Raw genomic sequence first — 143842 nt, 5'->3', positions numbered from 1 at the left:
ACTCTGGCTATTCTCCATCAGTTTGGACAGCTAGTACATCCTCTTCAGTCAAGAACCATAGATTAAATCTCTACCATGTGCTATTCTAGGAACTATAAATACAGAAATAAGAAGATTTTTAAGTAGAAATAACTTTGTTCTCCATTTGACTTTACACTAAAATTCTACCAGGAAGCAAGCAAGCTTCATGTGAACCACTACATTATTTCCAAATTATTATAATTATTAATTACAATTAGAAATTAATTTAATTGATGTTAAGACTGAGTAAAACTTAGACTAATATGAATACTTAAGAAGAGTGCTTTCTAGTCCTGTTCCCAACTCTGACACCCACCTGCATGTTAACTGTTGGGCTCAGGCAAAAATTAGTAAAATTATAGGCCCCTTGGAATAGTCCTAAAATAAACTTCCTAGCTTCTTCCAACATGAAGACTCCATATCTCATCTGGTATGTTCTTACCTTTAGGTTCCTGATTATTAAACCATTTGTTTTGCTTTATGGCTTAATACTTTTCCCCACCAAGTTGCTGATACTACCATCATGCCAACCAAGACTCCCTGGACAGGTGACCTCACCAATATGTCCTGGAACCCCATCTCCCCAAAGCCCTACCCCACTAGGGAAAGAGAGAAGAAACAGGCTGGTGGTAAGGATTGACCTGCCAACACCCATGTCCAGAGGAGAAGCAATTACAGAAATAAAGATATTTGGTCCATACTCCCAGAGGGATAAAGAATAGGGAGCCTTTCAATGAAGAGGATGACATACGGAACTCTGGGGGTGAGAATTGTTTGGAATTGTACCCCTCTTACCCCACAGTCTTGTTGATATTTAAATAAATCACTAATATAAAAAAGAAGAGTAAAAAATATATAAAGTAATAAACAGAAGAGTACTTTTAGTGTCCTGCATGCCCACAATATATACAAATCCAAGCTTACAAGTGTAACACCTGCTTTACCTCTGCTTGTTTTAAGATAGATATGCCTCTCATTGAAATTAAAACTCTTTTCAAAAGAGCCATTTTATGGATCCTTGTTAATTAGTACAAGTCAAAAAAGAGTGAAGAGGAAATGTCTTTGTAACCTAGTCCAGAGTTTGTTTACAGTGTTCAAAACTTCGTAGTTTCACACCAAAGAAAACTAAACCCATATCCACTTCTTACGTAATAAGTCATTGCCATTAAAAGAGGAAGACTAGAGGTCTCAGAAATGGTTTGATCAGGGAGCCCCGGCAGTAGTGCAGTGGGTTTAAATGCACATGTCACAGAGCGCACGGACGGGTGGAAGGATCCTGGTTCGAGCCCCCGGCTCCCCACCTACGGGGGGGGGGGCGATTCACAGGGGGTGAAGCAGGTCTGCAGGTGTCTTTCTCTCCCCCTCTCTGTCTTCCCCTCCTCTCTCCATTTCTCTCTGTCCTGTCCAACAACAATGACAGCAGTAACAACAACAACCATAAACAACAAGGGCAACAAAAGGGAAAAAATAGCCTCCAGGAGCAGTGGATTCATAGCACAGGCACAGAGCCCCAGCGATAACCCTGGAGGCAAAAAAGAATAAGAAGGAGGAAGAGGAGGACGAGGAGGAGGAGGAGGACAAGGAGGAGGAGGAGGACAGGAGGAGGAGGAAGACGAGGAGGAGGAGAACGAGGAGGAGGAGGACGAGGAGGAGGAGGACGAGGAGGAGGAGGACGAGGAGGAGGAGGAGGACGAGGAGGAGGAGGACGAGGAGGAGGAGGAGGAGGACGAGGAGGAGGAGGAGGAGGAGGAGGAGACGAGGAGGAGGACGAGGAGGAGGACAAGGAGGAGGAGGAGGACGAGGAGGAGGAGGAGGAGGAGGAGGAGGACGACGAGGAGGAGGAACAGCCTAATCACTCAGCCCAGGACCTATTCATTCCCTTTCACTCTAGTGATTTACTCCTTGAGTTCATTAAAGAGAAATGAACTACTTCAGTAGTGGATGGATGGATGGATGGATGGATGGATGGATGGATGGATGGATAGATGGATGGACGGATGGTAGGAAACCTTATGGTAAAAAGATAGATGGATGATGGATAGGTAGGTGTGTGAACAAGTGAATGCATATAAGATTACCAAGCTTAGAACCAATACTATGACATTCTATACATCATATATTTTTATTGATCTTTTTATTGAGGGGATTAATGCTTTACAGTGTAACCATTGGAACAAGAGCATAATTTAATTATGCACCAGGACTAGCTTGCCTTCTTTTCACATTTTAAAATATTTTTATATTTATTTATTTATTCCCTTTTGTTGCCCTTTTTTTTACTGTTGTAGTTATTATTGTTGCTGTTATTGAGGTCATCATTGTTGGATAGGACAGAGAGAAATGGAGAGAGGAGGGGGAGACAGAGAGGGGGGAGAGAAAGACAGACACCTGCAGACCTGCTTCACCACCTGTGAAGCGACTCCCCTGCAGGTGGGGAGCTGGGGGCTCGAACCGGGATCCTTATGCCGGTCCTTGTGCTTTGTACCAGCTGCGCTTAACCTGCTGCACTACCGCCCAACTCCCTCTTTTCACAATTTATATTAACTTTTCATTATGAAACATGAAACAAATAGGGGAAATGCGAAAGTGATTCAGGACCACACCACAAAGCCTACTTCCATATAACCTCCACCCAGGTCAAGAAACAGACCTTTGCGAGACTCCTCCCAGTTACATCCTCCCAGTTACATCCCAAATTCTCCCCACAAAGAGAAGGCCCGCCCTGTATTATTATTATTATACTTATGCAGTAAATACTAACTAAAGTGTATGTATATATTTGCCTGGGAACAAAGTCCCCTACTTTATATACCTTTTATTCCACCCTGCTACAACATAAATAAATATATGGACTGGGAGACAGTAGTGGTTATGCAAAAAGACTTTCATGCCTGAGGCACCAAAGGTCTCAAGTTCATTCCCCAGCACACCAATGTTAGAGCTGAGCAGTGCTCTGGTAAAAAATAAAATGGAAGGGAGAAAGGGGAAAAAGAAGAAAGGAAGGGAGGGAGGGAGGGAGGGAAGGAGGAAGGAAGGAAGGAAGGAAGGAAGAAAAGGAGAGAGAAATAGGCACACTCATCTTCCAGTGAGATGAGTGAGGCAGGACTAAAATTTCAAACTCTGGGAGACTTTAACTCCCCCTTTCCTCACAGTTTCTCTGTCTGTCTGTGGAAAATAAATTAAATCTACCATTTAAAAAAAAAAAACCCAAATTCTTTACAGAACCTCAGAGAAAGGACTACAGAAGTCAGAAAAACTTCATTTCAAGAAGTTTAGAACAAGGTAAATTGTTTGGGGCCAGGCAGTGACACACCTGGCTAAGCGCTCACATTACAGTGTTCGAGCCCCTGATCTCACCTGCAGGGGGAAAGCTTCAGGAGTGGTGAAGCAGGGCTGCACGTGTCTCTCGGTCTCTCTCCTTCTCTATTTCCCCCTCCCCTCTCAATTTCTCTCTGTCTCTATGCAAAATAAATGAATAAAATCATTTCAAAAAAGAAAAAGGTAAACTGTTAAACGAGTACACAAAGATATAACTTCTTTTACATCAGATGATACTGGTTAATTTCTCTGGTGTTCATTGTTTGGCGGGGCAAGGGGAGAAAGAGTTCACTGGGAAAAGTGGCTCTGTGGGGCCCTCCCAGGAGGGCCAAGTGGTGACTGAATAGCAACCAGTCAGAGCTGGTACATGTTTGTCATTCCCAGGCTTAAGTTCCTGAATTAAAGGAGCCCAGAAAATTGGAGCTGGGACCCAAAATCACATGAGTGACAACAGACCAAGTTTCCTCTGTAGTTAGAGCTTCTCCAATGATAAGGTACCCTTGAGAGCAGTGTGCATTTTTTGGTCCCTGCCCTGAGGCTTATGAAAAGCTTGTCTAGAGCTTTGCAACTCATAAATAAGTGATGTAAATAATCCTTATGTCACCACTGAAAATATATATATATTTTTTTCCTCCAGGGTTATTGCTGGGCTCGGTGCCTGCACCATGAATCCACCGCTCCTGGAGGCCATTTTTTCCCCCTTTTGTTGCCCTTGTTGTTGTAGCCTCGTTGTGGTTATTATTTTTACCATTGTTGATGTTGTTCATTGTTGGATAGGACAGAGAGAAATGGAGAGAGGAGGGGAAGACAGAGAGGGGGAGAGAAAAGATAGACACCAGCAGACCCACTCCACTGCCTGTGAAGCGACTCCCCTGCAGGTGGGGAGCCGGGGCCTCCAACCAGGATGGTTATGACAGTCCCTGCGCTTTGCGCCACATGCGCTTAACCCAGGGCGCCACCGCCCAACCCCCCCCCCCCCCACTGAAAATATTTTATTCTTTCTTTTTCCTCCTCTTTTTTTCCCCCCTTTCCGATTCCCTGCCATGCTTTTAGTTTTTTTGTTTTGTTTTTTTTTTTTTTTGGATAGGATTGTGATTTGCAAGAGACAGTCTCATCTAATCTTCCCACAAAAGTGTTTAGGTATAATTTACAAACAGACAGGCTTCATGGTTTGGATATTAAAATCAGGGTCTTGCGTTTGCTAAAGCAATGTGCTCAAAATAAATTCGGTTTAATCCATGATTTCTACGGTGAAAGGAATAGTTATAAATCTACCTTCTTTTCCTGCATGAAGGCCTTAAACCTAGTTCAATAAAGGTCTTTGTTCCTCTTGGACATTTTCCACCTTTATAAACACGGACCCAACAAAAGGTCTTCTTGAAGATAACTGAAAGGAGGACATTTTCAGAAAAATCAGCCTTGCCTTGCATATGGCTATTATTCTAAGCTACTATTTGCTCTCGACTTCCCAAAAGCTAGATTCTGCTGCCCTCTTAGCAAGCATTGATTATTCAAACGTCTACATCATCTGACCATTTACTCGTCTGTAAATAAACGTTTTGTTTTATTTTCTTCTTCTTTTCCTTTCTATTTGATGGGACAGAGAAAAATTGAGAGGAGAGGGGGAATTACAGAGGGAGAGAGACAGAGAGACACCTGCAGCCCTGCTTCAGCACTCATGAAGCTTTCCCCCTACAAGTGCGGACCAAGGGCTTGAACCTGAGTCCTTGTGCATAGGAATGTGTGCACTTAACCAGGTGTGCCCCCTAACAGCTACCCTTATTAGCCCCACTGAAATTTTGTCAAGGTTGGGAAATTTGCCCAAGGTAAACTACCTAAGAAGTTTCAGGGAACTTTGAATAATCAAACGTGGGTTTTCTACAAAGCTGGGGTCCTTCTCCACCTACCACCATATAATATAGTCAAACCAATTAGTCACCAGTATCATCTCAATCAATTGAATTCATTGCTATGAGTTTATCTCACCTTCCTTCAGCTTCATACAGGATGAGACATATGCAGAAGTAGAATTTCCAAACCCATGACACAGGCAAATTCTCCAGTGTCCTCTTATCTTCTTTCCTCTAGGTCACCCACCTTTTTGGACTCCACTTTCCTGATACACCATGGGTGAGCCTAGAGACAGAAAGAAAAATATGAGGAATAGTGCTTAAAAGGAAGATATTCCCTATTTTCAACTCTGACACCATCTTCCCAGACAATATTTTAAAAGTCCACCTACATGTTAGCTATCAGGCTGAGATAAGAATTACTGAAGTCATGGGCCCCTTAGAACGTATCTAAAATAGACTTCCTAGCTTCTTCCCACCTGAAGACCCCTAATTTCATCTGTCGTATTCCTATGTTTGGATTCCTCTTTATTAAAAATTTTGTCCCGCTTCATATCTTACCATCTTTTAACCACCAAGTTGTAGACACTACTATGATGTCATCCTGACTTCCCTGGGCAGACAACCTCACCAATGTGTCCTGGAACCTCACCTCCCCAGAGCCCTGCCCCACTAGGGAAAGATAGAAACAGGCTGGGGGTGTGGATCCACCTGTCAACATCCATGTCCAGTGGAGAGGCAATGACAGAAGCCAGACCTCTCACCTTCTGTACCCCCCAAAAAGAATTTTGTTTCATACTCTCAGAGGGATAAAGAATATGGAAACTTCCGATGGAGGGGAGGGGGTAGGTGGACATCTGGTGGTGGGAACTGTATGGAATTATACCTGTTATCTTTCAACCTTGTTAATCATTATTAAATCACTAATAAAAAATTTAAAGGATGATATTATTATAATATGTGTAGAATGAAAGAAGAGTCAAAACCCACATATATTTAAAAGAAATTACACAGTAATTCATGTGGGATATTGTATTTTGTAGCAAGGCAACATGTGCCAACTATTAACTCACATTCTCTCTTTTTTTTTTTCTTGGCCTTTTTTCCATATTTAACAGCAGTGGTATTTTGTGCTTGTTGGTTCAGGGAATAATGCATAAAGAAGGATTCAGAAGGAAAAGAAAAGATTTTCCTGGCACTAATGTTTGAAAAACCTACAATATTAAACGTTGGAAAAGGGTTCACAGTTAAGACAAAATATTTCTTGGAAAACACTGGGTAAGAGTAAGGTCACACAGGTACCGTTCGTACACACAGGAAATAAGGTCTTTGTGGTGGCGCGTGTGGGTTACTGAGAAGGAAGACCAGATTATTTGGCAGAATTGTCATCCATGCCCTCAGCCTGTATGAAAGCCCCATGAGCCATCGAGTGCCCCCAGAATTTAAATATAGCCCTAGAGAAGAAAGAAGCCCTAAATGAAGTCACATTAGTGTTGTCCCTGCTGGTGAGATGGAGGCTTGAAACAGAAATCCGACTGAATGTCAAAATGATATTATGTCACCTCCCTTGTACACTCAAGCGGGGATGGAAGTCCTCCCTCTGACAATGTGTGTAATTGATTGCCAACCAGGGAAGCATTACTGCTGGATTTCTGTCCTACAGAAAACTAGAAAAAGGTAGAAAGGAAGGGGTCATAGGCCACAAGTTTGGGAACCTCTGGACAGCAAATAGGACAAGACCACATGCTGCCCTGCCAAGTCAGCTCATAGGAAAGGACAATTTGTCTCTTTATAGACATCCCAGAGCCTGGATGCCAAACAATTTCGAAACACTTCTGCTCAGAGAAAAGGCCAAAGTGTTACATAAAGTTCAAAACCAGTTTGCAGGCCTAAGCACAACACTAAGACTGAAGCTCCTTCTAAATGTATTGGGAACTCAGTTTCTCTGAAGAGAGAAGTCTTCCCCTTTGGGCTCTGTGACCTTGATGCTATTGTCTGTCCTTCGGTTTGAGAGAAATGAGATGCGCTCCTTTTTTTATGCCATCAAAATAAGGATGGGGCAAGACACGCATGTGCTGAACAGGCTTCTCCTCTCTGATTGCCAAATACCCTGCTTTGAGTTGGTATCCAACTTCATACATGCTCTGAGCTTGATGGTACCATGCAAAGAAAGAGTAGACAAACGCTTCCTGCAATAACAAAGGTTCTTGGTATTGCTATTGAATGTGTGCTCCCAGGATGGGCAGAAGTAGAATCACACAGAAGCTTTTTAGAAATGCAGGATTTGAGGTTCCACACAGAGGATGCTTATGACAAAAATACTCTATAAGAGTACATTTATTTATTTATCTACTTTTTAATAATGATCAACAAGAGCATAGAATAAGAGGGGCACAATTCCACACAATTCCCACCACCAGAGCTCCATATCTCCATCCTCCCACCTCCCAAAGATAAACACCAGAGCTCTTACAAGTCTTACACAGTTTGTTTGATTCTGTTTTGTTTGGATTTTTTTTTTTTGGCAAGTTCATGGAAATCAGATCTCTAGATTCCACATATGAGTGAAACCATCTGGTAGTTTTCTTTCATCTCTTTAATTGTTTTGCTAAGCATCATCACCTCCATCCACTTTGTCCCAAAGGAAACAATATTACCTTTTTGATCACAGAGTAGTATTCCATGAAACATATATCCCATAACTTCTCTACCCAGTCATCTGATGTTGGGCATTTAGGCTGCTTCTACTCTGTGGCGATTGTGAATAATGCAGCTATGAACACAGGGATGCTTATGTCCCTTCGAATTAGTGCTTGGTACTGCTGGGTCATAAAGTAATTCCATTTTTCTTGGTTAAAGACTGTCCATACAGTCTTCTAAAGGGGGCGTACCAGTTTGCATTCCCACCGGTAGTGACGCAGAGTTCCTTTTCTATGGTAGTAAATTGATGAGTATACATGCAAAGAGATATGTATGCTATGCCTGTGTTCATAGCAGCACAATCTGTAATAGCCAAAAACTGGAAGCAACCCAAGTGTCCAACAACAGAGGAGTGGTTGAGTAAGTTGTGGTCCAGATACACAGTGGAATACTACTCAGCTGTTAAGAATGATGAAGTCACCTTCTTCACCTCATCTTGGATAAAGCTTGAAGGAATCATGTGAAGTGGGATGAGCCAGAAAGAGAAGGATGAATATGGGATGATCTCACTTATAAAAGACGAGAAACAAGATCAGAAAAGGGAAACACACAGCAGAGCTTGGTGTCTTGCACCAAAGTAAAGCACTCTGGGTAGTGGTGTGTGGGGGGGGTGTGTGGGAGAGGGACTTCTAGATCCTGGTGCATGTTGGTGAAGGAAGACCAAGGCTGGGCATGAGAGTGTTTTGCAGAAAACTGAGAGATTTTTTGACACATGTATCAACAACTGTATTTACTGTAAACTATTAACCATCCCAATAAAAATATATTTAAACCGGTAGGTATATATACTTATACATTGCAAGAGTGGACCTCAAAAACTACAAATTACAAAGTCTTTTAAACAGTTAATTTTGTTGTTTAATTTTGCATTTTTAGAGAGACACACAAAAGCACCACACCATCATCTATGGCAATTCTTTGGGGCTGTCCATGAAGCTTCCATGTGGTACCAGAGGTTCAGCCACTGGGCAGGGGTAGATAGCATAATGGTTATGCAAACAGACTTTCATGCATGAGGTTCCAAAGTCCCAGGTTCAGTCCCCTGAACCACCATAAGCCAGAGCTGAGCAGTGCTCTGGTAAAAAATATATATATATATTGATTTAAAAAAATTTTTTAATGAAGAAATTTTTACCACCTTGTGGGCCCTACACCAAATTGAAGAAAAAATAGGAATGAAATTTCCAGTTCACGTAACAGAAAGGATTCTTCATGGGATGAGGGCTGGGAGCAGTGTGAAATCATACAGTTAGCACAGATGAACATGTGGTCCCTGCCCTTTGCCTGTCAAATTCTGTCCTCTTTACCCTGGAGTTTAAAGTCAAGAGTTTTCTGGGTCTTGATTTTTTTTTTTTAATCTTTGAAACAGAGAAAATAATGACAAAAGTGAAATTTAGTTTCTAGGGTTATTACAAGTAGTTAATGAAGCAATATACATAAAACGTGCAAGACAGTGCCTGGCACAGTGAGCCCCTAACAAAGGTTAGTTGATTGTATATTTGAGAGGAAATGCATTGCCTCTCACTGGGCACAAAATTCAACTCCTAATGGATCAAAGACTTGGGTGTTATGCAGGAAGTCATAAATACATAGAAGAGAATATTGGCAGAATGCTTCACAATGCCTGCTTTGTAAATGTCTTTAGAACTTGAGTCCAACAATAAGAAAAACAAAAGCAGTCCATGACTGGTCAACAATTTGTTTGACTTTGTATGGTAACTCTATTTTCAACCACCAGGTTGCAGATGCTAGCATGATGCTGACCAGACTTCCCTGGACAGATAATCCCACCAATGTGTCCTGGAGCTCCACTTCCCCAGAGCCCTTCCCCACTAGGAAAGAGAGAGGCAGGCTGGGAAAGTTTCCCCCTCTCCTTCTCTATCTGCCCTTCCTCTTTTCAAATTCTCTCTATCAAATCCTATTTGTCCTATCAAATTACATAAATAGATATTTTTAAAAACTTCTGCACAGAAAACTGAGCCATCACCAAAACAAAAAGGCTTCCAGCTGAATAGGCAAAGACAAAGGATTAACAAGCAAAATATACAAAGAGTTCACAAGGCTCAACAACAAACAACCACATTTTTAAAAAAGTATGGAGAAAACCCAGACAGAATCTTCTTTCTCTGGCTTTGAAAAAAATGTGATATTGAGCTTTTTTTATTTTTCATATCAAAATCAGAGGAATATAAATCAAGGCAACAATGAGATAACACCTCCCACCTGTAGAATGTCATACTCAAGCACAAGGACCAGCATAAGGATCCTAGTTCAAGCCCCTGTCTCCCCATCTGCAGGGGAGTCACTTCACAGGCAGTGAAGCAGGTCTGCAGGTGTCTATCTTTCTCTCCCCCCTCTGTCTTCCCCTCCTGTCTCCATTTCTCTCTCTCCTATCCAACAACAATGACAACAATAATAGCAATGATGACAATAAAAGGCAACAAAAGGGGAAAAAATAAAAATAAATTTTTAAATAATCTTAAAAAAAAAAAAGAATGTCATATTCAGGTAGGAGTAGACAGCATAATGGTTAAGGAAAGAGACCCTCATGCATGAGGCTCCAAAGTCCCAGGGTCAATCCCCTGCACCACCATAAGCCAGAGCTGAGCAGTGCTCTGGGAAATAAAATAAAATAAGTAAATAAATAAAATTGAAATTGAAAAAATAATATCATACTCATAAAAAGACAGAATTAACAAGTACTGGTGAGGAAATGGGGGAAAGAAATGCTTTCATGCATTTGGTGGGTGTGGTAAATACCCAGCACTGTGGGAAACAGTCTGGAGATACCTCAATATATATATACTTTTAATCACCTACCATGCAATGTGGCAATTCCTCTTTTATCCATCTATCCAAAGAATACAAAAACACTTTTCCAAAGAAATCTATGCTCACAGGGCTGGGTGATGATATAACTGGTTGAGCGCACATGTTACAACACACAAGGACTCAGGTTCAAGTCCCTGGTCCCCACCTGTAGGGAGGAAGCTTTTCAAGTGGTGAAGCAGTGCTGCAGGTGTCTCTGCCTCTCCTCCTTCTATTTCAGTTTCTGACTGTCCTTTCCAGTCAATAAATACAGATAATAAAAAAAGAAATCTATGCTTGTTTGTTAGAGCACTATTTGTAATACATACATTTGTAAATAGTCCAAATGTTCAGTAACAGTTGAGTGTTAAGGGTATTGTGATATATATTCAATAGAATCATAGTCAACGATAAGAAATTATGAAATCTTCTCTTTTACTGCGTCTTGAATGGAATTTGAAGGAATCATGTTAAATGAAATAAACCAGGAGGGAAAAAAAATTTTCAGGGTGATCTCACTCATCGTTGGGACCTAAACAAAAGAAGGAAGAGATATAGAATGAGAGTGTAGTCAGCTATGGTCTATTGCAGCGGATGTGAGGGCTCTCCAGACACATCACAGAGTGAGTCAGTTGTGAGGTCCGTATTTTACTGTGTTAGTTTTGGTAATTCCATGTAGAATAACATTGAAGATATGTGTGTCTCTGTACTGTCCCTGCACTTGTTCTATAAATCTAAAATTATTCCCAAGTGAAAACATTATTAAAATTGAAAAAAAAAATAAGAAGACTAGCTTTTGTGAGTGCTTCAGTCATGGCAGACAGGCTGAGGCAAAGAGGAGATGAAGCTTCCTTCAGTGTGATGGGAGTCAAGCTGGCCCCTGAGTCTTGCACATGGCAGAGTAACGGAGCTGTGTCACTGGCCCTTGTTTATTTTTGTTTGCTTGTTTTTTTTTTAGTATTTTACTTATTTATTCATGAGAAAGGAGGAGAGAGAACAACAAACAAACAAAACAGACACCACTCTGGCACTTGTGTTGCTGGGGATTGAACTCAGGACCTCATGCTTGAGAGTCCAGTAATTTATCCACTGCGCCACCTCCTGGACCACTGGCCCTTGTGTTTTGGATACCAAACTAAGGTGCGTAAACTGTCTTTTGAGGATCTGGGGCCTCACACCTGTGCAAATTCACCTGTCAAGGCCCCTTTTTCATTCAGATAGGGACACAAAGAGAGGAAGAGAGAGTGGAGGAAGCCACAGAGCATCCTTCAGGGTGATGGCACCTCTGTGTGGTCTCTGGGCACGAGCCCAGGTCTTGTGTATGACAAGGTACACATCCTCCCCTTTGGGCTGGCTGTCAGAATGGTTGTCATGGCTTCTGACAAGTCTATGCTAGGAGGTGAGCTGTGTAGCTAGTTCTCCAAAGGAGTGGCATAAATTACTGGATTTCAACCCCATTCGTATGGAAGATCTTTACTCTTTTCTAATCATCTCCACATATAACCTCGATGTGTATGTCTTACATTTTTAAACCGAGTTATGGTGAATTCGTTTTTATAAAAGTCATATTCTACGCAGTATGACTGTGACACAGTGCTTTGACCTAGTAGTTCTTTTTTTTTTTTTTCTAATCCACTCTAAAATAAAACCGTACTCTGGAAATAAAAACATTCACATATTCCTGAAAACATTACTTAACACTCCAGGAAGTCTCTCCATGCCTATGTTCACATTTTATTAGCCCTCAGCTCTGTTCTAAGTGCTTTGACATTAAATCTCCCCACCCAAGTGATTCCAGCAAAATCTTTTAGGTTTCAGCTCACCCAGCTTAGCTGGGGACCAGAGTCACCAAGTGATTTGCTGAGGATAACTTAGCCAGGGCAGGGAAGAAAGTGGGCAGAAAAGGCAGATCACAGCTGTTCAGAGATCCAGAAGGCTTGTGTGTCCTTATGCTCCCGACGGCAGCACTGAGCACCTGTGTCACTGACACCATTGCTAACCTTCTGTCAGTGATTGCCAGCTTCACACTGTAGAGCTAGAAAGAAATTGTTTCAAAATGTCATAGCATTCATGTCATACTTCTCCAATGTCAGAGGGACCCTTTTTTTTTCTCAGAGCCATAAAAGGCTTTATAGGATATACATAATCTTATTAGTGATTTCACTGAGGTTCGCAAAGTTATAAAATTCTACATCACACCCACCACCAAAATTCCGTGTCTCCCCTATTCCATAACCATCATAGTGCTCACAAAGCCTTAGAGACCTTTGGTATTTTGGCTACTTTTCCTTTTCCTTTTTCAAATTCATGTGTTTCAGTTCTCTGTATTCCACATCTGAGCAGAACCATCCAGTAGTTGTCTCTCTCCTCCTTGCTTACTTAACTAAGCATAATTGCCCCAAGTCCCACTAACTTTGTCCCAAAGGGCACAACATTTTTTTTTTAAGTTGCAGAATAGTATTTCATTGAATATCTGCACCATTGCTTCTTTTTTTATCATTATTTCTTGATTGGGGGATTAATGGTTTACAGTTGACATTAAAATACAATAGCTTGTACATTTCCACATAACAATACAGCCCCCACTAGGTCCTCCTCTGCCAACATGTTCCAGGCCCTGAGTCTTCTACCATTGCTTCTTTGTCCAGTTATCTGTCTATGGAAATTAAGCTGCTTCCTCTCCTTGGTTATTCTAAATAATCGAGCTATGACTATAAAGTTGCATACGTCCCTTCAAATGAGTGATTTCATGTCCTTTGTATCCATGCCTATGGTTGGTTGCTATTTCTAGATCATAACGTAATAACAGAAGGTGTCCTGCAGTCTCATTTACCCCAGAGCTAATTTCAAAGGATAAGCTTCCCAGACCAGCATCCATTGTCCTTAAACTTACAAAGCTACTACAAAAGGAATGTGAGTACAGTACCTCCCAGGAGTGACGTCATGCAGCTCACTTATCTCCTCTGAGAATGATTCAGGGGGTTGCTAGCGACTCCTGACAGTATTAATGAGTGCATGAGTGAGGAAGGAGGACAAATTAGCAGTGTCTGTTCTGCCTGATGGCCATGGCCGGCATGCTGATGCTCTTGGATGCTGTTCCCAACCAACATGCAGATCAAGCCAGTAAATCTGCCGTGAGGGCTCCAGGCAAGTCACGGGTTCTGAATGCTACAGGGTCCCAAGGCTCTGGTGGGGCACTGGACAGCCTGAACAAAAACAGGAGTGTGCTTTTTACAGAGTCCCCAAACAACAACAAAAAAATTTTTTTCCAAGAAGTTGTATTTATCTGAGCTTGTGTTCTGGGTGGGGAAGAAAAACATTGGCTCTTTGAGGCTGAAAGATTTCAAGCATGACAACCATTTGTAATGTTCCAAAGCTCAATTCTACCCAACAAAAAATTTAATCCCTTAGTATTTCATTTCTCTCATCAGGAAGAAGTGTAATTGAACTTTAATTTCAGTTAATTTAAGTAATTGGCTTAATTTAATAGCTTAAGTGTTCTTGTTAGGGAGATGATAGTGGGGGGGGGGACAGTTGGAAAAGTGGTGAGGAGGTGATGCACCTGGTTAAGCACACATTACAGTGCGCAAGGAACTGGGTTCAAGCCCCTCATCCCTACCTGCAAGGGAAAGCTTCGAGAGTGGTGAAGTAGAGCTGCAAGTTTCTCTCTCTCTATCTATATATCTCTCTATCTTTCCCCTCCCCTCTCAATTTCTCCATCTCTATCCAACAATAAAAATATTTTTAAAAAAATGTTGGAAAGTATTCATCTACAGGAAACTATGTTCTAAATGTGCTTCTTTGACCTAGTTATCCAGCTGCTATCCTCTCTCTACAGAGAGAGTCCCCAGCAGGGGCACAACCCAGAGGTGTGGGACGAATTATTTCTCCTAACAGTGTAATGACGTAAGTGTCCATCAGCCGGAGCGGGTAAACCAACCATGTGTATTATGAGATATCATGGCACAGATAAAAGGAGTGAGCTAAGTTTAGATACACAGAGAGGCCGACCTGAAGAGACCTCTACTTCCTATTATTGGGTAAAAAAAAAAAAAATCAATCTTCAGACTACATATTTTTGTCACGTTTATATTAAAAACAAACATAACAATAGAGCTACACATCTCTGTAGGCAGGTGCTATATAGGCAGATAAATACAAAAGGAAAATGAATGGAATAATTACCTCTGGACAGAGGAATGGGTTTGATGGTAAAAAAAGAAAAAAAAAAGGGAGTTGGGCGGTAGCGTAGTGGGTTAAAAGCATGTGGTGCAAAGTGCAAGGACCTGCAAGGACCCGTGTAAGGATCCCAGTTCAAGCCCTTGGCTTCCCATCTGCAAGGGAGTCGCTTCACAGGCAGTGAAGCAGGTCTGCAGGTGTCTGTCTTTCTCTCCCCCTCTCTGTCTTCCCCTCCTCCCTCCATTTCTCTCTGTCTTATGCAATGATGACATCAATAACAACTACAATAATAACTTAAATAAAACAAGGGCAACAAAAGGAAATAAATAAATATATTTTAAAAAGGCAATTGTAACTTATTTCTTTCCACATGCTTTGTTTTTATATTTTATTTATAAGAACAAGCCTAGAATAAATAAGGATAGCAAATGAACAGTTACTAAAAACAATAACTCCTGTCTCAACTAGCAGGCTACTATTTTAAAGAAAAGACTAGTAACATTATTTCTACTAAAATCTAGAAGTTGGACTGGAAATATAGCATAATGGTTCTGCAGAAGACAATATGCAATAGGTTCCAAGGTCCCAGGTTCAATCCCCAGCACAACCATAAGCCAGAGATAAACAGTGCTCTGCTATCTCTCTCTCTCTATCTCTCTATCTACCTATCTATCTCTATCTCTCTCTATGTATCTATCACCTATCTCTCTCTCAAATAAAGTAACTTTTAAAATCTGGAAATCAAAATCTTGTATACTCTATTTAGATTAAAAATTTATTATCTATTTTGATCAATTTATAGCAATATGGCATAAAGTTCTAACAAATCTTTGAAAGAAAAAAAAATCTACCAAAGTTTAAAGTAGTAGAAGAAAACAGTCATGAGAGATCAAGTTTACTAACCAAAATAAAATCATAGTTGGCTGTACCCTAGAGGACTTTTTGTTGATGATTTTGTTGAAAAAGTGTAATGAAAATACATTTTATTTATAAACCACTATTAACCTCAAATGAGAAAAAAATGGCTTATAAGAATACATTTTAACCAACAATCACAATTGTAGGAATTACACAGAGATATTTATTGCTTATCCATTACAATAGAGGGAAAAAATAGGCCACTTAGAAGTCTATTAATAGAGAACTGGATAAGCAAAATACTGTAGGTAGATACAAAGGAATGCTACATCCATCCCCAGGAGTGGGCTATATTTATTGCCATAGAAAGAGATTCACAAGATTATCACAATATTAAAAAGCAAATTGTAGAAAATCACAAAGAAATTATCTTACTTGCAGAAGATCTTATACGTAAATATTTACAGACCCTCCAGCTGTTGGCGAGAGAACTCACTCACCAGGTGCACTGCTTACTCAAGACACTGCAGCATTCTCTCACACAATAGCTGCTTTCTACAGAATGAGTGAACTAAGGGACTAAGAGAAAGTAGTGCTTGGCACCAGGCGGTGGTGCACCAATTAAGCGCACATAGTAGGAAGCAACCAGGCCCCACTCAAGGATCCCAGTTCGAGTCCCTGAATCCCCACCTGTGTGTGTGTGGGGGGGGGGTCACTTAACAAGCGGTGAAGCAAATCTGCAGGCATTTTTCTTTCTCCCTCTCTATCTCCTCCCCTCTCAATTTCTCTCTGTCCTTGTTGGTCATTATGCCAGGTCCGCTGCATTGCTTGATGCTGTGGTCTATTTACATCATCACTGTTTTGCCTGAGACCCGCCCTGCCTGCAGGGTGTTGGTTTAATCCCACTGGTTAGAACCTTCGCAACAGCTGCTGTGGAAGCTTGCTACCTTCTCGCTCTTTTTTTTGCTCCACCCCCTTTCCTAGCCATTTCCTTTCTCCACTTGCCACTTCCGGTTAAAGAGATATATAAAAGACATTGTATCTGATCAATAAAGGCTTTGCATTGTATTCCTGCTCCACCACGAGTTCCTGGCCGTTTCTTTCTCCTGCAAAGCTAGCCCAGCATGTCCTATTAAAAGGAGAAGAAGGAGGAGAAAGAAGAGAAAGAGGAAGAGGAGAAAAGAAAGAAAAGAAAAGAAAAGAAAAGAAAAGAAAAGAAAAGAAAAGAAAAGAAAAGAAAAGAAAAGAAAAGAAAAGGAAGGGAAGGGAAGGGAAGGGAAGAAAAGAAAAAATGGCCACCAGTAGTGCAGGCACCAAGCCCCAGAGATAATACTGGAGACAAAAAGAAAAGGAAAGCAATATCTGCGTGGCATGTCCTCAAGAGCCGGGTGCTATCATGCCTGTGATGTCTTATTAGCTACCCAATGGGCCTTATTCACTGTGGAACTGGAAATCAATAGAACATGAAAACCAGGAGGCAGAAAACATCAAGGAGACACCAGAAAGCTGTGCAAGGTCATTATTGTTCTATGTCTGGTAATCTACCAAGGCAAAATGGGACAAAGTCACATTGACTGTGGCACTGTACCAAGTTCTACATATCTACATATTTTTATCTTTTTAAAATTTTTTTAGAGGTTAAAGAGAGGATTTTACAGTTGATCAATAAATGTCAGTGATTTTACCGTTAATCAATAAATGTCAGTGATTTTTGCAAGGGCATGATATTTCATGTAAACAATAACAGCAGTTTCATGCAAATATTTTAAATTTATAATATATAAACTTGATCTAGAGATACTTCTATTTTTATTTTTATTTATAAAAAGGAAACATTGACAAAAACCATAGGATAAGAGGGGTACAACTCCACACAATTCCCACCACCACAACTCCATATCCCCTCCCCTCCCCTGATAGCTTTCTTTATCCCTCTGGGAGCATGGGCCCAGGGTCATTGTGGGATGCAGAAGGTGGAAGGTCTGGCTTCTGGAATTGCTTCCCCGCTGAACATGGATGTTGGCAGGTCGGTCCATACTCCCAGCCTGTCTCTCTCTTTCCCTAGTGGGGCAGGGCTCTGGGGAAGCGGAGCTCCAGGGCACATTGGTGGGATCTTCTGTCCAGGGAAGTCTGGTTGGCATCACGGTAGCACCTGGAACCTGTTGGCTAAAAAAAAGAGTTAATATATAAAGCCAAACAAATTGTTGACTAATCATGAACCTAACGGCTGGAGTAGGGCAGGTGAAGATTCGAGGGTCTCTGTTCTGTAGGTAGCTAGTGGGCCTATTTTTGTTATATTCCAAAAGGCCCATGGCTATACTAGTTTGCTTTTATTTTTCCTTTTTAATGTTTTTTAATTTTAAAAATTTTTTAATTTGAATTTTTTTCATTTTTCATTTTTTTCTTTTTTAATTTATTTTTTTTTTCTTTTTTAAATGTTCTTGGTAGAACAGAGATAAATTGAGAGAGGAGAGGGAGATAAGAGAGCAAGACATCTGCAGACCCGCCTCACCCCTCGTGAAGTTCCCGTCCACAGGTAGTGCTGTGTGTGCCCAGCTAGACATGGCGCTGTCTGGCCCCATTACTGTTTTTCATTCCGCTAAAATGCTATCAACCAAAGGACCCACTGTATTTTCTGTTCCTCTTAACAGTAAGAGAAGGAAAGGAAAAAGAGAGGGAAGGGGAGGGGAGGCAAGAGGAGGAGAAAAGAAGGGAGGGGACAGAAAGGGAGGGGAGAAGGGGAGGGGACGGGAGAAGGAGAGAGGAGAAGAGAGGGAAGGGGAGGGAAAGGAGGGGAGGGGGAGAGTGGAGGAGAGGGGGAGAGGGGAGGGGAGGGGGAGGAGGGGAGGGGAAGGGAGGAGAGGGAAAGGGAGGGGGAGGAGGGGAGGGGAAGGGAGAAGAGGGAAAGGGAGGGGGGAGGAGGGGAGGGGAAGGGAGGGTAGAGGGTAAGGGAGGGTAGAAGGAAGGGGAGGGTAGAGGGAAGGGGAGGGGAGGGGAGGGGAGGGGAAAGTACAGGGAAGGGGAGGGGAGGGTAGAGGGAAGGGGAGAGGAGGGGAGGGGAGGGGAGAGGAGCAGGAAGAAAATAAAAGGCCCTAATTAAATTATGACACACGCAAATCGCAAGGACTGGCACAAGGATCCTGGTTCAAGCCCCCGGCTCCCCACCTGCAGGGGAGTCACTTCACAGGCTGTGAAGCAGGTCTGCAGGTGTCTGTCTCTCCCCCTCTCTGTCTTCCCCTCCTCTCTCCATTTCTCTCTGTCCTCTCCAACAATGATGACATCAATAACAACAAAAATAATAACTACAATAAGGGCAACAAAAGGGAAAATAAATAAATAAATTAATTAATTAATATAAACTTTTTTTTAATTATGAGATGATGCTCTTTTCTGACTCTAAATTTTTATTGCCTTTTGAAATGGCTGCTTTGGGTTTACAGAGATTTTTATCATATCGTTTGTGTGCCTTAGTGACAAAGAGAAATATAAGATTAAAAAAAAAAGGATGCAGTTGGTTCCAAATTGTTTCCCAACTCATTCATCACTGTCCACCATTCTCCACGCAGAATCCTCCCTCCCACACCCCACACCCAACTGCCGGGTTCTGGAACTCCTGAGACTCTCTGTAAACACGGACACCATTCTGCAGGTTTTTGATATCTGTGCCTTCTTGCTCTCGCTACAATCAATCAAAACAACTTCTTGTTGCTTTGAACTTTCTTTCATCTAGTCTGTGGCATTTCACAGTTTCTCTTACCTTCAGTTGCAACGTTTGGCATGGGATAAGAAACCCTTTGGCATATATTTCATAACAATAAATAGCACAGTTTTTCTACTCATGAATGTCTTTTTTTTTTTTTAGCTCTCATAAAACAATCACTGTTTTGCAAGAAAGGCGGGGCAGGGGGAGAGCATGAAACTCTGAGCACTTCTCCAATGATGAATATTTCACGAATATCAAGCTGATGCTCCACTTGTTCCCTTAGGAAGCAATGAGGACAAGATGCATCCCTGATTTCAGAGACATTAAAATAGGAACAGTATGCATCCCACATACTGGATAATGACCCACAGTATCCTACTTGGACACAGTCCTTAGAGATAGTGACTTTGGGGGAGGTGAGATGGTGGTGCACCTGTTTGAGCGCACATGTTATAGTGCACACGGATGTGGGTTCAAGCCCCAGTCCCCATCTGCCGGAGGAAAGCTTCTCGAGTGATTGAGAAGGGCTGCAGGTGCCTCTAGGTCTCTCTCCCTTTCTATCTTCCCCTTCCTCTCAATTTCTGGCTGTCTTTATGTAATAAATAAAGATAGTTTTAAAAAATTTAAGGAAATCGTAACTTTTTTATTGATTTAATAATGATCAACAAGATCGTAGAATAAGAGGGGTACAATTCCACACAATCCCCACCACCAGAGATCTACATCCCCTCCCCTCTATTGGAAGCTTTCCTATTCTTTATCCCTCTGGGAGCATGTACCCAGGATCAGAAATAGTGAGTTTTTACAGATAAGTATACTGACATTGAATTAGATAAAATAGTGGGGACACAGCCATACAGTCTGTATGACAGGATAGATTTCAAGTCCTCTGCACTCTATTATTCAAGCCAATACAGTCATCCTTCTCTGTGGCATTTTATCAACCTTGCCATCACCGCCATCTCCAACCTTATCATCATCACAGCTCCTATTTGCTGAAAATGGACTTACTGTGTGCTAAGTTCTCTACTAAGGTCTTACATGATTTGCCTCATATTAACTCTTTAGACAGGTTTGATTATTCCACAATGCTTAAGCCTGATTCAACAAACAGAACAGAATCAACTAAGTTGTTCAGAATTATCCAGATGAGCTGAGACTTGAATTCAAACTCAGGTCATCTGCCTCTGGTCTTAAGGGCAAGACACAACAACCTACAGGCACTTGACAGATTGTGAAAATCCCTGTGTGTATGTCCATGACTGGCATGTAAAACATCAAGAATCAAAATAAGAGCAATACCAGCAGCTGGTGTGTGTGTGTGGGGAGCAATCATTACTTACCAGGCATCATGCTGAGTGCCCCATAGGGTTCTGTTTCTTTTAGTCCTCATATTAAACCTATAAAGGACACACTGTTTATCTTTATTTTACAGATGAGAAAGTTGAGAATTAGAGAAATTATAAAAGTGTCCATAAAGGGTCAGTTATAATTTAAGCCAAGAAGTCAAATTCAAAAGGCTGTTCTTGGGCTAGGGGTATGGATGAAACTTCCGAAGCCCATGTCCAGCAGAGAAGCAGTAACAGAAGCCGGAACGCCTACCTTCTGCACCCCATAAAGAATTTTGGTCCATACTCCCAGACGGAGAGAAATGATAGGAGGAAGATGACCAGAGGGCTCAGAAACCCAGTTCCAACAGGACCTAAAAAGAGGGGAAAAAAAAAAAGGAGATTCCATTTGGAAGTAGTAATAGGTGTAGGTGTGACTTGGAAAAGAAGAGAAGGCAGGACCATAGGGGAAAAAAATGGGAAAAAATATACATATATACATATAGTTATAGAAATAATAGTAAACCCCTCTCTACAATCATCGGAGTTCTGCTGTACTTTCCAAAGAAGGGAGTGGGAGATACGGCTGAAATCTGGTGGTGGGAGCGATGCAGAATCATACACCTGATATCTAATAATTTTGTGGATTAATATTTACTCAATAATAAGATAAAAAATAAAAATAATTCATAAAAAATTTAAAGCCTGCTAAGTGCACATAGTACCAATTGCAAGGACCCGGCTCCCCACCTGCAGAGAGGTAGCTTCATAAGCGGTGAAGCAGGTCTGCAGGTGTCTTTCTCTCCCCCTCTCTATATTCCCCTCCCCTCTCAATTTCTCTCTGTCCTGTTTGATATAAAGGGGGGGGGAGGAATGGCCACCAGGAGCAGTGAATTCTTAGTGCTGGCACCCAGCCCCAAGATAACCCTGGAAGAAAAAGAAAACTAAAGCCTGTTCTTAAGTAGACAGTATTTCCTCCTCCAAGAAGGATTACAAGGTAGATTACATCTACCCCATAGATATTTCCTGAATACATGCTGTAAGTTAGATGTTGTGTGTCCTGTGCAGTGGATACAGGAAATAATAAAAGAAAAACTGCTCTTGTTTTTGTGGTCTGGGTGGAACATCAATAGGGATGAGAGTAATAGTGGCCCAGGTGAGGGCACACTGGATAAAGAAAGCACTAGACTCTCAAATAGGAGGCTCTGAGTATGGTCCCCAGCACTACATGCGCCAGAGTGATGTTGTAGTTCCTCTCTTTCTCATTGATAAACATTTTTTTTTGCCTCCAGGGCTATCGCTGGGGTTCTTTCTGTGCCAGCACTGCGAATCCATGGCTCCTGGAGGCCATTTTTCCCATTTTGTTGCCCTTGTTATTGTTATTGTTGCATTACGGCCGTTGTTATTGGTTAGGACTGAGAGAAATTAAAAGAGGATGGGAAGAGAAAGACACCTGCAGACCTGCTTCACTACTTGTGAGGCGACCCCCCTGCAGGTGGGGAGCCGAGGGCTTGAACGGAGATCCTTGAGCCAGTCCTTCCATTTCGTGCCATGTGCGCTTAACCCGCTGCACTACCGCCCGGCCCCCATAAGTCTTTTTTTTCTTTTTTAATGAGAGATATTAAGACTGCACAGAACCAGAACGTGTGTTACAGCATTCCTGTTGACGTCCTCCTCTCCCCACATTTCTAAGAGGGTAATGAGATTAATATGATGGTAACTAATATTTATCCAATACTATGTGAGTCAAATTGTTGAGCTGACCGTTTTACATGTATTAAAACTTTTGAGGGGGTCAGGCGGTAGCGCAGCGCGTTAAACACACGTGGCAAAGCACAAGGACCAGCGTAGGGATCCCAGTTCGAGCCCCCCCGCCCACCTGCAGGGGAGTTACTGCACAGGCTGTGAAGCAGGTCTGCAAGTGTCTGTCTTTCTCTCCCCCTCTCTGTCTACCCCTCCTCTCTCCATTTCTCTCTGTCCTATCCAGCAACGAACGACATCAACAATAACAATAATAACTACAAGACTACAACAACAAGGGCAACAAAAAAGGGGGGGAAATGGCCTCCAGGAGCAGTGATTTCATGGTGCAGGCACTGAGCCCAGCAATAACCCTGGAGGCAAAAAAACTCACTTTTTTAACATTTTATTTATTTATTTATTGAATATAGTCAGAGAAATCCAGAAGGGAGGTGGAGATAGTGAAGGAGAGAGGAAGAGAGACACCTGCCACACTGTTTCGCAGCTTGTCAAGCTTTCCCTCTGCAGGTTGGAAGCAGGACTTTGAGTCTGGCTGCTCCTTGCACAGAGCAGCACGCCCACCCAATCAGATACACCACTGTTCAGCCCCCAGTGTTTTAATTTTTACCTTTGGCAACCCATCTGTTATACACATGAGGAATCTAAGACACAGAGAGGTTAAGTGGCCCATCCAATCATAAAGTTTATCTGTGGCGTAGCAAGTGTAAGAATTGAGATCTTAAGTGATAGTCTATGTTGGCATCAAAAATTAAAATATTAAATCAATGTAACATCTGAGAAGTTAAAAAAAAAGAATTGAGATTTTACATTTTTTTTTTAATTTGGGGTTAATGGTTGACAGTATAGTCATTGGTGAATAAACACAACCTCTCGTCTCCCTTTGAATCAGGAGATACGAAGCAGTACTCCTGAGACCTTGTGTTGCTCTGCGCCTGTTGATACACTAAATGCGTAAAAATAAAGAGGGTTTAGGAGGAGGGGTCCTCATGAATGGGAGAGATGAACAAAATATTGAGAATGGCCAGCCAGAGAGGAGAAACTTCTTTAGGAGGGTTGAGAATGCCACGAATAAAAGTAGAGAAGACACACTTCTCTCTATCGCTGAAAACACTGGATAAGGCAGATTGCAGGGGTGGCCCCAGGAGTAACCTTCAAGGATAAGCTGTAAACTCCCCCTCCAGGGAGAAGACTAGAGTCAGGCCCTGACTTTCTGTCCCAAAGGAGGCCTACCAAGTGCTGGTGTCTTCTTCCAAAAGAAAATGTGGCACAGACCTGGCCTCTCCCAGACTCTCACTTGATTCTCCCAGGGAGTCAAAATGGAAAAGCTGGGAATATTGGGGTCAACTGCACCTTAGGTTTTGGGAGATACTTTGTCCAGGAGAGAGCAGGCCCTCTTGGTCCAAATGAAAAACCACATCTATACCAGCCATTCAAAATCTTGAAATAGTTCTCCTGTTGAATAATTTTCTGTTCAATAAAAGTGGTATTTTGATCCCACACCTGCCTTCATCTTTATCATGTATTTTTCCAATATGCCCAGAGTGTGGGTTGATTAAGAAAAGAGACAGAGGACTCAGAAGGAAAGATGGGAGGGAGGAAGGGCAGGGCAGAAGAGGAGGAAAAGGAAGGGGGATAGAGAGAGAGCTAGAGAGAGGCCACGAGTTCAGAATTTTTTTTAATGATACATAATATAAATAACATCCTTGGAGAGTCAAAAGAAAATAATGTAGCCATAAAACAAGAATTTATTAATTAGAGGGCAAAAGAGAGAATTCTTAGCCAGTAAAGCTAGAGCAGGCACAAGAAAAATCCTAGAAATGAACTTGAAGATAAAGTTGACCTCAATTTCTTTCCCAGAAAGAAAACAGACAGAAATAGAGGGGGTGAAAATGTTAGCAGAGGGCATAGAGACACCAATTAGGAGTTCTCATTCCACACGGGAAGCAACAAGTAGAGAGAACACAGACTCGGAAGGAACCAAGAAACCAGCATGAAAGTGTGGTCGCAGAATTACACACTTGGGGCTCAAGGGCCATGGGGAGGCCTCCCTGCCATCACTACATCCCCCCAGTGTCCTATAAAAATGGTGCCTTAAGGTTAGGACAGTGAACTTCTAATTTTTCACACCTTCAAACCCCTTGATACTCTGCCACATTTATTTTGCCAATTCCTGACCCTGAAGTAAGCCGACCACCCATTTTCTCTGTTCCTTGCTCTCAAACTGCCAACTGTTGCCGCCGGAGGAAATTCTGTCACCATGCCAAGCAGATCCGGGATTCGTGAGCTCAGCTGCCACCCTCTGTAACTCCTGTCCAGTGAATGAGCTTTCTGATCCCCACAGCACCTAGAATAAGTCATATAAGAGTAGCTACTGGGCCTGGGGAGATAGCAGAAAGGCTATGCAAAAAGACGTTCATTCCTAAGGCTCTGAGGTCCTAGATTCAGTTCTCAGCATCACCATAAGCCAAAGTGAGCTTTGTCTCCAAGTGAGCTTTTTTGTTTGTTTATTTTTTTTCTCTATCTGTCTCTGTATCTTTCTCTCATTAAAAGATGATATTCTCATAGACAGAAGCTGAAAAACAAGATCAGGGAGTCGGGCGGTAGCACAGTGTGTAAAGTGCATGTGGAGCAAAGCGCAAGGACCGGCTCAAGGATCCCAGTTTGAGCCCCTGGCTCCCCACCTGCAGGAAAGTCGCTTCACAGGCAGTGAAGCAAGTCTGCAGGTGTCTGTCTTTCTTTCCCCCTCTCTGCCTTCCCCTCCTCTCTCCATTTCTCTCTGTCCTATCTAACAATGACATAAAAGACTCGGGTGGGAGAGAGGGTTCAGGTCCTGGAACATGATGGCAGAGGAGGACCTAGTGGGGGTTGTCTTGTTATGTGGAAAACTGGGAAATGTTACGCATGGACAAACTATTGTATTTTACTGTTGACTGTAAACCATTACTCCCCCAATTAAAAAAAAAAAACTTTTCAAAAAGGAGAAGATATTCTATAAAAGGAATAGCTCTTCATCTCTATATTGAAGCAGGTCTGCAGGTGTCTATCTCTCTCTTCCCCTCTCTGTCTTCCCCTCCTCTCTCCATTTCTCTCTGTCCTATCTAACAGCAACGATGACATCAATAACAACAGCAATAATAACTACAACAATAAAGGGCAACAAAAAGGGGATAAAGTAAATAAATAAATATTGAAAAGAAAAGAAAAAGAAAGATTTAGGATATTCCAAACTGAATCTATATCTTCTCCCCTGCTTCCCCTCCTTTGTCTAATAAGGTCCTCTAACCACACTCACCCACCCACCCGCATGTTTGAACACCCCACACTAAATCCTCTGCTGCAGTTTCTATCTTTTCTGTGCCCTTGAAAATGGCTTTACTTGGGTCTTCGTTGTCTCTTACCTTGAGTCTTTGTCCATAACAGTTCATTCCATGCACTCTTAGTGAAAACCTAACTCTACTCAAAAAACCTTTTAAGACTTCCAATTTCCTATCCAACGACCAGATTCTTAGAGCTGAGAGAGAGAGTTTGCCCTGTAGAGTGTGTGCCTGGCCTTGTGCGAGGCTCTGGGTTAGAACCCGGACACCGCAAAAGATCACAACAACAACATCAATAACAATAATTACAACAACAATAAAGATAAATTAATTTTTAAAAAATTTAAGTGTCTTATGAGCAACAAAGATGGTATTTTTATCTCCATCTATCTGTGTCTTATGTCTATTTTCAACTCTTCCCAACTAAGGTCGATTAGAAGGGTATGATATTTGAGGCCATCTCAAAACATAGTTCTTGTACAGACTATATACATACCCTACATTTGTTCTTGATTCAACTGACAAACATTCTGTCTAAGACTTATTTTCAGATTGCTCATCTGAGTAAGACTGAGCAAACAAAGGCACTCTTTATAAATAGTATAACAGTAATGTGGCATCTTTCATCTGGGGAAACTGAAACATTTGGAGTTTGAGAAATATCATTTGTTATTTCACAAACAGCAGGGGGTTGGGAGTAGCCAAAAACGAATTTTCCATGTCAAGTTTCTCTTCATCTGTAAACCCTTCCCTTCTTGGGCAATTTATAGGTTTCTAGCTTCCTTTCCCTCTGGTCATCAAATTTAATTTCCCAAGAGTATTTTTAATAAGTTTCCATCCTCAATTTGTACAACTTTCCCGGTTCTTGATGTTCCAGAACTTGTTCTCCTTAATCCATCCTGTTTTAAGCAGATTTCCTCCCTTTATGGCTATTTCCCACTTTTATTCCTCAGTGTATTCTAAAGATTGCTGTTATCATCTCAAGACATACGCAAGCTTCCCTTTTGCTGTCCTCACTTCCAGCCTCAGATTGTAAACCTCTTTTCCTCCTCCAAACTAAACCTTGATTCCTACCACCCCGTAGTACCCAGAGTCTGGATTCCTTTTTCGTTCTCCTTATAGCCTTTTCTTTCTTGACTTTTTCCCACCTACCTGTAAATACACCCAAATCTTGTTTTGAAAGCCTCTCATTTTTCCCCCTCCATATCTAATTGCCTTCCCTTCTCCCTTCCCATCTTTGGATTATCAAAAATCTGCAGACATCTTCATTATACATGATCTGCCTTTTTTTCCATATCACTAGACTGTTCCTAGACTTCATGACCTTCTGACTTCTTTGCTACCCATGTTGATCCCTCTTACCCCTCCTTTTTGTTGAGGATACTACCTGACCAACACCAGCCTGATTATCTGCCCTCTCCCTAGATTCACCTCATGTTCTTTCAAAACTATGATTCAGTCCTGGGTATCGAGGAACTTTGTACAAGCACCTTGGGCTGCTGTTCTGTTTCTGACTTAGTAATTGAACAAGGTCTTCACCCCAGTCCTCACAAAAAAAAAAAAAAAAAAAAAAAGCCCATTTGGCAGTGATGGTCTTGTGGCCCATTTCTGATCAATTATAAGGGAAAGGTGCCCCACCAAGGCTTCTGGGAAATATTTACCTTCCTATAAGAGATGCTAGATGAATAAGTCTATATCTAAGTAAGCTTCAGCTGGCTGTATTCCTATTACCTGCATCCAAATACATTAGAGGTTCTTTTTTTTTTTTCAAAATTACCTTTCCCATTATCCATTCTTACAGACTATAGAGTGATATCTATTTTAATTTCATTAAAATCCTTATCTCCAAATGTTATGCACAAACTATTATATTTACTGTCGAATGCAAAACATTAATCCTCCAATAAAGAAATTTAAAAAAAAAAACAGCCAAAAGACAGATCAGGAATTTCACATACCAAAAAAAGACTACAATGAAATAGAAGGATCATTCCCAAGTTAAAAAAAAAAAAAAAATCCATGGAGTCAGGCTGTAGCACAGCGGGTTAAGCGCAGGTGGCGCAAAGCACAAGGACTGGTGTAAGGATCCCGGTTCGAGCCCTGGCTCCCCACCTGCAGGGGAGTCGCTTCACAGGCGGTGAAGCAGGTCTGCAGGTGTCTGTCTTTCTCTCCCCTCTTTGTCTTCCCCCCTCTCTCTCCATTTCTCTCTGTCCTATCCAACAACGATGACAACAACAATAATAACTACAACAATAAAACAACAAAAGCAACAAAAGGGAATAAATAAAATTTTAAAAATCCTTATCTCCAAATGTCCTTCCCACCACCAGACTCCCTAGACATTAGCTGTTTCCACTCAGATTTTATAACATTGGCTTAATGTAGTATGTTTAAATCCAAGCTTGTGGAGTTTTCCCTGGAGTCAGTCTTTTTCCACATTTATAAATATTAAAAACCCCTCTGAGGTATAATAAAAGAAGATGAGTTCCATCCTAGCTACAACAAAAGCCCGGGATGGGTGACATTGTACAGACAGATAAGACAGACTCTAAAATGTGTGTCTTAGCAAGGCTTATCACACCCTTATTGTAGTGTGCTGGGTCTTTCACAACAGCATGTGTGTACACAGAGCGACACAGGTGTGGTACACAATAGCCAGATAGAAAGCCGAAATGAGACAAGTCATCAGACCAAGAGAAATGTGTTCCCGGAGGGCTTGGACTTTATATTGTAAATAATGTCCTATATCTTTCTAGAGCTAGAGAGGTTAACACTCACATACAGTCTGTAAAAGCATTTGGTCTGGCCCAGCTAAAGCAACAACAATTGGCATGACTCAAAACTCTATAAATTTGGTGTGTTTTTTTTTTCATAGCAACATTAAGGGCTCATTTTTAAGTTGATAATTTTATATGGCCCACAAAGGATGTCATAAATATCCAAATGGTCCTTGGCAGAAAAAAAAAAAAAAAGGTTTCCCAATCCTGATCTAGAGGAACAACAGGACTATATTCACTTTTTGCAACAACAACAACAACAAAATAGCATCAGCAACAACATGAAGGGTTGATAAGGTTCAAGCCTGAAAGGCATAGAGCAGCAGAAATACCTGCTAGCCACAAAATCACAGGATTCTAAGTCAAGATTCATGACAATGGGGAAGAAAAGGACAATGAAGAAGAAAGGCCTTATTGAGGGAGTCGGGCGGTAGCACAGTGGGTTTTGCGGACATGAAGCAAAGCGCAAGGACCGGCTTAAGGATCTAAGTTCAATCCCCCGGCTCCCCACCTGCAGGGGAGTCACTTCACAGGCGGTGAAGCAGGTCTGCAGGTGTCTGTCTTTCTCTCCCCCTCTCTGTCTTCCCCTCCTCTCTCCATTTCTCTCTGTCCTATCTAACAACGACATCAAGAACAACAACAATAAGATAACAAATGCAACAAAAGGGAATAAATAAATCTAAAAAGAAAAAAGAAAGGCCTTATTGAAAAATAATGGAGGAAGAACTCACAGAACTATGAGACAGGCTGAACATGGCAAGTGAGGAAAGAGATGTGTGTAAAGTAAGACATTCTGGATGACCAGTTGGGGGCATAATTGTTATGGGAAGACACATAATAGTTATTATAGGTCATTGTAATGGAATCCCGAATAGCACATGTTCAAACTGAGTTGCCTTTGGAACATTCAGGTAAAAATTACAAGTGTATAGAAAAATAGAGATTTATAAAACATAGGGGAAAATATGATCTAAGAATAAATATCTGAGAGTGTGACAAAGATATCGTGGATTTAAATACTTGGCATTTATTCCAGTTCTTTCCTGGCATGTCTTTCTCTTCTGAAGAGGCTACAGTGTTTGTTTGATTTTTGTAATCCGTATTTTCCAACTTCCTTTGTAGCTAGGTGTAGCCATATTGTGTTACCAAAGACGTAAATAAGACTGCTGTGTTCAAGGAAAACCACTTATATTTGGGTGATTCAAATGAGAGACAAGCTTTTGTTTGCTCACCCCGTCACTTTTCTTCTGCTAAGACCAAGGATGTGGTAGCTGGAATTCCAACTATTTTGACCATGCACAGGATGGTAAAGAAAAAGGAGTGCTGGGTTTCCAGTTACCACGGCACTACTGATGACCAGCTCTGAACCGAAAGCATTAGATTAGTTTTACCTTTAGATTTTTGTTATTTGGATTGGTGTTTTATGCTCCCAAATATAATCCTAGCCGATACATTATATTATTGTCAATTTTCAGATAATCCCTGGCATAAAAGACAATAAGAGACCGCATTCAAGTCAGGGAAGTGGAAGAAATATTCCAGGAAGAATTATTACAATGAGGAAGATAAGCACAGATTTCTGGGGAACTTCAAAGTACAGAGCAGGAAAAGATAAGCAAATTTAGGAGACTTGGATACAAGAGTCAAAAACTTAGAGTAATACATTAAATTTTGAAATATGCACTCAGATACCCCTTCGAGACAGGTCTCACTGCCTGACTATGAGGAGCTTGGGTTTTTGTTGTTGTTGGTTTGTTTGTTTTGTTTTATATTTTATTTTTAATTTTTACTTATAAAATGGAAATACTGACAAGACTATAGGATAAGAGAGGCACATTTCCATACAATGCCCACCCCCAGAGTTCCATATCTAATCCCCTCCCTTGATAGCTTCCTTATTCTTTATCCCTCTAGGAGTATGGACCCAGGGTCATTATGGGATGCAGAAGGTGGAAGGTGTGGCTTCTATAACTACTTCTCCGATGAACATGGGCATTGGCAGGTCAATCCATACTCCCAGCCTGTCTCTTTCTTTCCCTAGTGGACCAGGGCACTGGGGAGGCAGGGCTCTAAGACATATGATATGATAGGTTCTTCTGCCCAGGGAAGTCAGGTTGGCATCATGGCAGCATCTAGAACCTGGTGGCTGAAAAAAAAAAAAGAGTTCAGATATAATGCAGAGCAAATTGTTGACTAATCATAAACCTAAAGGCAAGAATATTGCAGATGAAGCTTTGGGGGTCTCCATTTTGGGAAAAGTTAGTAGATCTATTTTAGGTATATTCCAAGGGGCCCATGACTTTATTAATTTTTCCCTGCTCCTGACATGCAGGTGGACCCAGGTTACCATCTGGGGAGATGGTGTCATAGTTGGAAAAAGGACTAGAAATCTGGATAAGTGCAGAGAGTAGCTCCCAAATACAGGAAAAGTATATAAAATATTTTTAACTGTAAACCCCATCAATTGGTTTGATCTGGGGCCCATGTTCAGCACAGGAGCCTGTGTAACCTCTGCATCCCTGTAGATCTGAGCTTGAATTCTGTGGTCATGGCCAGGAACATTCCAGGCTGCATCAATTTCAGGACCCATCTTCCTCAGGTAGTAAGTAGGTAGAGGATGTTGTCCAAGCTCCCTTGGAAGAATGTTTTTTAATAACCTCTAACTATATGTACTATTGTGGTTCTCTCTCTCTCTTTACCAGAGCACTGCTCTGCTCTGGTTTATGGTGGTGTGGGGGATTAAACCTGGGACTTCGGAGCCTCAGGCATGAAAGTCTCTTTGCATAACCATTATGCTATCTACCCCAATCAACTTTTAAGACCATTTAGTAAAGTAGTGGTCTTTCAGTCTTCCTAGAACAGTCCTGTCAATGATGGAGTAAAGCATGGCAGTGCTCCCACCAAGACAGCTCTATTAAAGGCGTTTCTTGCTCTAGATCTCCTGGCTGGGAGGCAGAGAGAATCACACTGGCATCACTGTTAGGTGGTTCAGTAAATCTTACCGCACCCCTAACTCCATTTCAACATCTGCTTCCCAAAGATAACCAACTAGCAGGAAGTCAGGCGGTAGCATGGCAGGTTAAGCGCACATGGCGCAAAGCACAAGGACTGGCTTAAGGATCTCAGTTCGAGACCCCGGTTCGAGCCCCCGGCTCCCCACCTACAGGGGAGTCACTTCACAGGTAGTGAAGCAGGTCTGCAGGTGTCTGTCTTTCTCTCCCCCTCTCTGCCTTCCCCTCCTCTCTCTATTTCTCTCTGTCCTATTCAACAATGATGACATCATTAACAACAACAATAATAACCACGAGAACAATAAAACAAAAAGAGCAACAAAAGGGAAAATAAATAATAATAATAATAAAATCTTTAAAAAAAAAAAAAGGGAGTCGGGCGGTAGCCACAGTGGGTTAAGTGCACGTGGCGCAAAGCGCAAGGACCAGCAGAAAGATCCCTGTTGCAGCCCCCTGGCTCCCCACCTGCAGGGGAGTCGCTTCACAGGCAGTGAAGCAGGTCTGCAGGTGTCTGTCTCTCTCTTCCCCTCTCTGTCTTCCCCTCCTCTCTCCATTTCTCTCTGTCTAACAACGACGACATCAATAACAACAACAATAATAACTATAACAAGTTTTTAAAAAGGTCAACAAAAGGGAAAATAAAAAAAAAAAAAGATAACCAACTAGCACAGAAAATACTAAGAACTTTCCAACTCTGACACCATCTTCCCACACAATGCCTTTAGCCCACCTGCATGTTAGCTGTCAGGCTCAGGCAAAATTTAGCAAAGTCATGGGCCCCTTGGAATAGACCTAAAATAGACCTACTAGCTTTTTTTCCAAAATGGAGACCCCCAAATCTCATCTGATATATTCTCACCTTTAGGTTCCTAATTATTAAATAATTTGTTCTGCTTTATATTTTTTTTTAAATTCCTTTATTGGGGGATTAATGGTTTACAGTTGACAAAGTACAATAGTTTACACATGTGTAATATTTCCCAGTTTTCCATATAATAGTTCAACCCCACTAGGTCCTCCTCTGTCATCCTCTACCTGAACCTTCCCCCACACACACCACCACCCACCCCAGAGTCTTTTACTTTGGTGCAATACACCAAGCTATATATCTTAATGCTTTTTCAGTCACCAAGTTGCAGATGCTACTGCCCAGATGTCCCTGGGCAGACAACCTCATCAATGTGTCCTGGAACCCCATCTCTACGGAGCCCTGCCCTACTAGGGAAAGACAGAAACAGGCTGGGAGTATAGATCAACCTGCCAACACCCATGTCCAGCAGAAAAGCAATTACAGAAGCCAGAACTCCCACCTTCTGCTCCCCATAATGATCCTGGGTCCATGCTCCCAGAGGGATAAAGAATAGGGAACCTCCCAATGGAGGGGATGAGATGTGGAACTCTGGTGATGGGAGTTGTGTGGAATTGTACTCCTCTTGTCCTGCAATCTTGTCGATCATTATTAAATCAATAAAAAAAAGAGAGAGAAAGAAAGAAAATACTAAGAATTACACAAGTTAATACATGGTGTTTGATTTGGTCAAATAAGCATTAAAATAAAGAAGTAGGAAGTTACTGATTTCCTCAACTACCCCAAACTACCAAATACAGATACTTTTACTCAAACAATGCACTTCCCCACTAATACGTTCAGTCCTCTCTGACCTTTTATCTATTCTAGTCTAGGATATAATTGTATCAAATTATCACACAATTTTGTTGTCTTGCTTTCCCTGGCTTTGTCTCGCAATGTGAGAGAAAGGAATAATAATAAGGGTGATTATTCCTTTCACTGGCAAAGAAATTTGTTCAAGTCTCTTGGTGTCTATCATTGTTGATTAGTTTCCAGACTCAGCTACATTATGGCACAAACCACAACCGTTCAACACCGTGACTCCAGGTGGCAAATTCTCTGCAGAAGATGAGCATGTAAGCAAGACCGTATAACCCTGTTCCCAGCTCCTAATATCCAGTGTCACTGCCAGCAGAACTGTGACGATTTCTCTTCCTGAGAAGCTATCCGCTTACTTCACAAAAACAAAGGTTCAATTTTCTCTTTCTTCCTTTTACGTCAGTCATCACTTAGCCGAAATTAGTTTTCTAAGAAAAGCACACACACCTAAAACTGTATTGGCGTTTCCCTTTTACAGGAAAGACAACAAAGCAGAGAAAAGTCTCCTTCCCCCAGCCATAGAGAGAAATGTTATTGACAGACTGTTAAACACTCTGCTCTTAATTTTTAGTTAATTTTCACCAGGCACCAAATCTGACTGATAACCTGTTGTGACAAATAAAGGTTGATTAGGATGCAACTGATCCTCGCCTTAGAGATGATCTATAATTGTTTCCACGCTCCAACAGCGGCTCTGACTTGTAACAGAGACCATATGGCCTGCAAGTCTTAAAATTTACTATAGGGAGTTGGGCGGTAGTGCAGCGGGCTAAGTGCATGTGGCACAAAGTGCAAGGACCGGCATAAGGATCCCAGTTCAAGCCCCCGGCTCCCCACCTACAGGGGAGTCACTTCACAGGCGGTGAAGCAGGTCTGCAGGTGTCTGTCTTTCTCTCCCCCTCTCTGTCTTCCCTTCCTCTCTCCATTTCTCTGTCCTATCCAACAACAACGACATCAATAACAACAACAATAACTACAACAAGGGCAACAAAAAGGAATAAATAAATACTTTAAAATATTTACTATAAAGTCTTTATGGAGGGGGGAGCCACCTTCTTCCCTAATTAAAATAGCACATTATCTCCTTAAATTTAATATTTTTATTCATTCACAACATGTTTACTGACATTTAACATGTTAATAAGTGTCAATATGAAATCAGTGACTTTGACAGATTGTATTCTTCTTTAATAGTCAACATTTAAAAAAAATTTTAAAGACTTTATTTATTTATGAGAAAGATAAGAGGAAAGAGAAAGAACCAGACGTCACTCTGGTACTTGTGCTGCCGGGGATCGAACTCAGGACCTCATGTTTGAGAACCTAGTGCTTTATCCACTGCGACACCTCCCGGACCACAGTAGTCAACATTTTTAATTAACCTAAATTTTAAAATATGCCTCTTACTCTGAGGAGGATCCTTAAATCCTAAGTATGAATTTTGTAGAACTCTGTTAGAGCACTTATAAAAAAGGAGAGAAAAAAAAAATCTTGAATGCAGCATTCAATATTTATTTCTACTTAGGTCTGATTTAAATTTCAAGCTTCACAACAACAAAATGTGTCTCCCAAAAGAAACTGGAAATAAAGCATCTACAACCTAAGAGTAACAGCAGATGAATTTACTCTAACTTCCATAGTTTTTTTTTTTTTTTCCTTCTGGTAAATAAATAAAGATAATGAAAAAAATATCACATATTGTTTAAGTATTTTGCAAAGAGAAAATATGAATGTATTCCATATACAGTTAAAGGCACACGTCCATCATGAGAATCAGGTATGTGGAGTCCTTCCTCTGCAATGCACAGCTGCAGCACCCTCTTTCACAGAGCCCAGGGATCAACTTGGCAAGGGTTTATCTAGACCTGCAACTACAGACTCCAGGTCAAGCCATTGACTCGGCTCTCCAGGGCTGCATCTTAAATACCAAAAGAAAATGAAGACTCGACATCTGTGCCTGGTCACAGCAACTATAGCTGCTTTATTTTCAAGGATAAAGGAGTTGTAGAGGGTAGATAGCATAATGGTTATGCAAACAGACTTTCATGCCTGAGGCTCCGAAGTCCCAGGTTCAATCCCCCACACCACCATAAGCCAGAGCTGAACAATGCTCTGGGTTTTTGTTTTTGTTTTTGTTGTTTTTTTTTAAAAAGTCAATCAAGGATAAGGGAGTTATGATATTTCAAACCCTGTTTCATTACAAATGTGTGTGGAAAGCCATCAGTTGAATCTTCAGTGCAGATTTTTCAGTTCATAAAACATAATCACCACATATCTGGGAAGAAACAGAGGGCGAGTCAGGAGCCGTCCCTTCGTCTCTTCCTAACTGCCATGTGAACCCAGCTGAAACTTGTAAAGTTGGGACTTTATGTAATCCAGAGAGAAGAGGGCATAAATAGTTCAGCCCAGAGACAGGATGTAGTCATTTATCTGTTTCCAAAATGATCTGTCATCCCGGTGTCTTTCAATGTTGCTTTCAAATTAAAAAGTAAAATAGAATGAAGAGAGTTAAGAGAATTGCAATTGTACTTATAATTGGACAATTCGGTACTTCTTTTCTTTGCCAAGGTTGAAATATTACAATATGGCATTGTAAGTATTTGAAATCTTCCTTTCAAGAAAGAAAGATTCTTTTTAAATTTTTATTATTGATTTAATATATTGATTTACAACGTTAAAAGATAACAGGGGTATAGTTCCATAATGTTTACACCACCAGAGTTCCGTGCCCTCATCCCCCTCCATGGGAAACTGCAGTGCTTCTTCCATGGTTACAGACATGGGTTGACTTTATACCCATCTACCTATACTTCCATATCTATATTTGCCCATTTTTCTACATTCCTGCCTTCCTTTCCTTTCTCTTTCTTTCTTTCTTTCTTTTTTTTTTTTTTTTTTTGCCTCCAAGTTTATTGCTGGGGCTTGGTGCCTGCACCATGAATCCACTGCTCCTGGAGACCATTTTTTCCCCTTTTGTTGCCCTTGTTTTATCACTGTTGTGGTTATTATTATTATCTTTGTTGTTGCTGCTGTTGTTGGATAAGACAGAGAGAACTTGAGAGAGGAGGGGAGACAGAGAGGGGGAGAGAAAGACAGACACCTTCAGACCTGCTTCACCGCCTGTGAAGCGACTCCCCTGCAGGTGGGGAGCCGGGGGCTCGAACCGGGATCCTTACACTGGTCCTTGGGCTTTGCACCACCTGCGCTTAACCCAGCGTGCTACATCCCGACTCCCAAGACACTATTTTTAAGGGCATAGGTTAAGCTGGCCTAGAGACTTGTTTGCATTCCCCCAAGTCCTTGCGCTTCATGCCAGGTGTGCTTAATCCACTGCGCTACCGCCTGACTCCCCCATTTCCTTTCTAAGTAACACCTACACCTATTACCACTTTTGAGTGTCTTTCCTTCCTTCCTTCCTTTCTTCTTCTCTCTGATAAGGGAAACAGTGTCTGGCTTCCTCTAGTGTTTTCCAGATTCTCTTTCCTTTCTGTGATGGTACAAAAACCAGATTCCCGGTGACAAACACTTCAGGTAGGATTAAGATCCAGACCCCTTTGGTCTCCTTTTCCTATCCATTACCACACCTGGAAATATGGACCAAAATTCTTTCTGGGGTATAGAAGGAAGGAGTTCTTCTGTAATTGCTTCTCCACTGGACATGGACATTGGCAGGTGGATCCACACCAGCCTGCTTCTGTCTTTCTTCAGTGGACTAGGGCTCTGGAGAGGTGAGGTTCTAGGAAATTGATGAGGTCATCCGCCCAGGAAGGTCAGGATAGAATCATAGTAGAAACTGGAACTTAGTGGTTGAAAGGCAGTAAGTAAGATACAGTTTTTTCCTGCAAAGCAGGAAAAAAAATGTTTAATAAACAGGAATCAAAAATTTTAAATAGAGCAGATGAGAATAGGGATCTTAGGGTGGAAAGAAGCTAGGAAGTCTATTTTAGGTATGTTTGTAGTGACCCCTATCGTTAGCAATCATTGCTTGAACTTGATAGTTAACATGGAGGTGGGCTAGAAATATTGTCTGGGAAAAAGGTAATCAGGGTTCAGAATAGAACTAGAAGGCCAGATTAGAGCAGAGAGTAGCTTCCAAACTTGAAGAAAATATATAAGTGCAATTACCTGTTTACCACATCGATCTGACCCAGGGCCCATATCCATTCAGGACTCTATAACTTCTCAATCCCTATCAGACTGAGCTCACAGTCCCTGGTCCCAGCTGGGAACATTCATCTGCAGACATCTCAGGACAAGTCATCTTCTTTGAGTGGCAGAGTAGGTTGACCTAGTCTCCAGAAGGAAAGGTCCTTAAGCTGCCCGGCCAGCTAATCGACCTCTCTTGGGCTGAACTAGGCAGGTAATGGAGAAGGGGTGGAGCAGTACAGATGGTCTGTGGCATATCCTAATCCTGGCCGACTGCAGTGGGAAAGGATGAGTGTGGAACAGAGCAAAGGAGACCAAGCATGGGGGTGGCGGGGGGTGTTTGGAGAGATGGGAGATAGAAAACAAGAAAGAGAGGAGGTGAGGCCATAATGTATAGATTTTGAAGAGAAAGAATGTCTGGAAATGTACACTAGTCCCCCTGGACATCAGCAATGTACTTCTCACTTGTCCACTTCCTCAAAAAGTTATTGACTCAAGAGATAATTTCATTTCCAACACTTTTTGGAGCCATTTCTATTTATTTTCGCTTTTATTGATGTCCCGAACTTTGAGCCAGAGCAATATATGTATTTATTTGTGTTATACTAGTTTAATGTCCATCTCACCCACTGACTGTGAATTCACATCAAGGATTAGAAGTTGCTAGACGACAGCTAGAATACTTTAAGATGTGATTTTTCTAAAGATCAAAAAAAAAAAAAGTCACAACTTCTCATCTTCTGAGAATAGTCGTGTTGTCAAGGTAGTTAAAATTGAAACAGAGAAAACACAGCATCTGTTGTTGTTCTGTCGATTATATAAATGTCACAGAACATACACAGGGCTACTGATTAGAATCAAACAGCTTTCTGTCAAACGGCATGTTTCTCCTTTTAAAGGAAGTAGCACAAATTTCTGGAATGTTCTCTTCTAAGGTAGAGACTGGGGGTTGAACACAGGTCCTTGAGCATCATAATGGGTGCACAGCTCAACCGAGTAGGCGACAGCCCAGAATCCTCTGAGTTTTGACATACGTAAGATTGCTAGGACCCCCACACTGCTGGTTAGGTTAGTCAATGACTGAGCTCATCACTGATGCCCAGCTCAGTGCTTTCTCTGTTCTGCACAAAGCTTTGTTTTGTAGGATTGATGCTGTAGTGCAGAGCTGCAGGCTAGGTTTAAAAAAAAAAAGTGATGTTATCATTTTCATAAACAAAAGAGGCTTTTAGAGGACATTCATTTCTGTATGTCATAGAACAGGTGAGAAAATTAAGAACCCAAGAAGGTAAAACCTCTCTGAGGAAATGAACTGATTAGTAGAACCAAGACCTTTTAAAAAACGATCACTTTGCATATCCACCACGTGTAGGCAATGGACACTGAGGCTGCTTTGTTGGCTTCTTTCCCCCAGTTGTAGAGGTGGGGCATTGGACAGGGTGGGCGAAGATATCCGCGTAGATTGGCAGGTCCGGTCGAGTGTAGACGTGGGAAATGAACTTAGACGATGCCGCATCCCAACGAATATCTGGCGGGGCGATGTTGCTAAGAACTGGCAGCCATGGAACCAGGGTGGAACGGATGGTTCCAGAAATGATCCTCATGGAGGAATATAATTTGGAATCGACCAAGTAGACATGGGGGCTACGGAACCATCCTGGGGCACAGTATTCTGCAGTGGAATAGCATAATGCCAGAGATGATGATCGCAGTGTGGAAGCACTCGCGCCCCATGAGGAGCTGGCCAGTCTTGCAATGATGTGATTCCTCACGCCCACCTTCGCTGCAGTTTTTATGAGATGTTCGTGAAATGACAGAGTGTGATCGAGAGTGACGCCGAGATAGACTGGCTGGGCTTCATGCCGGATTCTCGTATCGCCAAGCTGCACATTAAGCTCACGCGAGGCCGAGGCATGGTGTAGATGGAAAACAGATGATACCGTTTTTGCAGTGCTAGGGATTAGTTGCCATTTTTTACAGTAATCAGATATCAGAGACATGTCTTTCGTCGAACTGCCCCTGTGGCTACAGACATACTATGACCCACATAGTCAACGACTGCCACCTCTCCAGATTCAAAGGAGGTCTCGAAACTTTAATCAGGCTCAACCTGACGCTGTTGACTGGCTACGGAAGAAGGGCAAACGCTAGAAGAAGAAGAAGAAGAAGAAGAAGAGGTGGGGACACACACACATTCTCTTTCCCCAGCCCCATGTGACCTAATCACCAAAGTAGATAGTCAGCACTAGACAACTAATGTTATGGAAACCTTTTGGAAACTCTTGTTCTTGGCATTCTCTTCTCAGTGGTTGATTCTTAAACTTCAGTGTGTATAGAGATTGGAATTCAATATATGCGTAAGTTTATAGGCTGATAAGACTCAGCTTGTGGAAATTGCTCTTCCCTGTCCCTACTTCCCAACATTCTTATTCCCTAGAACATGGGTGTGACCCTGGAATGTGAATTTTTATAAAGCACCAACACCTCCAGGTAGTTCTGATTCACAAGTTGCACCCTGAAATATCTCTGGTCCATGCTGAGGCATTACATTTATTCATAAGCAAAAACTTCTGGATTGTCAGGGTTCAAATAAAAGAAGATTTAATGGAGCAATAGATCAGTCTCACATTTCTTAAGATCATGTCATTCTGAGTTTTCTCACTCATTGGCTGCTGAGACTAAAAGGGGAAAACAATGATGCTCTTGCCCATAGCTAACCAGTAACAAAAACTCTTAGGGACACAGATGTCTGCAGTTAACATAGTTTATATGTCTCTTATCTGCTGCTCTTTTAGCAGGTTCATAAAATGCAGATATTCTTTGATGTATTGCAACAAAATAAAGGACTGGGGGGGAGGGGCAGGAGAGTTCAGGTCCTGGAACATGATGGTGGAGGAGGACCTAGGTGGCGGTCAGAGTGTTATGTGGAAAACTGAGAAATGTTACACATGTAACAACTACTGTATTTTACTGTTGGCTGTAAACCATTAATCCCCCCCAATAAAGGGAAAAAATTCAGATAGTCTGACTTAATGTGATAGAATTTATTTAATGTCAGGTGTTATGAGTCCAGGTTTTTGTTTTAAGTATTCTTTTTGAAACCATAATCCCTTCACATCTCAGAACATACAGAACCATACATACAAACACTATTTATTCTCTAAAAATTGGTGCCCAGTTGTCTGTCTTATTGTGTGTAAGGTGCTGCAAAGGCAGGCAGAAACATGTTGGTTGGTATCAAAGTTATAAATTAAGCACAGGCACAAGTAGCCATTCGTCATGTTTTAGACAACATATGAAAATGTGCAAGATAAAAGTGGAGTATAACCTTCACAGACTGGAGAACACTAGTTTTCAAATGTTGCCTCTGCTGTTTTCATGATTTACTTCTCTGCCCTGGATGATTTATTTTCATTCACTCAGATAAAAAAAAAAAAAAAAAGCACCACCCTTAATTATGATGCCATGCTCCAGCATCAACATGTGTTACTTTACTGTATTTGACTGCAAGCAAAAAAAAAAAAAAAAAAAAAAAAAAGTACCACAAACTCTGTAGTTTCAGGAATAGAAACTGATTGCCTCGGGGCCTGAAGATCTGAAACTAAAATCGGCATGTTGACAGACTTGGTCACTTCTAGGTCTGTGTAGGAGGAATCTGCTGCCTGCCTCTTAGCCAGCTTCCAGCGTTTTGCTGACAGTTTTTGGCATTCCTTTGCTGCCAACCCATGGGGCTCTTTGCTTTCATCTTCACAAGAGGTTCTTCCCGGGGGTCTGTCTCTAAGTCTAATTTTCTTCTCTTTTATTAAGACCTGGCTTACAATGAGGTCCCCACTCTATTCCAGTAAGACCACTTCTTAACCTATTGCATCTGTAACTGCCCTATTTCCAAATAAAGTCACATTCTGGAGTACTAAGAGTTAGGATTTCAATATATAAATTTGTGGAGGAGGGACATCACTCAACGCATAATGCTTACCAACAACAAATCACAGTATGGCCAGTCCTTCCCTAGGAGTGGGGCATATAGGAGTACACAGGGCAAAGTTTAGCAGGCCTAATCTATCCTGACATATCCACATACGTGGATAAACACATGTGGTTGTGGGAGAGCTAGCACAATGGTTCTGCAAAAAGACTCTCATGCCCGAGGTTCTCAAGTCCCAGGTTCAATCCTCTGTACCTCTATAAGACAGAGTTGAGTAATGCTCTGGGGGAAAAGTAAGTAAATAAATACATGTGGAAATGATATCTATGACTAAGACAAACCTCAGAGGAAATGGAACATGTGGCTGAAGATTGAGTAGACCACGGAGACTCACCAGGTGAACAACAGAAGAGGTTTCTATTCAAGGAATGTCTGTGAGACTCTAAAACCATTAGTGCAGGAAGTATGGTCGGGTGGAAGGTGGAAAAGAAGGGACTTATGATTGAGAGGTTGTTAGATGAGTGTTGAAAGGGAACCAGAGGGGACCAGGCAGTGGCTAGGTGGTAGTGCACCCAGTTAAGCACACAGAGTACTTAAGCCCAAGGACCCATGCAAGGATCCAGGTTCAAGCCCTGGGCTCCCCACCAGCATGGGGGACGGGGCACAATTGCTGAAGCAGGTCTGCAGGACTCTGCCACAATATCTCTCTCAATCTCTCTCTCTCTCTCTCTCTCTCTCTCTCTCTCTCTCTCTCTCTAGCCAATAAAATGGAAAAATGGTCACCAGGAGCAGTGGATTCTTGGTGTCCGCTTGAGAGAAAGAGAAAAGGAAACAGAAGCCAAACCACGAAACCCCAAATTACAATGAGTGTCCTCACCTGGAGACCCTCAGAACATCAAAGTGGCAACTATACACTAGAAAGTCGAGTCGAGTACTTGGAAGGAAGCAATGCAGCTTCTTTTTTCATTTTTGTTCCACTCACCAACAGCGTCAAACCAATGCGCGACAAGAACCAAGAAGTAATCATACCTCCAGTAGACACATACACCCAGAGCTATTCAAAACAGGTTATATACTTGAACTCATTTCATCCTTACCATAAAACCAAGAATAAGTGAGTCTGGCAGTAGCACAGTGGATTAAGCGCACGTGACGCAAAGCACAAGGACCGGCGTTAAGGATCCCGGTTTGAGCCCCCGGCTCCCCACCTGCAGGGAGTTGCTTCACAGGCGGCAAAACAGGTCTGCAGGTATCTGTCTTTCTTTCCCCCTCTCTGTCTTCCCCTCCTCTCTCCATTTCTGTCTGTCCTATCCAATAGCAATAATAACTACAACAATAAAACAAGGGCAACAAAAGGGAATAAATAAATAAATGTTAAAAAAAAAAAAACAAAGAGTAAGTGCTGATGCTATCTCTATGTACTTAGGAAGAAAAGACAAAAGCCACAAGAACCTCCCATTAACCAAAGGAGGAATGCTGGTCTGATCCTCCATGTGAAAGAGTGTTGAAGGTCACTGACTCCAGCAAGGGAAGGAGGTGGTTAAAGAATGGGATTAAGGGGGCTGGGGAGACAGCATAGTGGTTATGCAAAACATTTTCATGTCTGAGGCTCCAAAGATCCAGGTTCAATCCCCTGCCCCACCATAAGCCAGAGCTATTTAAAAAAAAAAAAATGAGATGAAGGGTGGTACATCAGGTTAAGTGCACTTAGTGCTGAGCACAGGGACCCAAGCAAGCATCCAGATTGCAGCCCCAGATGCCTGTGAAGCAGGGCTGCAGGTGTCTTTGTGTCTCTCTCCCTATCTCCCCCTCCGCTCTCAGTTTCTCTCTGTCCTATCCGATCAAAAATGGAAAAGGTAGCCACCAGGAACAGTGGATTCATGATGCCAGCACCGAGCCCCAGTGACGACCCTGAAGGCAAAAAAAAAAAAAAAAAAAAAAAAAAGATTAACAAGCATTTGCTGCCTAGCAGGCAAAGATGGGTCTCCCTCCCCAAACTCCATCACTATCCTTCCCAGGTCCTTCGACTGAGGAGCCAGTTCAGGGTGGGGCTGGGCCATCAAGGGCCCCCTCCCTCTGCCTCAGCAGGAAAACGGGGTAGTGGGGGTGAAGATGACCTCACAGAATAGCAGGAGAAAGCCTATGTGTGTCCTGCAGTGATTCATTTGGGTGGACTACTTTCACACTGAACTGAAGGCAGAAGTTCAGAGTGGGGTCATACAAGGCCTCTCCCTTCTTCAGGGAAAGAAGAATTTCCTCTTTACATATAAAGTGCAGCCAGGAACAGTCAGAAGCAAACCCTTCCGAATAGGAAATCACCAAGATTCGGGGGGGGGGGTGCTGTTTTATTTTTCAATAATGAAACTTTATCATTTATTGAAGGCGGGGAGGGATTGTTTCCTGTGCACCTACTATGTGTCTGGCACCCCTGAAGCGGAGGTGTGGGGGATCTAAGTGCTCTGTGTTCACGCAGAAGAAACAGGACAGACAGCACACGTGAGCACAGACACACAGAAACATCTGGCAGATCTTACAGAAGAAGGTTGTTCAGGGATCTTGTTTCTGTGTGTGTGTGTGTGTGAGAGAGAGAGAGAGAGAGAGAGAGAGAGAGGAAAGAGAAGAGAAGAGAAGAGAAGAGAAGAGAAGAGAAGAGAAGAGAAGAGAAGAGAAGAGAAGAGAAGAGAAGAGAAGAGAAGAGAAAGGAAAAGGGAAGGGAACGGGAGAGGAGAGGAGAGGAGAGGAGAGGAGGGGAGGGGAGGGGAGGGGAGGGGAGGGGAGGGGAGGGGAGGGGAGGGGAGGGGAGGGGAGGGGAGGGGAGGGGAGGGGAGGGGAGGGGAGGGGAGGGGAGGGGAGGGGAGGGGAGGGGAGGGGAGAGGAGGAGACAGGAGTTGCAGGCACACACAGCGCACGAGTGCCCGAGTCCTGAGCAGGACACGGGAGGGGAGGCGGGCGCGGGGTGCCGGGAGAGGGGGTGACAAGGTGGAGGGCAGAGCCGCCCGCAGCGGGACGGGGAGTAGCTGGGCGAGCCGCGCCAGGGGCAGGTGCCAGCGCAGAGTGGGCGGGGGGCGCGGGCGCGGGCGCGGGGCCAGGCGGGGAGGCCGCGGCACCTCTGCCTCCCGGAGCCGGCGCGCACAGCCGCTCGCCCCGCAGCCCGGAGCAGCCGGGGCCGAAGGAGCCGCGGGAGCCGCCGCCCAGCGCCCGCATCCTCCGGACAGACGCCCCCCGCCGCCCCCGGGGCCGAGCGCCCCTCGCCCCGCCGCTTCTCCGCCGCGGGGCCCTCACCTGGCCCGGGAGCAGGGGGGAGACGGTGCCCGCCCAGGGGGCGCGGGGGACGCCGCCCCCCACCCCGGCCTGCACCCCGCGCGGAGCAGGACGCCCGCCAACTGCGCCAGCGCTCCGTCCCCAAGTCCCAGGGCGACAGCCCTCCTCTGCTGGAAGCACTCGGACCCCGGCGACCCCGGCCCGAGGCGCCCTCGCCCCCGGGGCCCCCGCCACGCCCGCCACCCCCCCCGGCGGGGCCATGCCCGGGCGGCGCCGGGACCGTGTGCGGAGCCTGCTGCTGCTGGGCGCGCTGCTCTCCGCCGACCTCTACTTCCACCTCTGGCCGCAGGTGCGGCGCCGCCTGAGCCCCCCCGAGCGCCTGCGGGGCTGCCCCTGCGCCGGCCGCGCCTCCTCCCCGGCCCCCGACTCCGCCGCAGCCTCCTCGGACCCGCGCGCCGCGGCGCACAACTTGTCCCGGGCCGGGGTCGGGGCCGGGGTCGGGGTCGGGGTCGGGGCCGGGGCGGGCGCGGCGCGGGGAGGGGGCGGCCCAGGCTCCAGGCTGCGGGCGCTCTTCGCCCACCCGCTGTACCGCGCCCCGGACGAGCCGCCGGCCCTCGGGCCCGAACACTTGCTCCTCGACAGCCAGGAGGCGCTGCGCTACTACCGGAGGAAAGTGGCCCGCTGGAACAGGTGAGGGCGGGCCCTGCTGCGCGGGACCCCCAGGCCCCCGACACTAAGACCCCCGGTGCCCCAGCTTCCTGAACCTCGGACCCCCCAGGATCCCGGGTTCCCCAGATTCCCGGCTCCCCTGGGATCCCCGGACCCCCGACTCGGCGGCCCCCAGGTCCCTCAGCTTCCCGGACCCCCGGCCCCCCAGCTCCCCGTACATCAGTCCCCCGGATCTCGGCTCCCCAGATCCCCAGATTTCCCGCTCCCCTCGGGTCCCCCGACACCCCCACCCCCAACCTGCTCCCTGGCCCCTCTTCCTGCTCCCCGGCTGCCCAGATCCTCCGCTCCCCTGGTGTCCGCCAATACCTCCCTCCCAGGTCCCCCCTTCCTGCTCTCCGCCCCCCACCCAGATCCCCAGATCCCCAGGCCCCGGAACTGGTTGGGAGTGCGCGCCGCACCCGGCCCCCATCAGCTGTTTTGGACTTGAGAATTCAGTCCCGAGTGTATCTTAGTTGGCAGTAGGAGAAAAGTTTCGAGGCTGCAGCTCCTCGAAGAAATGGTCTCAGCTCCTCCCCCTTGAGCTCCAGGAGCGCTCCTCAGCCTCTTTCTGTTCTTCCACCATCCCAGCCCTCCCCCCAGGCCCCCACCACCTCCCCTTCCGCGCGTGCAAACTGCTGTTGGGTGTGAAGTTTCCACGCAGAGCTGCCCCAGGGCTGGCTCGGTGCGCTTAGCAAGTACTTTGTCCACCGCTCCTGAGGCAGACATGGGCGCCTTCCAGAAAACAAGGCTGTTCCCTAAAAACACAGCTCAGGATGGAACTTTCGCCTTCTCAGAGGTCGCCAGAGGCCATCTGGGGCAGAAAATACGAGGTCATTTCCTGACTGGATCACCTGACTTGTCTTTGATGGGGGGTGGGGGGGTGACAGTTTGAAGACACTTTTATTATGATGCTGGTGATTCGGGTTAACTAGGATCTAAGGTTTAATGCTTATACAGAGGGAATAAAAAAATCTTGCTGGGATTTTTTTTAACTCAGTGTTATGCCAAAGAGTGAAGAAAAAAACATATTTAGGATAAAATTTAAACGGATGTCTCTGTAAATGGGGTGTGAGCTTTCGAGGTTTGGGAAGATCAATACTGAGACGGGAAAGGAAGCCTTCCCAGGAGCTGGGAGCTTGTTGTTTTGAAATGTTGGCTCAAAATAACATTTCACTTCTGCACCACACCCATGGTTTTTCTTCATACAAGAGATTTCAAGAGGAGATGTCATCAAGTGATTTTATAGTACCTCTAGAGGTTGGGTAGGCTATAAATCTGGACAGAAATTCGTTGCTAGTCCTATTTAACTGTTCATTACTCTGTAGTGCCCAGACTGACTGGGGGCAGGGGCTTCTGAATGTGAAGTGTAGAGTAATTGGCTAAAATCACTGGTGAAATCCAATTGTTAGTCCATGACTAATGGTTTCACACTGGAAAGAAAGTAGTTTTATTGTATACAATTAGTGGTTTTAATCGTGTGCAGTAAAAAGCAGTTTGAGATTGCTTCTCAGATATTGTGATTCTCAATAATATGGCCTTTCTGTTATCAATGGCATGGTAGTCTGGATCAGTAAACTAGGTGATTTTTGCCTTTGGAACATTCTCTTTACAAAGGTCAGGCTGTAGTTCACCCTATAGAGGACTGGGGTTCGTTGCATGGTTGAAACTTCACCAGTGGTGCCTTGTTTCTCTTTTCCCCAACATCTCTATCCCCTCTCAGTTTCTCTCCTATCAAATAAAAGAAAGGAGGAAGAAGAAGAAGAGTGGCTGCTGGGAGCAGGCACTGAGCTCCAGCAAAAAAAAAAAAAAAAAAACCCTGATAGGAAAGGAAAGGAAAGGAAAGGAAAGGAAAGGAAGGGAAGGGAAGGGAAGGGAAGGGAAGGGAAAGGAAGGGAAGGGAAGGGGAAAAGAAAGGAAAGGAAAGGAAAAAGAAAGGAAAGGAAAGGAAAGGGAAAAGGAAATTCTGTATATATTCATTTTTAAGAGTGCCTGCTTTGGCATGCATGAGACCCAGGCTCGAGTCCACCCTCTACCAAAGTGGGGGAAAGCTTTGGAACTATGGTGTCATTCCCTCTCTACTTCTACTTCATTGCCTCTGTCTCTGTCTCTCTCTTTATATCTGAAAAGGACAGCTGAAATCAGTAAACCCTCAACAACAACAACAGAAATATTCTCCATCTGTCTGTTATGGATTTGAGAGTGAGAAGTTGTGAGCAAACCATTTGCTTCTGTAAATGTATACTAGCCTGACTTTTGGTCTATTTCTGGGCTGCTAAAGGTGCCTATAATACTTTGGTCCAGAAAGTTCAGGGAAATATTTTGGGGAAAAAAAAAAAAACTTTCTCACCAACCTGTCCTCTAGTCATTGCTAAACTCTACTTCTGTACTATTGTGTGTATACATATATACGTATGAATGTATATGCATTGCACACACACACACACATACACACACACACACTCACACAACCAGAAATTACCTTGGTCATTTAACAGAGGGTGAATCAATGGGGGCTGGTGACCTTGCTGTTTTGAGAGACATTGCCTCTGTGCAATCCCACCCCGTTGGTTGAATGGGCCAGTTGGGACATTTACTCGTCACTTCTTTCCAATACTAAAGATCTCAGGTGAGAACTGTAGGCTATAACAGGGCCCCAGTATATGTCCGAGTGTTGAAACAGAACCTCAGAGACAGAGAACACCTCACCTTCAACCAAACCGAACTGTGCCAACCTGACAATATTAATGAGCATATGTGTCCCATCAGGGTTAAAGTGGCACATGGGGGCCAAGTGGTGGCACACCTAGTAAAGCAGATACATCACCATGTGCAGGGACCCGGGTTCAAGCCCCATTCCCATCCAAAGAAGGGGAGCTTCATGAGCAGTGAAATAGTGTTGCAGGTGTCTCTGTTTCTCTGTCTCTCTCTGTCTCCCCCTTCCACCCCAACTTCATTTTGTTCTATCAGATAGATAGACAATAGATAGATGATAGATAGATAACAGATTAGATAGATGATAGATAACAGAGTAGATAGATAGATACATAGATAGATGATAGATAGATGTGCAACATGAAAGACTCACTAGTCAGTGTGGACCTGGCTCATGCTCAGAGTTGCACTGGGAGACAGAAGCTCTCTTACCTCAAGTGAAAGAATGCTGTGGATCTGAGGGTGTGCAGCTGGTGAACGCTGGGCCAGCAAAAAAAAATATATATATATGTGCAAGCCCCTAAAGGCACCACATCTCAGTGCAGAATTAGAATTAGAATAGACAGAAAGAGTAGTGAGTGACCTTGTTAATTGTTTATCTGTTGCACAAACCTTCCTTGTTTGTTGCCACAACCCAGTCAATATTTAAAGATAGGAAAGCCTTGGGCATTTGTGGGTGCACCATGCCAAGAGTTACCTCACGCTAACTGCTATCCCGAGTAATTGTGTCGGCAAGCCATCTGCCATACCAGGAGAAAAGCCGGCAATAGAATCAGCCAAGTCAGCACTCTTCCCCACTCACCGAGAAGAGACCATTTGTCTGAGTGAGTGATTTCTTTTTAACCAACACACTAATAAGCAAGGATGCTCTTAAGCCATAAAGAATCTTTCTTATTTATTTATTTATTTATTTATTTAGATAGGGCCAAAGAGAAATTGAGAAAAAAGGGAAAGAAACAGAGAGACACCTGCAGCCCTGCTTCACCACTCCTGAAGCTTTCCCCCTACAGTTGGGTACCAGGGGCTTGAACCTGGGTCCTTGCACGCTGTAATATGTGTGCTGAATCAGGTGTGCCACCACCTGGCCCCCAGAAAGGATGTTGCTACAACCTGGGCTCTTTACCAATTAAGGCTACCTAATGTCCCATCCCTACACCTCTCCTCACACCCCTCCCCTGCACTTTCTTTTTTGATTTCACACTGTAGAAGCTGACAGGCGCACATGGTCTTGAATGTCTCAGGTCCTCAGTCAATACTGACGAACTCGATGCCAGGATTTAGTTAAGCTGAATGTGAACAACATACCACGTCAGATGGTTTCTCCCGGGGCTGTCCGACACGTAGGTTTTCTGCAAACGTCCTGCTGTCCTTCCTTCCCTTCTCCTTCTGTCCCCTGCAACATGTTGCTAAATGTGGCACAACCCAACTAGAAATGGCATCAGGGAACCCATTTCCATCAGGGTCAGTGGCTGCTGATCAGAGAGAGGCAGCTGGTGCCAGGCTCCATCGAGCATGAGGACACATTAGGCACCTGTCTGAGATGGTGACAGGGAGGCAGCCTAGGAGCTAGGGAAAAGCAGTCTCACTATTTCAGACTGTCAATCACCAAGCCAGGGGAAGTCTTTCCCTTCCAAAGTAATGATGGAAAGCTGGACTTACAGGGAGCACAGATAACTAACTAAGCATGGTACTTCTCTCCCTGCCACTTGAGAGACCGACCTCAGAGTTCCCTTCCTGTCTACCAGTTAGTTGCCCAAGTCAGATAATACTTTCTCTTTGACATAGCAAAACTGATCAGTTTGGTCTGTCCTCTTGCTCATCTAGCTTGGGCCAATTCTTCTGTTACCCTCTTGTCTCCACCTCCTTCTTTTTAATTTTTAAGATAGAGACAGAGGAAGAGAAAGAGCAAGAGTGAAAGAGAACACAGCACCACAGCTTCCTTCAGTGTGGTGGGAGCCAGGCTTAAACCTGAGTTATACACATAGCAAAGTGAGCTATTTTGCTGGCCCTACTCTGTGGTCTTAACAGACAAGGTCCAGCAGGAGCATGACTCTCTAGTGCTAAACCCCTAGCAGCCACGACACAAACCTGAATTCTCCACACTTGGCTCTTCTTGCTTGGCGTCTTCCTTAAGTGTCGGGAAGATTCTGTTTTCCTGCAGTTACAGATTTGGCACTTAGGACAAGTGTGTGTGTGTGTGTGTGTGTGTGTGTGTGTGTGTGTGTGTGTGTGTGTGTGTGTGTGTGTGTGTGTGTGTGTATGTGTGCGTGCGCGCTTCCCACCATTAGAAGCTCTTGTCTTCCCCTGTTTCTGTTTGCTGTCACTGAACAAAAACCCAGCCCTGGGTCTCCCCAAATATCCCAGCAAAGAGACTAGGCAGTTTTTCAAAAGCAACAGTTTTTCAAGGGAAGTCAGTTGACTTCCCTTTTTCTGGGGGAAGTCTTGAGAAGATACAGAAGCTGAGGCATATATGGGAAGAGGTGCCAGGAAAGGAAAAGAATTTGTCTGGAAATAAGATTGTCTAGTTCAAGAGCTTTCGAAAGAGAAGTTTCAACCCACCGTAGTGTTTGTGGAATAACAAATACAGTCTTAGTGTTTTCCTCCTCCTCCCCCCATTCTTGTACCTCCATAGTCGTATCTCTTCCCTGCTTATCTCACATTGAGCCCAGACTGTTTGGAACATGGATTTATTTGGAGGCAGGTAGTTCAACCCTCAGGGAACATTTTTTTTAAAAAAGTTCTTACTCATAGATGGTGGTCATTGTCTTTCTCTAAGTCAGGAGGCCCTGGGAATCTTGCCTGATTCTTCTGCCAATGATCGTGGGTGAAGAAAAGGAAAAAAAAAAATCTACAGTTTGAGAACAGACCCCAACCATGACTTACTTGTATGTGGTTGACAGAGGGAATGTGAATATCATCTTCTAGTTCTTATGTTTCCCAATGAGAGCCTTGGTTTGAGAAAACTTTTTTTTTTTTTTTTGGTGGTTTCTGAATTTCTGAGCTTGAAGTTGGAAGAACTGAAAGCTTTCAGAAACCACCACAAAAAAAAAAAGTTTTCTCAAACCAAGGCTCTCATGCAGTAGATGCAGATAGTATCTTGGGAGGACTTATCTAGAGGCCATTTTCAGGTTCCTTCTTCCTCATCCCAAAGCCCAGTCCCCACGCTAAATCAAGGAGGCTGTCAGTGTTCTACAAAGAAGACAGGCACATCCTATTTCCAAATACCTGAAAGTGAAGTTTCTCAGTCAACAAGGAGGACACTTGTCAGCTCTTGTCAGCCCTTAACCTTCTCCCACCCCAAGTTCTCATCAGTCCTGAGAATTCAACAGTCCTCCTATCTGATATAGACTTGACACATGGCAGAAACTTCAGTGCACTCACAGCCTCACAACTTCCAAGATGGCACCACCAGAGGACCAACCCCAGGGCACCTTACCCTCTTTATTTAATCAAATGCTACTCTGGATACTGCAGTAAAAGAACTGCAATAGTTTTCCCCAGGTCACAGATAGGGGTTGATCATCTAACTCTGTATACCCTTCTCTCTTTCACTCTCTCTCTCTCTCTCTCTCTCTCTCTCTCTCTCTCTATATATATATATATATATATATATATATATATGTTTTTCCCACTTTTTTTCATGGTCCTACCTTCACTTCCATTATAAGTCACACTATACTTGTTACTACTTCTGAGTATTCTTCCTTTTACCTCTTCTCATCTTAAATAAGGGAAACAGTGACTGACTTCCTTGGGTGTTTTCCAGGTTTGCTCCCCTTTCAGTGATGGTATAAAAGTAAAGATTACTAGCGACAAATGTTTCAGACCCCAGTGGAATTCAGGTTCAGAGCTCTTGGGTCATCTTCCCCTATCACTTCCCCCCCTCTGGGAATATGGACCAAAATTATTATTGGGGGGTGCAGAAGGTGGAAGGTCTGGCTTCTGTAACTGCTTCTTCACTGGATATGGACCACTGGCAGGTTGCTCCAAACCCCCCAGCCTGTCTCTGTCTCTCCCTAGTGGGGCAGGACTCTGAAGAAATGGGGTTTCAGGACACATTAGTGAGGTTGTCTGCCCAGGGAGGTCAGTATGGCATCATAGTAGCACCTGAAATTTGGTGGCTGAAAGGCAGTAAGATATTAAGCAGGACAAAATATTCAATAAACTAGAACCGAAGAGTAGAGATAGAGAAGATAAGAATAGGGGCCCTAAGATGGAAAAGTACTAGGATATCTATTTTAGGTAGTCACATGAGCTCTTTAAAAGGAGAACATTTTCTCTAACTGATTGAAGAAGAGGAAGTCAAGAGGCTCAGACTATAGTAAAGGTTTGGTGTTTTCATTGCTGATTTAGAAACGGAGGTGAGACAGGTAGCAGGAAGGACTCCGTGTATTTTAAGTGACTTCAAAGAAAGGATGTAGCCCTGACATCAGTAATTGGTTAAGGGACCAGAAACCTCTTCACAGCTGGACCAATCACATTCTGCTCCAGACCTGACCGATCAGTGTCTTTGCCAATGAGTGTTCTTTCTGAAAATTAGAAACTTCTTTCTGCTTTCTTCTCCGCCCCCCCCCCCCAACCCGGGGCTTTTGGGAAATGAAATTATAAAAGAGAGTTAAAGTGGGAAAATGAATTAGGGCAAAAGAAAAGTGGAGAGAGCCAATAGCAGTGTTCTGGTTGCTTTGGGCTGTCTATCTCCCTTCCCTGTTTTCTCTAGCTTGAGTTGGGTTTCTGTCACTTGAGACCAAAGTATCCTGATGAACCTAACTGACACTTTGCAACTATAATGAACTGGGTTTTTTTTTCCAATGAAATAAACAGATACACAGAAAAATCAACAGATGCATAGACTGCAAATTTTGCATTCGAGATTAAAGAAAATATAGACCTCCGGGGCTGGGTGGTGGCGCACCTGGTGGTGTGCACTGGTTACAGTGCACAAGGACCCAGGTTTGAGCCTCCCGTCCCCACCTGCAGGGGGAAAGCGTCACAAGTGGTGAAGCAGGACTACAGGTGTCTCTCTGTCTTTCTCCCTCTCTATCATCCCCTTGCCACTCAATTTTTGGCTGTTTCTATCCAATAGATAAATAAAGGTAATAAAAATTGAAAAAAAAAAAATAGAAAGTATGGACTTCCTCACTTGAATGCAGAGATTCAGTGATCTCAATTTTTAAAACCCTGAGATGAAATGGCAGTTAGTAAGGGTCTTGGTTGATCAATGTGACTCCCTCGAGGATCTGAGTGTTCAAAGGAGCAGAGGATCGAAGCAGAAGCAACTATTAATCGTGCATAGTTCTTAACTCTGAGTGAAAAAAAAAGAAGCTGTGAGTGGGGGTAAATACTCTCCCTTTAGGACTTTTTAAGTACTCAACCCCTGAAGAAAATGGCCTAGAAAGGGGCCAAGTGGTGATGCACCTGGTTGAGCACACATGTCACAATGTTCAAGGACACAGGTTCGAGACCTCAGTCCCCACCTGCAGGGGGAAAGCTTTGCGAGTGGTGAAGCAGGGCTGCAGGTGTCTCTATGTCTCTCCTTCTCTCTATCACCCCCTTCCCTCTTGACTTCTGGCTGCCTCCATCCAATAAATAAATAAAGATAATTTAAAACAAAGAAAATGGGCCAGAAATATCAAAGTCCTATTTGAATTGATGGAACAGGGACACTCTGCCCCGATGAGTTACTTGAGTTGTCCATGAATGGCTTTCTAGCCACACTGTTTTCTTGCCTACACCCTAGCAATCTTGACCCACATGTTGACAATTGTGTAGAGTCAGGTGGTGGTGCACCTAGTTAAGTGCACATAGTACTAAGCACAAGGATCTGGGTTTAAGCCCCCACTCCCCACCTGCAGAGGGGACACTTCACAAGCAGTGAAGTGGGTCTGCAGGTGTCTGTCTGTCTCTCTCTCTCTCCATTTCTATGTCCTTCTCCACTCTCAATTTCTCTCTGTCCTATCCAATTAAAAAAAAAAAATCAGAAAAAATGGCTGCAAGGAGCAATGGGTTTTTTTATTATTATTATTTCTTTATTGGGGGATTAATGTTTTACAGTTGGCAGTAAATACAATAGTTTGTCTATAGCTGCAATAGATTCTTAGTCTATAGTGCAGCCACTGAATCCCAGCAATAACCGTGGAGGCAAAAAAATAAAATAAAATAAAATAAGACAGTTTTATTACCTAAGAACTGTGTTTAATTTCCCAAGGTTGAACAACTCTGGTTTTCTTCTGCTAGCCAAGATCTTTTCTAACCAATCAATCTCCCCAAGCTTGTCAAAATTCCCATACCTTCTCCGGCTCCCTTGTTTTCTGTGATCCAACTCCCCAGTCTATTTGGCCCATGGCAACACCCTTCGAATTTCTCTGTGGCGCTCCAGATTTTGCTGAGTTCTTTTGAAGGCACTTGGTTTCTTAGAAACCAGAACCCTCCAACCTTTTCTGTTTCCCGAGGCTTCCCAAATGTATCTGGCTTAGGACTAGCAAGTCTAATAAAACTGGCCTTAACTCAGCCTCTTCCAGCCAAATTCCACTGGCTACCCCCAGTTGTTGGCCTCCAAGTCAGGCTCCAGGGACTGGAAGTCCTAGATTCTGGCATCATTAAGACGTTCAGACTCAGTTCTGTCCTGATTTCACATCTCAACGGGGGGGGGGGGGGGAGGGAGGTTGTCAAGAGACAGGGAACCAGAAAGCTAAGCCCCTACCCCTTTTCTCCCCATCCTGTGGTTTTCACTAAGCATATATATGTATGTGTGTACCTACCTATACTAGCAGGAACACGGATGCTCTTATGCTTAGTAACTTCTACCCCACAAAAGCTGCAGTTGTTTGGAATTCTATCCCCATCTGGGCTTATAGCTTATACACAAGCCTACTTCAGCAGAATCTGCAGGCTCTCATCAGCTCAAGCTTAATGAATAACCATAAGAAAAACACAGGTCAGCATCTGCCGAGGACCAGAGCAGGGGTTGCTATGGCTAAGCCAGGGTCTCTGTGTGCTCCCTACTCTCCTTTAATCAAGATTGCTTGGCAGGCCTCCCTTAGAAGGCACAGGAAGCTGAGGCAATTCCCTCTGCTTGGCAAATGGCACCTTCGCAACATTCCTTCAGGGTTTTTTGGTTTGTGTTTTTTTTTAACTGATTTTTATTATGGTGCAGCTATAACAGAGGCACCACAGATTCGAATCTCACAATATCTCAGTGGAGTTGGCTTTGCACTAGATGTTATAGGGCAGAACAGACAAGTTTACAGTGGAGACTGTCATTCAAGGAATTTCAATAGGTCATTTATAGATAGTCCCAGTGATCTATTGTGATCTATAGATAGCTCCCAGTGATCTATTCCACAGATATTTACTCTGACTCTCCTCTATGGGAAACTAAGAAACAGATGTATTAGGATGAGTACATGCAAGCTGGGGCTTCCATGCTAGGAGCAATTGGTTAATGGTTTTTGTTTTACTTTTTTAGTTTTTATTAGTGGTTCAAGAGTGATGTACAAAAATATAAGATAATAAGGGTATAATTCTACACTGTTCCCACCACCAGAGTTCTGTGTCCCCAACCCCCTACAGCCCTCAGAAACTGCCATAGTTCTCCCAAGGTCACAGATAGGGCTTAACTATTTATCTCTAGCTCTTCTCGCTCAGATAAGAGAAACAATGCCTGACTTCCTTGGGTGTTTTCTAGATTTGCTTCCCTTTCAGAAATTGTATAAAAACAAAGATTCGGGGAATCAGGCGGTAGCACAGCGGGTTAAGCACACATGGTACAAAGTGCAAGGACCAGCATAAGGATCCCGGTCGGCTCCCCACCTGCAGGGAAGTCGCTTCACAGGCGGTGAAGCAGGTCTGCAGGTGTCTGTCTTTCTCTCCCCCTCTCTGTCTTCCCCTCCTCTCTCCATTTCTCTCTGTCCTATCCAACAATGGCATCAATAACAACAATAATAACTACAACAATAAAACAACAAGGGTAACAAGAGAATAAATAAATAAAAATTAAAAAAAAAAAACAACAAAGATTCCTGGTGACAGATATTTCAGGTCTCTGTGAAATTAGGCTTCAGAGCCCTTTGGCCGTCTTCCTTATCATTTCCCCCTCTGGGGGTATGGACCAAAATTCTTTTTTGGAGTGCAGAAGGAAGGAATTCTGGCTTCTGTAGTTACCACTAGACATGGACATTAGCAGGTGGATCCAAACTCCCAGCCTGTTTCTGTCTTTCCATAGTAGGGTGGGGCTGTGGAGAGGTGAAGTTCCGGGACATATTGGTGAAGTCATCTGCCTGAGTCGTGCTACTATTTACTCATTTACTTACTTTCTTTCTTATCTTGCCACCAGAGTTCTCACTGAGTCTCCGTGCCTTCATGACCCCACCATTCCTGGTGGCCATGTTTATCATCCTTTCTTTTTAACAAAGAGAGATACACAGAGAGACATAGAGGGAGAGAGGAGAAACACCTGCAGCGTTACTCCACTGTAGTGAACTCCCCCCCACCCCCTGCAGGTAGGAACCAGGGACTTGAATGAACATGACAGCATGCACACTCCGCTGGGTACACCACCACCCGGCCCCTGCCTGCTTCATCTTTTCAAGAAGTTCCAGAGAGCCACCCTGAAGCTTGAGAAAACCAGTCATTCAAAAATAATATGGCAGTACCTGGAGAGGATGCATCTAGTCAGGAAGGGACCTAAGTGGGTGGAGGTTGCTGGGAAATTCTTTCCAGAAGAGGAGAAGCAAGGAGCTGTGGACATCAAAGGTTGCAGAGTAGTAAAGCAGAGCAAGGCTTCTGGAGCCAGACCCTCTGGGTACAGAGCTTGCCTGTGGTTTGCTAACTACTTGACTTCAGAAGGTGTGTCATAGAACCTTTCCATTCCCCGTTGCCTCTATAAAATGAAACAAACAAGAATACTGTTTTCTATTCCCGTGTAACAAATTACCACAAGCCAAATGACTTAAAACAACACCCTTTTATTAACTCATGGTGCTGTAGGTCAGAAACCCAGCTTGATGTGGCTCAGTGTTCTGCAAAGGCTTCAGAAGGTTAAAGTTAAATTGTGGGCTTATTTTGGGTTCCTGTCTTGAGGCTCTGGAAGAAAAAAAAATTGCTTCCAAGTTCATGCTTCGTGTTAGCAGAACTCGTTTTCCTGTGGCTGTTGGACAGTCATCCCTTTTTCCTTCCTGGCTGTCATCTGGGGTCAATTTTAGCTCCTAAAGTGAATTACATGTTGTACCTCTTCTGTGCACTAGAGATTCTCTGTAATTGATTAGAGATTCTGTTCCACGTCTAGAATATATTTGAAACCCATTCAGTGGGCATCTATTAAAATTGCATAGATGTTTTTTCTTTCTCAAAACTTGTGCCTAAAACCCAAGCTTCCTGTTCTCCTCTCCAACATCCCCCCCCCCACTCCTAGCTACTATGGCTAATGACAGATGGCACTTAGTCTCTGTCTTCCCCCACCTGTGACTGTGACCATTTCTGATCACTTGAGCACAGGAGAGTGTCTTGTAGGCCCTTGCCTTCCAAATGAGACAGCCACAGTCTGCTCACTAGGAGTAAGAGGAGTAAGTATTTTTGCTTCTTTTATTCTCTTCTTAATTTATCTGTTTATGGAGAAACTTCAAATGTCCTCTTTTTTATCTTTTTTGTAAAGTGACATCAGGGAAACCAAGTTCTCATACATGCTCAGTATTGCTTAACTGCCTCTCCAGTTCAATTTTTATCCTGTATTTCTTTTTTAAAACATATTTCACTTAATTTCTTTTTATGAGTGATACAGAGAGGAGTGACCAGAGCACTGTTCAGCTCTGGTTTCTGGTAGTGCTAGGGACTGAACCTGGGGCCTTGGAGTCTCGGACATGAAGTCTTTTGAAATTGTATTTCTTTTTTTAAAAAAATTTTTTATTTATAAAAGTGAAACATTGACAAAACCATAGGATAAGAGGGGTATAAGTTCGCATAATTCCCACCACCAGACCTCCATATACCATCCCCTCCCCTGATAGCTTTCCTATTCTTTATCCCTCTGGGAGTATGGACCCAAGGTCATTGTGGGATGCAGAAGGTGGAAGGTCTGGCTTCTGGAATTGCTTCCCCGCTGAACATGGGCATTGGCAGGTCGACCCATACTCCCAGCCTACCTCTCTCTTTCCCTAGTGGGAAAGGGCTCTGGGGAAGCTGAGCTCCAAGGCACATTGGTGGGGTTGTCTGTTGCATCCTGCTAGCATCTGGAACCTGGTGGCTGAAAAGAGAGTTAACATACAAAGCCAAACAAATTGTTGAATAATCATGAACCTAAAGGCTGGAATAGTGCAGATGAAGTATTGTGGGGGGGGGGTCCTCCATTTTGTAGATAGCTAGTAGGCATATTTTAGTTATATTTCAAGGGGCCTGTAGCTATACTAGTGTTATTTGTTTGTCTGTTTGTTTGTTTGTTTTCCCTGAGCCTGAAATCTGATATGCATGTGGATCCTAATTATTGTCTGGGGAGATGATGTCATGGCTGGGAAAAGGACCAGAAAGCTAGATGGGAAGAGAGTAGCTCCCAAATATGGGAAAGGGTTATAAATATTGTTGACTGTAAACCCCATCGATTTGATGTGAAGAATCATTGTATTTCTTGAGAGAGGAGAGAAGACTGGGGGAAGGTGGGTGGAGAGACAATGAAACACTGCTTCACCATCCATGGAGTTACTATAGTGCTATCCATGGCGAGGGCTCAACCCCCAGGACATCATAGGTGATGCTTTGTCCACTGGGCCATCTTCTGGCTTCAGAAGAACATTTCTGATGTCAAAGCTGAAAACTTGACTCTTTGTCTCTCTTTGTATCCCACCTAGTCATTCTACTATCCCCCAAGGTCCCAGGTGGTCTGATTGAATGGTTCAAGTACACGGTCATCACAGATTTTTTTTTCAAGTCTGCTTCACAGGTACTTGAACTCTGCCTTGTGTATCAACCAAAAGAATATTTGAAGCAATAATGAAGTTGTCATTTTGCTGATCAGGTGTTTCAAGAGCCCAGGTTTTATAACACATTTCTAATTCCAGTCATGGGTCCACTTAACTCCGGATCATTTATGAACGTAATTGTCAGCATCATTAATACCACAAAAAGGCAGAGTTCTTGCACTTCCTGGGCTTCTTTTAGACAGGCTGTTGCCCAACAGGACTGGCCTTTCAAAACAGTCAGAGGCTAACCGTTAACTGCAGTATCTGCATGGAAGAACTTCTGCTCAATCTGTATTTGGTCAGATAGCAACATTGCCGGGGGGCTGCTGAGGCTTCAGTTGTCCACAGTGGGAAGTGCAAGACCAGAAGGAAACACCCAGAGCCCTAGAGCTGCCCTCCTACTGGGACCCTCACTGCAGCCAAACAAGGAAAATATGTTCTTTACTGGTCATAATGATAATTCTCGCGTTATTATAATATTGATGGGGGGAGGCTGAGTGGGAGTGCACTGGGTTAACCACACGCGGTGGAGAGCGCAAGGACAGGCACAAGGATCCCAGTTCAAGCCCCCAGCTCTCCACCTGCAGGGGAGTCACTTCACAGGCGGTGAAGCAGGTCTGCAGGTGTCTGTCTTTCTCTCCCCCTCTGTCTTCCCCTCCTCTGTCCATTTCTCTCTGTCCTATCCAACAACAGTGACAGCAATAACAACTAATTACAATAAGGATAGACAACAAGGGCAATAAGTAAATAAATGAATGATCACTGTGGGTGGCATAAAGCAACTTAAATTATTCTTTCCCAGCTCTAAAGGCTGGACTTGGAAAGCGAGATGTGATTGGGGTGGCGGCGTCTCCAGACGCTCCATGGGTGAATCTGTCCCTCACCTCTTCCTAGCATGCACAACGGCTCGCCTGCTGATGTCTGTATCCTGTGACTGTGTCACTCCATCACTCCGCTCTCTGCCTCTGCTTCATCACCTCATCTTCCTCTCTGTGTATTTCTGTGTCTCCTTGTGCATTGTAGCATGTGTGCCAACCAGCTGCGCCACTGCCTGCTGGCCCCATACTCTTTTGTTATTGAAGTAAATGGCAGGTAAAGCATATGATGTACTGTGTGCATGAAGCCCTGGGTTTTATCCCTGGAGCCACATGGAGCACTGTGGACAGCTCCAGGGAAGCTCCATGGATGGTAGTAGTCTCTCTCTCTCTCCCTCCCCCCCCCCTCTCTGCTTCTCTCCTCTGTTTGTCTAGCTCTTTTTCTCTAAGATGAGGAATTTAAAATTTGAGCAGGTAGGCCGCTCAGCTCTGTCACATATGCATGAGCTCTTCCGTCCTCCCCAGCACCCTGTTCGGGTAAATGTATTGTTATTATCTTTATCATATATGTTCTGGAAAGATAGTGCAGTGGTGGTGCATGAGACTTGCAGAAGTCCCAGGGTTACTCTTCAGCACCAGAGATGGGTCTTGGTGCTTGGTCTCTCTCCATCAAACAAAGAAATCTTTTAGAAATTTAGCATTTACATGAAAGATCTGCTAGCTAATCTTTTCGATCTCCACAAAGGTGGTTCTAATATACCTCAATAGAAGGGGGATGTGACCTGGTTGAGAAAAGGAATATATATAAGACTGATGGAGTGAAGAGTGAACTTTTCTCAGAACACCTGCCATGACAGCTACCCCTCTCCCCTCCCTGAGTTCCTTCTGCTTGGAGGAAATGGGTCATGTCTGTAAACATCAACCAGTGGCCCCAAAGAAATGTCTGGCAGTTCCCTGCACCTAGCAGCGCAGGACACAAAGTGGAGTAAGGACCAGCTTTCTCCACAGTTCCCCACTGATGATTTCTTTCTTTCTTTTTCTTTAATTTTTTTATTATCTATATTTATTTGACAGAGACAGCCACAAATCAAGAGGAAGGGGGATATAGAGAGGGAAAGAGACAGATACCTACAGCATTGCTTCACCATTTGTGAAGCTTTTCCCCTGCAGGTGGGGACTGGGGGCTTGAACCCAGGTCCTTGCGCATTGTAAAATGTGCGGTCAGCCAGGTGCACCACCACCCACCTTCCCCCTCAAATTGCATTATTCAGCCTAAGCAGACACTGTGTCCAGAGAAAGTCCTTAAAATCATGTCCACGTGCCCCCACGTGGCCTAGTACCAGTATTCAGCCCCACTGGCTTCTCAGATACAAGGGCAGGATTTGTAACAGAGGTCCGAGAGAAAAAGGCAGTGGGTTGTCTTCCTCCCTGTGAGCAGAGCCTCTGGTGAGTGACACTTCATCTAGGCCGAGACTTCTGGAAGCACCTGCAGTACAACTAGCTTGTCATCATTGTCATTCAACTCAGAGAGGTAGACGTGGAAATGAGCTGAACAGCTGGACATGGAGGTAGGAACAAAGGGCCCTCTGTGAAAACGCTGTAGTCAAACTGGATAGGTGAGGAAACTCAAAGCCACGGGCTTGTGTGCAGAGGAGAGCTGGAGGTCAAAGGGCGGCCTGGGTTATCCCCAGAAATACTCTAAATCTGCCATGACAGATGAATCAGTGGGTAATCAGTGCCTCAAGGTCATAGGCCATGAAGTGTGACTACAAAACTCTTGACTGGAAAACGATTAGTTTGACCAAACGTCCACCTTAGATATTAAAAAGAATCATCAATAAAACCTGATTGAGTCATGCCAGTTACCAGTGATCATTAGAGTGAATGCATTACAAAAAAAAAAGAAAAGAAAAAGAAATGTGCAGCTCTTACCATTACCCCCCTAAAGAGGTGACATTCTCGTCGCTTCTTAGCTGTAAATCCATTCAGAGGTCAGAAAGGTCAGCCAAAAATGATGAGCTTGGATTGATGGTGATTAATCTGCAGCCCTTCCTTCTGGCAGTACAGAACTAATGGTCTGTTTAGACTCTTCGTGATCTGTGATGTGCGAACCGCTACATCTGCCTGCAGGAAAATGCTTGGTCCTCCTTCTCCTGACAGAGGGCGTTATTGCTAACTGACACAAAATGAGATTTAGGCGTCAAGACTGAAATTGTCAGGCTGGTGGGAAAGGATGTTGGACCCACGGAAAATGACCCTCTGGTCCTTTTCTACCCTTCAGGACTCCTTTCAAAAGTGCCCACCCAGAAAGACCTTTCTTGTGCTGCCCACCTCAAGATATCCCAGACTCCCTTTTACCAAAGCCCTGTTTTCTTTTCAGCAGGGTTCTGGAAGACAGAACACCTTCTCGTTTATTGGTTTCTTGTGTCTAGCATCACTGATGTATAAACTCCTCAGGAATTATATTGGGTTGAATGGTGCCCCCTCCCCCCAAAAAAAGATATAATCAGATCCTCAGCCCCAAAACCCACCCTTGCTATCTTATTTGAGGAACACAATGTCTTTGCAGAGGTGATGATGTTAAGGACCTGGAAATGAGAGTTGCATCCCAGGTGAGCTGGGTGAACTAACAGCTGTGGCAAGTGTTCACTGAAAGAAACGCAGAGAGGTGAGACACAGCAAATGGCAGAGTGTTGCCCAGAGGGCTGAGACAGGGATGATGGGGCCACCAGCCAAGGAGATACTTTTTTTAAAAAAAACTATTTATTCCCTTTTGTTGCCCTTGTTGTTGTTTTTATTGTTGTGGTTATTATTGTTGTTACTGATATTGTTGTTGTTGGATAGGGCAGAGAGAAATGGAAAGAGGAGGGGAAGACAGAGAAGGGGAGAGAAAGACAGACACCTGCAGGTCTGCTTCACCACTTGTGTGCGCTTTGTGCCACATGCGCTTAACCTGCTGTGCTACCGCCCGACTCCCAGAGCTACTTTTTAAAAAATATTTATATTTATTCCCTTTTATTGCCCTTGTTGTTTGTTGTTGTGGCTATTATTGTTGTTGTTATTGATGTTGTCATTGTTGGATAGGACAGAGAGAAATGGAGAGAGGAGGAGAAGACAGAGAGGGGGAGAGAAAGACAGACACCTGCAGACCTGCTTCACCGCCTGTGAAGCGACCCCCCCTGCAGGTGGGGAGCCGGGGGCTCGAACCGGGATCCTTACGCCGATCCTGCACTACCGCCCAACTCCCCAAGGAGCTACTTTTTCTCCATACACTTAGCAAGAAAGTAACATTTGAGTTCTTTTCCAAAAATTAAACCAAAGGAGATTGTAGCTCCCTCTTCTACTAGGTTCATTGTAAATTCATTTTGGTTGTCCGTGGAGCTCCGCTCCCTGGCTCCCCAGAACTGAGTGTGTGGCCTTAGGATCTGAGGTGGCCAGCCATTTCCATCACCGGCTCTCTGTGTATGTGCCAAGTTTAGTTTCCGTGCAAGCCCAGCATAAGATGCTTTGCTGAAGCTGGATTCTGATGGCTGAAGTCACCTTTCCTCGTCTCACAGACACACCGTTTCTCGCCATCTTGGGTCACCTCCCAAGAAGTAGGCCAGGCACAAGACCCCCACCTGGCTTTTCTTTCCTCCCCTAACCCAGAAGAATTGGCATGCTACCCCACAAGTGTGTGTTCCTCGATTCCTTTCCTATCTTCTGTCAACTCTCCTGCCTAAAATATTCCTTCACTGGGATTCAAAAAAAGAAAGAGAGAGGGAGTTGGGCAGTAGCACAGCAGGTTAAGTGCAGACGGATTAAGCGCAGGTGGCGCAAAGCACAAGGACCGGCGGAAGGATCCCGGTTCGAGCCCCCGGCTCCCCACCTGCAGGGGAGTCGTTTCACAGGCGGTGAAGCAGGTCTGCAGGTGTCTGTCTTTCTCTCCCCCTCTCTGTCTTCCCCTCCTCTCTCCATTTCTGTCCTATCCAACAACAACATCAATAGCAACAACAATAACTACAACAATAAAAAAAAAAAAGAAAGAAAAGAGACAGAGAGAGCAGAGAGAGAGAAGTGGGGAGACCTGTGTCAACTTTAACTTGGTCCTGGATCATAAACAACCTCTGAAGCAAAGAAACACAAAAGCCCATGAACCTTCAAGCAAAAGGTGGCTGAAATTTCAGAATAAAAATTTAAAAAGTGATAACCTCAGTAAATCGTCTTACCTCATGGTTGGCCGCTCATGCTACAGATAAAACAGGCCCAAATCTGCTAACACTCTTTCATGGGTAAGTCAGATGGAAAACAATGCCATGCAAATCAGCACTAGCTCACGGGCCAAAGCCTTGCAAGAATTTAATCTGCAGGGAAACCCCAGGGCCAATGAACCAGGAAAATATGTACCCCTATATTAGCCCTCTGTTGCAGCCCCCTACGTTCAGACCCTCTCTCGTTCTAAGGCCCATGCCCCCATCATGGGGACTAAGAAAGATGCAAGAAATCCTCAAAATAAGTATGTCCTAGTAATCCTTTGATTATTAGAGAATCCTGGGTGTGAATCTTCTCTCTGTCTTCCCCCCCCTCTCTCCCTCTCTCCCTCCCTCCCTCTGAATACTCCCTTTAAGTTCCATTTCTGTTTTTTGCATTCAGGAAAAAGTGTTTATGTGTAGGAGAGAGAGAGAAAAAGAGAGAGAGAAACATTTGTTCATTTCAGGGTTGCACAGCTGGAGAATGAAAAGAACCAAAATTATGGCATTTAATTGGGTCAATACCACACCTTTAGAAAGTAACATGTGATTTTTGTTTTCTCAGTGTGCTAAGTTGGTCTGAGTCTTATAGCTAAATAACTGCTGACCTGAAGTCATGTTTGAAACAGTCAAACAGCATGTGTAATTCTTGTTTTGTAGAAGCAATCAAAGGAGCGTGAGAGGCTCTGAGGAAGGTGTTTTATGCTGCTTATGAAAAATACTAAGTTGCAAAAAAAAAAAGGAAGATTAAAAAAAAAAAGAAAGACAGAAAAAGACTGAGTTGCACAGAGTCCAGAATTCATCAGAGCAATTCTCAGGCCATCATCAGAGGATTAAGTGCTTTACTTGTGAAGATTCTATGACTACAACCCAGGGCTTCTCAACCTCAGTACCACTGAAATTTTTGGACCAGATCATTTCTGTTGTTGTTGTACGTTATTAGTATCCCTTAGCTCTTGCTCGCTCTCTCTCACACACACACACCAGGTATTAGCACAAAATACATATATATCACCAAATGTCCCTAACTAGAGGCAGAGGTGAAATGACTTCTAGTTGAAAACATACAGGGGACCGTCACCTGCGGCTCTGGGACTCTGGCGATGTGAGTCATTGCTTCACAACAGGTTAAAGAGACCTTTGGTCCACGGCTAACACTTCGTGTTTCCTAAAGTATGTTGTGTTAACCATGTGGCATCCAGTGCTGTGTGAAGAGTTGAAGAAATGGCCGCTGCAGGAAGGACCTGGCTACTGATCTTCTCAGAGCCTTTACAGTCTTTTACATAATGGAGCTCTGCCCAGAAGGCTTGCAGGTTTTATGTCTTCCTTAACTGACTGTCAAGAAATCAGTAGTGTCTGTAGCTTGCATTCTCAGATCTGGGCCCAGGACTAGAATCTAGAAAACTTAGCTCAGCAAGCAGGTATCTGCTACTTCCCAAACTTGACTCTGAGAAATCTCTTACATGGGAGGATGGGGGGGCATTCTTTCATTCTTTTTCAGGGTACCCAGCCTACCCACATCTTTGACCATGAGCCTAGTGGTAATTGGGAAGGTACAGAAGAGAGTCTCTTAGAGGGCACACCTCTAATTCCTGAAATGCCCCTCCTAGCTTGCTAGAATAAGAATCTAACTCATTCTGCCAAGTCAGCCAACATCAACGAGGTTTAAGCAAAACTGACAATACTGCGTGCTTTGATAAAGCTTGTGATAAACAAGACAGCTCTGGGGTTATGAGGACCTAGCATTGCTCATTTGATGGCCTATTTCTGAGTCAGTTAGGCAGGTCACTTTACTCCTAAGCCCTCAACTTCAGATAGCTAATGTTTTCTGTGATACAGCTTGCCAAGTGCCTGAAAGGTGTCTACAGGGAGGGTCTCCCTGCCTGCACTCAGCTTTCTGGCTATAGTTATGGACCTGCAGCTCCCTCTTTCTGGGGAGGAACCTGGGATAGTCAGAATGGAGTCCTGATCCAGAACTTCCGAGGAAAAAGTCCAAGGCCAGTACACAGTCCTTCAAACAAAAGGTGTATAGACTATAGACGGGTCATGAGCAGCCGGAGGCCACTAGACCAGATTCACGTCACTGAGCTTTGACTGGCCTGGAACTAGCTCCCGTCAGCCTCCTCGCCTGTAAGGCAGAGCTAACTGTGGACTTGATGTTGTAACAGGTGTTGAGTCAGTGAGTGGCAAGTACCTTGTCCTGGGAGGAGTTGACACAGAGTCCAGCTCCTAATGTATGGGTTATTTTGTTTTAAGGTTTTTCTTTCTTCCTTTTTTCCTTCCTTCCTTCCTGTCGGGTAGTATGCCAGCTCCCCCGGCTTAAAGCTTCTGTCTCTATTCCTGCTTAACTAAGCACTGGCATGCCTGCAGGGCACTGGTTTGATCCCACTTAAAGCTGCGGTCTGTTTACATAAACCACTGTTAACTAAGCGCCACCCTCCCTCCAGGGCACTGGTTTAATCCCCACTGGTTCTCGACTTCTTTTTGCTCCGCCCCCTCTCCTAGTACACCCTGAGCTCCACCAGTCTTTCTTCGCTTCACCCTCTCTACGTCACATCCTGTTTCCACCCTACTTGGCGAGTATATATAAGGACAGGATTGTGATTAGAGATGGCTTAGATTGCGCTGCTGTGTTCCACATGAATAAAGAGACACTGCTTCCCGGCTCAGCCATGAGTCCCTGGCCGTCTGTCTCTTGCCCTTAAAGCTAGCCCGGCACCTACCTTCCTTCCTTCCTTCCTTCCTTCCTTCCTTCCTCCTCCTTTCTTCTTTTCTTCCTCTTTCTTTCTTTCTTTCTTTCTTTTTCTTTCTCTCTTCTTAGAAACACAGACAGACTAGCTCTGCATATGTTGGTACTGGAGAGGGAGCCTGGGACCCGCGGAGCCTCGGGCTTGCATGTCTGCTACACTGCACTAGTGTGTGGGTCAAGGAGAGCATACAGAGGGGGCAAAGATCTGCCTGAGCAGCCATGTGTTGCTTGTCAGTGAGCTTTCCTGTCTCTGTGGGAGCCAGTTTCACTGGCCAGTCCTATTCATTTACCTCTAAGTAGACCGTCCAGTTTCAGAATCAAGTTGTAAGCAAGGCGATGTGCTTTCGGAAGCTCCAACAGAGATAGACTATCCAGTCTGATTCACATGTTCAAGAGATATTTACTAGGGGTCCAGTGGTGACTCACCTGGTAAAGTGCTCATGTTACAGTGTTCAAGAACCCAGGTTTAAGGTCCTGATCTCGGCCCCCAAGGGGAAGCTTCATGAGCAGTGGAACAGTACTACAGGTGTCTCTCTTTCCATCTGTCTCCCTCTCCAACTTCTCTCTCTCTCTCTGTCACCTTCTATCAAAAAGAAAGAAAGGGAGGGAGAGAGAAAGAAAGGGAGAGAGAGAGAGAGAGAAAGACCCTTTCCCCTGGTCTTCACATTAACGTTTTAGAATCTAATGGAGCAGGAAAATTGTTGAAGCATCTTGGAATTCATTTTATAGGGTATCTACTGTGTGCTTATCACTTTGCCAAGTATTGAGAAGGAAACAAGAGAAATCCAAAGCAGCCCTTGCCCTTGAGAACCTTGGTGCTAATTGTGAAGAGAACACATGGCTCTGAAGTCTTCTGCTTGGGCTCTTCGCTCTTCTGAGGCTATGCAGAGAAGACCCTGAACGGAGTTCCCAACAGAGAGGATTTTTCCTGAGTGTGTGGCAACCCCACCCCCATCCCTTCTCACTTTTCATAATCTTGCACACAGATTACTCAGGCTCCACGAACCTTCACAGCTCATTTATCCCAACCCACACTGATGGGGGACAGGGAGCCCCATACCTTTTCCAACCTGGCACAGCACCTCTAAGAATTTCTCAAGTAGACGACCTCACCAGTGTGTCCCTTTGCAGAGCCCTGCCCCACTAGGGAAAGATAGAGAAGCAGGCTGGGGGGATGGATCCACCTGCCAACACCTATGTCCAGTGGAGAAGCAATTACAGGAGCCAGAACTTCCACCTTCTGCTCCCCAAAAATAATTTTAGTTCATACCCGCAGAGAGGGGGGTAAATATTAGGGGAAGATGACCAGAGGGCTCTGAACTCCAGTTCTATCAGAACCCCAGAGGAAGAAGAGGAAAAAAAGGAAGAATATTCAAAAGTAGAAATAGGTATAGGTGTGACATTGGAAGGAAGAGAGGCATGACCATAGGGGAAAAAAGGGCAGATAGACAGATGATTGATAGGTAGAAAGATAATAGTCAACCCATATCTGGGACCTTGGGAGAACTACTGCACTTTCTAATGAACGGGATGGGGACACAGAACTCTGGTGGTGGGAACAGTGTGGAGTTATACCCCTGTTGTCTTATAATTTTTTAAATCAATATTAAATCAGTAATAAAATAAAAAATGCTGGGGGCCAGGCGGTAATGCAGTGGGTTAAGTGCACATGGCGCGAAACACAAGGAATGACATAAGGATCCCAATTCAAGCCGCCACCCCACCTGCAGGGAGTCGCTTCACAAGCGGAGAAGCAGATTTGCAGGTGTCTTTCTCTCCTCCTTTATGTCTTCCCTTCCTCTCTCCATTTCTCTCTGTCCTATCCAATAGCAATAACAATAATAACAACAATAACCATAATAACAACAAGGGCAACAAGAATGGGAAAAAATGGCCTCCAGGAGAAGTGAACTCATGGAGTGCAGGCACCAAGCCCCAGCAATAACCCTAGAGGCAAAAAAAAAAAAAAAAACCCTCTTAGGAATGAATAGCATCATAAAATGATTACGAGGAGTCCAGTGGTAGCTCAGCAGGTTAAGCACAGGTGGCACAAAGCACAAGGACCAGCATAAGGATCCTGGTTTGAGCCCCCATCTCCCCATCTGCAGGGGAGTCGCTTCACAAGTGGTGAAGCAGGTCTGCAGGTGTCTCTCTCTCCCCCTCTCTGTCTTCCCCTCGTCTCTCCATTTCTTTCTGTCCTATTCAACAACAATGATCACAATAATAACTACAATAATAAATGATACATGCCAAATGCAGACCATCTAGTGTCAAGCAAAAGTGGAAAGGGGAAAAAAAAAAAAAACAACAAACTCTATGCTTGTATTGCTTGGAGTGGATAAGGACAAGTGAAATTGTAAGTATGATAGGTATGAGTAGGTATGAGGAAGACATATTTTGATGGAATGCAGAAACAGAGACCTGGCTAAGGATCCAGAGACCAATGCAGACTTCCAAGGAAAGCAGGCTCAAGCTGGTGGGCAGATAAGGATTTAGATGGCAGGGGGGAAGATCAAAGAGTGGCCCCAACAGGAGAAAAAAACCACCTTCTAATCCCCTACCATGATGACCCTTATGATTGGAATAATGGGACATTGTAAAGCCACTGTTACCCACCAGATCTTTCTGCAGTAATGGAAGTGTTCTAAGTTGCCATCTAAAGCCAATAGTCACTTCTAGCTACTAAACAAATGAAATGTGGCAAAGGAACCAAAGATTTAATGGTATTGAGGTTTAATTAGTTGGTTTGGGTTTTTGTTTTGTTTTGTTTTGTTTTTGCCTCCAGGGTTATTGCTAGGGCTCCGGTGCCTGCACTACTAATTCATTGCTACTGGAGGCGCGCGTGTGTATGTGTGTGTGTGTGTGTGTGGCTGCTCTGGATAGATCAGAGAGAAATTGAGAGAGGAGAGAAGGCAGAGAGAGGGAGAGAAACATAGACACCTGCAGACCTGCTTCACCGCTTGCAAAGTGACACCCCCCCCCACAGGTGGGGCTCGAACCAGGAGCCTTAAGCCGGTCCTTGTGCTTCGCACTATATACGCTTGACCCAGTGCGATACCGCCAGGCCCCCAGGTTTAATTAGTTTAAACATAACTAGCTACATCTGAGTAGTTGCTTTAGCACTGACCCCTACAACCCTTATAAGGAAAGCTAAAGAAGTTTGCTTGCTTGCTTGTTTGTTTGTTTCAGTGCACTACTTTCTTCTTGCTGATGGTGCTGCTGGGGACTGAACCTGACACCTCAGAGTCTCGGGCAAGAAAGTCTAATTTTAGAGTAACCACTGACCCAGGAACCTCTTTGAACAGCAACAGAGAGACAGTGACCGTTTCTGGGCAGGAGACGGACGAGGTTAGGTTTGCATTTTGAAACAGTTATTTGTAGGTCAGTGGAGTGGTTCACTCACGCAGCGCTCTGCTTTGATCTCGCACAGATTCGAGCTCAGCCCCCCACTACCTTGAGGGGAGCTTGGGTCCAGTGGTCTCTTTCACTCTCTCTCACACTCTCTCTCTCTCTGTTTCTCTGTCTAAAACAGGGGTAGCAGGAGAGAGAGCAAGAGGAAGAGAAGGAGAAGGGGAGGAGAGAAAGGATGGGGGAGAAAGAACGAGAGAAAGAATCGTCTTGGTTACAGATACGGAAACTGAGTAAGGGGCCCGGCGGTAGCACACTGGGTTAAGCCACATAGTGCTAAGTGCAGACAGACCCGTGCAAGAATCTTGGTTCGAGCCCCCGGCCCCCCACCTGCAGGGAGGTCACTTCGCAAGCCGTGAGGCAGGTGTACAGGTGTTCTGACCTGAGCTCACCTCAGCCTAAAAAAAAAAAAAAAAAGAAAAGAAAGAAAAGAAAAGAAAAATAACCTATCCCAAATAGCAAAGCTATCCACATCAAACCCCTGGCATTTTTTTTTAAAGAAACTTTATTTCTTTATTTATTTATTGGATAGAGACAGAATATGAGAGGGAAAGGAGAACGAAAGAGATACAGAGAACAGGACCCGCAGCACTACTTCACCATTTGTGAAGTTCGCCCCTGCAGGTGGGGATGGGGGACTTGAACCCAGGTCCTTGCGCATGGTGATATACTTTGTGCACCACCGCCTGGTCCTTATCCATGCTGTTTTCCCCCCTTTTTCTTTTTGTTATTAGTAGTTTAGTGGTGATTTTTTTTTAATATTTTATTTATTTATTAATGAGAAATGAGGAGAGAGAGAAGGAACCAGACATCACTCAGGTACATGTGCTGCCGGGGATTGAACTCAGAACCTCATGCTTGAGAGTCCAGTGCTTTATCCACTGTGCCACCTCCCGGACCACAGTTTAATGATGATTAACTAGATTGTAAGATAACAGGGCTACAATTCCACATGGCTCCCACCACCAGAGTTCCTCATCCCATCCACTTCATTGGAAGCTTTCCTATTCTTTATCCCTCTGGGAACATGGGCCAAAATTCTTTATAGGGTGCAGAAGATGGAAGATGGAGCTTCTGTCATTGCTTCTCCATTGGACCTGGGTGTTGGCAGGTGGATCCCTAACCCCAGCCTGTCTCTGTCTTTCCCGAGTGGGGCAGGGGTCTGGGGAGAAGAGGTTCCAGGACACATGGGTGAGGGCGTCTGCCCCTTCGAATTGTTTTTTTTTTTTTTTAATGCTGCCTTATTTGTGGTGGAATGGAAGGGAGTTCTTTAGGTTCTTTGCAGACAGGATGAAGGATGTTGAGAAGAGGAGATAATGCTGGTTGTCTGGATGAACCTAGATGGCGTTGCAAGCGTTTTCTTGTAAAAGAGAAGACAGAAAAAGCCTCAGTTAACACAGAGGCAGGGATTATAGTGATGCAACCACAACCCAAGAATTCCTGGAGCCCTATCTCCACCAAAGCCAGAAGAAACAGCAAGGAAGGCTGCTTCCCAGACCCTTCCCAGAGAGTGCCAGCTCTCTCTCTCTCTCTCTCTCTCACACACACACACACACACACACACACACACACACACACACTCCCTTGATTCTGGTCTTCCTGTCTCCAGGAAGCTAAGAGCATGTGTTTCTGTTGGTTTAGGCCAGTTGGTTTGTGGTCATTTGTTGTTGGCAACTATAGTCCGCTCTCCTTCTTGGCCCAGTCTCTCGCCACAGGAAAACATCACAGCCCACAAGTGATCAGAGGGAGAGCACAAGACCCCAGCCCCTCTGCTTCAGTGCAGGAGGACAGTTACATCCTAGACACTCCTGAAATCTTCAGACTCTCTCAAGAGCACCCTCCCAGAGACCATCTTCCTAGCCTCTCCTAAACCTGACGCTGACCTTGGCTTCGGAGAGACCCTGACTCAAGATAAGGACCCTCCCGCGGGCAGTCACCACAGACGAAGCTGAGTTTGGAGGAATGAGTGCGGCTTAGGTTTAAGACAGGTTGAATCTAGTTGCTTTAAAAACAGGGGCTACAAGGGGCCGGGCAGTAGCGCAGTGGGATAAACACACATGGCACCAAGCTCAAGGACTGGTGTAAGGATACCAGTTCGAGCACCAGGTGACCCCTCCTGCAGAGGTGAGGGTCACTGCACAAGCGGTGAAGCAGGTCTGCAGGTGTCTGTCTTTCTCTCTCCCCTCTGTCTTCCCATCCTCTCTCAATTTCTCTCTGTCCTACCCAACAACAGCAGTAGTAACAATAACAACAATGGCAGCAAAATGGGAAAAATGGCCTCCAGGAGCAGTGGATTTGCACTGCAGGCACTGAGCCCCAGCGATAACGCTGGAGGCATAAATAAATAAATAAATAAATATTAAAGAATTAAAAAAAACAGTATCTACAAATTCAGCTGGACCTCTGATGTTTTGCTTTCTTTGGTTTGGTTTTGTTTAAATAGAACTGTACTAACTGTAGGGGCCAGATGGTGGTGCACCTGGTTAAGTGCACACACTACAGTGCACAAGGACCCTGGTTCAAGCCTCTGGTCCCCACCTGCAGGGGGAGAACTTTGTAAGTGGTGAAGCAGGGCTGCAGGTGCCTCTCTGCCTCTCTCCCTCTCTGTCTCCCCTCTTCCCTGTCAATTTCTCTCTGTCTCTATCCAATAATAAATAAATAAACATGTTTTTAAAATAGAATTGTAAGGTCCGGGTGGTGGTGCACCTGGTTAAGCGTACACCTTATAATGCACAAGGACCTGAGTTCAAGCCCCCGGTTCCCACCTGCAGGGGGAAAGCTTTGCAAGTGGTGAAGCAGGGCTGCAGGCTGCAGGCATCTCTCTGTCTCTCTCCCTCTCTATCTCCCCCTTCCCTCTCGATTTCTGGCTGTCTCTATTCAATAAATAAATAAAGATATCAAAAAAAAACTTTAGAAAAAAAGAACTGTACTATATCACAGCCTCTGTGGCCAGGAGATAGCTCACCTAATAGGGCGGGTGCCTTACCAAGCAGGAGAACCCCAGTGCCACGTAAGAACCCCATAGCACCAAGGGTAGTGAAGTGAAGCTGTGATGCATATGCCTTTCTGTCTGTCTGTGTCTCTCTGTCCCACCGCCTCTGTTATTTCTTAAGAATGAAAAAGTCAACGCTAGAAGTGGTAGAATACACATGGGCATTGTTGTTTGTTTGTTTACTTTGGGTCATCCAAGTAGCCTTTCAAACAGCAATGGTAGAGTTGCTTCTCTGAGCTAGAGAGAGTGTTTGGTCAGAAAAAGCTAAAATATTCCTAACTCATCCTTTGTAGAAACAAGTCACTAGAGGGAAAGAGGCTGTCCTCATAGCAAAAAGGGCTAGAGGCATGAGTTTGGTGACGCCCCTGCAGTCCGGTGGCCATGAACACTGGGTGTGGACTCAGTGGTCGGAGAGAGGCTGGAGGGAGAGAGACAGAGAAGCAGCTCTGGATCCTTAGGGAGCCTCACAGCTCTGTGGGTCCAGGAAGCCTGAAGGGGAAGCTGAGACCAGGAGGCCTGAGGTGCAGGAGTAGAACTCAGAGTTCCTGAAAATGTGAGCCAGAGAAACATATTCCATCCTGTCTGCTTTTTTCTTCTTCGTTCTTTTATTTTTTTTTCCACTGGCTTAATACTGGTTTACAATATGATAGCATTTTAGAGTATTCTTCCAAGTGTGTGTGTGTGTGTGTGTGTGTGTGTGTGTGTGTGTGTGTGTGTTCATTTGTTGTCCTTTCCTTTCTGTGTTAGGACTTTGAAGGTTGTCCTTTTCTTTTAAAACGATCCACCCAGAGAAATGCAGTCTTCTCCAGGACTTTCAAAACTGATTTTGCATGAAGTCCTTTGGCACTGAATTTGACCCCGTGTGACTGAAGACACAGAGAGGGAGCCTCCAGAGACCTGCCTTGGTTCTGAATGGTCACTGACTTTTCTGCCGTTCACTGGCTCTAACCCTTGTGCGCTGTGGCCCCAGTCCCACTGAATTCCCTTACGAATGAAATTTTCTTTGTCAGCATACAGAGAGGAGAGGGAAGGGAGGAGAGGACCGAAGAGGGGACAAGTGGAGGGGAGGGGTGGGAAGGGGAGGGGAGAAGGGAAGAGGTAGGCAAGGGGAAGGGAGAAGGAGGGAAGGGGAGGGGGAGGGGAGAAGGACAAAGTAAGGGGAGAAGTTCTGCTTATTTTTCTACAGATTTTATTTTTAGGAAAGTGTTCCCAGGGTGGGCAGACCAAGCTAGCAAAATAAATTTCCCAGAACAAGTTCAGACATGGGAGATGTGTGGGGGTGTGAGAGAATGGAAGAGAAAGATGAATCTCAGTTGTAGGACTGGAAAAGCTGTGAAGAGGAAGTTCCACAGGCATTTGGCACCAAAGTCTGGAAAGGATTTCTAGAGAGGAAAATAGGGGAGCAAAAGAGATAAAGAGAGAGAAAGAGAAAGAGAAAGAAGGAAAGAAAGAAAGAAAGAAAGAAAGAAAGAAAGGGGAGAGGGAGGGAGGGAGGGAAGGAAGGAAGGAAGGAAGGGAGAAAGAAAGAAAGAAAGAAAGAAAGAAAGAAAGAAAGAAAGAGATGGCCTTTGAGAGCAGTGGATTCCTAGTGCCAACACCAAGCCCCAGCAATAACCTAGTTGGAAATTTAAAAAGAAAAAAAAATTAAAAAGATAAAGAAGGGGGCAGGCTATAGTGCAGCGGGCTAAGCGCACATGGCACAAAACACAAGGACCCGTGTAAGGAGCCCCCGGCTCCCCACCTAAGGGGGTCGCTTCACTAGCGGTGAAGCAGGTCTGCAGGTGTCTGTCTTTCTCTTCCCTCTCTGTCTTCCCCTCCTCTCTCTCTATTTCTCTCTGTCCTATCCAACAACTACAACAATGACAACAACAATAATAACCACAACAAAGATAAAGCAACAAGGGCAACAAAAGGGAAAAAATGGCCTCCAGGAACAGTGGATTTGTGGTGCAGGCACCGAGCCCCAGTAATAACCTTGGAGGAAAAAAAAAGAAAGAAAGAGAGAAGGTCAGGCTGCGGTGCACCTGGTTGAGTGCCCACGTTACAGTGCACAAGGACCCGGGTTCAAAGCCCCTGGACCCCACCTGCAGAGGGAAAGCTTCATGACTGGTGGAGCAGGGCTGCAGGTGTCTCTATTTCCTTCTTTATCTCTCCCTCCCACGCAATTTCTCTCTGTCTCTCTCTCCAATAAAAAATAAATAAATCTAACTCGGAGGGGCCAGGAAGGGGGGCTCAGCAGCCAAGTACACACCTCAGGCTTGATCCCTCCTAAAACGAGGGAGCAACATTCTGATCCAACTGTCTGTCTACCTATCTATCTAACTTTCTCTCTCTCACTAAAAAAAAAAGAAAAAAGAAAGAAAAATTCTCTTAATGATTCAGAGGGGCAAAGAATCAGCATCTGATCACTCTATGGCTGGGTAAGCTTACAACAACCCAGCTGCTTCTTAGTGTTGGAGAGCAAAGGCAGGCTTTCCCCAGCTTCTCAGTTCAGCAGCCAGTGGGGGCTATGATCCTGTGTTGTCTGCATGCCGGGTGCCATGGCTATTTTTAAAGGGCCCAGCCCCCATCCACAGGGTACCTGGAAATGTAATAGAGGTGTCTTCTTTCTGTTTCTTCCAGAAAAAGGAGACACAGGAAATTCCAAGGAAGTTAAAGCCATAATCATGACTAGGGGTGGGGGTGTGTGTGTGTGTGTGTGTGTGTGTGTGTGTGTGTGTGTGTGTGTGTGTTCGATGTTCAACTTGTAGGTAAAGGTGTCCTTCCAACCTTTCAAGCCTTCCCAGTCTTCTCCTGGGATCTTGTGAGTCAGAGCAGTACTGCTCTTCCTGAATGCTCCTGGCTCATGGGAACCACACCCAATGACTCTGTTCTGGGGATCCCACAAGGGACAGGGGCACAGGCTGGCCCCCTCCGCATGCTCTCAGCGCCTCACATCCCAGGAGGAAAGTGAGCATCCAGGCTTCTAGTTGGCCTCTTGAAAGCAGCCAAAGGTCCTTCCTGCTGCAGACTCAGCTCTTGCTTATGCCAGCAGACCCCTCCACCACCACCAGCAGCTCCTGTGACCCAAGTCCAGACCTGCCTGAGCCTAAAGTCTTTGTCCATAACTTGATGACTGCTTAATTACACACCGAGAGGCACAGACAAGATGCAACGGGGTTCTGAGGTCCCTCGGATGATGCCCAGCCATGCAGACGTGCCAAGGCTGCGTCTCCTGGGTGACAAAGATGCCATTCCTTGGCTTATGGATGGCCCGAGGAATTTTGCTCTGTCTGGCAAAGCTGGTTGTTTCTAGTTGCCTGCTACAACTGCATTTAAAAACTGCCATCTGCCTAGTTTATATGTGGTACATGATTATTATAAATAGCAACCATTCTTGGATTCCTACTCCCTGTTTGGAATGGAGTAAAACCTACCTTTAATTCTTTTTTGTCCCCTCGGGGCATGGTAGTTGCTTTGCATAACCTTTAATTCTTTTTTGTTTTGTTTTGTTTATTTTTTTTTCATATTATCTTTTTTTATTTATTGAATCGAGACAGTCAGAAAGTGAAAGGGAAGAGGTGATGTGGGGGGTACGGGCCGTGACACAGTTGGTTGAGCACACATGTTACAACGCACAAGGACTAAGGTTGGAGCCCCCGGCCCCCACCTGCAGTGAGGAAGCTTTGTGAGTGGTGAAGCAGGGCTGCAAGTGTCTCTCTGTCTCTTCCCTATCACCCTTCCCTCTAGATTTCTGGCTGTCTCTACCCAATAAATAAATAAAGATAATAATTAAAATATAAATACATTTTTTAAAAAAGAGGGAGAGAGAGACAGACACCTGCAGCCCTGCTTCACCACTTACAAAGTTCTCCACCTGCAGGTGGGGACCAGGGGCTTGAACCTGGGTCCTTGAGCGCTGTAACATGTGTGCTCAACCAGGTGTGCCACCACCCAGCCCTTAATTCTTTATTTAAAGGAAAAAGAAAGAGACCAGAGATCATAGCATTTATAATGCCACGTGTGGTGGTGGTGATGGTGTGTGTGGGTGTGAAGCTTCCCTTCTGTGGGTGGGGGACAGGGGCTCAAACCTGGGTCCTTGTACCTGGTAACATAAATGTTTAAGCAGGTGTACCACCACCACCAGTCCTGGGGCTGTCTTCTTTATTGGGCACAATCCAGGAACTGTCCCTGGTGTAGCCAGGAGTATTTGAGATTGTCCTTGAAGAAATCCTATAGGTGCAGACTAATGTTTTGGAGACACTCCAAGGGAAAAAAAAAACCAATTCAAAGTGATTTAGAAAAAAAAAAAAGTAATTTAGACTGAAAGTTAATAGGGGACTGAATAATGAAGAGCACTACAAAGGAAATCTACAATGTCAGCGTGCATATTCAATGAGATGAGTCCAGTCGTTTTTGTATTTCCCTGGGAAAGAGCAGGTCCTAACAGCTGTGGGTGGGAAATGGACCCATAAAGTAGGTAGGTGGCAGGAGACTGTCCATCCGTCTGTCTGTGATGTGTAGGAGCTGTGTTGATGATGATGTTTCCACAAACAAAGGGTGCAACATTTCAAGAGTAGAATTAACATCCCATTTTAAATTCATTCATTCATTCATTCATTCATTCATTCATTCATTCATTCGAGACTCAACCAGAGCATCACTCTGGCGTACTTGATGCTGGTTGAACTTGGGACCTAATGCTTACAAGTGAATTGCTCTACCCCCTGAACCCCAATTCACTTTTTCCCGCCTTTATTTTTTTCTTTCTTTTTTTCTTTCTTCCTTTCTTTCTCTCCCACTTTCTTTTTTGCCAGAGCACTGCTCAGCTCTGGTGTGTGGTGGTTGAACCTCAGAGCCAGGCGCAGACTGTTTGAACATCTGTTTGCATAACCATTCTGCTACCTCCTGCACCCTGTGCAATCTGCATCTTTTAGAGGGTGAATGACAGAAACTCAGCCCACGCCTGCTAGAGAAAGGGCACCTTGAGTGCCAGCCTCTGCTTCCTCTGCTTCCTCTGCTTCCTCTCCTCAGCCATCTTCCAGTTGTTTCCACCCTCCATGGCAACATGGCGGATTGTGTGGCCACCGGCAGCTTCTCATTACTGTGACTCTAATGAGAATCCCAGACAAAGAACAGTTCTTCCTTCAGCGGGCCCTGAAAACCTTTCAAACACGCCCACATGAGCACAGCTTAGGCCATGTGACCAAGCTGGCTGCTGAATCCAACAGTGAGGTCAGAGGGACGGGCGTTGCTGGTCAGAAGGTGTGGGCCACAGTCCACCCAGGCACAGGGAGATCTGCTGCATCAGGTCAGGGAAGAATGCGGTGAATGACAAGATTTAAGGCTAAAAAAAGTTAAGATAGACAGAGAGAGAGAGAGGAGAGAGGGAGAGAGAGAGAGAGAGGAGAGAGGGAGAGAGAGAGAGAGAGAGAGAGGTGTTAGCTTGGGAGATAAACAGAGGAGGGAGAGAGGTAAATGCAAGATCAGATTTTTTGGTTTTGCCTCCAGGGTTATTGCTGGGGCTCAGTGCCTGCACTACTAATCTGCTAGTCCCCGTTCAGGCGCCACTATGCCAGGCTAGCTTCACAGGTAGGAGACAGATGACCAGGGACTCATGGCTGAGCTGGGAAGCAGCATCTCTTTATTCATGTGGAACACAGCGCAGTCTAAGCCATCTCTAATCACAATCCTATCCTTATATATACTCGCCAAGTAGGGTGGAAATAGGATGTGACATAGAGAGGGTGGAGCGAAAAAGACTCGTGGAGATCAGGGTGTGACTAGGAGATGGGGCGGAGCAAAAAGACATCCTGAACCAGTGGGGATTAAACCAATGCCCTGCAGGCAGGGTGGCACTTAGTTAACAGTGGTTATGTAAGTAGAATACAGTGTTCAGCAGGGGGAACCAATGAAACAGAAGGGGTTTTAGAAGCAGAATTAGAAGCATACCAACACCAATCCACTGCTCCTGGAGGCTATTTTTCCCCTTTTGTTGCCCTTGTTGTTTATTGTTGTTGTTGTTGTTGCTGTCTTTGTTGTTGGATAGGACAGAAAGAAATGGAGAGAGGAAGGGAAAACAGAGAGGGGGAGAGAAAGACAGACACCTGCAGACCTGTTTCACCGCCTGTAAAGTGACTCCCCTGCAGGTGGGGAGCCGGGGGCTCAAACTGGGATCCTCACGCTGGTCCTTGCACTTCACACCATGTGCACTTAACCCATCTGACCCCAAAGATCAGTTTATGTTAGTCACCTAATTGCAGAATTAGATGAAAATGAAATATGTTCATGATTACAGGTCTCAAGACCTGTCAGCATTGACATATTGGAATGACTGCACAGAGAGCAAATATGTTTGTGTTCACACCTACATATGTACATCGTGCTTTTAACTTTGACTTTGCTCCATAAACAGATGAAAATTGGACGCACTTGAGTCACCACATAAGAATCATCTCTCGAGTCTCCATATCACAGAAATCTGCATTCTCTCCATTTGATAGTTATATACAACACTATATCAAGTTTTTTTTTCCTGGTATAGTTATACAAATAATTCTCTAGGAGATGCTATAAGGTTATAGAAATTAAACTGCCGGGGAGCCGGGTGGTAACGCAGCGGGTTAAGCGCACATGGCACAAAGCTCAAGGACCAGCGTAAAGATCCCAGATTGAACCCCTGGCTCCCCACCTGCAGGGGAGTCGCTTCACAGGGGTGAAGCAGGTCTGCAGGTGTCTGTCTTTCTCTCCCCTTCTCTGTCTTCCCCTCCTCTCTCCATTTCTCTCTGTCCTATCCAACAATGACGACATCAATAACTACAACAATAAAAAAGAAAGAAAAAAAAACAAGGGCAACAAAAGAGAATAAATAAATAAATATTTTTTAAAAAGAAAGAAATTAAACTGCTATGCCAAAGGGTAATCTCACTGTAGATTTTGAAATGGAAAATTGCCCTTAGGAAGATGTGCCAATTACAACTGTCATTATTAAAAATGCAAGAAGCACAAGAATGATGCTATTTGAGGCGTCTTTCTAGAACACTTTAAGGTTTCCATTTCAGAAGGATTTGTCACTGTGAGATTCATGCAGTTGACTACACAAACTGGGTTAAAGAAACTCTTGGGCGGGGGATAGACAGCATAACGGCTATGCAAACTAACTGCCATGCCTGAGGCTCCGACGTCCCAAGTTCAATCCCCTACACCACCATACGCCAGAGCTCTGGTAGAAATAAATTAAGGAAGGAAGGAAGGAAGGAAGGAAGGGAGGAAGGAAGGAAGGGAGAGAGGAAGTCTCAAAAGAGCAATACAATGGAATGAGCCTTTTTTGTTTGTTTTCATTTTATTTGACAGGACAGAGAAAAATTGAGAGGGGAGAGGGAGATAGAGAAGGAAAAAGAGACACCTGCTTCACCACTTATGAAGCATCCCCACTGCAGGTGGGAAGCAGGGGGCTCGAACCCGGGTCCTTGGCGCATGATACTTAGTGTACTTAACTGGGCGCACCACCGCCTGGCTCCCAGTGAGTCTTTACCAGCTGTTATGGTGTTTTATAAGACACCACAACACATTGCACTGGAGCATGACTAGAGAGAACATGAAAAGAATAGAGAACCCGAGAAATCAAAATGGAAATTCATTGAATAGTAAATGTGATCTTTCCAGTCAGTGAGTGTGAAAAAAAAAAAAAAAAAGGATTGTTTTCATGAATGACTCAGTGAGCTGGCTAGCCAACCAGAGGGAAGGGCACCCAGACCTAAAACATGTCGCTGGATGAATTCTAGATGCCTCGGATGCTTAAACGGGAAAAAGTGAAAGCACAAAATACTAGAGGAAGTCAGGAGGCCGTCTGGTATCCTTGCCATTGCTGAGTGAAACTGGCTTTAACTCTAGCACACTGGACTACAGCACTGTAGTCAGAGCGTGAATAACAGGATTGGCTGTTTATCCCGGGAGGAGATGATAGGAGACAGGTGGTTGGTTGTCGGTCATCGGACGTTTTGCAAACAAACTGTCATGCCTGAGACTCCGAAGTCCCGAGTTCTATCCTCTGCACCACAATAAGCTAGACCTGACCATTGCTTTGGTTGAAAGAAAGAAAGAGAGAGAGAGAGAGAGAGAGAGAGGGAGAAAGAAAGTCTCAAAAGAGCAGTAAAATGGAATGACTTTTTTTTTTCATTTTATTTGACAGGAAAGAGAGAAATTGAGAGGGGAGAGGGAGATAGAGAAGGAGAAAGAGGCAACTGCTTCACCACTTGTGAAGCAGTTGAGAGAAGCTTAGGTGTTGTGGTGTCTCTCTCTCTCTCTCTCTCTCTCTCTCTCTCTCTCTCTCCCCCCACCTGGAAAAAAAACTGTAAGCCCAGATCAGTGAAGCCCAGGTGGCAAAATAAATATATAAATAATATATTTTATATGTGATCCATACCTCTTGCTTTCAATCTCTCTCTCTCTCCCTCTCTCTTTCTAAGAGTGAGGGAGAGAGAGAAAGACACCAGGTGGTGCACCTGGTTAAGCACACACATTACAGGGCACAAAGACCCAGGTTCAAGCCCCTGGTCCCCACCTGCAAGGAGAAAGCTTCATGAGTGCTGAAGCAGGTGTCTGTCTCTTTCCCTCTCTAGCTCTCTGTCTCTATCCAATAATAAATAAAAATGTAATTTAAAAGAACTTTATAAAAAGAGAGACATAAACTGAGGAATAGGCAGATACAGGCAGACACAGAGATATTTCCTACTGTCAGATGTCTGGTGTCCACTTTTCCCCCTTAAGTCCAGCCAATGGGGGTGGAAGGATGGGGAGGCACAGTCAAGCTCTCTGCTCAGCACTTTACACTCGTGAGCACATAATCAGAAGCACAGCACAGACCAGCGTCTTGCTGCAAAACCAGCTCTCCTTTCAGGGAGGAAAAAGTCCTGATTTGTACCATTAGGCAAGGTGCATGTGTTTTAAAAGGGGGCAGGGGGGAGCAAGGAAGTGATTATTCAGCAGATCAAAAACTTCCCTCACAGGCATGAGAGCCTGGTGTCCCATGTGCCAAAACAGTGCTCTGGGCTCTACATAAATAAAATTCGAAACAGTAGGAAGGAGACCTTAGTCCCCTGCCCTCTCTTTCACACCGGCACCCCCAGTTGTGGCCTTGGGGTCCAGGAAGAGCAAAACAACAAACCAGAGAGCCGTGTATACCAACACACACACACACACACACACACACACACACACACACACACACACACACACACACAATCTCACCCATTTAAAGAGCTATTTGTCCAAGTCAAGGTTGCAACGTTTGTTTTTTGATTTGGTTGCTGCAAGCCTAGATTGTTGGTGTAGCTGGAAGCCATCTGTAATCAGCCGCACTAGAGAAGGCCCCACCTCCTCCCCACCCCCTCTGCCCAGGCTCTGGGGCTGAGTCAGAATCTTTGTTTCTCGGTCTCCAACTTAATCTTCTGTACTGTTCTGGGAGACTAACTTAGCTCAGAACTTTCTAATCTTTCCACCAGACTCCCAGGAGAGTTCAACCATCACATAGTTTAACCTTCAAGTAGCCTTGGGAATGGTTATGGGTTTAAATGAAAAGAAATGTTAATCAAGTAAGGAAAAAACAGGAGAGAGGTCTGCAGACCTGATCAGCAATCCCACTTTCCCTGAGTTTTTATAAGATGTTGGGTCTGAAGCAGCTGGACCTTTGCCACTATAATTAGACCTTCCAATCGTTCAATCCCACTCAGTCCCAAGCAGGAAGGCTGCCTGAGGCTTGCTCTCCTGGGAGAGAAGTCCTGCCAACTTTCCCTCCATGAGTCGGAGCTGTGACCTCAAGGAGCAACGTTAATGTTTAGCCTCATGCTTTCTATTCACACAAGACAGAGTGACAGCAAACAGCGGAGGCTCCAAACCCGGATCCATCAGTTCCACCTTGGATCAGAGTTCATATTCAACTTGTTATTCGGTGCTTTTTCAAAATTCCCCACTGGGGGTCAATGTAGGAAAAAACACCATCTCCTGAGGGTCGACCCCCCCCTCCCCAGAAGTTATGTACAGTTGGAAGTAACCAAGAAATGTTTGCTTTGAAAATGCGGGTTTCCTTTTTGAAATGATTGTGTATTCCTATGGTCTATTTGTATTTTAATTTAAAAGTAATTTTTGAAACTATTTACCAAGGGGAAAAAATGGAACACTCTAATGCCACCATATTTGTTTTGTGATTCTCACCACCGACCTCAGAAGTATAGCACCTGAAAACTACAGATGAAAAGGAACTCGAAACCCTTCTCCCGAGTCCCACCTACCCCACGATCAGCTTTACCTGGCCGTCCACATAGCTTTCCAATTAGGTGGCCACCTATCTTCTTTCTGTGTGTGTGTGTAGCTTTTTTTTTTTTTTTGCTATTTTTTAATTGATTTAATAATGATCGACAAAACCATAGGATAAGAGAGGTACAATTACACACAATTCCCATCATCAGTTCCATGTCCCATCCTCTCCACTGGGGATTTCCTTACTCTTTTATCCCTCGGGGAGTACCAGGATCATTATGGCGTGTAAAAAAAAAAAAGGTAAAAGTTCTGACTTCTGTCATTGCTTCTCTGCTGGACATGGGTGTTGGCAGGTGGATCCACACCCCCAGCCTGTTTCTGTCTTTCCCTAGTGGGGTAGAGGTCTGGGGAGGGGAGGCTCCAGGACACACTGGTGAGGTCCTCTGCCCGGAGAAGTCAGGTTGGCGGCATGGTAGCATCTACAACTTGGTGGCTGAAAAGCATTAAGATATAAAGCAGAACAAATAGTTTAGTAATCAGGAACCTAAAGGTAAGAATAGAGCAGATGAGATTTAGGGTATTTATGTTGGAGGAAGCTAGGAAGTCTATTTCAGGTATATTCCAAGGGATCCATGACTTTACTAATTTTTGCCTGAGCTCAACAGCTAACATGCAAGTGGGCTAAAGGTATTGTCTGGGGAGATGGTGTACCTATTTTAGCTGTCCCCTGATGCCCAGATGCACCCATCCCTTGCCTGCCTCCCCTAGAGCTCTTCTTGTCCCAGACTCAGGAGTCTCTCTGCATCTCTCCTTCAGTGACAACATGACTTATTCAGTAGGGTCTGGTTGAAGCTTATCTTCCATGGAAGTCTGCCTCTATTTACTTCACCAGTCTCTAAAATGTTAAGGTTTCTTCAGTCTAAGCTACATGCCTACCAGTTGACTTGCTATTCTGCCTTCTACTTTTCTCTGATTCTTTCATAGCCATATCCCCTTAAACTAGGCTTGCAACCTCCATATGATCATCACAGTGTTTCTATTCTTCCTCTTAATGTCAATGAATTGATTTGATAGAGACAGAGAGAAATTGAGAGGAAAGGGGGAAATAGAGAGGGAGAGAGGGGTAGCGTACCTGGTTGAGCACACGCATTATAATGCGTAAGGACCTGGGTTCGAGCCCCTGGTCCCCACCTGTAAGGAGAAAACTTTGAGTGGTAAAGTAGGGCTGCAGGTGTGTCTTTGTCTCTCTCTCTCTCTCTCTCTCTCTCTCTCTGTTACCCCCTTCCCTTTTGATTTCCGGGCCTTCTCTATCCAATAAATTAAAAAAAAAACTTATTTTTTAATTTGATAAATTTATTATAATAAAAAAAATCTTAAAAGAGAGAGAGGGAGGGAGGAAGAATTATACACCCATAGCCCTGCTTCACCACTTGTGAAGCTTCTAGCCTGCAGACTGGGGGCCAGGGGCTTGAACCTGGGTCCTTACACATACATAGGGACTTACACACTCTGCTAGGTATGACATAGACTGGTCCCTTTCACTTTTCTTTTTATCTTGGCCGAAAAGGCTCTTGAACAAGACAGTCAAGGTGGTAAATTGACTCTTCTGATATGGCCTTATGCCTCCACCCTTCATTTCTTCTCACCAATTTTACCTTCCCTCCTCCCATCTCCTAATTCCTTTTTTTTTTTTAATTTATTTATTGAACAGGACAGAGAGAAATTGAAAGTGGAGGGGAGCTAGAGAGAGAAAGAGAAAGAGAAACACTTGCAGACCTGCTTCACAGCTCGTGAAATGTCCCCCCTGCTGGTGGGGAGCCAGGGCTCAAACCTGGGTCCTTGCACTTATAATATGTGTGCTTAACCAAGTGAGCCACCGCCCAGCTCCCTATGCCACCCCCACCCCCTGCCCCCTTCATCTCCTAATTCCTTAGGCCAGAGAATATTAGGAAGATTTAAGATGCAGGCTGTGTTGTCGTTTGTACTGAAGCATTTGTGTGACTATGCATGGTACTGGGTCACTGCCCATTCCTCTCACTAGACTGTGAGCTCTCTGAGGCCAGGGAAGATGTGTATGGCTTGTTTACCACTGCCCCCACACACACACACACCCAGAGGTTTCCTAAGCATGAAGCCTGATATATGTATGAGGAGTAAGGGCTGGGGAGACAGCATAATGGCTGTGCAAATAGATTTCCTGCCTGAGGCTCTCAGCTCCCAGGTTCAGTCCCCAGCACCACCATAAGCCTGAGCTGAGCAGTGCTCTGGTCTCTCTCTCTGTCTATTTCTTTCCCTCTGGATCTCCATTAAAAATAAATAAATGTTAGTGTCTATCAGGAATTTAATGCTGTTGTTGAATTAATGAGAGGATGGATAGATAAAGACACAAGCTGTTTCAGTGGGTACTTACATGTTTGTTTCTCCGGTTAAAAACAAACCAACCAGGGCCAGGCAGTAGCACACTGGGTTAAGCACACATAGTGCTAAGCACAGGGACCCACATCAGGATCCAGGTTCAAGTCCCTGGCTCCCCACCTGCGGGGTGGGGGGGAGTGCTTCACAAGCAGTGAAGCAGGTCTACAGTTGTCTTTCTCTCCCCATCTCCCTGTCTCTTCCCTTCCTCTCTCAATTTCTCTCTATACTATCCAACAACAATGAAAAAATAATGGCCTCCAGGAGCAGTGGATTCATAGTGCAGGCACTGAGCCCCAGCAACAACCCTGGAGGCAAAAAAAAAACAAAAAAAAAAACCAACAAACAAGAACTCTGACTCTTTCAGACGACACAAGATATACCGAGAACAGCTGAACCTCACTTCCCTGGACCCTCCACTGCAGCTCCAGCTCGGGGCCAGCTGGTTCCAGTTCCACCTGGGGATCAACCGTCATGGGCTTTACCCCCGGTCTAGCCCCATCGTCAGCAGACTTCTCCGTGACATGAGGCACTTTGCCACCATCAGTGCTGGTGAGGCTCAGGGGACCAGACAGAGCAGAGGACTCTCTCTCTCTCTCTCTATTTTTCTGAGGGGCTGGGTGGGCCACTGTTGACAGGCCAGGCTCCCGGCAGAATCAAGAAGGGATGATTCTGACCCAGGATAGGAGAACACAGACTTGGAGCATTTACCCCCTGGAAATAGCTCTTACAACCAACATTATCCCAGCCCTGAGGGTGACTTGAAAGTGAGGTGGCCACTCCCACTTTCACATAGCAGATGCTACTCTCCTCAGTGACTCCACAGCACAGATATTCTCACAGCTGGTTTACTGATGAGGACACTGAAACTCAAATCAAGTTCACCAACTGACCAAGGACCCGGTGGTGGTGGAGTTGAGATTATTCCAACGCAGATTTTCGGTGCCAAGGTCTGTGTCTTCAAGCGACATGACAGCAAGTGGTTAGCTGGAGCGAAATGAGCTTTCCTCTTCCGAGTGTTACTGGAGCATCCTTGAAAGGACTCGTGAAGAGGGGGTCTGGGACAGAGCAGGGTGGGGGGGCTGCAGCCACTTTCCCAAAGGGTCAAGGCCTCGGGCATCTGAACCAGGCACGGGCTCTCCTGTGGTGGTTCTCCCAGGAACGAGACTGGCATCTCACTGTCCTTCTCCTCCTTTGCAGATTACAGTCAGGACGAGAAAGCCTTGCTTGGGGCATGTGACTGCTCCCAGAGTAAGTGAAATGGCCCCTGTCCACCTAGCTCCCCGCTGTCATAAGCAGATGAAGCCCAGGACCCAAAGGCAATGGAAAAGGTCGACCGTCCCCTCCACAGGGCTTAGGTTGAGCCTTGTGAGAACATGACTCTGTCTCTGAGAGCTCACCCATTCACCCCCCAACAGAGAAGGGGTCTCAGAGAGGCTCTCATGCAGCTCCCTGCCGGCCAGAGTGTACCAAGTAGCTTCGTCTCTACGCAGAACCTCAGTGAGAATCAGTCTGGATTTAAACACCAGGCCCTCAAGTGGTTGGATGCCTTTTCAAACAGGAGAAGCATTCCAACAGGACAGTGGGGTTTTTTGTTTGTTTTGTTTGTGTGGTTTTTTTTTCCAGGCAACATATTAAATTCACCTGGAAGTCATAAAAAAAAATGCTAGTGGCTAGACAGTAAGCTCTCTGAAGTCAAGGAAGACTCATATGCCTTGTTCAATCCCCAGCGGTTTCCTAAACGTGGAACCTGATACATATATCAGGAGTAAGGGCTGGGAAGACAGCATCATGGTTCTGCAAATGGTTTCCTGCCTGAGTCTCAGAGCTCACAGGTTCAATCCCCAACACCACTGGTTATGCCGACACAGACCCCAGGCATCAGCAGTGGGGAAAAAAAAAAAAATCCTGTCAGGAGTCAGGCAGTAGCATAGCGGGTTAAGTGCACATGGTGCAAAGCTCAAGGATCGGCATAAAGATCCTGGTTCGAGCCTCCGGCTCCCCACCTGCAGGGGAGTCACTTCACAGGCGGTGAAGCAGGTCTGCAGGTGTCTGTCTTTCTCTCCCCCTCTGTCTTCCCCTCCTCTCTCCATTTCTCTCTGTCCTAACCAACAACAACAACATCAATAACAATAATAACTACCACAACAATAACAACAAGGGCAACAAAAGGGAAAATAAATATTTTTTAAAAATCCTCCAGGTGATTCTAACACAGTTGATATTGAAACCCATTGTGGTAAGTGATTAATAGGACCAAAAAGATAGGATGGAGCTGGAGCTTCCCAGAGAGGATTAGGGACAGTTTTGCTTGGGGTGCAGAGACCCCCGGGCAGTCAGCACTGACCAGGAGCAGTGCCATGCATTTACTACCATGTACTGAGCACACTTCAGAAACTTTCTGTGTGGGCCCTGGGCAGTGGTGCACCCAGTTAAGCTCACATATCACTATGTACAAGGATCCGGGTTCTAACCCCCACTCTCTGCCTTCAGAGGAGATGCTTCACCAGCGGTGAAACAGGTGTCTTTCTTTCCCCCTGTCTCCTTCCTCTCTCAATTTCTCTCTGTCCTGTCAAGTAAAAATAGAGAGCAAAAGGAAAAAATGGGGGGTCAGGCAATAGCACAACAGGTTAAGCACACATGGCGCAAAGCACAAGGACCAGCCTAAGTATCCCGGTTCGAGTCCCCAGCTCCCCACCTGCAGGAGGGCCGCTTCACAAGCGGTGAAGCAGGTCTGCAGGTGTCTGTCTTTCTCTCCTCCTCTCTGCCTTCCCCTCCTCCTCTCTCCATTTCTCTCTGTCCTGTCCAACAATAACAACAACAATAGTAATAAACAACAAGGGCAACAAAAAAAGAAAAACGGCCTCCAGGAGTAGTGGATCGTAGTGCAGGCACCAAGCCCCAGCAATAACCCTGGAGGGGAAAAAAAAAAAAAAAAAAGGAAAAAATGGCTGCAGGAGAGCTGGATTCACAGTCCAGGCACTGAGCCCCAGTCACAGTGACAGTGATAACCCTGGTGGGGAAAAAAAAAAGTTCTCTGAAGTCTTTTTTTTTTTGTAGATGAATCATATAACTACTATAGTGCTGTGTATTTTTTGGTTTGGTTTGGGGTTTTTTGTTTGTTTATTTTTTCATAAAACGGAGAGAACTTTAGAGAGAAGTATAAAGAGTGAGACCTGCAGCCCTGCTTCACAGCTCATAAAGCTTTCCCCCTACAGGTGGGGAGAGGGAGCTCAAACCCAGCTACCTGCACACTGTAGTGTTCACTGAAACAGGTGGGCCACCTCCCGGTGGAAAAGACTTTGAAGTCTTTAGTGTCTGTGAAAATAATAACTGTTTTTACCCTATTCCAGCAGAGAAAAAAAACTATTTACCTTGAGTCCCTGAACACCCTTTTATAGCCTGATACAATGGAGTTTGGAAAGAAAGGCCTGGTATTTGGAGTCTGAACAATTTAGAGAAGACAGAAGTTGATGGTTTCTTGAATGAATACGGGGCCCCATCCTGGAGCCGAGAGCAGAATCCCTTAACACCCTTCTTCCTCTCACAGTTGTGAAGCCCAGTGGGGTGCACCTCAAGTTGGTTCTGAGATTCTCCGATTTTGGGAAGGCCATGTTCAAACCCATGAGGTAAGTGTTGCCTTCCTCCGTGCCCAATAACAGTTAGTAAAAATAGTCAAAGATTTTCCCAGCCAGTCATTTGGAGTCTCTTCTAATCGCTATGTCCATGTATAGCACTGCTTTGGGTAATCACTAAAAAGGGTCATGAACTGTTCTCTCTCTGGTCCTGCTGAGGATCTGTGCTGCCCATGTCATGTGATTGTAACTCTGGGTCATTGGCCTCCAGACCAGGTACGGTGACAGAGTCCACTGACAGGTGAGCGTGGAGGCCTGGAGAGGCCCGTTCACTCTGCTTTCTGAGCAGTGGAGCCAGGACTCAAACCCAGCCATCTAGATTGCGAGGTTCACAGATAATCGACTATTATGACTGGTTCCCATTTTTGTCCAAGGCTAGTTTTGTTCAGCAGTTGCAGATAATAGCAATATAATACTGGAAGAACTCAAAACAGCATACAAAAAAAAAAAAAAAAAGCAACATGATGAACTTGGATCCTATAGGGGAATGGATGTTCTTGGAAAAGTGGCAAATCAAAGTGGAGTGAAATCAGTGACTCAGTACAGCTTAAAGTTTCAACATAAAAATAATAATAGTGGGACAAGGGAGATAGCATAATAGTTATGCAAAGAGACTCTCACACCTGAGCCTCCAGTGTCCCAGATTCAATCCTCTGCACCAACACAAGACAGAACTGAGCAGCACTCTGGTAAAATAATAATAAAATAAAATAAAATAATAATAATAATAATGCAGTGGATAGAGCATTGACCTCAAAAGCATCAGGTCCTGAATTCAATTCCCAGTATCAAATGTGCCAGAGCGATATTCTGCGTTCTCTCACCACTTTCTTTTTTTTAATTCTCTTTATTTATTTACTGGATAGAGGCAGCCAGAAATCGAGAGAGAAGGGGGTGCTAGAGAGGGAGAGAGACAGAGAGACACCTGCAGTCCTGCTTCACCACTTGTGAAACTTTGCCCCTGCAGGTGGGGACCAGGGGCTTGAACCCGGGTCCTTGTGCACTGTCACATGTGTGCTCAACCAGGTGTCACCTCCATCTTTATCGTTGATAAATAAATTTAAAATAAGAATAGAATGACATAGCAGCATAATAGTAATGTAATGGTATTTGTCTTGATTGAGAAACTGGATAATGAAAAAGCAGTGGTGAAGTCCATTACATTTTAGTTAATTTATGTCGAGGTCTTGAACACATACTTGAACAAGACAGTCAGAAGAGCCATGCAGATGCTTTCCTGGCCCCTGTAGGTTTTACAGCCTGCAGGGTGGGCATTCCTGAAGCAAGGATTTTTCTAGAGCTGAGATGCACATGAGAACGTCGTCCCAGAGAAGATTCCACTGCCTAAATCATGTTCCCTTCAGAGTGCAATGTCACTCAGCATCGGCCAGTTTGAGCAGCCTGGGCTCCAGACCCGAGTCAGCTGAGAGGCCCCTCCCTCCAGGGTCCACATTCAAATCCAGGAAGGTGGGGCTGGTGTTGGAGCACAGTAGAATGAAGACTGTATAAATATAGAAAAGTCTGTTTTGTTCTGGTAAAGCCTTAGTATAAGGTTTTTACTCTGTGCACAACACATTTTGAAGAAGTCTCCTCACTGCTTTGGCAGAAGCACCATTTTGGGGTGGTATTATTATTATTATTATTATTACTGATTTCATAATGATAGACAAGACTGTGGGATAAGAGGGGTACAATTCCACACAATTCCCACCACCAGAGTTCCACATCCCATCCCCTCCATTGGGAGCTTCCCTATTCTTTATCCCTTTGGGAGCATGGACCCAGGATCATGATGGTGCAGAAGGTGGGAAGTCTGGCTTCTATAATTGAGAATCACTGTTGTTTTGTTTTGTTTTGTTTTGTTTTGTTTTGTTTTGTTTTGTTTTGTTTTGTTTTGTTTAAGAATGGGAAGGGAGATGGGACCTGGGGAATGGGCAGGAGAGTCACAAATTTTAATCACTCAGAAAGCCTAGACAAGTCCTAGGCTTTAAGCTCCACCTCTCAGATTCCAGCAAGATCCATCTGAGGGTGACCCCAAGGACCAGACAACTTTGAGAATCACTTCTGTCCAAGCAAGTCCTTTTCTCCCATTTACTCAATATGAAATTCTGAAAATCTAGTCCTTGGGGGACCAGGCAGTGGGCACACGCAGTTGGGTCACCTGTTTCCACGCACAGGAAGTAGTGTTCAAGCCCCCGGTCCCAGCCCAGCTTCCGGAGCAGTGGAGCAAGTCTACAAGTATCTTTCCCTCCCCTCTCAATTTATTTATCAAATAAAATAGAAAGAAAGAAAAAAAAAGAGGGGGTTGGGTGGTAGCGCAGTGGGTTAAGCACACGTCGCTCAAAGCGCAAGGACCAGCCTAAGGATCCTGGTTCAAGCCCCCGGCTCCCCACCTGCAGGGGAGTCGCTTCACAAAACGTGAAGCAGGTCTGCGGGTGTCTGTCTTTCTCCCTCTCTGTCTTCCCCTCCTCTCTCCATTTCTCTCTGTCCTACCCAACAACAACATCAATAATAACTACAACAATAAAACAAGGGCAACAAAAGGGACTAAATATTTTTAAGAATATAATAAAAAATAGTGTTTAAAAAAATGATGATGATAAACCTGAAAATTCCCCACAATCGTCAGACCTATAAATCTCTGAGTAAAATTCTCCCATGGTACACGAGGAGGGCTCTGATGTTTAAAGACTAGAAGCTCATATAGACTATGTGAGCTTTGCTTTCACTTTTCATATTGGAGGAGGAAAGCAAACTGTTCCCACATGTCAAATGTGCTTTTGCTGGCAGTAAAAGCAAATGAAAGTAGCAACGTAAGACCTTATCTCTGACTTGTCAAAAAGAAAAATAGAGAGATTGCTCCAATGGATCCTGAATAGAACGTGAAAGTACCCGGCATTTGGTCATGAATGTCTGTTCACATAGTCCTGTGTCAGCACCAAGAGTATAAGCAGTTGTATGCAACGTTGTTTTCAACAAGCTGTTTAAAACCATGTGTCCTTATTAAAATGACATAGTGAACGGGGCTGGGTGGTGGCGCACCTGGTTGAGCCCACACGTTTTACATGTTAAAATGTAAAAGGACCCGGGTTCAAGCCTCCAGTCCCCACCTGCAGGGGGAGAGATTTGCGAGCGGTGAAGCAGTGCTGCAGGTGTCTCTCTGTCTCTCCCTCTCTACCACTCCCTCCCCTCTCAATTTCTGGGTGTCTGTATCCAGTAAATAAAAAGATAATTGGGAGTCAGGCGGTAGCACAGCAGGTTAAGCGCAGGTGGCACAAAGCGCAAGGACCGGCGTAAGGGTCCCGGTTCAAGCCCCCGGCTCCCCGCCTGCAGGGGAGTCGCTTCACAAATAGTGAAGCAGGTCTGCAGGTGTCTGTCTTTCTCTCCCCCATCTTCCCCTTCTCTCTTGACTTCTCTCTGTCCTATCCAATAACAACAACAACAAGGGCAACAAAATGGGGGAAATGGCCTCCAAGAGCAGGGGATTCATAGTGCAGGCACTGAGCCCCAGCGATAACCCTGGAGGCAAAATAATAATAATAATAATTCCTGGAAACTGGCAGTGGCACACCCAATCACATGCACACATTACCTGCATAAGGACCCAGGTTGGATCCCCTCCAGCCCCACCTGTAAGAGGGAAGCTTCCTGAGAAGCTTTAGCAGAAGTACAGCAGAGCAATACTGCAGGTATCTCTCTCTCTGTCACTCTTCCTATTTCTCTGTCTTGATCAGAAAATAAAAAAGAAATACCACCAGGAAAAGTGGAGTCATAATGCAAGCACTCAGCCCCAGCAATAGCCCTGGTCATAAAAATAACATGATAGAATTCCTATTCTTGGCAGCCATTAGCAAGACTCTGACTCCTGACATTAAGTTTTTTTTTTTTAATTTCTTTATTGGGGGATTAACGGTTTATAGTCCACAGTAAACACAATACTTTATACATGTATAACGTTTCCATATAACAATAGAACCGCCAATATTTCCTCTGCCATCTTGTTTCAGGACCTGAACCCTCCCCCCTCACCCACCCTGGAGTCCTTCTTTCTTTCTTTCTTTCTTTTTAATTTCTTTATTCGGGGATTAATGGTTTACAGTCAACAGTGAAATACAACAGTTTGTACATGCATAATACTTCCCAGTTTTCCACATGACAATGCAGCCCCACTAGGTCCTCTGCCATCATGTTAACATTAAATTTATTAACATGGAAATTATTCTTGCAGCCACTAAGCAACCCCAAACAGTAGGTTACAAAATGAGAGGAAGTTCATCGTTCTTTCATGTTAATGAGTGTTGAGGTTAGTCAGCTGCTGACCGGAGCTTGTGGTCCTCTTAATGATTGGCAGGTACCTACTGTTAGGGTCATGTGACACTAAATACCCAGAGGAAGAGGCCAGGGCCATAGCTGCTCATATTTTTTAAAAAATATATTTATTTATTTATTCCCTTTTGTTGCTCTAGTTGTTTTATTGTTGTTGTTATTGTTCATGTCATTCGTTGTTGGATAGGACAGAGAGAAATGGAGAGAGGAGGGGAAGACAGAGAGGGGGAGAGAAAGACAGACAGCTGCAGACCTGCTTCACCGCCTGTGAAGCGACTCCCCTGCAGGTGGGGAGCCGGGGTTCGAACAGGGATCCTTACGCCGGTCCTTGCGCTTTGCGCCATGTGCGCTTATCCCGCTGCAGTACTGCCCGACTCCGAGCTGCTCTTAGATTTTAGAATGTTTGAAGAGGGGAGAGGAGGGGATGGAGATGGGGTGAGGAGGGAAAAGAAAGGAAGGGAAGGGAAGACAGAAGCAGAGGAAAAAGGAAAGGGAAAGGGAGGAGGGAAGGAGGGAAGGAGAGAGGAAGAAAGTGAGTCTACTAGGCCAGGGAGCCACAGACCATTCAGGACTTGCTGCTCCACCATCTGTGTAAACATTAAAAGCACAAAGGGATATTTTACTTTCTCTCTGGTTGTGCTTATCAGCTCTCTTGTCAGGCTTGCAGCTGGAGCCTGAGTCCAGGGCGTGATTCCTTCCTTCCTTCCAGACAGCCGCGAGATGAGGAGACGCCTGAAGACTTCTTCTATTTCATTGACTTCCAGAGACACAACGCGGAGATTGCAGCCTTCCACCTGGACAGGTGATGCCCAGCTCCAGGGAGGTGGAGCTGATGGGCAAACCCCAGAGGGGGGTCTCCGTGCTACTTCTTCCTTCTGACTCTTGTCTTCTTCAAGAGTCCTAGTCATACCTTCAAGCCCACCACAAAACATCCAGTTCATAGACTGAAAAATGAGGTCATTTAATGTCATAAAAAGAGCCACTTAGAATGAAAGCCAGGCTACCCAAGGCCACCTTGGACATGACATTACTCTAGGCTGCTGTTTCAAAGTGGCGTGGGGCGGGGGGGGGGGGGGGGCTGTGTCACTCCAGTTTATCCTGGGAGTCATGAGGTTTTGATTTGCAAAGGTGAGAGCATGCTCCCTAAATTTCATAGCTCTTTGCCCAGTCAGTCAGCTCAGAGACAGGGCCTATATATACACAGCCCAGAGCTTCTCCAAAGTGCAGAATTTCAGTCTTACCAAGTAAGAGCTTGCATTCCAACAAGGTCCCACACCACTCATGTGAGCAGCTCTAATCTCACCACAGCTGAGATGGAGGCAAGTTTGCCCAGGTGGCTTAGTAAGTAAGGATTCCTTCTACCGCTTTCAATGTCGGGTTGTGGATCTGAGGGGGGTCTGGCTGCGACATCTGTCACCCCACTGATCACCAGGGTTGATTTGGCTGATCTGGCCGGCTAGGCGGGTGTCCCCTTCCGCCCTCACTGCTCTATGTGCGTCCCTCCCAAAGCTGCGTGCTCGGTTGAAGAGGACGGCCTTTCCGAAAAGAGCGGGATGAGTCTTCGGTCGAGGATATAGAGGATCTGCGCTCCCTGCTAGAACCTCCAAACAAGCTCTCAATGTGGGGTTGCCCTGGAGTCTGCTCACTCAGCACTGCAGAGAACTTAGTGTCTGGCTGGGGGGGGGGGGGCGGCGGCAGTGGTGCACTCGGTTAAGCACACATAGGACAAAGCTCAAGGACCCTCGCAAGGATCCTGGTTTGAAGCCTGGCTCCCCACCTGCAGGGAGGGCACTTCACAAGCGGTGAAGCAGGTCTGCAGGTGTCTATCTTTCTCCCTCTCTATCTCCCCCTCCTCTCTCATTTTCTGTCTTGTCCAATAAACTGGGAAAACTGGTCACTAGGAGCAGTGGATTCCATTACCCAGCCCCAGTGATAACCCTGGAGGCAAAAAAAAAAAAAAAGAGATGGGGGAGACAGTATAATGATGATTATGCTGAGAGACTCTCCTGCCTGCGGCTCCAGAGTCCCAGAGTCCTAGTTCAATCCCCAGCACCACCATAAGCCAAAGCTGAGCAGTGCTCTGGTAAAAAAAAAAAAAAAAAGAATTTAAAAAGATAGGGGGCAAGCAGTATGTGTGCTTCATACCTAGCTAATGGTGGGGAAGGTCCTACATGAGATGTTGATCAGCCCCAGTGGGTGTGGGGAGCCATGCTGCCGAGCTCCCCAGAGTTGGAACACCTGGTTAAGCGCGCACACACACACACATGCTACCAAGCAGGTCTGCAGGTGTCTTTCTCTCTCCCTCTCTCTCTCCCCCCTCCCTCTCCATTTCTCTCTGTCCTCTCAAATAAATAAATAAATAAATAAGGAAGCAGGGATGGGGAAGGGGGGGAATGGCCTCCAGGAGCAGTGGATTCATAGTGCTGGCACCAAGCCCCAGAGATAACCCTGGAGGCAAGGAAGCAAAAATAAATAATACAATTAATATAATTTTTAAAAAACCATCCATTTCTCATGGGCAGTCACCATCATCAGATGTGAACAAGGCTCCTTCCTCCCTTGCAGGATTCTAGACTTCCGACGGGTGCCACCCACCGCCGGGAGGCTCGTGAATGTCACCAAGGAAATCCTAGAGGTCACCAAGAATGAAATCCTGCAGAGTGTGTTCTTTGTCTCTCCAGGTCGAGTACTGGCCACAGGAATATTGTGGGGTGAAGACCTGGGTGGGCTGATGTGGCCACGGTTACATCCCCTGAGGTCAGACACTGGTCGGCGGTGCTGACCATCCTTACGATGCCCGCAGTCTGGTCCGCCTGAGCAGAACACCAGGGAACGGATGATGGGGAAGGTCCTACATGAGATGCTGGTTAACAGCCCCAGTGGGTGTGGGAACCCTGCTGCCGACCTCCCCAGAGTTGGAACAGCTGATCATAAGGACAGGCTGCCCTGAAACTGAGTCCTACACTCTCTCTCTGAGATATCTGAAGATGGGCACGTGGGGTGCTTGCTCAGTCTAACAGCACTCATGAGGTCCTACAACCACAGAGAGTGATGTCTTTCGGGGCCGAGTGGTAGCGCAGCGGGTTAAGCTCACCTGGCATAAAGCGCAAGGACCAGCATAAGGATCCCGGTTCAAGCCCCCGGCTCCCCACCTGCAGGGGAATCGCTTCACAGGCAGTGAAGCAGGTCTGCAGGTGTCTGTCTTTCTCTCCCCTCCTGTCTTCCCCTCCTCTCTTGATTTCTCTCTGTCCTATCCAGCAACAGCAATAACAAGGGCAACAGAAATGGGAAAAATGGCCTCCAGGAGCAGTGAATTCATAGTGCAGGCACCAAGCCCCAGCGATAACCCTGGAGGCAAGCAAGCAAAAAAAATTTAAAAAGAGGGAGTTGGGCTGTAGCGCAGCAGGTTAAGCGCAGGTGGCGCAAAGCACAAGGACTGGCATAGGGATCCCGGTTCGAACCCCGGCTCCCCACCTGCAGGGGAGTCGCTTCACAGGCAGTGAAGCAGGTCTGCAGGTGTCTATCTTTCTCTCCTCCTCTGTCTTCCCCTCCTCTCTCCATTTCTCTCTGTCCTATCCAACAACAACAACAACAATAATAATAACTACAACAATAAAACAACAAGGGCAACAAAAGGGAATAAGTAAATAAAATTTTAAAAATTAAAAAAAAAATTTTAAAAAGAGTGGGAGTCAGGCGGTAGCGCAGTGGGTTAAGCGCAGGTGGTGCAAAGCACAAGGACCAGCATAAGGATCCTGGTTTGAGCCCCCAGCTCCCCACCTGCAGGGGAGTCGCTTCATAGGCGACAGGTGTCTGTCTTTCTCTCCCCCTCTCTGTCTTCCCCTCTTCTCTCCATTTCTCTCTGTCCTATCCAACAACAATGACATCAATAATAACTACAACAATAAAACAAGGGCAACAGAAGGGAATAAATAAATATAGTGATGTCTTCTCCTCCTCCCCAGCTATGGGTACAAAGTTCCCCTTCCTTCCTAAATGTTGGGGTGCTGGAGGTAGATGGCATGCCTCTGAAGCCCTTCTCTGATCCCTTCTCTCCTCCGCCACATTCCAGCCAGCAACGTGTGTTTCTTTGCCAAGTGCCCGTACATGTGCAAGACTGAATACGCGGTCTGCGGCGACCCACACATGCTAGAGGGCTCTCTCTCTGCCTTCCTGCCGTCCCTCAACCTGGCCCCCAGGCTGTCTGTGCCCAACCCCTGGATCCGGTCCTACACACTGGCAGGAAAAGAAGAGTGAGTTAGCCCCGTGGCTCTCACACTGGGCAGTGGGCCTTCAGTGGAATCATGGGAGTGGCCCCCATCCCTACACCAAAGTCTTAGGGCTACTGGCTGATTTTTTAATCACCCCCCACTCCTCTCCTCCTCCCCAAGGTGCCTCTCAGAAAAAGCCCATCTTTTTTTCTTAATATTTTTTATTTCTTAGCTACAGAAATTATAGAGGGGAGGGGAAAGAGGGAAAGAGACAGACACCTGCAGCTGTGCCTCACCACTCATGAAGCTTCCCCCCTGCAGGTGGGGAGTGGCAGCTCGATCCTGAGTCCAAGGTGCGCCACCGCCTGGCCCCTAGCTTGCCTCTCCTTTAAGTTCATCTATTCGGCTATAAAGAGCCTAGGGTACCACTGCCTGCTAGCAGATGAGGAAATGAAAGACCTGGGCTCTCCCCTCCGGAAGCCCCGTGGTTTAGAGCAGACCATGGACACAGAATATTAGCATCGGCTCTGCTGCACAGCAGACGAGAGTAGGACCAGTGGGGCCTGGGAAGAGGGGAGCAGCGGACACAACACCACGCCATCTTGGCTTTCCCAGTCCCAGGACTTCTCCTCCCCCCCCATCAGGTGGGAGGTCAATCCGCTTTACTGTGACACCGTGAGGCAGGTCTACCCCTACAACAGCAGCAACCGGCTCCTCAACATCATCGACATGGCCATCTTCGACTTCTTGATAGGTGGGTAGGTCCCCGGTGCTCAGGGCACAGGGCAGAAGCGGCTGTGCTGGGGGGTGGGAGGTGCTGTGAGGGTCCACGCTGCCCACGGCCCCCAGCAGCGGCACAGGGCCTCAGGACCGAAGTCAACATGCTCCTTAGAACCCTGCATCCAAGTCTGAGTGGGTTTCGGATCTGCATCCATTTGTCCCTTCACGGGATGAGGGAAACCAGGCAGAAAGGGGTGTAGTGGGAGGGCCCTGGGAAGAGAGGCATCACCCACCTTCCAGACCCTGGGGCAGCAGGAGAGGCAAGGGGTGTGCCCAAGCACACACACCAACATGGGTGCATCTGAGTTCCTGTCCAGAGTAGGTGAGTCACAGACTGGCTTGTTTACTGTTCAGCTTCTCTCTCAGGAACTCCAGTAAGCCTAGGAGATGGCTGTGTGTAGCCAGCCCCCAGCTCTGCCTTCCGTCTGAGCTGCTAACAGCCTCCATTCGCTGGAGAACTCAGAGGCCAGGGGCACCTGTCAGCCCAGTGTCTCCTCCCCTACAGGAAATATGGACCGTCACCATTATGAGATGTTCACCAAGTTTGGGGACGATGGCTTCCTCATCCATCTTGACAATGCCAGAGGGTAAGTGACCCAGAGCTCCCTCCCCCCGTGCACCCACTGTGCTGCTGTTCAGGGGTGCGGAGGAGCGAGCAGAGGGTGGGGGTAGATGGATAGCACATGGTTATGCAAAGAGGTTCTCGTGCCTGAGGCTCTGCAGTTCCAGGTTCAATCCCCCCACACCACCATTAAAAAAATAACAATAAAGTCGGGCTGTAGCACAGCGGGTTAAGCACACGTGGCGCAAAGCACAAGGACCAGCATAAAGATCCTGGTTCGAGCCCCCGGCTCCCCACCTGCAGGGGAGTCGCTTCACAGGCGGTGAAGCAGGTCTGCAGGTGTCTGTCTTTCTCTCCCCCTCTGTCTTCCCCTCCTCTCTCCATTTCTCTCTGTCCTATCCAACAATGACAACAATAGCAATCAACAACAATAAAACAAGGACAAAAAAAGGAATATTAAAAAAAGGAAGTGAGCAGAGACCCAGGAGGGTGGCTTCTACCAGCACATTCCCTGCCTCTTTTGTTTGTCCTGCTTTTCCCTAGAGGTCTGCTTCGCATCACTGATTCTTTCTCAGCCCAAGAGCACTAACAGATGGAGAAATTCCCAGATAACTTACTACACAATTTATTCCTGAAGGCAGAGCCCAGCCCCAGACTATGTAGTTGGTGAATGAATGAATAAATGAGTGAATGAATGCTTTTAGTATCTTTGGACTGAGACTCTGTGACTTGATGGAGGACAGGAGCTAGCAAGGCAGCTACTAAAACCTGTTATTTTACCCCAAGCTTGATTCAGTAAGGTTGTGGCAGGAGAACACACACACACACCACACACACCACACACACACCCTTTACACACACCACACACACACACCCACCACACACAAGAGACACCACACACAGACACCACACACCCTTTACACACACACCCACCACACACACACACCCTTTACACTCACACCCACACACTACACACACATCACACACTACACACATACCACACACACACACTACACACTACACACACACACCCACACACACACCCTTTAAGGGGCAAGGTATTAAACGCTGTTCACAAACAGCGATGTCTGTGTGTCCTCTTAGGTTTGGAAGACATTCCCAAGACGAACTGTCCATCCTCTCGCCCCTCTCCCAGTGCTGCAGGTAAGCTTTCTGTTCCGGGGTAAAGGCACAATGGTGACCTTTCGTCCTGCCTGCACCAAGCTCCAATGGTCTTCACTAAGTGTTCCCCAGTCCAGGTGAACGGCAGGCAGAACGACTAGAAATAGCTCGTCTCTCATACCAGCGCGGAGCGCTCCCTGACAGTATCTCAAAGACTCTCAAGCTTCATCTAGGATAAAATGAGGGTCAAGAAGTGGATCGCCCTTTAATTATCAATGTGAGTCTTCAGCCCACTCACATCATCCCTCTTGCAAAGCCCAGCGCTGTCTGACTGGTTCATCAGACCTCTGCTTTGCCGAGTAAGCCCAAGGGCTCACAAGACAACCACTTGGTCACCATCCCAGCAGTCTCCATTAAACCCCAAGAACTCGTTTCTTCCGACCAGTTCTCGCCTACTTCTACTCTCTGGTGTTTCAGCTGGACTTGGACAGCTGTCTGCTTGTCTGGCCAGTGAGAAATAAGTACTTCATACCCAGCAACATCAGTGGGTACATTTCCAACCAGGTTAACTCACAGCAGTGTAGCCACTGTCTTTAACCGCTTGGGTTCACGTCAACATGGTTCCAGGACTCACTCAGGATGAAAGGCAGACAGTTAAGCTGCTTATCCGACTTGGTCCAACTCGGATTCCCACATAAAGAGCCAACCAAGTCCTAAAGGTCAAGATTGGCCAACCCCATTTCCAGCCCTCTGATGTTAGAATCTGACAGAGAAACATTATAGTTGCTGAGAAACAACTGATCAGCTGATGCCAAGTTTGGGCTTATAGAGATGACATGCGTCTGTACTTCATCTACTGGAAACATCTCGCTAGCCTTAAGTTTCCTTGCAAATGCATTAAGTGCCATTCCTGTACCGCTTCCCTGGGCAACGTCAGAGCAGTAAGAGCCTATACACATGATTTTAACAGGCACAGTCTAGAGCCATCAGAGCTTCTTACACTGAAAGGCTGAATTCAGCTATCACTTCAGCAACAGCCCTTCAGAACTCTGGCTCAAACTAACTTAGCATGTGGTCCAGCACCGCTACTGCGTGGTGTCATAATTAAACACAATGGACACGGCAGGCCTTGGTCCAAAAGGAACTGTAAGGACCGCAGGCTGAAAGGATTGCAACATACTGGATGGATGTGTTTTATTTAATCCCCTTACCTGCTTTTCATTAAAAGCCGAAGATCATAGGAAGGGGGGCAGATGACATCTCTCACGAAACTAGCAGCAATAACTGTTTGTGAAGAAGTTTGGAAGGGGGGGTGCACCTGACTGAGCGCACATTAGGATGCAGAAGGACCCCCGGCCTTGAGCCCCTGGTCCCACCTGCAGTGGGAAAGCTTTGCAAGCGGTGAAGCAGTATTGCAGGTGTCTGTCTCTGTCTCCCCTTACCCTCTCGATTTCTGGCTGTCTCTATCAAATAAATAAAGATAACAAGAAAATTAAAATAGATATTTTAAAAAAAAAGTTCAGGCCCATTTTTTTTTCTTTATGTTTGTCTATTTGACTCCCGTGATTTTGTCCTTCCAGGATCAAGAAGAAAACGCTTCTGCACCTGCAGCTGCTGGCCCTAAGTGACTACAGGCTGAGTGACGTGATGCGGGAGTCCCTGCTGGAGGACCAGCTGGCCCCCGTCCTCACAGAGCCCCACCTCCTGGCCCTGGACCGGAGACTCCAGATCATCCTCAACACAGTGGAGGGATGCGTGGCGGCCCACGGAGAGCGCAGCGTCATAGACAGCGGGCCAGCACAACAGTCGCTCCCAGACTCTGGTCAGGCTGGCCCGACGAGATAGCAGCCGGCCGGACATGGCAAGTTTCAGAAATGACGGCGGGAGCCCACGGGGGACCTGAGGAGTTGGCGTCTACTGCTTCCCCTATCGCTGCTGGAGGTGACGAGAGTCATGAGCCCGGGAGGCAGGGAGGGCAGTGGGGGATTCCGAAAGCAGGAGTGGGATCCACTGGACTTCCTTCTGTGGAGCTCTGCTTCCCTTTCCCACAAAGCACTGGGTCAGCCATCAAGCTCACAGATCATCTCCTGCCTGCGTCTACTGGAAACTGGATACGGGTCAGGTTTGTGCGGTTTGGAAACCTTGTTCCCAAGAGAGCACTGTCATCAAATAAAGACAAGAGCTGAAACCTACCCGACCTTCAAAACTGTTATTATTGTACCTACAAGCATGATTTTGGACCCAGATGCGACATCTGGCATCACACACACACACACACACACAAATCTAAGAATGGCAACTTCTTTCCAACTGTTCTAAGCAGACTTCACACTTCCTACTAAGATTCTAGTTTGTGGCCCAATCTGAATTCAGTTATCCCTAAAATAATGCCTTAGGAGCATTATGACGAGAGAGACAAATAGCAAAGGTATTCTCAAAACAGCAGGAAAGGGGTATGTTAATCTGAAATGTTTAAACAAAAACGACACAACAGAAGATTGGCATCTGACAAGAATCTTCATAAAGGGCAAACGAGGGGGTAGTCCTAACAGTGGACTAGCACCAAGTCTAGCAAGCACGAGAGCTGGACTGACGTAGGAGAGCCAGAGGCTGCACAGCCCACCAGCCGAAACCCTCTTTCCCTCCTTTCATGTCCCAGAGTTGCTAGCTCACCCCATGAAGGAGAAAAGGCTCTCTAGAGAGCTCTAATTTTCCAAATGGCCTACTTGCCCCTCAGCTGATTGCCCAAAAAGGCTAAATCAAGTTGACTAATTAGTCAAAATCAGAATTCTTTTAATAAACACCTTGGTTTCTTATTACCTAATTTATGACTGAAAACACAAAATAAGGATAATGGAATCATTATGGAAGAGTGTGTGTGTGTGTGTGTGTGTGTGTGTGTGTGTGTGTGTGTTGGGGCCTGATTATAAAAAGAAGTGGTTTCTTTTTATTTTTTATTATCTTTATTTATTGGATAGAGACAGCCAGAAACAGTGGGGGAGGAGGATGGTAGAGAGAGAGAGACCAGAGAGACAACTACAGCCCTGCTTCACCACTCGCAAAGCTTCCCCCTGCAGGTGGAGACCGGGGGCTCGAACCTAGGCCCTTGGCACTGTAACGTGCACTCGACCTGGTGTGCCACCACCTGGCCCCAAGAAGTGGCTTCTAAAGAGGGTGCAAGATACCACCTGCTTCGTGGGAGAACCAAAGTGAAAGCAGTGTCACATTGCTGGAGCTTCCCCACCACTCCTCTCTCACCTCGGTGACAACGTGAAAGAGCTCTAAGTATTGACTTGGGGGTTACCAATAAATTTTCTTAAATTTTGGAAATAGAGCACTGTGATTGATCAGGACCAACAGCGGCTCGTTTTGAGATCAATACAAATCATTTTAAAAGTGCTCCACCTAGTGGTGACTTTTTACAACACTTTTTTTTTTTTTTAACCAGAGCACTGCACTGATCAGCTCTGGTTTACAGTGGTGCAGGGGATTAAACCTGGGACTTGGAAGCAGTCTGTTTGCATAACCATTATGCTATCTACCCCTGCCCAATGAATTTCAGTTTCATATGCACACAATGCTGAGGCCTTGTGAAAATTTCAGAGGATGAGTAGGTAAAGACCCCCCCCTGGGAACTCTGTTGAGTCACTGCTCATGTTTTAGGCGACGACGGAGAGCAGGAGTGAGGAACGTCTGTCCTGTGACGTCATCTGGCCTGGTCATGTCAAGGCAACCACAGGCAGGACTCAAAACTCAGTAAATGCAGCTTTTTTTTTCATAGCAGCATTAGGTGCTAATTAAGCTGGTAATTCCGTGCGGCCTGCCTGCAAATGATGTTACAAATGGCCAAATGGCCCTTGGTAGAGAAAAAGTTTAGCATCCCTTCCAGAGTCTTAAAAATATACATATATATATGTTCATTCCAAGTGTTTGTGAGTGGCGTTAGAAAACACTACTAAGAGGCTGGTGCTGTGCTAATCTGATTTTAAAACGCTGCTACGGGCAGAGATCCTAGTGGGTCAAGCATTTCCTTCACCACATGGGAGACTTAAGAGTTTGCTCTCCAGCCCCACATACAAGGAGGCACAAGGACAGCAAGAGAGCTCCGCGGCTGGTGTCCATGTCTCCTCTCTCCCTCCCTTTTCGGCCTCTTCAACAGCCTACCAACTGCAGAATAAAACAACGGGCCTGTGAAGTAGCTCAGTGTTATCACACAAGCACAGGGCCCTAGGTTCATTCCCTGGCACTACACAAAAAAGTTAATAAAAAGTTGCTATTTTAAGTCATTCAAAAGCAGTTCCCAGAGTGCCAATATTTTAGAGGGAGGATTTACATGACGAGTTCAATCAACCCAAGAAACTTATCTTTAGTTACTTCTGTTATGGCACCCAAGTTTCCAACTCAAGTGAATCAAGGAAAGGAATCCCTGAATCTGGAAAAGGGGCACGTGTTACAGAACAGCACAAATTACAGAAAGTCTGAGAATACAACACATTGCCAACTCCACTGGGCCTAAGGAAATGAAGACCAATACTAGAGAACACACACCATTTCACTCCTCAGGGCTCTGCGGTATAGTGAAAATAAGACTGCATAACAGGTGCTAGCAATGCCTGATATATGGCCATACACACAGGGTACGTAAGGTAAGCAAGACTGTGCACCTAGTTAAGTAAGTAAATGTGAAATTAAATTTAAACTAGATTGTGCTAATTTAGAAATAATGTTTCCCCATTAAGTCTGGGAAAGCTCCAGTCAGTGAACCAGTCTGTCTTTAATAAAAAGGGAATCTGACTTTTGACTTCTTTTCCTTCCATTACTTGGCGAACACATCTGTGACAGCTCACTTACCCTTTAAGTGGGGTTTCTTTTGTTCATTCACTGACAAAATGAACTGGGAAACATTCAAAGCATTAATTTCTCTTCCAAAATATTGATCCCATAGTCTTTTTTTTCCCCATTCTTGTTCACCAAATTAGGAGAATTCCACAGAGAAGAGGACCAGGATAGAAGGAAGGGAAGAAAAAGTGATTCATTAATGAATTGAAATTATTTCATCCTTTTTTATTATTACTTGACCTACTAGTAAGACAATCTATAACAAAAAGATGAGCATATTAACACACAGCATAATCAGACTAGTAACTGAAACGATACAAAACGATCCTTTGGCCGACCAGACCTTCCAGAGCATCAAACCCACAAACACACTCAGCAAGCCCAGAAGTAAGGCCTTCGTAGCCCCGAATACCAACAAAGACAAATTGTACCATTTGCAATTTCTCACAGATACTCAGGTTGCACAAAGATAGAAGCTTTAAACGTGATCATTTTTAGATCAAGTTTCTTCGGTTAAAAACGAGAGAGTAAACTGTGAACCAAGTGACTTACGCGCAAAAAGCACTTAGAAAGTATCGAATGTGTCTGAATATACATTGACTTGGTTATATACATACATGAAACTGTGCAAGTATGTGGCATTCTAAACTCATTTAATTTTGGCATTTAAACAAAGATCAAATTAAGCTTTTAGCTAATGAGAACGTAATTTTATTTTTAAATATAAAACCACAAAGAACAGATCCGAAAACCCTCATTTAATATAGATTTTGAAAAATTAAAAAAAAAAATGTGTAGTAAGGTACTTTCTATCTCACACTAACATGTAAAATAAGACTTCTTTCCCAGACTGCAAGCTTAGCTAACAATCTAGAAACTGTTCGAATCTATGAAAAACATCTACCACAGCCAACTCTGGGAAAGAACAGAGAAGGGTTAGTAATCAAGGCCAGTTATCCATCAGTGGAAAAAGCTTGCAGTCACTCCCAAACACAACCCTTCATTATATATAAACCACAATGAAAATCAAAGTGCCAACATTACAGAACTGAAGTTTTGTTTTAAAAAATAACAATAAAGATAAGCTGGTTATCATTGGTGCATGTGGAATAATGTGACACGTAAGGTTGCAGAAGCTCGGAAATACTGAAATAGACTTAGGACACAAAACACAAGGTTACTAAAAAAAGAAGAGAGGATGGGTGTCAGGAAAAGAAATGCTAATAGGAAAACAGAACTTTTCAGCAGAATGGCCTTTGACACCAATTTAAGATTGACATCCTTCCCCACTTCCAACAGGCCACAGTCTAGCTGACAGAAAAAGGAGGGAGGAGGTCATATATTTGTACGTCTTCCTCCCAAACACCATGCCCCAGTCAGTCAGTGTGTCAGCAGTCCCAATGCCGAACTCTGTCCAGCTGGCAGCTCTCCCTTTAGCAGCACCCATCACCTTCACGTGTGTCTGTCAGGACGTGTGTCCCAGCTACTCTCTGCCCAGGAGACGCCATCTCTGGGAGCCGGTCTCTGCCGGACACGGGGGAGTAACCTGCCCTCTACACAGTGACCACAAGCTCTACACTGACAACCCAGAATCTGAGCGGCCTTCAGATTCTTAAGATCTCAAGTCAGCATCCTCCGAGGATCAGTATTTGGCACTAGCTGAAGGTCTAATCAGTCTGTGGACTTAGGCAAATGCAGGTAAGTTTAGCTCAATATATGCAGCCTATGATTTGGTTTCAAATTCAGTGAGCCGGTGCAGATGGCCACACCTGACATTTCAGAACATGAGAGGAAACATTAACATAAAGTTAAAAAACAAAACCAGGCAAACTAGCTGGATTTAAAACAAACAAACAAAAAAACACTGAACAGATCACACCCATCTGTAATTAGCAAAAATGGGCATTTTTTTCCTACCCTTAATCTAATTTAAATACAAGCAGATGTCTTTCTACTATACTAAGATATACATCCATTTTTCCTAATCCTTAGAGCTTAACGATAAATCAGTTATTCTATAAAGAAATACAGCATATATGGCCACAGTCTAAAATATGCTTATAACTGGAAAATCAGATCACTTGAAAAAAAGATCTTGCACTGTTACATCATCACTCTATGGTAATTGGTTGGTGCAGGGATCTGTCCCCACCAGAAAGCATGGCACACACTGCCCAGGTTGAGTACTAACACTGCACAGAGAGAAGCAGTAACAGCAAAGTCTCCACAGAACTCTTTCTATTTATTTAACTGTGTTGTGAGCATTCAGCTAATGCTCCAAATTAAAAACGGTGCAACAGAAGCAACTTTTACTATAAACCGACAAGAAGCTGCGATACCAGTGGCCACTGTGGCGCTGTAAGGGGGAAATAAAGCAGTCTGCGTGAGTGGAGCACGGACTGGGGAGGGCGGGCGGGCACACCAGGCGGGTCTCACACAGACAGGGACACAAAACTGTTGTACTGCTGGATGTTCCGCTTGAGGATATCCGAGCACGGGCCCAGAACACGTTCAAATCTAGGTCGGTCCAGCTTAACACACTTCAAAGGGCCACGAGCAACCACTGTGGCAGCACGAGGACGATTCATCAGCAGAGCGATTTCACCTGAACAAAGCGAAGAAGCCAAAGGTGAGAGGAGGTCGGTTCCCTGTTGCCCAAATGTCCTCTCATGGGCCTACTCCTAGCAAAGCAACAAAGGATGCGTAACTTGAGAACAGTCCGACTACCTCTGCTCTTAAAAGACAGCAACAGGTAAGAGACAGATCACGGTAAGGTTCAAAACCTAACATTGCTTCTCTGAGAACTTGAAAAAACACTAAAAAAAACTGAGAAGACAAGATCATGAAAGGTGACACTATCTCACCAAGAGGTGCCTGAGAGGTGCTGACTTTACCGTGAGGAGAAAGATCTACGTACCAAAATAATCAGAAGGTCCCAATCTTCCCACTTCAACAAACTCTTCATTTTCTGAACGACGCTGTAGTACAGCAGCAGAACCCTAAAATACAATCAACAAAAGCAAAATGAACATTTAGAGATCCAAAGTGACATTTTAAATGTCTTATGCAGTTTTTATCCACTTTGCAAAAACAAATACACCGAGCAGTTATTTTAAAACCCTCTGGGATGTGACAGAAAAAACGACAGCAAAGTGTTAATACGTGAGACTCAATTCCTATTTGGGCCCCTGTAAGAGGGATCTTCTCAGCTAGCCAGTGTACTTGAAGGTTCAGACTTGAGTTTTGCAAACTACAGCCAGAGGGCCAAACCTTGCAAGCGTTTTGCCTGTTTTCATTAAAAAGAAAGAAAGGAAGGAACGAAGGAAGGAAGGAAGGAAGGAAGGAAAGAAAAGAAAAAACACAGTTTACAGGAATAAGATACATTCATCTGCGTAGTGTTGATGGCTACTTCTTACACTAACAACCTGAGTCCTTGTTAGAAGACGGCTAAAGACCTAAACTGCTTGCTTACCATGTAGCCCTTTTCAGAAAATGCCCCTTGACCCCAGGTTTAAATAAAGCCAATCAAGCATCCGAGTCACATTCATAGAAAGTTATAATTCGGATCTGCACAGCTATCTCCCAGGACTATGGAAATATTAATAAGACCTTCTAAAATGTAAATAATTATCTTTAATCCTGGTTGTAAAAGAGCCTATACACACGATTTTAACAGGCACAGTCTACAGCCATCAGAGCTTCTTACACTGAAAGGCTGAATTCAGCTATCACTTCAGCAACAGCCCTTAGGAACTCTGGCTCAAACTAACTTAGCATGGTGGCCTCCCAAAAAAAAAAAAAAAAAAATCAAGCAACTGCATTTCAAAGTAAAAGATAAAATTTAAGTGAAAGTATGAAGTATTCTTTATTTAAAAACAAAACAAAAAAATTAAACCAAAACTAAAGCTGTCAATCAAAATTAGTCCCCCCCCCCTTTTTTTTACCTCTAGAATAATGAAGAACTCGTCCCCTGGTTCTCCTTGCACCACAATCTTCTGCCCATCTTCAAACTGGACTGGCTCCAGGGCGTCAGCTACTGTGAGACGTTCCCACTTGTCCAAAGACTCTGAAAAGCAAGAGTCAGAATCCCTCTGCGTTATTTGGTATTGCTAAAACTTTCAAAACATAAAGAGATTCAACCAAACAGCTATGCCCATTCAATAGTTCAGTGATGTCTCCAATTCAGCATGGCACCCATGTTCAAATACCTTTAGTCCCACCCAGTAAGATCTTATTACCATCTGTATTATTCCTAATTTTCATGGGATAACTTATCTACTTAAGTCCTCAGCTACATTTACTCATAAAACCCACAAGAACTAGAAAAGAACTTTTAGTTCCCAAGAGCCAATTTAAACTTAAGAAAATCAGCATTCCCATTCCTAAAGAACATGTAACAATGTCTCAAAGTCCACATAAGATAAATATAATGGTTGCCAATTAACCAGATTTACTTTGTTTCAGCAAACATCTGACATTTTCTTCAGAGAAACCCAACAACTGACACCTACTCTTCCTGAGGAACTGTACTTTAGAAACTCACTTTCCCAAAGTCAATAATTTCATAGATGGAACAGACAGAAGAAGACACAGAGAACAAGTGTGAATAGTCGAAAGATACTTTCAGCTTTTCTATCAGAATGAACAGAAGCTTTTCCCAGGGCCGAGAATTTCTAATTAGGAAGTTTACCACAGAAGAAAATTCAACATACTTGAAAACTACTCCCAACTTAAACTTCAGTTTTGTCAAATAAAAATTACATATTTTTCACTAGTACTAGGAAGAGGAAACATAACTAAAATACCTAAAGTAGTTTTTATGAAGCTACAACAGATTTTGTGTTACGTTTAACTACCACTTTTTCCCCCTCACGTCATGCTGGGGCATCAGCTCAGGCTGCCACATAGGCACAAAACCACTGAGCAGATTCCCCACCCTGGGCCTCTCACTCTTATGCACCTGATGGACAATAGAAAAGAGACGCCACAGCACTGGTCCACCACACATGAACCCCCTCAGTGCCTACGTCTATGGTGCTCCCACGTTGTGCCAGGGCTCAAACGCAGGGTTTAATGATGCGGCATGCCACCTTTCAGAGCTCACCTAAAATCGACACTTTACTAAGGAACTCCTCGTACATCTTCCGCTTTCTCAGTGTGCTTCCCTAGAAATAAAAAAAGGAACAAAGGTGACATGTTTAAAATATGGAATTGTCACAAAATGCTATGTGATAATGGATTCTAGTCGGATAAAAATGCTCTTCAAGAGTCGAACCACACCAGCAAGCTGTTCCTATAGTTTCGTCATTTACTCTTTCAGTGGCCTGCCTGAGCACCCACATGCGGTCTAGAGAAGCTGGTTATTTCTAACACTGTGCAGCAGGAACAGCGCCTCTCAGGCTGTCTGTGGTGCTGAGAAGATTAAGCAAGTGGAGCTGTGCCTTTCAACAAGTGAGGACATTTCCAAACATGGGTGACCATCATGTCTATACCAAATTTGTCCCTTATGTCCTTGCTGGGTCACTTTTGTTCTAAAAGATCACTATCTCAAATGGTGTAGCCAGTGTTACATTTGGCTTAATGCAATCTAATTTCATCATTCAAAGTAAGACATAGTCTCACATTTTTAATTGGTGATGTTACTCAGTGAGTTGCACAGGCTGGACTCTGAAGCTACCGCCCATAAACCGCAGCGCCTTACCATGAGAATTCGTCGATAGCTGTCCCGGTCAATGCCCCACAGCTTCACGTTCGTCTTTGCTTTGACAGTGGCTGCTCTGGGTGTCCCATAAATCAGAGCAAGCTCTCCAAAGCTCCCTCCTTCCCCAACACTGGTTGCCCACTCGTTGTTGACATAAACCTAAAGTAGAATGGTATCAAGTGATTGCTTTTTCTCTACACAGAAACACTTAGCATTGAAATCCCTCATTTCCATGGGCTCTTAATTCTAAACTTTGTTTTTTAAATTAGGGGGGTTCAGGCATCCAAGGAAATAGTTCAACTCGGAGAACACTGGACTCACATGCCTGAGGCTGCCATTTCAATCCCTAGCAATGCATGAGTCAGAATGATGCTCTCTCAACTCACTGCCCACATAAAACCTACTGCCTCTCATATGGAATAAGTGAAATCTATCTTTACATATAAGTGAAGTGAGAGGGGGAATAGTATAATGGCTACGTAAAGAGACCCTCATGCCAGAGGCTCAATCATAAGCCAGCACCAGCATAAGCCAGAGTTGATCAGTGCTCTGAAAAAATAAATAAATAATGAAACTGGTGATAGTGTCTCTCAGTATCTGAATGAAAATGATACTAATAGGGAAACTGGTGTTACAGAGTCTCTCACTATCTGAATGAAAGTGACCCACAACGGTGAAATTATGCATATGGGTCTCCACCAAAAAAAAAAAGTGCATTAAGAGTTAACGGTGAAAAGATGAATGAAACATTAATAACAACCCAACGTATGTCAAGTGCGGTGCTAGCCCACTGGCACACAGCATCAACTTTCCTAATAACCCCATGACAGCAGTGGTGTTATTCTCCCGTTTGATATGTAAAGACTTACAAAACCCAACAGCTGCACCAGGCTGCACAGTTAACGCCCAGGTCTGGACTCTGCTTTATGCTCAACTTACTGCCAAGCACGCATGAAGCCTTGGCCACTACTCTAGCAAAGTTTTACACTGCTTGTCTGGCTAAATAAACTACATCTAAAATTGGGTCTCATTAAAACACATGGCAAAAGGTAAAGGTATTAATAAGATAAGAGGCAAAGGGTTCTAACAGCCCTTCAGGAACTTTTACAGGCTATATATGTATGTATATATATCAACACATTGGCTTAAGTTTATCCACGTTTATGCTATTGTCAAATCTTACATCCATCTCTCCTTGATCAATCACATAGAAGTTATCCCCTTCATCACCTAAAAGAGGCAAGTATAAAAGTTAAAAACATATTACAAATCAAAGAAACAAACTGAAACTCAAACAATGTACACTCATCAACTCATCAATTTATCATACAGTAATGCAGTGTGAGCAAGTGTATTATACAATAATACACTTGCTCATACAGTTCTACAGTCATTTTGAAGGTCACAAAGCATCACATCTTTTAAGCTCATGATAAATATATTTTAAAAATATATTTACTCATTCCTTTACTGAATAAAGAAAGAGAAACTGGGGGGGGGGGGTCAGGTGATAGTACAGCGGGTTAAGCGCATGTGGCACAAAGTGCAAGGACCAGGGTAAGGATCCCGGTTCGAGCCCCCAGCTCCCCACCTGCAGAGGAGTCACTTCACAGGCGGTGAAGCAGGTCTGCAGGTGTCTGTCTTTCTCTCCCCCCCTCTGTCTTCCCCTCCTCTCTCCATTTCTCTCTGTCCTATCCAACAACGACGACAGTAACTACAACAATAAAAAACAAGGGCAACAAAAGGGAATAAATATGAAAAGGAAGAAAGAAACTGAGATGAAAGGGAGAAAGTGAGACAGAGACCTACAGCACTGCTTCACTGCACGTGAAGCTGACTCCCGCAGGGAAGGACCAGGCTTCAACCCGGACCTTGCACATGTGCCCTTGTGCACAGTACCATGTACACTCAGCAAGTGAGCCACCACCTGGCGGCTCATGATGACAAGTATCTCTTAACGTCACACGTGTGCAGAGATATTAACACCACCACACAGAACAAACAAGAAAGGGGCCAGTGGTGGCACACCTGGCTGAGTGCACATGGTACTATGCACAAGGCCCCAGATTCAAGCCCTGCTCCCTACCTGTAGGAAGGCAGCTTCTCAAGCAGTGAAGCAGGTCTGTTCTATCTCTTCTCTACCTCTCTATCTTCCCCACCCCCTCTCAATTTGTCTCTGTCCTATCAAATAAAATAGAAAGTTGGGGGGGAGAGAAGAGGAGAGGAGAGGAGAGGAATGCAGCACTGGGAGTGGTGCATTCACACAGCCCCAACAATAATCCTGGTGGCAGTTAAGTTAATAAATAAGAACTCTAGGTCAGGGAAAATAGCATGGTGGATATGCAACAAACTTTCATGCCTGAGGCTCCAAGGTCCCAGACTCAATTCCTGGCACTATGATAACAGAGCTGAGCAGTAGTCTAGTTAAAAAAGAAAAGAGAAGAAAAACTATCCTAACAGTAATAAAACACACTGGGGCAGGGGTAGATAGCCTAATGGTCATTATGCAAAGACACTCCAGGCTTGAGGCTCCAAAGTCCCAGGTTCAATGCCCTGATCCACTATAAGAGTTGATCTGGTAAAAAGACAAAACAAACAAAACAAAACAAAAAAAGCATCATACTGTCACTAAGAAGGAAAACAAATAGTCATGAAGACCCGTGGAAGTTCTGGGTAAGTAAGGGGGAATGGAGATGAATAGTAAGAAGATTAGATTCATCTGAGTTCACATAAACAAAAACGTAAAATTCAGTAGAATGCACAGAACCTTAGAAATACATGGCCTAGTGCAAGGACTGGCATATGGATACCAGTTCGAGCCCCCGGCTACCCACCTGCAGGGGAGTCGCTTCACAGGCGGTGAAGCAGGTCTGCAGGTGTCTGTCTTTCTCTCCCCCCCTCTGTCTTCCCCTCCTCTCTCCATTTCTCTCTGTCCTGTCCAACAAAGACTGCATCAATTAACAACAATAACTACAACAATAAAAAAAGGGCAACAAAAGGGAAAATAAATAAAAGTTTAAAAACAAAAGAAATACATGGCCTACATTTTGACATGTTCTGTGTATTCCTCACTTATAAGTGGATATTAATTAACATAAAAATGAGACAAATAAATCATTCTGAACTTTCATACAACATTTAAGATACAAAATATGGATTTCTTTTAATAATTACTATCAACAAAATTGTATCAGATGTTAGGGAAATGTTTATCCTTCAAGAAAAAATTGTCTTGTAACTTAGGGATATAATTGGGACCAGGTGGTGGCGCACCTGGTTGAGCGCACATTACAATGAGCAAGGACCTGGGTTCGAGACCCTGGTCCCTGCTTGCAAGGGGAAAGTTCAGACAATTGGTGAAGCAGTGTTGCAGGTGTCTCTCTGCCTCTCGCCCTATCACCCCCCCTTCCCTCTCAGTTTCTGGCTCTATTCAATAAATACATAAAGATTAAAAAGAAAAATCTATGTATCTTCAGTCTCATCTCCTCTCCCACGCTATTGCATCCCACAAAGCAGTAGCCCTTACCTTGCTGAATAACAGTCTCTCCAGCAATAAAGGAAACTGGAAACATGGCATCAAAAATATCACTGTAAGAGAGAGAAGGTCTTGTGTCACATTCCACAAACTTCTCCGGTTTTCAAACACTAACCTTTGAACTAAAGCTCCCAAGTTTTCAGCAGACTGTCATCAGGGAAATGAGGATAGTAAGAGCAGTAGGACACAATCACCGTAAGACTAATTTGGGATCACAGTTACACTGCAAGGACAGTAGAGCAAAAAAGCTATACCCACCTTCTTTCATTGTCATCAAGATGTGAAAACAGCACATTCTTCTCAATAGCTTTGGCCAAAGCAGCCATTGTCTTGTAATCTTTTGGTATGACCTAGGAAAGAAAGAAGGTCAACTGACTATTCCACAAGTAAAGACATTTCATGTTCGCAACATGCCTCTCAATGAAGCGGCAAGCTATGCTGTGGTATTTAAACAAGACTGTTTTGGGTTAAATATTTTCAACACAACATAGCTGTACTATCTTTGAGCCACAGAACGCTGAGCAAATAAATACTAATACCCTTCCTACAGCCAGATCTGTATTTAAAGGCTGATACCTGGTTCCCGGTCAACTAAAGACACAAAGCCAAAACACCTTGACCAAGGTCGTTACTGAGGCAAAACGAAGAATACCGTGACAGCTGTTTCTTAAGACTGTGTTCATACACTATTTGTTTTGCAACCCTCTTTGGCAGGACAGTTCTCTCCCCCCTTCTGGCTAATAGCATGATCTGAAGTGGTGGACTGGCTCTAACATCAGATTAGGATGAATGAATCAAACAACAGATTAAAAATCGCAACATGAATTACAGATCTCAAAAATTGACACCATGGCTCAAGAACAAATTATGACTGCCTGCTGCTTCCGAGAAACGAGAGACCCTCTGGGGGCCAGGCGGTGGCGCGCCTAGCTAAGCGCGCACATTACAGAGCGCACGAGATCAGCCCCCGGTCCCCACCTGCAGGGGAAAGCGTCCCAAGTGCAGAAGCAGGGCTGCAGATAGCTCTGTCTCTTTCCCTCTACCTCCCCCTCTCCTCTCAATTTCTGTCTCTACCAATAATAAAAATAAATAAATAAATAAATAAATAAACAGCAAGTAAGAACCTCTCGCCACCACCACCACCACCACCCCCCAGCCACAATGACTCAGCTTTCTAATCACTTTTAATTATTTCCTCTGGACGCATTTCTAACACAAAACCTGCTCCTCAGTTTTAAAGTAATTAAGAGAACAGAGTAGGATCTGTCCTTTCTAGATGACAACCATGTAAGTCCCAGAAACATATCCCCAATGCCCGGCATCCAAAGTACCTTTCTGACATACGATGCTGCGTCTTCCTCTGTATAGACTTCAGCGCTGATAGCACCCCGTCGCCGGCGGCCCTTAACCACTGGGTTGGGTGGGGGAGGAGAGATTTCATCCTCCCGGGAGTCAGCACGGACACTTGCTTTCTGGAGATTCTGAATCTGTTTTGCCTCCTCCTAAAAGCAATTGGAGATTTACACAATGAAAACCTTCAGCATGTAAAGTTGATGTCCTTTATTCCAACAGTCATCTCAGTCATTTCAAATGTTTTGGGGGCTGGGGAGATAATATAATGGTTATGCAAACAACTTCATAGCTGAGACTTCAAGGTCTCAGGTTCAATTCCTAGCAGCGCCATGAGCCAGAACCTAGCAATGCTCTGGTGTCTCTTTCCCTCCAAGTCTGGATGACTGTTTTTTCATTAATTCAGTTAAGTATTTTCTAGATCAATCATGCTAAGTTTATGCAAGACAAAAGGAATATAAAAGCCAACAGAAAGGGGCCTGAGTCCATGGGAGTCGCATTCAATTGGAATCTGATATAAACAAATAATGGAAGTGTGTCTGACAGATTGTTGGCCGTGGCATACCTGGTTAAGCACACAAGGTGCAAGCCCCTGCTCTATACATGCAGGCGAGGGCGCCTGGCAGGCAGTGAAGCAAGTAATACAGGTGTCTCTCTGTCTCTCTCTATCCCTCCACCTCTCAATTTCTCTCTGTCCTATCAAATAAAGAAAAAAAAGGGGGGCTGGCCACCCCGAGTAGTGGACACTTCACACAGGTACCAAGCCCCAGTGATAACCCTGGTGGCAAAAAAAGAAATTACAGTAACCAAGAATCTAATTAAGATCAGAGCTAACAATCATTCTCTTAGCAGGACTAGGAGCATTCACTAGCATTCACTAGGCCAACACTTTACTACAACAACAAAGAAACTTACCTGCTTTTAAGCCTTAATTCATATAAATCAAATGAAATACTTTATTTTCTTTTTACTACAAGCATTAAAAAGAAATTCCCAGGCAACTATATACCTCAAAGTAAAGGTGCTTAATAGTCTGCTGTGGTTAGACTTGGACCGAGTAAGTTTGGCAATCTAGTAGAAAGGCCTAAAAAAGATACCATAAATGTTCCAAATAAATGTGTATCATTTAGGCCTAGACACCCCCCTCACCCACCCCCAAATTTTCACTTCCCTCAACCACTCTATCTACTCAACTAACTACACTAAAGAAAGCAAGACGTATCTCCTAGTCATTTCTGACAGCATCAGCATGACTGTCATCCCTTGAGAAGCTTTAAAATAAACACTGTAGACATTTGGCCAAGAAATATTCTGGCAAAAATGTATCTATCAAGACAATTATTGTCTTATGACAACCTTTATCAGAATCATCAAACAAGTAAATGCAGTAAAACTTAAGGTTAACCTAGACCCCTAGGTCTAGGTTAAAAATCCTAGGTCTATTTCTTCCCCAACTTGAGACCAGACCCCAAAGACTTAATACAGCAAATGACATCCAATGCTTTAACAGCTGGGAGAAAGTCTAAGCCTGTCATATTAAAAAAAGGGCTATAGAGAGTCAGGCGGTAGCGCAGTGGGGTTAAGCACAAGGATCAGTGTAAGGACCCCAGTTTGAGCCCCCGGCTCCCCACCTGCAGGGGAGTTGCTTCACAGGCAGTGAAGCAGGTGTGCAGGTGTCTTTCTCTCCCCCCCTGTCTTCTCCTCCTCTCTCCATTTCTCTGTCTTATCCAACAACGACAACATCAATAGTAATAATGACTACAACAAAAGGGAATAAATATTTAAAGGGGGGTGGCTAGAAAAGCTGGCAAAGAGCAAGAGACTGGCTCATTTAATAACGAATGGCCTTTTTGGTCAATACCACCAGGCCACCCCATCATCTGGGGCCCGAGGCAGGGAATCTTTGGATTCTCACACAGATAATATGAGCCTGGGCTCTAATAGATCCCTCTCTCCACCATCCCTGGTCACTTCCATCAGGAACATCATCATAAGCCCTCTTGTGGGCCTCTCCAGGACCTTGCCCTCAATTCACTATACAGAAGCAATGGTAGGAACTGCCCCACTTTCCAAAAGGAGGCTAGGTCAGTGTACTCTGCCATTTGAGGAAGACCGGTCCTGAAATGAGTGCAGCCTAGAATGTTCCCAGACCATGGACTACAAGCTCAGACTGACAGGGACTCAGAGGTTACACAGGCTCCTGTGCTAAACAGGAGTATACTGGGCCCTGGGTCAGACTGATTTGACAAAGTCTGATTATATTTGTATATTCTCTTCAGATATGGGAGCTTCTCTCTGCCCTAATCCAGCTTTCTAGTTCTATTCTCAACTCTGACACCATCTTCCCAGACAATATTCTTAGTCCACCTCCATGTTAACTGTCAGGCTCAAGCAAAAATTACTAAAAGTCCTAGACTCCTAGGAACATACCTAAAATAGACTTCCTAGCTTACCCAAACTAAAATCCCTATTCTCATCTGCTCTATTCCTAATTCTATTCCTTTTATTAAACAATTTGTCCTGCTTCATCTCTTAACTGTCTTTTGGCCACCAAGTTCCAGACGCTACTATGATTCCCTCCTGACCTCCCTGGGCAGACAAATTCACCAATGTGTCCTGGAACCCCACCTTCCCAGAGCCCTGCCCCACTAGGGAAAGACAGAAACAGGCTGGAGTATGGATTAACATGCCAATGTCCATGTCCAGTGAAGAAGCAATGACAGAAGCCAGAACTCCCACCTTCTGCACTCCATAACAAATTCTAGTCCATACTTCCAGGAGGAGAAATTTTAGGAGAAAATGAACCAAATTCCATCAGGACCCAGAGAGAGAGGAGGGGGAAAAAAAAACAGAGACTTTTCCAAGTAGTTAACAGGCATAGTTATGAAGTGAAGAAAGAACCGTAAAGTGAAGACAGGACCATTAAAAAAAAAAGTGTAAAAATAGATTGACAGACTGACTGACAGGTAGACAGACAGTTATAGAAATAATAATCAACCCCTATCTGTGACCTTGGCAGAACCACTGTCATTTCCAGTGGAGGGAACAGGGACACAGAACTCTGGGGGTGGGAATGAGGTGGCAGTTTGCCCAGTTACCTTGCAATTTTGTAAACCAACATTAAGTCACTCAAAAAAAATTTTTTTTAAAGAGGAATATGCTAGGTAAACAGTTAATGATTTCCAGAAAATAATTTTGTAATATATTTTAAGCATTTGGTACTTACACTTCTATAGAAGACTTTTATGTAACAATTATGTAAATGCTTGTATAGCTATAATTTCTTAATAGAATACTTTTACATTGGAAAAAGATAGAAATTCTTAGGTCTACAGCAAAGAATGATTTATCATGCCTAACTGAAAATAGGATCATCTGACTCAATCTTTCTAAGCCAATTCTCAATTCTAAATAGGCACAGCATTTACCAAGTATTTAATTAAAAAGGTGTATTTTTTTTCCTCCCACATGGCTTTCAGTCCTATTTTTGAAATCAAGACAAATTACAAGAACTATATACATGCAGCAAAAAGTTGAGAAAGATGATCATTAAGGAAGTAAGAGTGTTGATTTTCATGAATAGTGAAACCATGTCTGGTTCTATTTTTTCCTTCGGGAAAGCAACACATTCGTTTATCTTCTAATTTCTCTGGATCTTCTAATTTCTCTGGATCTCCTGGTTTTTCTTAATTTTTTCAATTAAGTGTGTTAATTATCATTATAATTATATAATGATATAATTGCGTGCGTTATCATGTGCAAGGCCTGAGACTGGAGCCCTTGTTCTCCACCTGCAAGGAGGGAAGCTCCATGAGTAGTGAAGCAGGTCTACAGGTGTCTCTCTCTCTCTCTCCCACTGTCTTCCTCTCCCCTCTCAATTTCTCTCTTTTATATCTAATAAAAAAGAACAAAAAAAAAAAGAAAGAAAAAAGAAAATGGCTGACAGGAATGGTGGAATTGTTCTGCAGACACCAAGCTCCAGTGATGGAAATAAAAAAATTAAAAAAAATCTTTTTTTTTTTTTAAATTATCACATTGTATGCCCAAAAGCCGTTGTTACTTTACCAGCTTCATGTGTAACAATTCTGAAAAAATATATAAAGTGCTTCCAAGGACAAGGCTATTGTTACTAAAATTCCCTCACCTATCTGACTGGCACTGTTCACATAAATATATGTGAATAAAACAGTACTCAAGGGCAGGGGGTAGACAGCATAATGGTTATGCAAAGCGACTGATGCCTGAGGCTCCCAGCGTCCCAGGTTCAATCCCCTGCACCACCAAAAACCAGAGCTGAATAGTGCTCCGGTAAAAAGCAAAAAACAAAAAAAAAACCTTGACAGTCTCAAGTAAAATGCGGGTACTTTCACTGGACCGACCGTTGGTTTTTTGGTGCACTTCTTTCTTACTGAGTAGTTGAAGGTACTGGAAATATGACCTGCGGGTTAAACAGAGAAGTGCCAAGAATGTCTGACTGTGGACATTCAAACCTAAAGGCCTAACACACCTAATGTGCAGGGCAGCGCTGAACACAGGCTTAACAGTGAAGAGCTACTGAACGTCCACCTACACAACCACAGCATAAGAAATGCATGTGGGTCAACAAAAACTCAAAGAAATGTAAGAAAAAGTGTTCTGAACTGTTGACTTTTTCTAAGAAATTAAAGAAGTCAACACACATTCACTAAAAACTCCCCCTGCAAAGAAACTAATACTGACTTCTTGCTTCTCCCCTTGGGTAGGGCTTAGACAAGACCATGGCTGGTAAGTACAGGCTTTAGAACTTGCACAAAAATTCAACACTCTATAAAAAGACACACACTTGCGTCTCACCAACTTCATCCCCTCATTTGATGGTGTCTACAGGTGTCCAAAAAGGAGAGGGATCACCTTACAGTGACCCATTTCAAAATCCGATCTCCAGGAACGCACTTTATTTCAAAATGAGGAATGTCCCTGTCATTCAGGATCATACAGTGTTTCACTATGTACAAACTGTTTAAGTAAGAGCTTACTTACTACAGCTCCAAGACAAGTAGGTTACTTTCACGGGAACTGCTTACTTGCTTGCTGCTGCTGCTAACTGCTCCAATCATGGTACTTAAAACACCAATTCTAACAGGGTTTTAAGAAAACAGTAGGAGTTTCCTGATCACTCAGTCATCCAAATATTTTTTAAGTCCTGGTATAAGCATATTCTTTTGCTAAATTATGCTGGTCAAGGAACCGCCCAAATTACTAGAAAATATTACAAATAGCTCTACAATTAGATAGTGATTCTATATACCTAAAAGACATGCCCCAGCTGGTTCCCAGTCACCATGAACCATGCTGAGACTTTGAAACACATAAATCTACAAAGGTTTCTTCTTGAGTTACACAAACGAGTAGCTAACATTCGAAACCTTTAGAGTTACACTCTCATTCGTCCTTTTTCTCTTTGGTTTTGCTTGGTTTTGTTTAGCTGGTTGTTGACGGAAGCAGACGTAAGGGAAAGAAGAAAAGGCACCACAGTGCGAAGGCTGCCTCCCATCTGGGGTGGCCAGGACCGCCACAGCAAAGCAAGGGCCGGTCCACGCCAACTCTCGCCGCCGCGCTCCCAATCATTCCTTGAAGGAAGTAAACTGAAGCGTTGTCCTCAATGCAAATCAACTTTCTGCCGTACCTTGGGGGCCAGGCGGTGGCGCCCCTCAGTAAGTGTGCACATCACAGTACACAAGGCTGCATGCGGGTTCAAGCCTCTGGTTCCCACCTGCATGGGAAAGCTTCGCGACTGGTGAAGCAGGGCTGCAGGTGTCTATCTCCCCTCCCTTCTCAACTTCTCTGTTTCTTTCCAATAATAAAAATAAAATGAATTTTAAAAAGAAAAAGCAAAGCATGTACCGTATGCTGAAGTCCCACTGACATACACATACTGATCATGAAACACAAGCAGTAAAAACTGGAGGGAACGTGGTCTGGGGCAGTGGATAAAGCACTAGATTTTCAATGTCCCGAGTTCAATTCCTGGCAGCACATGTTATCAGCATGATATCTGGTTTTTTCTCACTCCTCTGAACTTTCTCATTAATAAATAAAATCTCTTAAAAAAAAAAAAAAGGCGCTCAAGGGTCAGGTGGTAATGCAACTGGTCGAGCGCACGTATTCCAGTGCACAAGGACACAGGTTCAACCCCCCAGCCCCCACCTGCAAGGAGAAAACTTCACAAATGGTGAAGCAGGGCTACAGCTGTCTGTCTCCCTCTCTGTCTCCCCCTTCCTCTCAATTTGTGACTGTTCTGTCCAATAATTAAAGATATTAAAAAAATTTTTATATTTATTTATTTTCCCTTTTGTTGCCCTTGTTGTTTAACATTGTTGTGGTTATTGATGTCATCATTGTTGGCTAGGACAGAGAGAAATGGAGAGAGGAGGGGAAGACATAGAGGGGGAGAGAAAGATAAGACACCTGCAGACCTGCTTCACCGCCTGTGAAGCGACTCCCCTGCAGGTGGGGAGCCAGGGGCTCGAACAGGGATCCTTACGCCGGTCCTTACGCTGCGTTACCACCCGACTCCCAATATTAAAATTTTTTAAGCTGGATTTCTTTTTAAAAAGGAAACAAGGGAGTCAGGCAGTAGCGCAGCGGGTTAAGTGCACGTGGCGCAAAGCGCAAGGACCGGCTAAGGATCCCGGTTCAAGCCCCTGGCTCCCCACCTGCAGGGGAGTCACTTCACAGGCGGTGAAGCAGGTCTGCAGGTGTCTGTCTTTCTCTCCCCCTCTGTCTTCCCCTCCTCTCTCCATTTCTCTCTGTCCTATCCAACAATGATGACAACAATAATAACTACAACAATAAAACAACAAGGGCAACAAAAGGGAATAAATATTAAATAAATATTATAAAAAAAAAAAAAAAGGAAACAGGTCCTGGCCAAAACCATGAATTCCTATAACCATTAATCTTGACGTCTCTACTTGATTAGTGAATTCAACCGACATACAATAAATGAGATTTCACAAATTCAGAGTTTTAGATTGTTGGTCGAGATTCCAATGTCTTGTTACACTGGTTTTAAAATCTGAGCCAAGTCTTGGGTTTACCTGCTTTGTTAAAGAAAAGCACTGCTTTCAAGTCCTGTGGAATTTCTCATTTCACACAACTGCCATAAACTGCCATATACACTGCTGATCAATTATCCCTAGTCAATTACTTTATGCAGCTTTTTGTATCAATTTTAAGAGTTACCATGGAACTGCTGAAGTCCTGTGTTAATCAAGTAAACTTAACACATACATCTGTTTTCTGATGAATTCTGATTACAGACTAAATTTAAAGTGACAACAAATCCCCATAACTGTGTTTCTTTGCCAAAACTGGATTCTTGAGTTCTGACTTGGTCAGAATTCTTTTCCTTCCAAAAGATACAAATGAGGAACATTCTACAGCAGTATCAACCACGTTTAGGGCCGTCTCTCCCCGCATTTATTTTTTACCTTCTCCAGTCTCTCAAAGTACTCCCTGAGGAACGCCATGGGTCTCTCAGGCCGAGCAGTGCACAGCTGCACAATAGAATCTTTGAGCAGAGCCTGGATGTTGTGCTTCTGGACATACAGCTCGCATTCCCGGAGGCTGCGCTCCTCCTCACAGGCAGCGCTACTGCCGGTCGCCATGGTTTCCTGCAAGGATAAAAACATCAGCTGCGTCAACCATTCAGAAAGAACAAACTCCCACTGGCTGTTGATTTAACTTCATTAGGCAACTGAGTCAGTCACAAGGATCCTTTTATGACACTTGATAGATTTGAGTTTTGTTTTTTTTAATTGGGAAGTGAGGGCTTAAAAAAAAAAGTGGAGAAGTAGCCTTCTCCCAGAGTATTTCCTGCAGGTTCCGGAGCAGGGCCCAGGCTTCACAGGCAACAACATTAGGAGGCATTCAGCTCAGCTCCTGGGAGGAAGTGTGAGCCACTATCCCCTGCAGAGGCTGCTGCCGAGGAGCCAGGCCCTTGGGGCCATTTCATTCAGTCCTGTGTCAGCGAAAGAAGTCATCATGACGTGGGAAGTGTGTAAATGGTAAACAGGACAGAGAATTCCAAGGGCACACAAGCAGGCTCTAAGTGAAAGCAAGTAAGCAATGAGGAACTTGTGACATTCCCCACATGTAACTTCTATCCCAAGGGAAAGTACAGATGTCACCCAGCAAACCACCAAGGCAAAGATCTGACTAGCCAGCTACTAGCCTGACCCAAACTTCAAAAACACAGAAAGAGCCCCAGGTGAGTTTTAAACGCAACCTTTTACTGCAAAATCTACCCACCAGATTCGAGGCCTAAATTTCACCAGTGGTACTAGGGTACACTTTAGTGGAGCGCCGGGGAAGAGACTATGCGCCTTGCTAAGTAAACCACAGAAGATTCCGTGAGAAAACTGGCACAAGGCTTTCTTTCGTCTGGGTGGGAGCACAGTAAGGCACACTGCGGTTCAAGCTTCCGAGAGTCAGTAAGCTGCATTCAACAGACTAGGGGGTTCAAACCACCCTGACAAGGACTAAAACAAGTCAAATAGCGAGCAGGTAAGTTTATCATACAACTAAAAACCTAATGGTTTATGACTGATGACTTAAGATCACGACTGTTTACCTTCTGATTCCTAACTACTACGAAGTTAAGATAATCGGAGTGCCCTCCACCATGCAAACCGCTATCAAGACTAATCTGATTTTCCCAACTAAATGCGCACACAACTACAGGTGAAAAATATAAAAGGGAAGAAAAAAAAAATAGCAGAGAAATGAAGCGTTACCCTGCTGCTCGTTTTGTTTTGACAACTTTCATGATAAAGGTCAATAACTGTACACTAATTAACAGACTGTGAGAGCAGTCCCATGACCAGCACATATTTCAAAGGCCATGGGAGAAAAAATAATGCTATTATCTCAGCAATAAACGCTTTATAAAAAAGTGCATTTACACAGGTCAAGTGTATGAACTAGGAATTCAGATCAGTAGGAAATGTCTGCATTTCAATTAGCCGAAAGTCACCTCAAAACAGTAAGACTGTTTACACTTCACCATTTAGATGTAATTCAGGAAAAAATACAACATGCATGGGCATGAGTTGGGCGGTAGCACAGCGGGATAAGCGCACCTGGTGCATAAAACACAAGGACCGGCCTAAGGATCCTGGTTCGAGCCCCCGGTTCCCCACCTGCAGGGGAGTCACTTCACAGGCGGTGAAGCAGGTCTGCAGGTGTCTGTCTTTCTCTCCCCCTCTGTCTTCCCCTCCTCTCTCCATTTCTCTCTGTCCTATCCAGCAACGATGACACCAATAACAACAATAATAACTACAGTAATAAAACAAGGGCAACAAAAGGGAATAACTAAATATTAAAAAATAATCAATAAATAAAACATGCATATTCAGATAATGTGTTCCAAGACCAGGTTTTTGACCAGAAATGAGACGACTACTGGGCCCTAAGGGGTGAAAATGGATTTGTGTGTGTGTGTTTGCTTGCTTGGAACAAAATGGATGCAATGACACTAGTCATAAGCAGCACCTTACCAAAAGCGCTGCCCGAGAAACCCGAGAGGCAGCTTTCCGAGGCTCGAGGCGTCAGTCAAATCGCCCACAGATTCAGGAGTTCGAGTCAGTTTCAAATTCCCTCCTCCCTCCCACCTCCCCCCCCAAAAAAAAAAAAATCACTCAACTGCTCTCAAACGTGAACTGACTGCATTGTCCTTCTTCCTAAGAAATCTCTTGTGGTCTTTTTTTTTTTTTTTCTTTTCTCTTGAAATTTGGTCTCCAGAATGAAAAATAAATAAATAAATACATAAATACATAAATAAAATCGGTTGCACGCCAGGAAGCATCCAAAGGTTTCAGATGGCATCCCCCCCAGGACAGCCAGGAGCAATTCCGGGGTGGGGGGGTATCTTGAGCGAGTGTGAGCTTTCCTTCCTCTGCTGGAGAAGGGGGGGAGTGGGAGCAAACAAAAAGATAAAACAGCAGCGCAGAGCAGCACAGCGCCATGTCTGGGTCCCTCTGGACCGCGGTGACTCCGGGGAGGAGGGGGGAGGCCTGGGGGTGCCCGTCGCCTCGCCCGGCCCGGCCCGGCCCACCTGAGCAGGGGGGGCGGAGGAGGGAGACAGAGACAGAGAGGGAGGGAGAGACAGAGACAGCGAGGAGACAGAGACAGCGACAGCGAGGAGACAGAGACAGCGAGGAGACAGACAGCGAGGAGACAGACAGAGACAGCGAGGAGACAGACAGCGAGGAGACAGACAGAGACAGCGAGGAGAGAGAGACAGAGACAGCGAGGAGACAGAGACAGCGAGGAGAGAGAGACAGAGACAGCAAGGAGACAGAGACAGACAGCGAGGAGACAGAGACAGCGAGGAGACAGAGACAGCGAGGAGAGAGACAGAGACAGCGAGGAGAGAGACAGAGACAGCGAGGAGAGAGACAGAGACAGCGAGGAGAGAGACAGAGACAGCGAGGAGAGAGACAGAGACAGCGAGGAGAGAGACAGAGGCAGCGAGGAGACAGGCAGCGAGGAGGAGGGCGGTGGGGCGACCCCCGGACGTGGCGGCGAGGCGGGCGGTTCTGTTCCGCGGAGACCCGGGGCGTGTTCCGCGCGCGCAGACGCTTCTACTTACTGGCGACGACCGTCAAACACCAGCTCCCCCGATAAAGAGAAGAGAAGAGAAAAAAGAGAAGAGAGAAGGCCGGGGGCGGGGGCACACCCGCGATGGCGGATACCCGCCTGCCCGCAGCCCCCGGCGGCCGGCCTCCAGGAAATGGAGGACGCGGGGGCGGACGCGGGGCGGCGGGGCGGCGGGGCGGCGGGGCGGCGTAGGCTGCGGGGGCCGCGGGGCGGCGGAGGCGGCGGGGGCCGCGGGGACTGCGGGGGCCGCGGGGGCGCGGGGGGCGGGGGCTGCGGGGCCGCGGGGCTACGAGGCGGCGGGGGCTGCGGAGGCCGCGGGGCGGCGGGGGCGGCGGGGGCGGCGGGGGCGGCGGGGGCGGCGGGGGCGGCGGGGGCGGCGGGGGCGGCGGGGGCGGCGGGGGCGGCGGGGCTGCGGGGCCCGGAGGCGCAGGGGGTGCGGCCGCCGCCTGCAGGGCGCTCGCGTGCCGCCATCTTGGATCGCTCCCCGGTCTCCCGAGGGGCGACACGGACACCGAACGAGCGGCGCCGGGGCCACCCTCGGCCACGCCACTCACCTGCGGATGGGGCGAGGCGGCTACGGGCGCGGGGCTGCGGGTGCGATGCGGCGACGAGCCGGCCTCTGCCAGCGCTGCACTCCCCGCCCGGCTCCGCTCCGCGACAGCGGCTCCACCGGAAACCACCGCGCCGCAGCCAATCAGCGCTCGACTACTGACGTCAAGGAGCCTCGCTCTGGCCAGGACCGTTGCCGTGGCAACCTTAAAGGCCCCGCAGCGCGGGTGCCGCCCCCGCTCCCCGCCACCACCAAGCAAGTCCCCACCCCACCCCCACCCCCACCCCCACCCCGAGATCTTGCTCCCGCTTTTCCTTCCATCCTTTTTCCCTTCGTCCCTTATCCGAAGCCTTTTTCTTCCTCCTCGCCGAGTCGCCATCCGTGTCCCTCGCCCGGGCTGTGGAAGACAGCCTTGTGTCCGTCAGCCCCGTTCACCTGCCGGGCTCACCTGCTCTCCTCGGGATGCCCGGAGCCCCTGGATCCGCCCTGCCGCTCAGCCTCCCCGCGCAGCTCCGGCCTCCTCTCCCCTCCTGTGCTCCGCGCCAGCACTCCGCCCTCCCCCGGCCGCCTCCGCCTTTTGTCCCTCCCACGTGGGCCGTCTCGGATGACAGGTGGGCGACTCCGCCCCGCCGTCCCTGCAGGGGGAGGACTCGGACCCGGGGCCGGGTGACTCCAGCTGCTCCCAGGGGCCCCGAGCCCAGAGAGGGCGGATGCTGGGGACGCTCACGCCCGGCCTGGCATCCTGTGCCCGGGCAGCGCGGGGCGAGCCTCGGGGCTCCGGCCGCCATCCGGTGCAGGAAACCTGAGCCCGGCCGGGTGTCTGCGAGGCTCCCCGGGGCCGCTCTCCGCTCCGGGGCAGCTGTCACCACTGGAGGCCACGCCGTCCCTCGGGACTGGACACTGGAGAGCGGACGAGCTGAGTCCTTCCAAAAGCCCACGACACACACGCCATCACCACCACCTGAGCCCACATAGGGAGAATTCCACAAATTGACACAGGCAACCCCCTATGGCCACACAAGAAATCTCCCCAGGCCGCAATATCTGCATTCCTGGGGATGGCTGCGGGCTGGAGGGGATGGCTTCCATTGTACTGCCATCTGTACACACACACACACACACACACACACACACACACACACACACACACACACACACATCAGAGTACTTGCTCGTGGAAAGTGACAAGGACTGTTTAAGATGGTGTCACTAAGCGAACAAAGAAGGCCCTTGGATGGATTACCAATGGTGTGTTGCACCAAAGGAAAAGATTCCAGGGTGGGACAAGATTTCAGGTCCTGGGACATGATGGCAGAGGAGAGGACTGGGGAAAGGGGAGTGAGGGGGTTGTTAGATGGTTTTGTGGAAAACAGAAATGGCACACATGTACCAACTACTGTGTCTTATTGTCTACTGTAAACCATTAATCCCCTCCAATAAAGAAAAATTAACAATGATAATAATAAAAGAAGACCCTCTGAGGATCCAAATCCTGGGTTGCCCCGGTGGGGACCTGTTATACACACATGTCATATAGCTCATTGGCAGTACACGTAAAATACACGTGGGATTTAACATGATATGAAAAATATACACGTAATTCTCAATCATTTTTATATTGGTTCTGGAGAAAATATGTGGGATATGTTAGCTCCCTCTGATTTTCTATGTTTTTTTTTAATGTAACTGTTAGGAAGTAATTACAGGGGGCAGTGGGGTGTCTCTCTCCCTCTCACCCCCTTCCCTCTCAATTTCTGGCTGTCTCTATCTTATAAATCAATAAAGATAATAAAAAAGATTTTTAAAGAAAGAAAGAACAGTGTTCAGTTCTGGTTTGTGGTGGTGCTGGGGATTGAACCTGGGACATCATAGCCTCAGGCATGAAAGTCTTTTGCATGGCCATTATGCTATCTCCCCAGCCTTGTAACAAATCTCTACTGTCTAGAGTTCACTTCTGTAGCGCAGCAGGTTAAGCGCATATGGCACAAAGCACAAGGACCAGCACAAGAATCCTAGTTCGAGCCCGCAGCTCCCCACCTGAAGGGGGGGTCGCTGCACAAGTGGTGAAGCAGGGCTGCAGGTGTCTGTCTTTCCCTCCTTCTTTCTGTCTTCCCCTCCTTTCTGGATTTCTCTGCCCTGTCCAACAGCAGCAATGACAACAATAACAACAAGGGAACAAAAATGGCCTCCAGGAGCAGTGGATTTGTAGTGTAGTGCAGGCACTGAGCCCTGGAGGTAAAAAAAAAAAAAAAATTAAAGAATTACATATGTGATGGGGGAAGTGGTGCAGTGGATAAAGCATTGGACTCTCAATCATGAAATTCTGAGTTCAATTCCCTGGCATTGATTATGCCAGAGTGATGTTCTAATTTCTCTCATTAATGAATATATAATTTTCAATTACAACATAGGGCTTTTGTTATATTTCTATTGGGTAGCACTGCACCAGAGACCAAGTGCACCCCTAAATCCACCAGGCTGATAAGGGTTTTGCTCACAGAGTATTCATTTATTTTAGTTTAGTTTATTCTCTGCTCTCTGGAAGTCTGAAAAAGCACAAGTAACATCACAAAGACCATTAAGCCAGCAGGAGGGACCAAAGGAGAGATGATTCTCCTTATACTAGTCCTCCCAACACACACACTGACCATGGACCCTGTGCCAGGGATGAGCAGAATGAAGGTTACAGACACAACTTCAATCATAGAGGATTTCACCTCTGTCACTACTAAGAAGGGCTAATAAAATGAACCCTGATGGGAGTCGGGCTGTAGCGCAGTGGGCTAAGCGCAGGTGGCGCAAAGCACAAGGACCGGCGTAAGGATCCCGGTTCGAACCCCGGCTCCCCACCTGCAGGGGAGTCGCTTCACAGGCGGTGAAGCAGGTCTGCAGGTGTCTTTCTCTCCTCCTCTCTGTCTTCCCCTCCTCTCTCCATTTCTCTCTGTCCTATCCAACAACGACAACAACAATAATAACTACAACAATAAAACAACAAGGGCAACAAAAGGGAATAAATAAATAAAATAAATATTTAAAAAAAAAAGTTTTAATTAAAAAAAAAAGAATTAAAAAAAAAAAAAATGAACCCTGAGTGGGGCGGTAGTGCAGAGAGTTAAGTACACACAGCGCAAAGCGCAAGGACCAGCATAAGGATCCCAGTTCGAGCCGCTTCACAGGCAGTGAAGCAGATCTGCAAGTGTCTACCTTTCATTCCCCATCTCTGTCTTCCCCTCCTCTCTCCATTTCTCTCTGTCCTATCTAACAACGATGACATCAGTAACAACAACAATAATAACTACAACAACAATAAAAAATAAGGACAACAAAAAGGGAAAAATATTTTTAAAATTTTTAAAGAAATCTTTAAAAATAAAATAAAAATAAAATGAACCCTGAGCTGGTAAGAAAGGAGATAAATTCATTAGCCATGAGTAGGTCCAGTCCTGAGAAGAAACTACCATGGCAAATAAATCTGTTTGGTTTAGGCCGCCACCATCTCCATGAGCCTCAGTTTTCTCACCAGTTGGAGGATGACTAGGACTGCTTTCAAATGAACTAGTAGAACAAATTAAATTGGTAGTTACAGAAAACACATTCGTATCACTTATGTCCTTAGCACTGGTCTAAGTTCACACATAGTAATCAATGTCATCTTCAGAAGAGCCCTATGACCTAAGTGTTGTTGTTTGATTGTTACAGAAGGAAAATGAGACATGGAAATATTCAGAGATTTGTCCAAAGCCACATAAGTCTGGTGGCTTTCACCTAGGCAGCTCTTAGTCACTCTCCTGTGCAACATACATATGAAAACAGTGCCCAGAACAGTGTGAGATACAGTAAATAAATGTCCAAATTATTCCCTCCTTCTCTAAAGAGCACACCAGACCAAAGCCAAGCTACACGGTGTCCAGACATCACTCTTAACCTTCCTGAGACTGGACATGTAGACTCAGGAAACAAGTGAGCTGGTGACATTGAGCCTAATGTATTGGGTGACAGCTGCTTCCTCGCTAAGGCCTGAGTTAGCGTCCCCATTCAGTTGCGCTTAGTTGCCAGCCCAGCCATGAGTCTGTTTCCTGTGTCAGTCAAGCTCAACCTGGTTCTAGCTGCCAAACCCTCATTTGCTGGGGCTTTAAAAGACACAAAGAGGAATGGACAGTAGCCTGCGGTGAGTTCACTAAGACAGCTGTTCTGAAAAGCCAAATGGTTTCAGTTGCTTCCAAAGGTGCCGATGTGCTTTCAGTGCCGCCGTGCCTCTAAGAGAACAGCTTGCAAATGACATTTCAGAAATGACATCATGTCAGTTCCCTGTGGCTGCCCATTTTCCAGAGATCTTGTGGCCCTGATTATAAGGTCTGTTGACCTTTTCAGATTTTTTAATTTTATTTTATAGGGCAAAGAGAAACTGAGAGAGGAGGGGGAAACAAAGAGGGAAAGAGACAGAGAGATACCTGACAGACTTGCTTCACTGTGAAACTTCCTCCCTGCAGGTAAGGACCTGGGGACTTGATCCCAGTCCTTTTACAGGATAATGTGTGCACTCAACTCAATGCATCACCGTATGGCCCCAAGATCTACTGACCTTTTCTTTAGCCTGCGTCCTTGAGAATTTCAACCGAATACATTTCTAGGATAGTGGAGTAATAGGTTTTTTTTTTTTTCCTCCTTAACAACAAAATTCTTTAATTGCTTTTACAATGTTTGTGAAACAACAACCCCAATTTTAAAGCAAAACAACCACCAGCTGTACATTCAGTAAGCAGGAGTAAGAAAGTCAACATAAAGAAGAAGAATCCTTCAGTCCTCCAGTCTTAGTGTTGTTCAGAGTTCAATTTTCTGTTGGCTAAGGGATGCATTTCAGATTTCCAGGAACATTTTGGACCACCACTAGTGATCTGTAGTCTATTGATGGTTTGTATGGGCCCCAGACTTACGATTCCAAACACAAATTCCAACAAGCATCCAAATGTCAAACATCTTCCTCCCTTTTCTTACTGGCAAATGCTCATCTAAACAGAGCGTGGAGCGTTTACATCGAATGTTCACTGAAAATGTTAACTGTGAAACCCAGAAGGTGGCAATCTGTAGTCTAATAAACAAGACTCTTCCAAATAAAAATACCTTCATCCAAAGTAACCTACTAAATGGCACAAGAGAGAGAATGGGTTGAATTAATCAGGTACTCCAGAGAAACAAAGCCAATCGAATATGTATATAAAAAGATATTTATTTTAAGGAATTGGCTCATGGGATTGTGGAGGTTGGCATGTCCAGAATTTGAAGGACGTGCCAGCAGGCTAGCTACCAGAGATTTGCTGTTGTCGTCTTGCACACACACACAAACACACACACAGAGAGAGAGAGAGATCAGAAATAAAAGAATGAAAATGTTGGTCTAGCAGCGGTTTGATGCCCCAACACCAAATTAAAAAAAAAAGAAGAAGAAGAACTAGATAGATGATAGATAGATGAGCCTATCACCCACACAAACATTGTAAGTACGGTAATTAGAATTAAGACATTTCTTTAAGTCTGTCAAACTAACAATCAACATTTTTTTTGTCAATATATCCATGTTAGCAATTTACTAGTCATGGTCCCCTTTGAGTTGATGAAAACAGTAGGCTTTCTCCCCCAGAGGAAAAAAAAATGCACACACATCATTCATCTTTCATCTTATTTCAAGACCTCACAGATCTTGAAACCCACCAGTTTATGGAACCCAAGTTCAGAAACCTTAGACTATGTTTCCTGAGAATCATCATAGCAGACAATGGGAGCCAAAGATGGAAAGATGAAGGAGTCTAGGCCCCAACCTCAAAAGCTCACAACCTCAGGAGACCAGCAAGAACAATTTGTTTTCCTTATGAAGGCAACTCTGAGGAGGGCTGGAAGGACAGCCAACCCAGGCAGAGGGGCCAGGGAAGGTCACTCAGAAGAGATGCTGGGAGATAGCGCGACTCAGTGAATCCTATCTGGCCTTTCCAATAGAGGCCAGAGAGAACACGGATTTTCAGATAAAAACCCTCTTCAAGACTGAAGAAGGGTAAGATGGGAGATGGTGGGCTAAGGCTGCAGATGCAGAATGTAGATGCCAACTTGACACAGAAGGCCTTCATTTGAGGCAAGCGTGCTTCTTGTCTGTCACAGACTAGCTAGTAAATGTATTTGACTTTTGGGATCATCTGTCATTGTGGCAAATTTTTTTATTATTATTACCTTTATTTATTTACTGGATAGAGAAAGCCAGAAAATAAGAGGGAAGGGGTGATATAGAGGAAGAAAGAGAGACACCTGCAACACTGCTTCACTACAGGCAAAGCTTTCCCCCTGAATGTGGGGACAGGGGGCTTGAACCTGGATCCTTGTGCATTGTAATATGTGTGCTCAGCCTGGTGCTTGACTCAGCCCCACATTGTGCCAACTTTTTAAAAATATATTTTTAATTAATTAATTCCCTTTTGTTGCCCTTATTTTTTATTGTTTGTAGTTATTATTGTTGTTGTTATTGACGTCATCATTGTTGAATAGGACAGAAAGAAATGGAGAGAGGAGGGGAAGACAGAGAGGGGGAGAGAAAGATAGACACCTGCAGACCTGCTTCACCGCCTGTGAAGTGACCCCCCTGCAGGTGGGGAGCCGAGGGCTCGAACCGGGATCCTTCCACCAGTCCTTGCGCTTTGCGCCACCTGCACTTAACCCACTGTGCTACCGCCCACCTGGCTCTCTGTATCAACTTTTTAGCTTGGCTGTTATAATGCCAACACACAGCCATAGCTCACAGGTCAGTGAACTGTGTGGGTGTATTTCAAGTAGAGAAAAAAGGAGTTCAGGTGGCAGAGTGCCCAGTGGAGTTTACTGGTCACCATATACAAGGACAGGGAGCACTGGATTCACCATGCAGACCTTGAGCCCCAGCAATAAACCTGGTGGCAATTTTTAATTAATATGACTTTCAAAGTATAGACATTGGTTTCGGCAGTCTTGAGGCTGAAATAAAAGAAAACTGAGCCTAGAGGGAGTCGGGCGGTAGCGCAGTGGGTTAAGCAGGTTAAGGATCCCAGTTCAAGAACCACCCGCCCTCACCTGCTAGGGAGTCGCTTCACAAGTGGTGAAGCAGGTCTGCAGGTGTCTATCTTTCCCTCTCCCACTGTATCTCCTCCTCCCCTCTCAATTTCTCTCTGTTTCTGTCCAATGAAATGGGGGAAAATGGCTGCCATGAGCAATGGATTCATAGTGCCGGCACCAATAAACATAGAGGGAGGGGAAAAAAAAGAAATATTTACTGCCTTATAAATCTACCATGTTCCACCTAGTCATACTATGCCTCCTTCTCCAAGCCATTGGCAACCACTGATCTTTGTGTTGCCATCATAATTTTGCCTTTTTGAGAATGTCAGATAGTTTGAATTCTGTAGTATGTATATAACATTTCATGCTGGCTTCTTTCACTTGACATTATGCACTGAATTTTTTTTTTTTAAACCAGAGCACTGTTCAGCTCTGGCTTATGGTCATATGGGGGATGGAGCCTTGAACCTGGGACTTTATAGCAGCAGGCATGAAAGTCTCTTTGCATAACGATTATGCTACCGACCCTCCGCTCATGCATTAAATTTCTTCCATGTCTTTTATGACTTGTTGATTTCTTTTTTTGTCATGAATAATAAGAATAATTTAGTATAAATGCACTATAATTTCATTTGTTCATTACTCTTATGAAGAACATCTTGGTTGTTTCCAAGTTTTAACAGTTATGACTAGAACTGCCATAACCATTCATAGGTAAGGTTTGAACTTATTTTGGCAAATACCAGCTGAACTTATTTTGACAAATATCAGCTACGAATGAGAATTCCTCTCGCTCTACATTCTCATTAACATTTAGTGCTGTCAGTGTTTTAAATTCCAGGCCTCCTCAGGAACATTGGGGGGAAAAAAGGGAGGGGGGAGGAATAGGTAATTAGATGGATATACCACATCTGTGACTTTGGGAGAACCACTGCAGTTTCCAGTGGAAGGGATGGGAACAGGGAAATCTGCTGATGGTTTTGTAAGTCAGTCTTAAATCACTAATAAAATCCTCAGGCCTTCTATCAAGTATGTAGTAATATCTTCATGCTATCTTATTCAGCATGTCCCTGGTGTTAAATGATACTTAGTATCTCTTTATCTGGTCATTTGCCACCTGAGTAAGTTTTCTGGTAAGGTGTCTGATCCTCTGCTCATTTTTAATTGGGTTGTTTGCTTTCTTGTTCATGCAATAAACAAGAAATCCTGAGATTATAACCATGACCAAATGACCATGAGAAAGTAACTATGGGGAGTCGGGCGGTAGCGCAGTGGGTTGGGTGCACGGGGCACAAAGCACAAAGACCAGTTAGGATCCTGGTTCGAGCCCCCGGCTCCCCACCTGCAGGGGAGTCACTTCACAGGTGGTGAAGCAGGTCTGCAGGCGTCTCTCTGTCTCTCTTCCTCTCTATCTCCCCCTTCTCTTTTAATTTCTCTCTATCTCTATCCAATAACAAATAATTTTTTTTTAAAAAAAATGAAAGAATAACTATGGTCATCTCATCAAAGTCACAACTGCATGAAAGAAATGCCCAGACTGGCTGGCCACGCTTTGACTTCCCCTGACACCCTGCTTTTGAAGTGAACTCATCATATGACCACATGTAGAGAAGAGACTTTATCAAATGACATACATTATCACTCTGCCTAGAGTGAAGCAAGGACAAGAACAGGGGATGTTGGTCAGAAAGTCAGGGAATACCAGGAGAACTTGAAGTGGCCAGCCTATTAATTTCAAAGCCTTGAGTAGATGAAATCCCTCCCGGTAGGGGTTGCTGAGAGAGAAGCAAAAGGAAGAGTGAAAGTGGCAGATAAAGAACCTTGGTAAGGTGGGACCAGGGGGTGGTACACCCACCCGGTTCAGTGCACAAGGATCCAGGTTCAAGTCCCTGTTCCCCACTTGCACGGCGAAAGCTTCACAGGGCTCCAGGTGTCTCTGTTCCTTTCCCTCTCTACCTTTCTCCCCTCTCAATTTCTCTCTGTCACTATCCAATGATAAAAATATAATTGAAAAAGAGAGACAATGCTTCTCTTAAAAAAAAAAAAAAAAAGAACCATGTAAACGGTGAGGAATGAGAAAATAAGCAGGAGACCAGAAGGAATATTTTGAAGGTGGGCAACAAACCAGGAAAACGTGAAGTTTTATTAATTGAAAAAAAAAGTGTCTTGAGAAAACAGATGCTGCAAAGAGAGGGAAGGAGGAACGAACAGTTGGGACAACTCATGTCATAAGCAGGATCTTAGAAACCAAGACAACACATTTTATCTGTCATCAACAAGGTAATATTCCTGGCGACATTTCTCCCACATGACCTCATTTGCATTGACCAAACAGTAGGAGATTAGAGGATAAACTATCAGGAAGCTGTCATGTTGCTCGGTGTTCATTGCAAACGTGTATCTAAAGACAGGGACTATAAACAGAATGTCAAGGCTACATTGTTCCCACTAACAGTCTTCCTACTCATATCACATGAAATAACTGCTGAGCAAAGTCCTGACTCAATCACTTCTGGACTGTGATGCTGAGTTTGGTCCCAGCACATAAATTCTCCAAGCTTGATTCTCAGGCCTTTCCAGAAACTCTGCAACTTGCCCAACATGTGTCGAATGAGTGAATGACTGAATGAATGATTCTCTGTTCTATTTCAACCATCTAGGGTTTGCTCCTTTGCTTACACTTAAGAATTATTGTCCAGGGAGTCGGGCGGTGGCGCAGTGGGTTAAGTGCACATGGCGCAGAGTGCAAGGACCAGTTAGGATCCCGGTTCAAGCCCCCGGCTCCCCACCTGTAGGGGAGTCACTTCACAGGCGGTAGAGCAGGTTTGCAGGTGTTTGTCTTTCTCTCCCCCTCTGTCTTCCCCTTCTCTCTCCATTTTTCTCTGTCCTATCCAACAATAACAGCAATTAATAACTACAACAATAAAACAACAAGGGCAACAAAAGGGAATAAATAAATAAATATTTTTAAATTAACTTTAAAAAAAAGAATTATTGTCCTGAGAAAAAATATTATAAGAGGGTCATTTGGTGGCTCACCTGATTAAGTACACATTATAATGTGCAAGAACCGGGGTCCCCACCTGCAGTGGGGAGTGTCACGAGTGGTGAAGTAATGGTGCAGGTGTCGTCTCTCTGTCCCTCTCTGTCTCCCTCTTTCCTCTCAATTTTTCTCCATCTTTCTCTAAAATAAACAAAACAATATTTTTAAAAAAGAGGGTGAGGGGATTCAGGTGGTAGCGCAGCAGGTTAAGCGCACAAGGTGCCAAGAACAAGGACCCATGCAAGGATCCTAGTTCCAGCCCCCATTCCCCACCTGCAGGGGGGTTGCTTCACAGGCGGTGAAGCAGGTCTGCAGGTGTCTGTCTTTCTCTCCCCCTCTCTGTCTTCCCCTCCTCTCTCCATTTCTCTCTGTCCTATCCAACAACAGCAACAGCAATAACAATGACAATGACAAGGACAAAAGGGCAATAAAATGGAGAAAAAAATGGCCTCCAGGAGTAGTGGATTTGTAGTGCAGGCAGGGAGCCCCAGTGATAACCCCGGAGGAATAAATAAATAAATAAATAAAAGGTGAGGGTATATAGCATAACGGTTATACAAAGAGTCTCTCACGCCTAAGGCTCCAAAGTCCCAGGTTCGATCCCCCTACACCACCATAAGCTAAAGCTGAGCAGTGCTCTGGTAATAAATAAATAATATTATAAGAATCTCAACTGGGGAAATAGCATAGCCAACAGCACACCAGACTTTACATGTCTTTGACTCTAAAGGTCCCAGGCTCAGTGCCCTGACACCATCAGTAGCTAAAGCTAAGCCTCCGTTGTGGTTTCTCACTAATATTTTAATAGTAGCAATCATCATCATCACCATCATCATCATCGTCATCATCTCAAGATGTATACTTGGGAAACTGTCCGTTAGGTGATGTGTGATCTTCATGTTATCCGAGAAGATGATAGGAGAGTGGCTATATGGTCCCCCAATCAAGAGTCACATTTTTGTGAAGAGTCCAGCTTGGCGGCCGGGTGATGACACACCTGGTTGAGCACACATGTTACATGTACGCAAGGACCCAGGTTCGAGCCCCCGGTCCCCACCTGCTGGGGGAAAGCTTTGCCAGTGGTGAAGCAGGGCTACAGGTGTCTCTCTGTCTCTCTTCCTCTCTATCACCCCCTTCCCTCTAGATTTCTGGCTGTATCTATCTAATAAATAAAGATGATTTAAAAAATAAAATAGAATAAAGAGAGTCCAGCTTGGCTAGCCACACCTGAACCCAGCCATATTGAAGGTCGCAGCATAGAGCAGGGAGCCATCACTTACAAACCATCGATCTAGAGCACAGCTGTCGTTTCAACTTCAGAGGAACAATACAAAAAATTCTCCACAGGGCCAGGTGGTGGCGCACCCAGTTAAGCTCACATAGTATTAAGCACAAGAACCTGTAGAAGGATTTGGGTTTGAGACCCCAAGCCCCACCTTCAGGGCTGGGTGCTGCACAAGCAGTGAAGCAAGTCTGCAGGTGTCTATCTGTCTATCTATCTATCTATCTATCTATCTCCCCCCTCTCAATTTCTCTCTGTCCTGCCCAATAAAATGGAAAAAAAAAAAAAAACACCAGAAGCAGTGAATTCATAGTCCAGGCACTGAGCCCCAATGATAACCCTGGAGCTTAAAAAAAAAAAAAAATCTCCACTGTAAGCTAAAGAACACCATAGAAAACCTTCTATCATGGTCCCGGGGATTCAATCTTAGGCAGCACATGTACCAGAGTGATGTCTGGTGTTCTCTCTCTCTCTCTCTCTCTCTCTCTCTCTCTCTCCCTTTCTCATTAATAAATAAAATATTTCTTTAAAAAATAATCAAGAAAGCCTTCTATCATCTGCACTTAGGAACCCTGTCTGTAGATCTCTTCCACTTTGAAATGCATCTTCTCTGTCCAAGCACTCTTTGACAGTGATCAGAGCACTGCAATAGGCAGCTCTGTTGTCTGGCTTTCTGGAGTGAGTTCTGGGCTGCTGTCTCAAGAGTACATAGTCATAGATTTTGAGTCCAGGATAGAATTTTTGCTCTATTTTCTGTTCATTTGTTGAATATTTACTCATCCCTATTGCTCTTATCTACTTTATCCCTCCTCTTTCTCGCTGTCTTTAGTCCCCATATTATGGAGGTTTTACAGTAAATTAAAACATAAAAAGTATGTTAAAAACATAAATAAGAATAACTATCAAAGAAAAAAAGAAGAAATATTATGATCCTACACTAGAAGAGAAATCCAGCTGGGATGGCAGGGGGGCTGCAGAGGGGCAATACAGATGTTCAAGTTGTAAACTCCTCCCACTGCTTCTGTAGTTAAGACTTTCAGTCAGCAAAAAAGGGAGAGAAGTTCCTTTCCATAGTGGTTACTGATGGGAAAGAGGAAATGCAGCCTCTGTCAAGAAAACCATGTGACCTTTCACTAGAAGAGCTCTAAGGAGCACTTTCAAGTTGGATTGATCTCCAAGCCCTACATACTCACTCCTAGACTTCCCTAGAGTCACTGGTCCTTCCTCATCACAATGAACAGCCACGACAAAATTCTGCCCAAATCAAAATCCATGGTATTCATGGAAATGTCTGTTCCTTCCCTGATCTGTCGCCCTTCCCTTCATATATTTCCTTGCTTTGCTTTACCTATCCTGTAGCACTCACATTTTATTTTATGCTATCATTCAGTGTGATTGTTTTTTTTTTCCAGAGCTCAGCTCTGGCTTATGGTGGTGTGGGGGAATGAACCTGGGACCTTGGAGCCTCAGGCATGAGAGTCTTTTCGCATATTCATTATGCTTTCTCCCCCACCCCAGAGTGTATATCTTAACTTAAGGAAATAGTACAGCTTAATGCTTAGAGTGGAAACTCCAGAGTCAACCTGCCTGATTTCAGTCTTCTCTCTCTTTTTTTCTTTTTAATATACCATTAATTGACAATATTAAAGAATTTCATATATGACTTACCACACGCACCACTAAATTACTGTTGTCATCACACTATCAAAAGACCCATCTAGGGCAACTATATACTTCAAAGTAAAAGTGTTTAATAGTCCGCTGTGAATAGACTTAGACCTAATAAGCTTGACAAGCAAGTAGAAAGGCCTAAAGAAGGTGCCATAAACAGTTTAATCCAATATTTACTACTTAGGCCTACACACCCCCCTCTCCTACCCCTACACTTCACTCCCCTCAACCACTCTATCTACTCAACTAACTACACTAAAGAAAGCCAGACATGTCTCCTAGTCTCTTCTGACAGCATCAGCATGACTGTCATCCCTTGAGAAGCTTTAGAAGAAACACTGTAGACATTTGCCCAAGAGATATTCTGGCAAAATATATCAATGAAAGGACAATTATTGTCTTATGACAACTTTTTTTATTTATTTATTTCCTTTTTGTTGCCCTTGTTTTTATTATTGTTGTAATTATTATTGTTGATGTTGTCATTGTTGGACAGGACAGAGAGAAATGGAGAGAGGAGGGGAAGACAGAGAGGACAGAAAGATAGACACACCTGCAGATCTGCTTCACCACCTGTAAAGCGACTCCCCTGCAGTTGGGGAGCCGGGGGCTCAAACCAGGATCCTCATGCCAGTCCTTATGCTTTGTGCCACGTGCGCTTAACCCACTGCGCTACCGCCCGACTCCCTTATGACAACTTTTATTAGAATCATCAAACAAGTAAATGCAGTAAAATTTAAGGTTATCTAGACCCCACTAAAATCCTAGGTCTATTTTCTCCCTACCTTGAGGCCAGACCTCACAGACCTGATATCTCTCTGGACATAACAAATGACACTCAGCGCTTTAACAGCTGGGAGAAAGTCTGAGCTCATCCGATAAAGGACAAAAAAGGGGGATGGGCAGTGGCACACTGAGTTAAGCACACGCATCACCATGCGCTAGGGTCCGAGTTTGAGCTTCCACCCCCCACCTGCAGGGAGGACACTTTACAAGCAGTGAAGCAGGTCTGCAGTGTCTGTCTTTATCTCTCCCTTTCTATCTCCCACTCCTCTCTCAGTTTCCCTCTGTTCTGTCAAATAAAGAAAAAAGAAAAAAAATGGCTGCCAGGAGCCCTGGGTTTGTAGTGCCAGCAACAACCCTGGTGGCAAAAAAATTAATTAATTTAATTTAATTTTAAAAGAAATGACAATAAAAGCTGGAAATGAACAAGAGACTGGCTCATTTAATAATGGCCTTTTTGGTCAATACCAGGCCACCCCATCATCTAGGGCCCGAGGCAGGGAATCTTTGGATTCTCACACAGATAATATGGGCCTGGACCTCTAACAGATCCTTCTTTCCACCATCCCTGGTCACTTCCATCAGGAACATCATCATAAGCCCTCTTGTGGGCCTCTATAGGACCTTGCCCTCAGTGCAGAACAACAATGGTAGAGACGGCCCCACACTCCTAAGGGAGGCTGGGTCAACCTACTCTGTCACTCAAGGTCCTGCAGTGAGTGCAGCCTAGACTGTTCCCATCTGGGACCAGGGACTGTGAGCTCAGGCTGACAGGGCCCCAGAGGTCACACAGGCTCCTGTGCTGAATATGGATATGGGCCCTACGTCAGATGGATGGGGTAAACAGTTCATGGTATTTACATACTTTCTCGCAGTTTGAGAGCTACTCTCTGCCGTAATCCAGCTTTCTAGTTCTATTCTGATGCCCCCTTCCCAGACAGTATAAAAAATGACCCATCTGCTCATTGTCCCCACCTCCTTTGCTCTTTCTCTTGGGAACACACCATAGTTTTCACTGAGCCTAGGCATTAGTTTTGGTTTTTGTTTCTCCCCCCCCCCAATTTGTTTGCTTTAGTTATTTATATCCTGCATATAAGAAAAGCATCTGGGGATCCGGTGGTAGTGCAGCGGTTAAGCGCGGCAGCTTAAGTGCACATGGTGCAAAGCGCAAGGACTGGCATAAGGCTCAGGGTTCGAGCCCCTGGCTCCCCACCTGCAGGGGGTTCACTTCACAGGCGGTGAAGCAGGTCTGCTTTCTCTCCCCTCCTCTGTCTTCCCCTCCTCTCTCCATTTCTCTCTGTCCTATCCCACAACAATAACATCAATAACAACAACAGTAATAACTACAACAATAAAACAACAAGGGCAACAAAAGGGAAAATAAATAAATATTTTTTAAAAAACTTTAAAAAGAAAAACATCTGATAGCTGCTTTTCTTAATTTCACTTTCCTTCATTTCACTTAGCATAATGACTTCCTAATTCATATGTTTTTGCCTCAGAGGGCATATTTTCACCTTCTTATAGTGGCAAAATAGTACTTCACTGAATGTACATCTCACACCTTCTTTATTTAGTCATCTCTAGAGGAATGTCTGGGTTGGCTCTATCTTTTGCCTAGTATATGATTCTCAGCTTTGGCGTTCTCTACCTGTGTGACCTTGGGTGACTCACTGAGTCTTTTTAAACTTCAGTTTTCCCAACTGCAAAATAGGAATGGTGATGACACTGTCACTGTTCTCTTACCACAGTTCCTGGAAAATGGTGAATCTTACCAGCATCTTCAAAGTCATCTTCTCTCTATTAACATTTATTATTATTATTATTATTATTATTATTATTATTATTATTATTATTATTATTTCCCCCAGAGCACTGCTCAGCTCTGATTTATGATGGTGCAGGGGATTGATCCTGGGACTTTGGAGCCTCAGGCATGAGACCCTCATTTCCATAATTGTTATGCTATCTACCCCCCCCACTGACATTTATTTTATTTTTTAATTTTTATTCTTTTTTAACTTCTTTATTGGGGATTAATGTTTTACTGCTGACAGTATTTACTAACCTTTAGACGTTAGTTCAGCAGCCATTAACTCCAGGAGGTCCTTTAGATTGAAATTAGTTATAACTTAAAAAATATTGAAGCCAGTTCTTCCAAACAGGACCAAATGCCAATCCCCAGGACCTATGTTATGTCATACTGTATGGCAAGAGGGAAATAAGATTGTATACAGAATTAAGTTTGCTGGTCAAGTGAGCTTAGAAGAGGGATTATCTCTCTAATTTATCTCACTGGCCCCAAGGAAATAAGTTTCCTTAAATGGAAAATCAGAAGGCAGGAACACTGATGTCAGAGTGATGCAGTGTGAAAAAGACTCAACCAAACCATTGCTGGCTTTAAACATGGAAGAGGTCACACTGGCAAAACAGCTCATTTGGAGAGTACACTACTTTGCCCTGTGTGCAATCCATATTCATGCCTGGCCCTCAGAGCTGGGGTCTCTCTCTCTGTCAAACAAACAACAACAATTTTTTTTTTTGGCCTCCAGTGTTATCACTGGGGCTTGATGCCCCATTACAAATCCACTGCTCCTGGCGGCCATTCCCCCCCCCCCATTTTATTGGACAGAACAGAGAGAGATTGCGAGAAGAGGGGGAGATAGAGAGGTAGAGAGAAAGATAGACACCTGCAGGCCTGCTTCACCACTTGTGACGTGTCCCCCCTATTTTTTTCAAGGGGTCATGAGCCAAGGAACATGGGCCACATCCAGATGATACAGAAATCAAGAAAGCAAACTCTTTCTTGGACTCTGCAGAAAGGAATATTGTCCTACTAATACTTTGATGTTAGTCTAATAAGCACATTTAGGACTTTTGAACACTAGACCTCCTGATAATATACTT

At 44.8% G+C, this 143842-nt stretch overlaps 2 protein-coding genes and 1 long non-coding RNA gene across 6 annotated transcripts; 2 read left to right on the top strand and 1 right to left on the bottom strand.

Annotated features, from left to right (window-relative positions):
* The first annotated feature begins 44246 nt into the window (after positions 1 to 44246).
* FAM20A (FAM20A golgi associated secretory pathway pseudokinase) lies at positions 44247 to 102924 on the top strand. 2 transcript variants are annotated; one of them, XM_016188612.2, is made up of 11 exons: positions 44248 to 45316; positions 86201 to 86385; positions 87034 to 87084; positions 89384 to 89462; positions 94504 to 94596; positions 96360 to 96475; positions 97867 to 98047; positions 98650 to 98759; positions 99291 to 99372; positions 100452 to 100511; positions 102050 to 102922. In XM_016188612.2, exons 1-11 carry the CDS (start codon positions 44886 to 44888, stop codon positions 102312 to 102314), a joined length of 1653 nt encoding a protein of 550 aa, XP_016044098.2. In that variant the 5' UTR covers positions 44248 to 44885; the 3' UTR covers positions 102315 to 102922. The 2 variants fall into 2 exon arrangements, with proteins under 2 accessions (XP_060058627.1, XP_016044098.2); XM_060202644.1 differs by lacking the exon at positions 94504 to 94596 and having other exon boundaries at positions 44247 to 45316; positions 102050 to 102924.
* Positions 89470 to 92022, top strand: LOC132541822 (uncharacterized). Its single transcript, XR_009552902.1, has 2 exons — positions 89470 to 91324; positions 91372 to 92022. It is a non-coding gene; the product is annotated as an uncharacterized LOC132541822 (long non-coding RNA).
* A 2594-nt stretch (positions 102925 to 105518) lies between the features above and the next one.
* PRKAR1A (protein kinase cAMP-dependent type I regulatory subunit alpha) lies at positions 105519 to 127670 on the bottom strand. Of its 3 annotated transcripts, none has more exons than XM_016188916.2 (11): positions 127534 to 127670; positions 123367 to 123549; positions 115876 to 116046; positions 114803 to 114894; positions 114536 to 114597; positions 112193 to 112239; positions 111010 to 111168; positions 110413 to 110473; positions 109253 to 109374; positions 108226 to 108307; positions 105519 to 107913 (listed from the first exon to the last, which is right to left on the bottom strand). In XM_016188916.2, exons 2-11 carry the CDS (start codon positions 123541 to 123543, stop codon positions 107741 to 107743), a joined length of 1146 nt encoding a protein of 381 aa, XP_016044402.1. In that variant the 5' UTR covers positions 123544 to 123549; positions 127534 to 127670; the 3' UTR covers positions 105519 to 107740. The 3 variants fall into 3 exon arrangements, with proteins under 3 accessions (XP_016044402.1, XP_060058617.1, XP_060058616.1); XM_060202634.1 differs by lacking the exon at positions 127534 to 127670 and adding an exon at positions 127090 to 127244; XM_060202633.1 differs by lacking the exon at positions 127534 to 127670 and adding an exon at positions 125580 to 125603.
* Positions 127671 to 143842: the final 16172 nt, after the last annotated feature.

Source organism: Erinaceus europaeus, chromosome 12 (assembly GCF_950295315.1).
Source record: "Erinaceus europaeus chromosome 12, mEriEur2.1, whole genome shotgun sequence".
NCBI classification, from domain to species: domain Eukaryota; kingdom Metazoa; phylum Chordata; class Mammalia; order Eulipotyphla; family Erinaceidae; genus Erinaceus; species Erinaceus europaeus.
Note: the sequence above shows the minus strand (reverse complement) of the source record. Positions and strands in the feature narration are given on the sequence as shown.

What these genes read in the sequence shown, in the direction of transcription:
- FAM20A (XM_016188612.2), top strand. Translation starts at nt 44,886, where the DNA reads ATGCCCGGGCGGCGCCGGGACCGTGTGCGGAGCCTGCTGCTGCTGGGC. An exon ending in CTTTGCCACCATCAGTGCTG is followed by an intron (nt 86,386 to 87,033) that starts GTGAGGCTCAGG and finishes CCTCCTTTGCAG; the next exon opens with ATTACAGTCAGGACGAGAAA. An exon ending in GCAGCCTTCCACCTGGACAG is followed by an intron (nt 94,597 to 96,359) that starts GTGATGCCCAGC and finishes CCTCCCTTGCAG; the next exon opens with GATTCTAGACTTCCGACGGG.
- PRKAR1A (XM_016188916.2), bottom strand. Translation starts at nt 123,543, where the DNA reads ATGGCGACCGGCAGTAGCGCTGCCTGTGAGGAGGAGCGCAGCCTCCGG. An exon ending in CAGCATCGTATGTCAGAAAG is followed by an intron (nt 114,895 to 115,875) that starts GTACTTTGGATG and finishes TTTCTTTCCTAG; the next exon opens with GTCATACCAAAAGATTACAA. An exon ending in AGAGACTGTTATTCAGCAAG is followed by an intron (nt 112,240 to 114,535) that starts GTAAGGGCTACT and finishes TGCCTCTTTTAG; the next exon opens with GTGATGAAGGGGATAACTTC.